The 144,179-nt window shown below is 35.0% G+C and overlaps 10 protein-coding genes and 1 non-coding gene across 14 annotated transcripts; 5 read left to right on the forward strand and 6 right to left on the reverse strand.

The window, feature by feature from the left end:
- Positions 1-7,377: 7,377 nt before the first annotated feature.
- On the reverse strand, positions 7,378-14,732 carry Swt1 (Swt1 RNA endoribonuclease). The gene is made up of 14 exons (XM_077435766.1): positions 14,564-14,732; positions 13,993-14,272; positions 13,820-13,915; positions 13,623-13,742; positions 13,469-13,536; positions 13,221-13,389; positions 12,823-12,987; positions 9,168-9,271; positions 8,815-9,075; positions 8,565-8,751; positions 8,144-8,489; positions 7,919-8,053; positions 7,684-7,854; positions 7,378-7,612 (listed from the first exon to the last, which is right to left on the reverse strand). The coding sequence occupies exons 1-14, from the start codon at positions 14,690-14,692 to the stop codon at positions 7,519-7,521; spliced, it is 2,325 nt and encodes a 774-aa protein (XP_077291892.1). The 5' UTR covers positions 14,693-14,732; the 3' UTR covers positions 7,378-7,518.
- A 513-nt stretch (positions 14,733-15,245) lies between these two features.
- Positions 15,246-18,967, forward strand: LOC143915818 (BBSome complex member BBS2-like). The gene is made up of 12 exons (XM_077436636.1): positions 15,246-15,302; positions 15,911-15,924; positions 15,999-16,203; positions 16,285-16,698; positions 16,802-16,984; positions 17,056-17,278; positions 17,348-17,604; positions 17,675-17,857; positions 17,930-18,337; positions 18,407-18,570; positions 18,640-18,788; positions 18,867-18,967. The coding sequence occupies exons 1-12, from the start codon at positions 15,246-15,248 to the stop codon at positions 18,965-18,967; spliced, it is 2,358 nt and encodes a 785-aa protein (XP_077292762.1).
- Positions 18,968-19,018: 51 nt separating this feature from the next.
- On the reverse strand, positions 19,019-22,189 carry Orc1 (origin recognition complex subunit 1). Its single transcript, XM_077436157.1, has 11 exons — positions 22,152-22,189; positions 21,826-21,926; positions 21,505-21,748; positions 20,795-21,434; positions 20,589-20,718; positions 20,334-20,515; positions 20,165-20,262; positions 19,934-20,094; positions 19,755-19,859; positions 19,451-19,673; positions 19,019-19,373 (listed from the first exon to the last, which is right to left on the reverse strand). The coding sequence occupies exons 2-11, from the start codon at positions 21,915-21,917 to the stop codon at positions 19,134-19,136; spliced, it is 2,115 nt and encodes a 704-aa protein (XP_077292283.1). The 5' UTR covers positions 21,918-21,926; positions 22,152-22,189; the 3' UTR covers positions 19,019-19,133.
- A 1,217-nt stretch (positions 22,190-23,406) lies between these two features.
- Positions 23,407-24,837, forward strand: LOC143915094 (glutathione S-transferase 1-like). Its single transcript, XM_077435523.1, has 4 exons — positions 23,407-23,497; positions 23,921-24,276; positions 24,345-24,515; positions 24,585-24,837. The coding sequence occupies exons 2-4, from the start codon at positions 23,932-23,934 to the stop codon at positions 24,732-24,734; spliced, it is 666 nt and encodes a 221-aa protein (XP_077291649.1). The 5' UTR covers positions 23,407-23,497; positions 23,921-23,931; the 3' UTR covers positions 24,735-24,837.
- Positions 24,838-27,002: 2,165 nt separating this feature from the next.
- On the forward strand, positions 27,003-27,934 carry LOC143915967 (glutathione S-transferase 1-1-like). The gene is made up of 3 exons (XM_077436792.1): positions 27,003-27,360; positions 27,430-27,593; positions 27,762-27,934. The coding sequence occupies exons 1-3, from the start codon at positions 27,009-27,011 to the stop codon at positions 27,909-27,911; spliced, it is 666 nt and encodes a 221-aa protein (XP_077292918.1). The 5' UTR covers positions 27,003-27,008; the 3' UTR covers positions 27,912-27,934.
- A 2,833-nt stretch (positions 27,935-30,767) lies between these two features.
- LOC143915819 (methyltransferase HEMK2-like) lies at positions 30,768-32,305 on the reverse strand. Its single transcript, XM_077436637.1, has 4 exons — positions 31,998-32,305; positions 31,754-31,919; positions 31,579-31,673; positions 30,768-31,534 (listed from the first exon to the last, which is right to left on the reverse strand). The coding sequence occupies exons 1-4, from the start codon at positions 32,156-32,158 to the stop codon at positions 30,874-30,876; spliced, it is 1,083 nt and encodes a 360-aa protein (XP_077292763.1). The 5' UTR covers positions 32,159-32,305; the 3' UTR covers positions 30,768-30,873.
- A 6,171-nt stretch (positions 32,306-38,476) lies between these two features.
- On the forward strand, positions 38,477-61,215 carry Pka-R2 (cAMP-dependent protein kinase type II regulatory subunit). Of its 2 annotated transcripts, XM_077436794.1 has the most exons (8): positions 38,477-38,488; positions 45,531-45,747; positions 50,593-50,601; positions 52,638-52,923; positions 52,995-53,253; positions 54,816-54,987; positions 55,067-55,156; positions 55,236-61,215. In XM_077436794.1, exons 1-8 carry the CDS (start codon positions 38,477-38,479, stop codon positions 55,364-55,366), a joined length of 1,176 nt encoding a protein of 391 aa, XP_077292920.1. In that variant the 3' UTR covers positions 55,367-61,215. The 2 variants fall into 2 exon arrangements, with proteins under 2 accessions (XP_077292920.1, XP_077292919.1); XM_077436793.1 differs by lacking the exons at positions 38,477-38,488; positions 50,593-50,601 and having other exon boundaries at positions 45,244-45,747.
- Positions 61,216-64,775: 3,560 nt separating this feature from the next.
- koko (cyclin Q) lies at positions 64,776-66,760 on the reverse strand. Of its 2 annotated transcripts, none has more exons than XM_077436796.1 (5): positions 66,656-66,760; positions 65,836-66,032; positions 65,550-65,762; positions 65,238-65,477; positions 64,776-65,023 (listed from the first exon to the last, which is right to left on the reverse strand). In XM_077436796.1, the coding sequence occupies exons 2-5, from the start codon at positions 66,025-66,027 to the stop codon at positions 64,934-64,936; spliced, it is 735 nt and encodes a 244-aa protein (XP_077292922.1). In that variant the 5' UTR covers positions 66,028-66,032; positions 66,656-66,760; the 3' UTR covers positions 64,776-64,933. The 2 variants fall into 2 exon arrangements, with proteins under 2 accessions (XP_077292922.1, XP_077292921.1); XM_077436795.1 differs by having other exon boundaries at positions 64,777-65,023; positions 65,836-66,069; positions 66,656-66,751.
- A 4,963-nt stretch (positions 66,761-71,723) lies between these two features.
- On the reverse strand, positions 71,724-74,733 carry LOC143915109 (dnaJ homolog subfamily C member 2). Its single transcript, XM_077435541.1, has 2 exons — positions 73,739-74,733; positions 71,724-73,316 (listed from the first exon to the last, which is right to left on the reverse strand). The coding sequence occupies exons 1-2, from the start codon at positions 74,624-74,626 to the stop codon at positions 72,279-72,281; spliced, it is 1,926 nt and encodes a 641-aa protein (XP_077291667.1). The 5' UTR covers positions 74,627-74,733; the 3' UTR covers positions 71,724-72,278.
- Positions 74,734-76,949: 2,216 nt separating this feature from the next.
- Positions 76,950-86,573, reverse strand: Taz (tafazzin, phospholipid-lysophospholipid transacylase). Of its 2 annotated transcripts, XM_077435542.1 has the most exons (6): positions 86,344-86,540; positions 81,908-81,937; positions 79,829-79,957; positions 79,542-79,690; positions 79,094-79,368; positions 76,950-79,014 (listed from the first exon to the last, which is right to left on the reverse strand). In XM_077435542.1, exons 1-6 carry the CDS (start codon positions 86,456-86,458, stop codon positions 78,873-78,875), a joined length of 840 nt encoding a protein of 279 aa, XP_077291668.1. In that variant the 5' UTR covers positions 86,459-86,540; the 3' UTR covers positions 76,950-78,872. The 2 variants fall into 2 exon arrangements, with proteins under 2 accessions (XP_077291668.1, XP_077291669.1); XM_077435543.1 differs by lacking the exon at positions 81,908-81,937 and having other exon boundaries at positions 86,344-86,573.
- Positions 86,574-108,569: 21,996 nt separating this feature from the next.
- TRNAA-UGC (transfer RNA alanine (anticodon UGC)) lies at positions 108,570-108,641 on the forward strand. Its single transcript has one exon. It is a non-coding gene; the product is annotated as a tRNA-Ala (tRNA).
- Positions 108,642-144,179: the final 35,538 nt, after the last annotated feature.

The following is a 144,179-nucleotide window of genomic DNA, read 5'->3' on the forward strand; positions in this document are numbered from 1 at the left end:
TGTGTGTGTGTGTGTGTGTGTGTGTGTGTGTGTGTGTGTGTGTGTGTGTGTGTGTGTGTGTGTGTGTGTGTGTGTGTGTGTGTGTGTGTGTGTGTGTGTGTGTGTGTGTGTGTGTGTGTGTGTGTGTGTGTGTGTGTGTGTGTGTGTGTGTGTGTGTGTGTGTGTGTGTGTGTGTGTGTGTGTGTGTGTGTGTGTGTGTGTGTGTGTGTGTATATATATATATATATATATATATAATTTATCTTTATTATGTGTATTTATGTATTTATGTGTATGTATGTATATGTGAATATATATATATATATATATATATATATATATATATATATATATATATATATATATATATATATATATATATATATATATATATATATATATGTATATATATGTATGTATATGTATATATGTGTATTTTTATATTTATGAATGTATGTATGTGTATTTGTGTATACGTGTAAGAATTTGTGTATATATGGATGGTGTACATATATGTTTATATAATTGTCTTTGGCCAGGAAGGTACATTGGGTTTACCTGTTAGGCCTTCTTGGTGTAAATTAAATAAAAAATAAAAATAAAAATAAAATAAAATATTAGACTAGCTGTATTACCCGGCTTCGCTCAGTATTTATAATATAAACCGCTTACACATGACTAAGCTAATAGTAAACATTTAATTAAAAAAAAAAAAAATCAAAAAAAAATTTAAAAAAATCAAAAAAATTAAAAAATATATATAAATTTTTTTTTTGCCTTCTAGGGCAAATCTCTCCATAAGGCGGCGCCCCATAAGGCTGCGCCCCTAAGGCTGCGCCCCATAAGGCAGCGCCCCATAAGGCTGCGCCCCATAAGGCTGCGCCCGATAAGGCTGCCCCCCATAAAGCTGCGCCCCTTTTGGGGCCCCATGGGGCTGCGCCCCCCTGCGCCTCCTTCGGGGCCCCATAAGGTTGCGGCCCCTTCGTGGAGGGGCGAAGCCCTTATCGGCAACTGATCATGGGGGCGAAGCCCTAAACGGCAGTTAATCATGGGGGCGCGGAGGGGCGAAGCCCTAAAAGGCAACTGATCATGGGGGCGAAGCCCTAGACGGCATTTAACCATGGGGACGTGGAGGGGCGAAGCCCTTATCGGCAATTGATCATGGGGGCGAAGCCCTAGACGGCAATTAACCATGGGGACGTGGAGGGGCGAAGCCCTAAAAGGCAACTGATCATGGGGGCGAAGCCCTAGACGGCATTTAATCATGAGGGTGCGGTGGGGCGAAGCCCCAAAAGGCATTAGTTAAGGGGGGCGAAGCCCTAAACGGCAGTTAATCATGGGGGCGCGGAGGGGCGAAGCCCTAAAAGGCATTAGCTAAGGGGGGCGAAGCCCTAAACGGCAATTAATCTTGGGGGCGCGGGGGGCGAAGCCCTAAAAGGCATTAACTAGGGGGGGCGAAGCCCTAGACGGCATTTAATCATGGGGGTGCGGAGGGGCAAAGCCCTAAAGGGCATTAACTAAGGGGGGCGAAGCCCTAAACGGCAATTAATCTTGGGGGCGCGAGGGGCGAAGCCCTAAAAGGCATTAACTAAGGGGGGCGAAGCCCTAGACGGCTTTGAATCATGGGGGCGCGGAGGGGCGAAGCCCTAAAAGGCAACTGATCATGGGGGCGAAGCCCTAAACGGCAATTGCTCATGGGGCGTGGAGGGGCGAAGCCCTAGAAGGCAAAGGCTCAGGGGGGTGCCGAGGGCGAAGCCCTAGAAGGCAAAAAAAAAAATTTGATTTTTTTTTTGATTTTTTAAAAAAAAAAATTTTATTTTTTTTTGATTTTTTTTTTTTATTTTTTTTTAATTTTTTTTTAATTTTTTTTTAAATTTTTAAATTTTTTTTTTTTTTTTAATTAAATTAGCTTAGTCATGTTTAAGCGGTTTATAATATAAACACTGAGCGAAGCCGGGTAATACAGCTAGTAAATAATAAATGTAACATCCGAGTCCAATAATAGATTTTTACAAAAATAAAAAAGATAAATATAAGGAAAACAAATTAAAAAGTAAAGAATTAAGGCATGACAAAATATGTAGAACATTGCATAATTAAACTATAGTATTAAAATATTTGGAAAAGGTTATAAAATAGAATATAAGAAGAAATTGAAATTTACAAATATAAAACAAATGAAAAAGGTAAATACAAAATAAACAAATGAAAAGGAAAAGAATGAAAGCTATAATATGATTTAATAGCACATTACATAACTAAACTAATGTATAAAAATATTGGAAATATTGGAAAAATAGAATAGGAGAAGAAATTAATCAATCGGTCAAGATTCTCTTGATGTTAGACCTGAATTGATGTAGGGAAATACCAAATAGATCAACCTCATTCAGCTCTCCGTTAAACATACGATAAACGCGCTGCAGACAAAAATATTTTTGGGAATTAGTATTGAAAGGATCAAGTGAAAAGAGTGCAACGCGTCTAGAGTACCGAACTGGGATTCTGAAATTAACCTTATTCAGTAAGTCAGACCTTACAAAGGAAAAATAAAGTAATTTTAGTACATAAGGATCATTAAAGGGTTTTGTTGAGCGGAGTAGGAATCCAAGAGATTTAAATGCTTTGTTGGTAATAAAAGAAATATGTTCAGAGAAATCTAGTTTATTATTGAGTATTACACCAAGATCCTTAATAGAAGATGACGTGTTAAGGATTGAATGATTTAATTGATATTGATTAGTAATAATTGACTTATTTCTAGTGAAATTTAAAATAGAGCATTTTTCTAGATTAATAAAAAGATCATTATTTAAACAATATATATAGAATCTATCTAGATCTTCTTGTATCTTATGACAATCGTCTATGGTGTATATTGGTTTGTAAATTTTTAAATCATCAGCGTAAAGAAGTATAAAGGAATGTTTGAAGATGTATGAGATATCATTAATATAGAGTAAAAATAATAAGGGACCTAAATGCGACCCTTGTGGGACACCGGAAGGAATATGTCTAAGTGATGATCTAAAACCATTGAGAATTATGATTTGGTGACGATTTAGTATATACGAAGAGATTCAACGAAATAAATTTCCTCGGATTCCGAGGGACCAAAGTTTATTGAGTAATAGGTTGTGATTGATTTTATCAAAAGCTTTAGAGAAATCCGTATAAACGACGTCTATTTGGATTCGTTTGTCCATATAAGATGTGAGAGTACTAGTGAAATTAAGCAGGTTAGTCTCTACCGATCTCCCCTTAAAAAAACCATGTTGTTCAGGTATAATGTAGTTTTTGAAATTGGAGAAAAGGAAATTATAGATAATTTTTTCAAAGATTTTACTAATGACAGATAGTTTAGATATAGGACGGTAATTCTCAATAAGATTCTTATCACCTTTTTTAAAAATAGGGGTGATGTAAGATAATTTCCAATAGTCAGGAAATTTACCGTTAGACATAGAAAGATTGAAAAGGATTGTTATGGGAAGAGATAATGGGACAGCACATTTAACAAGGAAAAAAGAAGGCAAACCATCACAACCCGCACCAAGATTAACATTGAGAGAGTTGATGTGACTGAGTACAGTAGATATGTCAAAATGAAAAGTAGATAAGTTACATGGAGAAGTATCTGTATTAGAGATAGAAAGGTTAATGGTAGAATTACTATTGAAAGTGGAGTCAAAATAGTCAGCAAAAATGGTACAGATTTCAGAACCATGTGAAGCCGACTTATTTCCATAATACATTACGGAAGGATATGAAGAGGAGGTATTTTTTTTTTAATTTATATGTGACCAAAATGATTTGGGATTAGTTTTAATATTATTTTGAATAAGGGAAATATAATTTCTAAAGCAGATTAAAGAGTATTTTTTAATATTAATTATATATTAATATTAATTATATATTAGATGAACGAATGAGACGACTGCCATGTTGATGCACGTGCTTTTATTATGGAAGCCAGAGACGGAGTGGCGTAGCGACTCTGAACACGGGCGAGTTTGGTCCCAACTCGCAGGAAGGTGACCGAACTCGACCATGCCATATAGCGAGCCGCCCCAATATTATATTTCGACCTGTCAATAAACCCCTACTATTTTCACTCAGGTTTTCTTGACTTTTTTGTTCAAATTTATGTTTTTAAACGCATTGTGCCTATTTTAGCCGAATCAATTTATGTGATATGAAACTTTAGAATCTCTACTTTTATTTTAGAATAACAAAGTTTTCCCGAATTTGCCTCTTAAAAAAATAATCATTAGGGCTGTAGTCGTTGAACAATTAGAGTGATTCTGACTTCGATTCCGCGTTTTAGGGAACCATAAAAATCAAAGCTTATCATTAGCACAAATCGAACGTAACTGGAGTCCATTAAAAGAAAACGGCTCTTTACACCAGATTCTGGAAAATCCGATTACTTACATTAATTATCTACAAAGCAAACGTACTCCTCAAATTTTCAAACTCTTAGTTTAGTTCAACTAGACACGCTGAACTCATCACACAATCTCGCACATTAACAAAACTCAAATGGCTTTTTTATAGACTCGGGAACCTCTCCAGTACACATATGTACTTCGTCTTCTAATAACCGGTAACCTGATGCACATGTATATGATATCATAAATACGACACCTGGTATTAGTACTCCAGAAATATTTGAAAATTAATCCAATCAGAAAAAAATATTGAATTTTTAAAATCGGAGTCAGAAATTGTGTTTATTTTAACTCCGCGCCTTGCTTTTTGTAAAAGCTCGATATATGATTTCTTATCCTTTTTTCAATTTATTATGGAAAGAAATTGTGAACATGAAACTATGTCTAAAAAATCGCAATTAAATATTTAATGCCGAAGCCAAACAACTGCTTTCGTTTTTACTTTATATATGTACGTAGTAACAATAGATGAAGTTTTGTGATCATGCGAAAATTCGAACTCGAGATTTTGACTGATTCGAACTCAGAATCGATTACTGATCACGTTTTCATGATCTAGAAAAAATGTTTGTGTGTGTGTGTCTGTGTGTGTGCTTGTGTGTGTGTCTGTGTGTGTGTCTGTATGTGTGTCTGTGTACTTTTTTTTCAACACCGTTAGTCCTATCAAACTGAAACTTTGTATCGGTTACTGAAATTTTTATCGACACTACGTACATTTATTTCAAATTTTTAAGTTGACCGGAAATGGTACCTCCCTTTATAGGTGTCCTCTTTTTTTTAAGTTTTTGAATTCAATTTTCTCCCAAACTACTAACTGAATCGGACTGAATTTTTTTTACATGTACAAGAAATAATAATTTTTATAATTTAATATTTTTTAAATATTTTTATCTGAACCGGAAGTAGTACTTTTACTGTAGAGAATCGAGGTTTTTTATGTTTTTCTCAAAAGCCTTTTGATTTATCGAACTGAAATTTCATATCGATCAGTTTAAGCTTAATACCAAGTTATGTATAAAATTTGGTAAGCGTCCGTCGACCGGAAGTGGCAGTTTACTCTTGTTCGATTTTTCTTCCACTATTTTTTTCGACCCCTTAAACATGTGTGGTCTTCACGAAAAAATTCAAGTATAACTCTTGTATCAATGTGATTAAAATAAAAAAAAATCACTAAATTTAATACACCGGAAGTGGGAAGGTCAAAAATGTTGTCGCCTGGATCCTGTCCACACCCCTGAACGTATTAAGCTGAAAAATTATATTTATATTCTTTATGTACTAACTTAGATTTGGTAACGTTTTGGTCAGAATTCGTAAACCGGAAGTAGTATTTTTTTTTAAAACAATATTTCATTATTTTTTCATTATTTTATTTTGACCTTTTAAATTATTTTAAGCGTCTTGATATTTGTTGTGTATAATAAAGATAGTGATTTTAAATAAAAATAAAAATTAAAATCACCAAATTTAGTGAACGGGAAGTGGGATTTTCTCCTCTTAGAAAGGTCAAAAATGTTGTCGCCTGGATCCTGTCCACACCCCTGAACGTATTAAGCTGAAAAATTATATTTATATTCTTTATGTACTAACTTAGATTTGGTAACGTTTTGGTCAGAATTCGTAAACCGGAAGTATTATTTTTTTTTAAAACAATTTTTCATTATTTTATTTTGACCTTTTAAATTATTTTAAGCGTCGTGATATTTATTGTGTATAATAAAGATAGTGATTTTAAGTAAAAATAAAAAATAAAATCAGCAAATTTAATGAACCGGAAGTGGGATTTTCTCCTATTAGAAAGGTCAAAAATGTTGTCGCCTGGATCCTGACCAAACCCCTGAACGTATTAAGCTGAAAATTTATAATTGTATTCTTTATGTATTCACTTAGATTTCGTAACGTTTTGGTCAGAATTCGTAGACCGGAAGTAGTATTTTTTTTTAAAACAATATTTCATTATTTTTTCATTATTTTATTTTGACCTTTTAAATTATTTTAAGCGTCTTGATATTTATTGTGTATAATAAAGATAGTGATTTTAAATAAAAATTAAAAATAAAATCACCAAATTTAGTGAACCGGAAGTGGGATTTTCTCCTCTTAGAAAGGTCAAAAATGTTGTCGCCTGGATCCTGTCCACATCCCTGAACGTATTAAGCTGAAAAATTATATTTATATTTTTTATGTACTAACTTAGATTTGGTAACGTTTTGGTCAGAATTCGTAAACCGGAAGTAGTATTTTTTTTTAAAACAATTTTTCATTATTTTATTTTGACCTTTTAAATTATTTTAAGCGTCTTGATATTTATTGTGAATAATAAAAATAGTGATTTTAAGTAAAAATAAAAAATAAAATCACCAAATTTAATGAACCGGAAGTAGGATTTTCTCCTATTAAAAAGGTTAAAAATGTTGTCGCCTGGATCCTGTCCACACCCCTGAACGTATTTAGCTGAAAATTTATATTTGTATTCTTTATGTACTAACTTAGATTTGATAACGTTTTGGTCAGAATTTGTAAACCGGAAGTAGTATTTTTTTTTAAAACAACATTTCATTATTGTATTTTGACCATTTATATTATTTTTATCCTCTTGATATTTAATGTGTATAATAATTATACTGATTTTAAATAATAAAAAAAATTTGAACAAAATCCGACAACCGGAAGTAGAACTTTTGTATTGTGCAAGTATTTGCATATATTCGCGCTCAATTTGTATCGCTATCATAGTTATTAGTTCAATATTGAATTTTGTTTTGTAAGCTTCTTATATTCCTCAAATACATAGATAAAGTCATGGGTTGGTCACACCCGAATTTTTTTACAAGTTGGGAAGTAAAAATGTGTAATTTTTCTTTGAATTATAAAATTTATTTTCTAAGAGATCATTATTTTATATCCATGTTTAGACTTGTAAATTGTAATGAAGGAAAACAAACAATAAAAATTCATTACACTCAAACGTCAATTTATTTATAAAAATACATATATGTTTACAATAAAGTAGACATTATGCCCAGAACGCACTGGTAGTTTATGGAGGCGCGATTAAATCGCTGACTATGCGTTATGTTGTTGTATACTATTGCATTTGAACTGATGTATATTTTACACTGCACTCCAATATCAAGTTATGAAGCATTGTAAATTTGTTGAAACCATCTTCTAAAACAGTTCTGAAAAATGAAGAAAACATTCAAAATAAAACGATTGAATTTATTTTACCCTTAATACTGCAGTTACAAACCTGTGTTTGGAACAAAATGTAAATAGTTGAATTTGATCAAAATTCCATTTAGTACAACCCATCCCAACTACTGTATCTGATAGGGCGCTATAAAACGAATCAATTGCTTGATTTGCTTCATATTTCATATATTCAGGAGAAGTTTCACTCACTCGATTACATAATAATATTCTAAAATAAACATTCAAGATGTGAAAAATATATAAATTAAAAAAATATGGTGACCATTATTTACCTGGATATACTTTTCATTAACAGGTTAACTTGGTTTGCAACAGAATCGGCTTGAGGAATTAATTGTTCTAAAGAGTTTATGGTAACTTTGTCATCGAGACAATGTGTAACTCCCAAACTGTTTCCTAGCTGAGAACTGAAATACAGAAACAAATTTAATAATCACATCACAAAAACAAATATAGTAAGAATATATCCATATGTAGCTCAGAATTCGAATAATTACCAAAAATTAGTGAAACCATTCCAAATGAATTGAAACATATCAGAAATTTGATCTTCCGTATCCGAAAATTGATTAATTTCTTTTTTCGAACTGTCAAGAAAACTATGCTGAGGTAACTTCATTTTTGAATTATCACTATTTGAACCATCATTGTTTCTTGACTTTGAATCAGTAATTACTTCTCGTTTTTTAGAATCTATATTGTTGTTGATTATTTCGTTTAAAGATCGACAACAATCACTCGCCAATTTAAAATACGACTTAAGTGTATTTCTCTTTAAACATTGAATCAATTTTGTACTTGAAGACACAATTATTTTTATATCACTAGACGTAAGATTTTCGACTGTAAATAAATTAAACTCAATGAAATCAAATGAAATATGTTATTATATTTATAGATAAATAAAAATGTACACACTTTTACGTCTTCTGGGGAAATAATACTGCAGTTCTTTAAAAAGATCAAGAGATCCAGTGGGAAAAAATTCAGAAAACACAGCAATCCAATGTTTAACTATACATTCCAAAACATCTTGAAGTGACCACGGTTGCTTTTTATAAACTATGGTTTCCCACAGGTTGTTGTAGCATAATTTCATTTCTTCCTGTGAAACATAATACACACATATATTCTTTATTTCAAAACTACATTTCTATCAAAAGTTTACCTCTAAAAATGGAGATAGAATTTTTTCTAGTATATTCCCAATATTTGTATGGTCTGTTAACGGATTTTCTGATGTAGCCGTATTGAGAATTTTGGGAGGAGCACTATCCTTCTGATATTCGGTTGCTTTAACCAAATCATTCATTACTTTCTTTTTTTCACTTTTTTTGTCTAGCAGCAATTTAAGTTGATTATGGGTTAATGCTTTTATTTTATTTACTTCTGCTTTTATACATAGATTTTTGTCATCTGTCAAAAGAATCTAAAAATAAAAATAACACGAAAGTTACAAAGTAATATCGCTACTGCTATATTGACTTTACATCACCATGGTAATTATTACATAAAGCTCACCATATCATCATTAGACTGAGCTTTCTGTAAACAACAATTCAATATTTCATCATCAGCCGTTTCGCAGGGAAATATGTGATTGGAAGCCTCCTTTAAAGACTGACCTGAAATAAGATTTTTTTGTAAACCATTAAATAATAAATTACTATTATTTTTGTAACGTGGGAACATGAGAGAGAGTATCCACTGTCTAAGTGCATTCGCGGTGACCAATAGAAACCCTGGATTAGGCTAAAGAACCTAAAAAATAAGTGTTCCGTTAAAATTTCCGGATTTGCAAAGTTCCATTGCAGAAAAAGTTTGTCAAACCCTGGCCTAGACAATAGACACATGAATGGATCGGGGAAGCTGTGCTGTGCAGCTTGTCCTTTATGAGGAGGTACACACGGTAGATCAGATTATTCTTGAGCGAGCGGTGGACCTCTGGGATCGTTGAATAAATTCTGTGAAGCGACTTTCAGCATCCTTCTGTATGGGACAGAAGCATGGACCCTAACAGATTCCACGTGTAAAAAACTACAGCACTTTCAGATGTAGATGCTGAGAATCTCATGGATGGCGCGTCGAACCAATGCCGAGGTGCTGGCCCTGATGGGAAAACATGTCGAAATACTCAAAAATTTGAAAAGGCGCAAATTGGAGTACCTTGGACATGAGATGCGGAGCCAAAAATATGATCTCTTGCGCTTAATAATCCTGGGAAAAATCGTAAGCCAACGCAGTCGGAAAACATGGTTATAGGATATTAGGCAGCGGTACGCCATCAGCACTAATCCGAGCAGCCATAGACAGAGTACGGATGGGATATCTAGTTGCCGACGTTCTGGGAGCTCATGGCACATGAAGAAGAAGAAGCGACTTTGGCCTTTCATTTGGATCCTGAACCCATCGCTACGCAGCACTGGTCGTCAGAAGTGAGATCCAAGAAGAAAACAAAAGTCAGCAACAATCAAAGAGACGCCACAAATAATCCAAGCCAAGGAGTTGGAGAGACTTCAGGCCATGCGGCGCTTTTGAGTTCAGATGGATCTGTCAATGAGGCTGTGCGTGGCACGACCTTGAACTACGTTTGCCGCCTTCCAGAAAGAATCCAATTGGAATTCGACCAATTGGTTTGCGAGACTTGCGGTGCGATACGGTAGCAAAACTTCTGTTTACCAGCACTTTGAAAAAGCCAGCACGAGAAAGTGGCGTCCCGAAGCAGGAGAATCATTAACAGGGCACATGGACGCTATTACAGACACGTGGAGTCAAGTTTCACAGGGGTTACCGCACCGAAAGCTCTCGAACGAGTTATCACCTGGATGTTTGTAAACAGCATCATGCCAGTTGACGTAACGAGCCTTCCTGAAGTCGTGAAGGTGGCAGAGGCAGTGTTCGAATCAACGAAGTTCTAGTGTGAAGGCGGGAAAACACTCGCGACCGAAAAAAGCAACAAAATCAGCGGCCACAGACTGGCAGCACAAAAACAAACAATACCCAAAAGGCAAGCAGAACCAGATACAGACAGCGAACTGAGATGTGATTTAAATGCAATCAAACGGGGCACATCAGCCGTTTCTGCCACAAAACTTCCTCAGTTCGGATCTTGGATGACACAAGCAGCATGTCATCGGGAAACAAGAACGCGGGTCCTGTCGATCGCAAACAAAAAAAAATCGGATGTGACCACTCCACGACTCTATGGTTCGGTGATTATTCCGCAAAAAGCGATCTCACGCAAGTCACTAAAATCTCGATTACGGAACATCGGGTACCCAAAAACTCCATCTATCGAAAGCTACCCAAGCGAAATATTGTACTAACGAGAACTCGAGTGCCAGATCGCTTTTTGCGGAATAATCCGTTTACCGTTCACACACACCAGCTATGAGAACATTCGATACAAATTGAGCGCAAATGTAGGGAAACTTACACAAGACAAAAGTTTTACTTCTGGCTGTCGGATTTTGTTTATTACTTAATTTCACTATAAATATTATACACATTAAATAACAAGAAAATAAAAATAATTTAAAAAAAATAGTTTTAAAAAAACTTACATCTTCTGGTTTACGAATTCTGACTAAAAATCTTATCAACTCTAAATTAGTAAGTACATAAAGAAATAATAGTACAAATATAAATTTTCGCCTTGATACGTTCTGGGGTGTGGGAAAAAATCGTGTGGTCACAAAATTTTTGGCTTTTCTAAGAGGAAAATATCGCACTTCCGGTATTAAATTTTATGATTTTTTTTCATCACATTTATACAAAAATTATACGTGAATTTTCTCGTGAAAAGCACACATATTTAAGGGGTCGAAAAAATCGAACAAGAGGAAACTGCCACTTCCGGTTGACGGATGCTCACCATATTTTATTAATAACTTGGTATTGAGCTTTAGCTTTTAGATATGAAATTTCAGGTCAATAAACCAAAAGGTTTCTGAGGAAAACAAAAAACCTTGATTATCTAGAGCAGGGGTTCGTAACCGGGGGTGCGCGCACCCCATGGGCTGCGAGAAGGCATATCAGGGGGTGCGGGAGGCATTTCTAACAATATAAATTTAGTTTTGTAATATTTGAAAACTATTTTAATATTCGATGACATCGCTAATTTTTTTCGTGACGAAAGCGCTTGGATAGCTATAACTAAAATAATATAATTTATGGCAGGATATCGTTTCAAGCTTTCTCCTCATCTCATTTCTCGCATATAATAACGAGTTTTCTCAGAATTTGCACACCATCGTCTCCACTGATATACTGTTTACAATTGTTTTTACGACAGAGGCAGATAGCAAAAAACTATTGATAGATGGATCGATAGATATATAGATCGATCGATCGATAGATAGATAGATAGTAAAAAACTTCTTGAGACTAGCATGTGTAAACACACGAAAGTTCGATTGCAAATGTTATCTACCATTTTAAAGCGGAAACAAATACATACTTTATTGCAGTGATTTAAGACCGAATAGGATATAATGATCTAACACCTCACAGAGTACAGCGGTCGGACTACATGCCGTCTCGCTTGCACCAACGCTATCAGTGTCATAAATGTATAAAAAACGAAAGCTCTTCTATCGCAATCACGGCTCGAGTTAGTAGGTTTAGATAAAAAAAAAAAATATTGAGATAGAAAACCAATCCTTATAAACGTGGTGAAATAAAAAACTGGCCAAATAAACGCAAAATAGCATGGAAAAAAAATCCGTAAAAAAAATATATTTTTGCCTTTTAAAATTCGCTAGACAATTAATTATCAGTATTTTAAAGCAATGAAATATCACAATCAATAGGAAAAACATCTGGCTATAGATTGCAATACTCACTTTGAGCACAGCAAAACTAGATATTAAGTTAAAAACCGCAAAAGCCAAAAAACTGTAAAAATTGCGCATTTTTTAAACGCTCATATCTCGTAAACGATCACGAACCAACAAAAATCATTATCACATTCGAATTCAGTGGGTCAAAATTAGTAAAGATTGATTAGTCTCCGATATGGTAACTCAAAAACGTGATTTTTTTGTTGCTCAGTGTTATCGAGCGGTTACGGGCAGGTACCTGTGGCCACGAAGAATCGCGAAAAGACAGCATTCGCCACGGAACTCACTCTTACGCATCATTTTCAATAGAATATTAAATATTTTTCAAACTCTACCAATTAATTTATCATTTTTCGGCAAATTTTCATGAAGATAACTTAAGGCTCTTCTAGCTAGATGATTAACTTCAGGTCCACTGTCTAAATTTCTTCTTTTACAACTTTTTAGGTTGTCCAATTCGCAAAATACTCTCCACGGAATCATCACACAGTATGATTGATCTAAAACATTATTTTTTGGAATAATTACATAAATACATATAACACACTATAGATCTTTGTAATTGTATATATATATATATATATATATATATATATATATATATATATATATATATATATATATATATATATATATATATATATATATATATATATATATATATATATATATATATATATATATATATATATATATATATATATATATATATATATATATATATAGAGTGTACCTGATATATTTAATAGTTTATCAATTACTTCTATGTGAGATAGCATTACATTTGTATCAATAACAACAATGATGGAATCAGCACTGCAATCACTTTCAGTATATGATGGATGATGAGTAACAATGGATTCCAAAGTAGTATTTTGATTTTTATCAGCATGTGTGCTTACCTGCTTAAAAAGAAAAGAACGCCTTAGATAAAATTCTATGTATAAAAGAAACGATTCATAAATTTGAAATTAAACATACCCATGGTAGAACTTCCACGATAGATTCACATTCCATATTTTGAACTTTGGATAATGTTTCATCATCCACTAAAAGTATATTAAATATAATCTTCCAAATTCAAACTTAACAAATACGTACATATATATTTGGACACATTAAAAAAATAGCTCACCTTTATGTCGTTTTATTTTAGATTCATTATTTTCTACTACGGGGACAGGTATTTTTTTAACATCTTGTTGAATTTCGGAGGAAAGCCTTTTTTTCAAAAATTTTAAGCGCTTTTCTGCAACTATTTTACAAATTTTATGTATAATCCTATAAATATACGTCTGTTATAATTTACTATGACTATTGTATTAATCTTACTGTTATGTTTATGTATTTTGGCATTCGATTGTATTTTCTCCAAAACCTGTTTGGAATTTATTCTATTCTTTAATTTTTCTAGCCGTTTTTCTATTACTGTAAATAAACGAATTTCAATTGAAAACATATGACATTTAAATAAATATAAATAAATTGCCTATAAATGGATTAACCTTTTTTCTGGTGAACATTAAGTACTGGAGTGGAGGGTGTTGTTGCGGGAGATGAGTTTGATTTTTGCGCTGTTTTAGCACATTTGTTACTTTCCTGGTTTTTAATCGAAAATTTGTCATTCTTCTTTGGTATTGGTATATTCTTGTCGGGCTTTTTTTTCGCAGTTTCGATTTGAGTTTTAGCCTTATAAGAAGTCGATTGAACTAATGGTATATCTTTGGAATTCGATTCGGAATCTCCAGATTGTCTTTTCCGTTTACGCCCACGTTTTCGAGAAGCCTAAAAATATTTCAACACAGCATATTAGAATTATGTTAATAAATGATATTCTTGGTTTTATTCAAACATTTCAAGGTTATATATCCGACTTCATGTATATTGATGTAAAAATACCCACAATCACCATTACAAAAGGTGAATTACTTGGTTATGCAGCAAAATGAAAAAATAATATTACACCTTACGATTATAATATGGGACAACATGTTGCATTGTGATATGCGCAAGAATCTATTTTATCAATACCCACATTTCAAATAATATAATAATTAACTGTAAATTTGTAAATACCTGTATATCCATGTAAAGCAGCTTATGTCGTACTTTTATGGGAAAAATATGAAGATACTTAACGGCGAATTTTGTGAAAATAACGTACGGCCCATCAGTTACTTGACACTGACATTCCATACACAACATGCGAATGTACCAACCTAAAAATGTAAAATCGCTTTAATTCGAATTACCGGGTAATTCGAAAATAGTGAATAAAATAATAGGTAATAGGAAACCGCTCAAAAATAAGACGATGACCGATGTCAGAATGTTCAAAACAAATTAAACAACATTATATCGATTTTTAATGAGTGAGAGCATGATTTGTAGACACGCGAGTCTCCCACTAATGTTATTTTTTAATTTTAAAATCCAAAAGGTCAATACATAACAATCATAGATATAGAATACATAGATGGGCCCTGACGCCTGATTTTGGTCGGAGATCTTGTCGTCACTAACTGAGGGGTGCGGGAGCTTTAACTAGCGGGGAAGTTGGGAAAAAAAAGGTCGACGCCATAGATATAGAATAACTGTAATATATATCTATTGTCGACGCAGCGGTCGTCGTTTTTTTCACCACTTCCCCGCTAGTTAAACCCCCCGCACCCCTCAGTTAGTGACGACAAGATCTCCGCAATATCTATGCAATCGACCTTTCCTACTTAGAAGCTAACTAGCTACTGAGAGTTGGACCATGCACTACTTTGTTTGTGCATGGTCCACAAGGTCGACCGGTATAGAGCGTGAATGCGTATCTATGTATTATATATCTATGATGACGATCTAAAAAAGTGCTGCAAAGTCAAATGGAAGCCCAGATTTCACATTCCATAAATTATAACATAGCCATTGTAGATATGAATCTATTGTTGCGTGGACGTGAAGTGGGGGCTTCCAGAATCGGAGAGAAAGACGCAGGAATATTGTAGAAGCGGTTGGGCACAACACACATACATACATACACATGTAAACTATTGGTCGATGAGTGGAGCGATCCCATTGGCCGTTACATACGGCTTATTCATTCGGCGAGGACATTTTGGCGCGAACGAGAGATCAGGTGATTAGCGCTCGTAAGCCATCGGTCCACGAGCGCCACCCACCTAATCTCTACGTTACACTATTTTAAAACCCAAAAAACAGGTTTTTATAAATAGACTTGATTTCTAGATTTTTTCTTGTTGAAATTCAATCTGAACATTAGAACTCTATAATTGGGTTATAAATTTTATTTCAACAAAACCCAATCCTTGAACTAATTTAATTCCGCTTACAGATATTGATTTTTTGCAGTTGTGCTTACATTTTATACTTAAGTATAACATTTAATTGGGAATTATATTGAATTATTGTAAAAAGAAACCAATCAGTCGGTAATTAATTAAAGGCAATACTGTTAAAAATCTTATAGTAAAAACATTTTGATAAAAAAAAATCGATTATATAGTTACCATAGCAATCCAACAGACAACACAACATATTGCTTGGAAATAATACTAACATTTTCATATTCGTTTAGACATAGAAGATTCAAAATGATTCAACCTACGTTTATGTTGGAATTGAACCATAAAATAATGCCAGGTGTCGTTACAATTGGAAAATATGATGGAGTTCATGCGTGTTTGACTGCTGCAACAACTGCTGATAAAGTAATACCAATTGCACTTCTAAATGTTAAGGCGCACACTTGAATTATACATTTTAATAATATAAAGTTATTGGATATCTAGGTAATCATTCACAACCCGTATAAGAATAGCAGTCTCAATACAGGTAGAATTCAATGGTCAGAATCTCATAAAGAGGTAGCCATATTAAATTTGAGCCAATCCATCACGGCATTAGAAGCAGGACAGTTACATTCGCAAAAAGAAAGGGATATATTGCTGATAGGTTCACCGACGCAATTGCTAGCGTACGATGTTCAAGAAAATGCTGATTTGTTTTATAAAGATATGGCGAATGGTGTAAGTAAGATTGTAATAGGGAAATTCGGGAAAACAAATCGTCCAATGGCCTTAGTCGGAGGGAATTGTTCAATACACGGGTTAGATCATCAAGGGAATGAAATTTTTTGGAATGTACTTGGCAATGAAGTGCAATCATTAATCTTAATGGATTACGATAAAGATGGAACGAACGAAGTGAGTTTAGAAATACGATTTGTTAAATTTGGGAAAAATTTATATATTTTGGTGAATGTATACTTTTTTATTACAAGGTTTATATTAGCTTTACTTTTTGTAGTTGATAGTCGGTTGTAAAGATTATACCATTAAAATTTTCAAAGAGGAACAAACTCTATTGGAAATATCTGAAACAGAAGCAGTAATTGGTTTGGCTGTGATGCAAGAAACACGATTTGCTTATAGTTTGTTAAACGGAACCGTAGGTATTTATGAAGAAGGTATCAGACTATGGCGCGTAAAAGTGAGCTTGAAAATTGTAATATGTATACATACAAATTAGGTTCAATTTACAACTATTTCAACCATTTTCAGTCCAAGAATGTTCCGATTTCTATACATTGTTATGATCTTTTGGGAAACGGGAATAATCAATTAATAACTGGCTGGACAAATGGAAAAATTGATTGTCGGGACATAAAATCTGGAGAAGTTCTTTTTAAAGACAATATGGGAAATTCCATAGCTGGAATAACTGAAGGAGATTATCGAGGATCTGGAAAGTTGGATTTAATATGTGTTTCTACCGAGGGTGAAGGTATTTTTTTCAAGCAGCTCTTAAGTAGTGAAATTAGGTAATAATAAACGACGAAAAGTTATATTTTAGTCAAAGGATATGTAACGTCACCGGATCATGCAGCTTCAGTTCACATGAAAATGGACCAAGAAACGATGCGCGATTTATTTTCAAGAAAACAAGCGCTTTTATTGGAGTTGAAGCATTATGAAAGCAACACCAAATTTAATGAACAATATGAAAAAAATAGAGACGTGCCAGATTCAGTCTCGAACATGGGCATAATACCTGCAAATACTAGATTACAAATCGGATTGGCTACGAGTGCAGGAGACGCGAATAAAAAGGTTCAAATTTAAAAAGGCTTAAAATAAAACAAGAACAAATTATTGATTAATAAAAAAATATAAACCATAGGCACACGTCGAAGTTTCCATATCAACAAACAATTTTACTGTAATCAGAGCAGTTATGATATTTGCGGAGGGAATTTTCGAAGGTGAAACACTGATCGAGCATCCTGATGTCGATCAACTAAGCAATACAATGGATATCGCATTATATCCTCCGAGAGATGTACCTATTGATATACATATAAAGGTAATATTTTATTTAAATTCACAAACTGTACACGTTGATACCAAAATCATTAAAACAATTTCAATATTTAAGGCATTTGTCGGGTACGCGGACAGTCAACAGTTTCATGTATTTGAACTCACACGACAGTTACCTAGATTCTCCATGTATAACATGCCGAATTCAGAAGATCTTACTGTCATTGATGAAAATAAAGCGATCGTTGAAATACCTCCGAGTTACGTCACATTTACTATTACTGAACGCATGCAAAGAATTTGCATTTGGATCAATCAGAATTTTCTTTTACCCGACGAAATTAATGTAAATCCGAATAATAGTCAAGAATTGCATGTTTTACTTAATTGCTTACGGGACGGAACTAATTTACTCATGGATTTTGAAGCTAACGGTGATGTAAAATTTAGCACGTCTAACATGGAGTTGGCGGGAGATTTAGTTCAAAGTTTGGGAAATTTTTTAAATCTTGAACATTTACAGGTTACTATTAGTTTATGGTTGATTCAATTTTATTTAGAAGCGGTTTCTTTAAAAATAAAATTTTAACAGACAAAAGGACATTTTCCAAACGATGAAGACATACTGCGTAAATTAGTAGAAAGTTTGGACGATATTCAGGAAACACGTATGAGACTAGACACTGATGTTGCAGAACAATTACAAAACATTCGACATTTGATTACAATTGCAGACGAGAAGCGATCTTATGATTTGTAAGAAAAATTAAACAATAATTCTACAGAAGAATCTAAAATACTAAAATTTTAAACGTTTTGTTTTAGATCTGATATGATGACTTGCTATGGTGAAATTATGGGAATGAATAATGATTTAATTCGTGGAAACAACATACGAATGAGCAACCACCAAGAAGGAGCTAACGCGCTTAAATCAATCAATAATATTATTCAACGGGGATCTCGTTTACGCAGTAAACTAAACATATTCTATCTAAATATGAATTTTATGAACGTTCAAATTTAATTTACATGTTTATTAAATGTTTTAGTCGGTAAATTCGCATCAACTATGGTGAACAACTGCAGAGCTTCAATTAAAGATAAAAACGTAGAAGGTTTAATAAAAACTATAAAAACAGGAGAATTGTAATTTAAGATTGCAATTTCATTTGAAATATAGAAAAAATAAAAAAACATATTTCGATAAATAAAATAAGTATATTAATTAGTGTATAAAATAAAACAAATACATACAAGATATAAAATACGTGTCGATTCATAAATATGTCAAAAATCATAAAAATTAATAATAAAAACTATCTAAGAAATTTTTGAATTGCGTAATGTACGTCATCTGAACTAACATTTAATAAGATCTTTTGGTATATATCATTATGAGGATTATCGCTAATAATAAGACGAGAAGAGCTGAGTCGAGAGCATGCAGAAAGTATTTGAGAAATGGAAGGCGTTTTTGAACCGATGAATGCACACAATGTCTCCAGCTGTTTGTATATCATGTTGAAGACACATTCCTCCAGACCCGTACGTTGAACCTGAAATACATGCGTTTTTATAATTATAAATAAAATAATAAATAATTACACAGATTGCATCGAATTAGAATAGATACCTCAGCTGCAATTGCTTGCAGAAATAATTGTTCCATTTTAGAACAACATTTAATGGCTTGAACTTTAGGATTCGCTATCATTTCTGTGAGAGCTTGGTTCACGTGAAACAACGAAACTTGTTCTGTAATACCACTTTGCTTTTCGCTTAATTCGGCCAGCTCAACAGCTCTTCTGCAAATATCTAAAGCTCGACGTGCATCGCCTGAGACGGCCGCTACTTTTCTGAAATATTACAATTTTTTATTAAATTAAATTTAAATGTCTACAAATTAGACTTGCACTGTAACATAGTATTAAAGTAACCTCGATACAAGCTGAACAGCATCCGGATTAAACGCTCCCGTATCAGAAAGTCTTGCAATTACAATGCTCTGCAATTGTGTGTGTGTATAAGGTTGGAAAGTTAATCTAAAAATTAAAACAAATATTATATGAATATGAATATTTACTATATCTAAGAATTCAAAAAAAAAAATTCAAACCTAGTAAGACCTAGACGACTTGCGACTCGACCCATTAGCAATCTTTCCGGCAAGTCCATAGTATTAGCTATAGCTATTACAACTAGATGTGCAGCTGATTTTGAGGGCCAATCCAGAAGGTTATACAGAACGTCTTGCCGTCGGTTACAAAGTACATCCAGCTGAAAATTTGAATATTATTTGAGATTTAAATTCACTATAAAGACTAATGGATCAATTCACTCTACATACTTCATCAACCAAAAGTACTGTTGTACATCTCTTCGGTGCTGGTTTTGTAAAACGTGTTTCTAGAGCCTTGCAAGCTTGTTCCCATGCCATTGTTTTACCTACAATAAAATACAAAAAAATTTAATAACACAACAAATAAAGTAATTTCAATAGTTGAAAAAATCTATACCAGTCAATTGTTTGTATATGTGAACATACGATTGTCTCGGTTCTGTAATTCGCATTCCGTTAATTTCAACAAAATCAAACTTCGGTAAATCGTCACGTGTAACTTGTTTCCTTAAACATCGAATAACTTCCATTACGGTGGCTGTTTTCCCTGTTCCAGGAACACCAGATATATACATACATCTAAAAAAATCGTTCAAATTAACTTTAATAGTAAATTTTATAATATTTTTTATTTATTATATATAACACTAACCCCCCAGAATTTTCAGAAATTTTTCTGTTAATAAATGTGTAAATATTGTTGAACTCTTCTTCCCTACACGGTAAACTTAATGGCACGGCTGAAACATGTAAACTTTCCCTTGCAATTTGAAGAGAGCCTCCTATAAATAAATAAAAAATCAATTGAGTTATTGGTACAATATTTATTATTAAATAAATATACATAAAAAAAAATACCTTTTATTACGACGGGAGTTTTTCTACTACAAATGGATGGAGTTAAATCAGTTTTGAATAGTGACTTCCTTCCTTTCTTCTTGGGGGTTTTTACAACAAAATCATCTTCACTATCACTGCCTCGGTTTGCATTCATACGTCTTTTTGGCGATTTTTTATTAGGCGAATCAAAATTTTCTGTATATACAACATTGCGTTTTTTGCGTTTGGGCGTGTCAATGACATTGTTTTTTGGATCGGAAGAATATTCATTAGTAATATCTCTCATAAGTGTCAACTTTGAAATATCTTCATTTGTACGAACTTTCCATGAATCGCTATCATTTACTAATGACGTAGATGTTTTTTTGTGACTAGTAATTGTGTTGGGAGACGAAATGCCTCGTTTTTGTGGGGTTCTAGTAACATTTTGACTAGATGAAAATTCTTTTCTTTCGTCGTCCAAAACAGGTTGAAGAATACATTTTCTCTTAGATATCAATTCTATTTGATATCTGCAAATAAATACTGGCTCTTTCACGGGAAAGCTTTTTACGACTTCTGAAACGACAGCCGTCGTTGGCATTTTGACAATGTCGCACTTTTTAAAAAAAGTTTCAATGGAGACATCTTTATCATAAGGGCGGTGGTCTTCGACAACCTAAGAATAAAATGTTTTACTATAAGAATTTAATCGATCATCACAAACATCTCGTAAAAAACAACAATACCTCAACATCATCCTGTATTTCAATATCAGTACCGGCTAATGAAGATTTGGGAAGATCGTGCCTCTTACAAAACCATTGTACGTGCGCTCTAAATTTATCCTTTAATACCTTATCGTGACTCTCGTATAGTTTTACAATTTGAGCCACATCGCAACCCTCGATAGTATCGGGATCTGCTGCGTCTGCATTGGATATTAATACGTAATCACCAACTTCAGCAATGATATTTTTGAACTTAAATTTTCTATATAAAAAAATAAATAAATCAGTATGTACACAACGACAAAATTGATATTCAATACATATTTCTGATTTACTTACGTATAAAAATCGGCAATCTTGTAAGTGAATTCTGGATCATTTGTTTGTTGCCAGTCGATTTTGTCGCTCATCCATTGCACTGGACCTTTCATGGTTGAAATCTGTATAATTGCTAAGTTTAATATATCGCAGTAATAAAACTGTTTAATTGAAAATTCTTATACAGAAGATTCCCATACACAAATTAACTAAAGATCAGGTCAAGGTACCTCAATTTATGTTTTGAATCAATTTTGTGTAGGGGTTATATGATAATGAATAAAATAGTTAAATAAACACCAATTAAATATCCAAAAAAAGTAAATTTTCGTAGTTTTAAGACTCACCAGTAAAGACAGCTCAACTGACAGACACAGCAGCTGACAGCGTGAACTTTCGCGCCTTTATCAGGCATTTGGTCGAAAGATATCAAAACATATCGTCCATCTCGTAATTTCTATATGTATATGAAAATTGATCAAGTATAATAGCTACCCTTATTTAAAATATCGGATAAACTTTAGAATCACTAAAGCATTTATAGAAAATTCATCTTGGTGTTGTGGAACCAGAAATATTTTGAAATCGTTTTCGTTCTGTCGTGTGGATTCGACCCTCTTTTTACACACCGATACTCCGAAATACTGCCGATCGCTTCGTATGCGAAGTTGCATTTCTTCGTTACATACTGGAAAAGTTGGAATATCACCGACTATTACTTTTTGGATTAGCCACGATATCATTTCTTCGCGATTGTCTAATATTCTTAAAGTTGAGAACATAATGAACATGAGATTCTTGGGGGAAAAAATAGCGGTTTTTTTTACGTAAATACGCATTTTACTTATACAGTAAACACGCATTTTTTGCCGGTATTCAGCCGGTACGGTATGTATTTAAAGTGGCGCCAAAATATCCTTTATTCCGTAAACACATTAATAAAAACGTTAGGTCTGTTCATACCTATCCAGCACGACCCGTATCCTGCAGGCGTATTCATACTCCATTCGCGCATGCGCATTTACGCATTCATGCGCGTCTATATAGAATGTACTGAAGAATACTATCCGCACTTGCATGACACCTGCAGGATACGGGTCGTGCTGGATAGGTATGAACAGACCTTTATGCGACATTAAATTTACGTTTTAATTTTAAAATAATAATTTCCAAATGATGCGTCATAAACGGATAATTGATTTTTGAATAATTGGATTATTAGTCACATTGCGATCGTCCAAAAGACAATTTTTGCCACGAAAATCGCGAATATGGAATAATGGCACTCGAGTTCTCGTTAGTATGATAGTTATCGCTAGTATGAAGGACTTTTCGGCTGCCAGATGTTCCGTTATAGAGATTTTAGTGACTTTTGGTTCAGTTCCGAATCCGGATTCCTTTTTCAGTTCCAGTTCCGGACTCCTATTTTAGTTGAAAATTACGATTCCTGCTTCAATTCCAATTCCCGACCCCTGTTTCAGTTCCGATTCCCGATTCTAATTCATTATTACTACACGTATTGTAACTTTATTTTAAATCATGTATCAATTTGTTTCCGACACCACCCGTCGAAATTTCAACGGGCACAGCACTAGTCCAATTATAAATACCGGTTCCGAATATGTAGTGGGATGTGATGCGATGACGTTGACTAGTTTCTCGCTCGTGCTTCAACCGGTGTGGCGTATACTTGGTTTGTACTCGAACTTCCCTGTATTTATTTGTATTATATTGTAACTTACATACATTTATTCGGTATAATTAAAATATAGATTTACCAATTACATATATTTAGATAAATCGCTTATCAATACGTTATTTTTGTAGTGATTATTGCATGGCATTTATTTTATTAAAACATCTACATACTTCTATTCATATACAAGAGCAAATATTAATTTATGTTATAATAAATGTACTCTCATATGATTAAAATGACAATATTCCTATCGTTTCGAGTTTTTAATGTTCATGTAACTGTTTGCTACTAATCCGTTATCTATATGATGAAAGTGAACCAATAAACAGCATTTTTCATATGGAAAGCAGTATCTAATATAATATTTATAAAATGCACAATACTTGCCAAACACTATCCTTATGATATGAATTTCAGATTAATAAAAAATGCCTGTAACGCTGTATCACTTTGCACCAAGTGCTCCGTCTCGAAGCTCTCTTCTAACGGCACGCGCCCTAAAATTGGATGTCGACGTGAAAATAGTGAATCTTTTCACCAAAGAACAACTGAAGCCAGAGTTCATTGCGATAAATCCTCAACACTGCATTCCTACATTGAAAGATGATGATTTTGTACTGTGGGAGAGCCGTGCCATAAATTCGTACCTCGTCAATAAGTATGCTGCAAATAGTGATCTGTATCCTCAAAGTGATACGCGCACCACTGCGACCATCAATCGTTTACTTTATTTCGATGCAGGTTCTCTCTATCCTGCTATTAGAGCTATTTGTGTAAGCAGTCTTAGATTATCCTACTATTTCATGTTTATTTTTCATTGGTGATTTAATTTGTGTGTTAGTTTCCAGTACTATTTATGGGCGAGACGAAAATCTCCAAAGATAAAAGAGATAAGCTGAACGAAGTGTTTGCACATTTAAACACATTTCTTGAAGGTTGTGATTGGGTCGCTAAAGGAAGTAATTACACCATAGCGGACATCGCAATCGCTGCATCAGTTTCAAGCATTGTGGTAAGTTGAAATCGAATATGCGGTCTTTTTTGAAATTGTAAAATTTTAAACCCTGTTTGTTATTTTTAGGCGGTGGGTTGGAATTTAACACCGTTTCCAAATGTGAAGAAATGGTTTGATAAATGTTGTGCTACTCTTCCTGGATATGAAGAAAATAAGGAAGGAGCAGAAATATTCGGAAATGCTGTCAGCAGCAAATTAGATAAAGGAGAAATTTAAGTGTCCTTTATTTGAAATTGTAATAAAGCTTGCTTTAATATTATACTAACATGCATATAATAAATGAAATTTACATATTTTTCTAAAATATACACATGAATCTTATTTATTTATAATTTGTGGCCCTCAGATTTTTTCCCAATAAGGATCATTGATGAAAAAAGGTTAAATTATAAATATTAGTTCTGAATAGTGGGATGTAGTGATATCTTCTTAAATACTTTTGACAAACTGATATCCACTGAAGCTGCTTTACATTTAGTATTGTTAAATATGCACAAATTTAGTACAACTTTTCAATATAAGTAATTAAAATATAATATACAAGTGGTTTTACCCGGCTTCTAATAACATGGCTAATCTAATAGTTTAACATGGCTAATCTAATAGTAAACATAAATTATTTTTTTTATTAAATTTATTTGAACTGAGAAGAAGTAATATTTAACGACAGTCAATCAGAAATGAATTTACACACACAACGAATGGTTTTTTTGAACCGGAACTGAAAAAAAACCTGATCCGGAACTGAAACAGTAATCTGGATCCAGAATTGAAAAAGGTATCTGTATTCGGAACTGAAACAGTTATTGAGATATCTTCATTTGTACGAACTTTTCATGAATCACTATTATTTACTAATGACCCAGATGAAATGCTTCGTTTTTGTGGGGTTCTAGGAACATTTTGACTATATGAAAATTATTTTCTTTCGTCATCCAAAACAGTTTGAAGAATTCTTTTTCTCTTATCAATTATATTTGAGATCTGGAAATATATACTGGCTCTTTCTCGGGAAAGCTTTTTAGGACTTCTGAAACGACAGCCGTCGTTGGCATTTTAACAATGTCGCACTTTTTAAAAAAAGTTTCAATGTAGACATCTTTATCATAAAGGCCATATAATATTTGAATAATATATCGAATGGATAATAGAAACATGATTCCCAAAATTTCAAACGATTTTCTGCCATTTTGCTCCACCATGCATGTTTTCAAACATCCGGCACCAATGTAGCCATTCAGAAAAATTGTTTCATCTCCGAGGGGCTGCTTTTATATTACCTAAGCAAAGATATAACGAGTGAAGTGAGTAATTAAATTTCCAACGTTGACCAAACCACGTAAAATGGCAAAGTTTCGAAACGATCGCAAAACTGTAGGAATAGAAACTGAATCGTTTGCGAAGTAAAACATAGAAAAGCCTTGTGAAAAATTCAAATTTCAAACGCGTCTAAAACGATATTTTTTCTCCGTCGTAATGGCGGAGGATACATTTACTTATATTGATGACCAAAATGAGCAATATGGCAAAGTATGAAAACGATCAGATAAGAGGCAAATATTTTCTTGAATTGTAATCGTAAGTGAAGCTGAAAGGAGGTATGTAATATGTAAAAAAGCACAATTTTCAACAACAACTATAGAACGGGAGATGATAATGTGGTTACCTTTAAATTAGCTGTAAAAAGCTAATTTTTTTCAGGAATTGCCTTTGCGAATCATAAACGATATAATAATTTAATTATGGAAAAAGCCGAAAAAAATCATTCGAGCTCCTCAAACGAGTTATTTTATAATTTTGAACGAAATATCTTTGAACGACAGGTCTGTGTACCATCGGTCGTGATGAACTATCGTAAGCGAGTTGTGAACCAACCGTCCGTGATCGAAGCGTCAGTGAGCAAAGTGTTGGTGAGCGAGATGGTGGTAAACAAAATGCCTTGAGCGAAACATCTATGAACGAGATGTCGTGTCACCGTTCCAAATGCATATGTAATGGGATGCAACGCAATGTCGTTGACTAGTTTCTCGCTTGGGCTTCGACCGGTATGGTGTATAGTTGGTATGTACACGAATTTCCCTGTATTTATTTATATTATATTGTAACTTACATATGTGTATCCGGTATAACTAAAATATAGATTTACCATTAAATATATTTAGATAAATCGCGTACCAATACTTTATTTTTGTAGTGATTATCGCATGGCATATATTTTATCAAAACATCTACTTCTATTCATATACAAGAGCAAATATTAATTTATGTTATAATAAATGTACTCTCATATGCTTAAAATGACAATATTCCTATCGTTTCAAGTTTTTAATGTTCATGTAACTGTTTGCTACTAATCCGTTATCTATATTATGAAAGTGAACTAATTAATAGCATTTTTCATATGGACAGCAGTATATAATATAATATTTATAAAATACACAATACTTGTCAAACAATATCCTTATGATATGAATTTCAGATTAATAAAAAATGCCTGTAACGCTGTATCACTTTGCACCAAGTGCTCCGTCTCGAAGCTCTCTTCTGACGGCACGCGCTCTGAAATTGGACGTCGACGTGAAAATAGTGAATCTTTACGCCAAAGAACAACTGAAGCCAGAGTTCATTTCGATAAATCCTCAACACTGCATTCCTACATTGAAAGATGACGATTTTGTACTGTGGGAGAGCCGTGCCATAAATTCGTACCTCGTCAATAAGTATGCTGCAAATAGTGATCTGTATCCTCAAAGTGATACGCGCACCACTGCGACCATCAATCGTTTACTTTATTTCGATGCAGGTTCTCTCTATCCTGCTATTAGAGCCATTTGTGTAAGCAGTCTTGGATTATCCTACTACTTCATATTTATTTTTTTATTGGTGATTTAATTAGTGTGTTATTTTCCAGTACTATTTATGAGCGAGACGAAAATCTCCAAAGATAAAAGAGATAAGTTGAACGAAGTGTTTGCACATTTAAACACATTTCTTGAAGGTTGTGATTGGGTCGCTAAAGGAAGTAATTACACCATAGCGGACATCGCAATCGCTGCATCAGTTTCAAGCATTGTGGTAAGTTCAAATCGAATATGATCAGTAGATCAGTAGCTATTAAATACATATAAGATGTATTGTGAACATAATTTCGTAATAATAAAAAGCATTTAAAAATCAAAATCAAATCGAATATGAGGTCTTTTTAAAAATTGTAATATTTAAAACTCTGTTTGTTATTTTTAGGCGGCAGGTTGGGATTTAACACCGTTTCCAAATATGAAGAGATGGTTTGATAAATGTTGCGCTACTCTTCCTGGATATGAAGATAATAAGGAAGCAGCAGAAATGTATGGAAATGCTGTCAGGAGCAAATTAGATAAAGGAGAAATTTAAGTGTCCTTTATTTGAAAATGTAATCAAGCTTGCATTAATATTATACTAACATGCATATAGTATATGAAATTTACATATTTTTCTAAAATATACACATGAATCTTATTTATTTAGAATTTGTGACCCTCAGATTTTTTCCCAATAAGGATCATTGATGAAAAAAGGTTAAATTATAAATATTAGTTCTGAATAGTGGGATGTAGTGATATCTACTTAAATACTTATGAAAAACCTATATGCACTGAAACTTCCTTACAGTATTGTTAAATATGCACACGTTCAGTACAACTTTTCGATATAAGTAATTAAAATATATACATATATAGTCAGAGAAATGTTTATTATAACATTTTTCTGTATATGTAGTATAATTCAAATATAATAAATAAATCTTAACATTGCTGGTTTCTTTACATTAAATTGTTACTTTGTATAGTGATTTGAATAATAGAGCTGTTTTCTATTTTTTTTTTGTATATTCAAGAAATAATCTTATCTTTCAACGTTTATGTCTGTTTAGTACCTACCTGTAATCTATAATTTATGGTAAGTCAATAAATAATGAATTTTATGATAACAATAGTATTATATTATACAATATTCTGATCCATAATTTGGAATTTTTTATGATAATCTCCACTCTTAAATAATTACAGCAATATATCATCATATCATATATACATATAATACATATATAATATCGCTATTCTGTGTTTCTGTGTAAGATAACGCTCGACGCACTATAATAGTCGGTTCGATTCGACATACATATTATTTATTTATTTATTTGTACAGGTAAAAACCCATTTAAGTAAATCATATAATATAAATCAAAGAAAACGATATCAATAGAAAAAGTAGTGAAAAACAATAATATGCGGTTTTATCACATGACATACTTATACATATGACAAAAAACATAGAACATACGTATAAATGAAAAAAATATATGGTAAAATCATAATATTATGGAAAAACAATATTTTGGATGGATCTTATAAACCGACCAAAAGTAATACTAAATATGTCGATGTCCGTCTGATCAGCTATATGGTTAAATAACCCTACGGCTGTGCATATAGGAGTATTTAAAAGAATTATAATACTTCTAATAATACTAAAATAATTTTCGGGTGTATAGAAAGTGAATTCGCTAAGAATTGGTGGATAATAAATATTTCCACAAAGAACAAGGAACATGTGTCGTAATAATAAAATGCGACGACGAGATTCGAGACTGACTAAGCCCGTCATTCCCCAAATACACTTGCTTGGATATAACCAAAGGTAGTATCCATATATTTTATAATACAGAAATTTTTGTGAACTTTTTCTAATAAATTAATATACAATTTTTTGTTAGGTGACCAAATTATGCACTTATGCACAAATATGATCGTCATAGGTTATAATTTCCTTATATATTTTTATGTCATCTGCAAAAAGAAGTATTTGGGAGTTTTTGACAACAGATGCAATATATCATTAATAAAAATATTAAATAATAAAGGTCCAAAGTTGGAACCTCTGGAACTGAAACAGGATTCTGGATAGGGAACTGAAAAAGGAATCAGTAGCTAGACTTAAAAACTTATCCGGATTCCTTTTTCAGTTCTGGATTCGGATTCCTTTTACGATTCTGGACTCGGATTCCTGTTTCAGTTCCGGAATAAAAAACAAATGAATGTTTACTATTACATTAGCCATGTTTAAGAGGTTTTTATTACAAATACCGTGCAAAGCCGGGTAAAACCACTAGTTAAATATATTTAAAAGGCATTTGATAAAAATTCGACCATGTGCGGATCAAACAGGACTGAGACATTATTTTTATTTAATAACTTAATATGCCAACACTCAAGTGATGATTTTTCAACGGGTAAAACACCAGTTTATATATAATACCTATCATAAAATGTATTTGTTGCTGTTTAGAGGTCTTTTGCAAAATATTGATAAAATGCCCGTAGCGCTAGTGATACTCCACACAAAGTCCTCCGTCACGAAGTTGTCTCCTAATGTCACATGCTTTGATATTGGATATCAACGCCTAAATTCGTTATGATACATCCTTAACGGGTCTACGTGACGAGCCAGAATGATAAATTACAGAAAACACAAATATCGGAACGCAAAGATCGAAAATCGAAAGATCTTAAGTCGAAAGATCAAAAAAAAAAGGGTGCATGGTAAACGGTACATACTCACTTAATTTGCGCGAGCAGGGTACAACAGGAACAAGAGGAACAGGCTTTTCCTCCCGTATTCTGCGCGCGCACATTAATACGGGAGGAAAAGCTTGTTCCTGTTGTATCCTACTCGCGCAAATTAATTGAGTATGTACCGTTTACCATGCAGCCTTTTTTTTGATCTTTCGACTTAAGATCTTTCGATTTTCGATCTTTGCCTTCTGATATTTGCGTTTTCTGTAATTTAACATTCTGGCTCGTCACGGAGACCGATCCTTAACAATGCATACCTTCGGTCAAGGATAGCGATTTCATACACTGGGGGAGTTGTGTGATGAATGCATTCCTCGTCAATAAGTATGCTGCAAATAGCTGACAGCAATCCAATCAGTTTTAAAGATTGTGGTAAATTTAAGTTAAATATTAAGTAATCTTTTGAAAACACTTTATAAAAGGAAAATTATTAAGTGGTGAAAATGCTTGGATATGTTAGAAGCTAATTATCATAGATAAAGGAGACATTTATTTATTTTATTTGATAATGTAATCAAACTTGTATTCACATACATATATGTAATATGTGAAATTGATGTGTTTTGTTAAATTACTCGTGTATCATTTAATAGCAATTCTATCAACTTTAAGATTCAAATAAAAGCAATGAAGTTAGGAATGTTTTATTGAAATTTATAATACAAATATTACAATAGAATTTCAAACTTTCACAATTAAATATATTATATTGTACATATTTTGACGATAAATAATTTTAACTATCCATTTCTAGAAAATTTTAGAACTTTTAACTTTTCGTTCCAAGCTTTCCTTTTTACGACAATAGTAGTGTCGAATAGCATATCTGACATTATATTCGTTATTTCCTCAGGTTTATTCTCATCAATAACTAACATGTAACAAATACCTTTTTCCGACAGCACGTCAGGCACAATTTTCAAAAAATTATCTATCACCTCTCTTCCCTTGATTCCTCCGGCCCACGCTCTACTAATTTTGCTACTTTTAATTTCCAAACTCTCGGTTACTACATACGGTGGGTTAAATATCAGTATATCCACACTGTTGGGTCGAATGTTTTTCATGAGATCTGCATTTATACATTCAATCACAGTGTCGTTTAATTTACTAGTAGCCAAGGTAATTTCGCAAGCCCTTCTATTTATATCTGTGCAAAAGCAAAAGCAGGATGGAAATACTTTAGAAAAAGCTGTTATGTTAATGCCGCTGCCAGAGCCAACTTCTAAGCAAACCACCGGTTGAAGTTCTTGTATCACATCTATTTCCTTTTCCAAAGCGTCCAACATTAAATAGGAATCTTCAGCCGGTTCGTATACAGTCAAGTAGTCGGACTGGGTAATATGCGACAATATTGGAGTATCCATTAATAATTTAGTCATTTTTGGTTTTTTTTTATTACTTAGTATTCAATCAATTATTTTTCTTCAATTTGAGAATCAGACACGCCAGATGTCGAAGCTAATTCTTCCGTTTCCAAAATAATCCTTCTCCTGGCCGACTCTTTTGCAACGGTTTCGTGAATTTTATTCAATCGCTCCTGCAAATAAGATTTACAAAAAAATTAACAAGAAATTCGTTTGAAATAAAATTTGACAGTTTTTTTCAAATAATAATTACCTGAGAATTTTGCAAGAGTGCAGACACAATTGTGATTTTTTGTTTACTGACCATCAACTTCTTCACATACTCATCCAATATTGGTAAAGATTTTTGACTTTCTGCAATTTTTTTCAATTCATCCAAAACACTATCTAATTCCTGTTTCAATTCTAACTGTGAAATCCTGTTTATCAGGCGGAAAATAATATCAGTTCACCACATTCGATACTAACATTACGTATAAATAATTAATGCGCTTTACCTAGTGGCTCTTACGCGTTCATCCAAACGATCAACAGTGGGTTTAAGTAAGCCCATAAGCCCTTCGGCTAGTGTGTCTCTGGTGGGGTTATCGCATAAATTTTCAGTGGTTTCTTCAACGGAAGTGCCAGTACCAGTGCTCTCTGTCTCCACGTCCATCATATTCTTACGATCTGAACGAAGACCTTCACCTACGTCATCACTTTCGTATGGGAATCTCAAAAGTCAGCCCAATTAAGAGCGAAAATTCAAACCAAAATTAAGGCGAATCCCCCAAGTGAACTGTCACTCAAATCATTTGGCTGCTGTGTTGCCACACATCAATATTGCAGTGCTGCCACATGTCAACAATTCTGATTATCTACTATATTTGGTAAACGGACTACTAGTCATACGTGAACCAGTCACAGGACAACCGGTCACTCTAGATCGGTCACGCATGATCACCCGTCACACTAAAACTGGTCACGAGAAAACTGGACACACCCTAAAACTAGTCACGAGAAAACTGGTCACACCATAAAATCGGTCACGAGAAAACTGGTTGACCGATTTTAGGGTGTGACCAGTTTTAGTGTGACGGGTGATCACGTGTGACCGATCTAGAGCGACCGGTTGTCCTGTGACCGGTTCACATTTGACTAGTAATCACTGAACCCTATATTTATGGGTAATTGGACTATTCGTCACATTGCGGTGCTCACAAAGACAATTTTTGCCATGAAAATCGTGAATACACAATATTTGGCACTCAAGTTCTTCAAGTTAGTATGATGGACTTTTCGGCTGCTAAATGTTTCGTTATAGAGATTTTAGTGACTTTGTGACCAGTAATCACCGAACCATATTTATGCTTTTTAGAGTTCGGTGATTAACATCTGGCACCCGAAAATTTCATCCATCGAGAGCTACCCACGCAAACTATCGAGAACTCAAGTGCCAGATATTCCATATTCGCGATTTTCGTGGAAACGATTGTCGTGTGCGCGATAGCTATGTGCGAAATAATCCGTTAACCACTTTTTACTAATGTTTTTCTGTACATATATATTTTTTAAGCCCATTCTTTACTAATCCCCCCTTTTTTTTAACTGATTTTCAAGAATCCGACATATAGAGACAACATTAAACGTTATGTACGTTTCACACAATAGCAAATGGATCGTGAAAAAAAAGGACGACTTCTTATTGATGTGGATAGAGGATAATAATTAGCGTAAGATGTTAAAGGACAGTACATTCATCGAATGAAAATCAATGTATTCGAATTTCCAGATGGATTTGAGGGAAACTTTCGATGAACAGACGATTAAAAGAGCTCAGTGGTTAGCGTATAATTCTATCAATTAAGAGTTCGTGGGTTCAATTCCTGACATATATGTACATATGAATGTATGTGACTCCAGGTCGATTATTTCTTATCAGAGTTTGCCAATTTATCTGATTTCATTGTTGAAACGGTTCCAAAAAATTGCCAATCTGTCTCTATTTGTCACCAACTCATCACTATTTGAATAGTATTTCAAATTTAGAATAATAATATTATAAATTTGGTAAACGGTTACATCTCAAATGTGAATCGCTACCAGGATAACCGTTGCTACTAAAATCTCGCGCGCGGTTCTCCTGTCGCACGAAAATTGCCGTATAGAAATACATATATGTAAGTAATAAGTAAATACATATGTACAAATCTGGCCATAGGTGTCGCTTTGGGGCAAAACTCGTAATGACACTATAAATATAAATATAAATTAAAAAAAAAACAATGGAAATATTAATATTTTTAATTAAATAAATATAATATAACAATTAGTTTAAAAATTACATACATGTAATATGTATGTAGATTATAAATACTCAAGTGCATGTATAATATTTGAAAACATATTATAAACATTAACAAGATGCAAAATGTGTAAAGTAGATAATTATTGCTGGATCTGTAACTATAGACCTATACGTAGATGTATTGTAATAACAATAAAAATCTTTACACAGAAAAAAATATTAAAACTTTCAAATATACATTTCTAAACTTCAACTGTATGAATAAATTATCGCTGTTTCAATATATGTCCCTTAAAAATAGAAAATTTTAGAACGGCGCCTTTGATGGCTTCAACGTATAGTTCGTCATCTTCTTCTAATCCAGTCACAGGCTCTATAAATTAAATAAAAGTTTAATATAAATCTGAATTTAAATATAAAACACTACTGATAAATTAAGAAATCTCCAAAAAGTAGTAATAAATATAAGAATAAAACAAAATACCTATAGTAACATTGAGAGGACTTGGTTTACTCCAAAGAGTGGTTTTTTTACTTTTAACACAAATTAGCCGAGCGCATTCGATTTTTTCAAGTATCTGAAAATCAAACAATTAATTACACTATGTAAATATTCAGTATCCATATACGTACATATGTTAAAAATTAATATACAATAAAAGAAGCAAACCTCAATTAAAGTACGAATTTGATGCAAAGGCAAAAAATTGAAACGTTTTTGCAATGCAACTAACTTTATATAAGGATGATATAATACGTAGCTTAAGATAGCTCCAGCCCATCGGAAAAACACATAATAGTTTAGTGAACCATTAGGTTTAATCCACGGTCGTGGCGATACGAGAACATTCTGTCCCTCACTAACCATCTTTAAAATATCGTTTGCAGAGAAAGATGAAATTTGATGCGATTTATGATCATCTACGTTAAAATCTTTAGCATCGGAGTTTTCCGGTTTATTTAAATCATCACAATCCATAGAATTTTTCAAGCCAAAATTTAATATCACAGATGATTTTGATTGATCTGCGGTGGTTCTAATGTCACTTTGACAGGGTCTTTTATTGGAAGATTCATCTTGTTCATCTTCGGAAGATTTTCTTTTTTTCCCAATATCATATTGCGACGATTCAAAATTATGTTCAAAATTACTATTGTTTTCGTCAAAAGTATTAACATTTTCCAACATATTAGTTTCTTCACTGTCATTCGTTTGCACGGTTTTATTTCTTTTTATTTCTTCACTACTTGGTACAGCTTTAACAAACCACAAGGTTAAGTGTTTTTTAGCAACCCATCTAATAGTGTTGTGTCCCATTCGTCTGATCATACTCTTCACAGTCAATTCTTTTAAAATATATTGCAGTTCAAAAACGGTACATTGCTTTGTTGATACAAACTTTACCTAAAATGAATACCAAGAATTTTGCACATAAAATAAGATTAAATATCACTCAATTAATAAAGTGCACGTGTGCATTATTTACTGAAACATACAACGAGTTCCTTCGGCTCTGCACCGATTTCACATTTGTCACAAATAAAATTAAAAACATTAATTGTGACAGCTGAATTATATTTGCTGTAGTTTGGTTTTGTTGTCAATTCATTGGGAATTAATATAGCATCCCTGAAAATATACGTTTGATAAAAATTATACAAAATAAAAAATAGTTAAAAAAAAAAAAAATGCAATACATACATGATTATATCTTTCGCGATTTTTTCCATTTTTTGAAAAGTCATTGAAAATATTGATTCATAATCCATCAATAGGGAAATATTTAGGTCACATACAGTCATAGTTGGTGTGTTAAAATATAAAGGATTTTCTTCTGTGATTTCTGATTGAGCTCCAAATTCATCTTCGCAATTTTCTTTGACATCCATTATGTTAATATTTAATTTAACACAATCAATCATTGATAAATCCAATAAAGCAGCTGACATTCCTCCAGAAATAATGCCCAAATTTTCACTGGGCGCATCTGTTTCCTTCAACGTATTCAGAAATTCATAAATTTGAGTATGTATTTTATAAGGCAGTAAAACTATCGATTGACAGATGTAGTTTTTGGAAAGCTTATAATGGGAAGTGTTCGTGGAAAACTTTTTCGTAATCAATTTTTTTTCTGCAACACGTCTCATTGCAATCAATCCTGATGATCGTAGAGAATAAATAGTGGAGCGTAGAATTAGTTCTGGAAAGCTTCGATAGATACTGAACAACGAAAAAGAAGAGCTTTCTTTTCCCAAGGAACAACACATAGCACTATGGATAAAAGAACTTAAAACGTTACTCCTAATCTCAGTTCTAAAATGTGTGTCTATTATTTTACGATTGAACGTATTGAGTGATGGTGTTTCAACAGTAAATTGGTTGTGAAGTTCTGTTACTGTTGTGGGTATTTGAACTGACAGTTGACTTCCCATATTCTTTTCAACCAACAATAGATATAGCACATGAACGAGCTCTATAAAATGTATTTTACAATCTTCTATTGGATTTCCAGATTTTTTATTCTTAAAACGAGAAAATAGACAGTTGTATCTTTTGTTAATCATACTGCAGCGACGGACTTCAGTCAGACAAATTTCAACGTATCTCATGTTTTGTGGATTTCGCATTAGAAAAATTTCGCGTCTTTTCAATGCGAATGAAGTTTTCGGCGAAAAACTAAACATAGCGGAGAAAATGTCTCTGATGATTTGAAAATATGGCAAACTACCAGATGGGTGCAAAATAAGCATAGCAATTTTACACAAAAACAGTAGCTGATCTTCAGCTACATTCCACGTCGAACGTTTGGAGCCTAGTTTTTGCAACATATTCTTATCAACTTCATCCACTTTTGGCACAGGTACTTTTAAGACTTTGCGAGGTACCATTGTCCGTACTGTTTTATTTTTAGTAGACAATACAGGGTGGTTTTGGCCCCTTGTCATTAATGGTTTTTTACGTTGATACGAAAAATTTGCAATGCGTGATTTGTCTAAGAATTTTTTTTTGGTGCTTTTTATAGCTGATAAAAATACAGTGTTAGTCCAAGATCTCTTCATATGACTGTACATCATGGTATCAAATCCTGCCGCACCGAAACCATCACCAGGAATGTATCCAATGTCAAGTTTTTCTGCTTCTTCAAATGATCGTTTTGTAAGAGCATAAGCCATTTTAATTTCAGGTAGTTGATATTCTATTTCATCTCCAAGACATGCATATCGATCGCCCAAATGTGTATTGATGCAGATTGAAAACAAACGCTCCCAATAACTATCAACATCAGCTTTAGTTTGAAAACAGAACGACTCTCTAGAATATTCCTTATCCTCTACTCGATGGTAGCCAGGTTTACTCGATGTTGTATCCCATAAAATAGCATTTTTATTGATAAATACAAAAAATTTGTCCTTATTTTTCATTACTTGCTCGCCAAATTGTACTAAGCCAAGTAAACACAGATGTTCCGCAATCCTATATACTGAATGTTTATGTTTACCTTTGTCCATCAAATAAAATTGAAGTGAATCTGGCAAGTCATTGATTAAAATTTGACTTTTAATCGGATCATTCAGATAATCTAAAATACCTGGTATGCGAAGATCGATTTTGATCAATTGTGAAAATATGCAAAGTGGCAAACGGTTGATTGCATCTCCAAGTAATAACCACCCCAATGGACGGTGAGATACATCAGTAAGAGGTGGTACAAAAATGCACTTATAAAAGCATTTATCATAAATACGCGGAAGTTCGTGTTGAAAAGCCTTTTCCCCTTCCAATGCTTCTTTTAAATTTGTTGTCATTTCACATTCCTTATTTTGATGATCGTAGACGAGATAGTACATAAATTGATGCAAGAGACGTAATTTGCTATATTTCGGAAGATGAGGATATGGATTCTTGAGTTCTTTGTCTGTTTTATCTAATTTACTATATTTAATTTCACAGAGAGGTTTAAGGTTACAAGACAATTTTGATTTTTGCATAATTAATCGCTGTTTTGCATCTGAAATTGAAGATTTTATATAATCGTGTTGAGAATTAATATTTAACTCCGAGATGAAAAATAGTGAGCGGTGACTGGGATCATCCGATATTTTTATTCGGTGTAATTTTATCTGTCCCTTGCTCTCCATGTAATTCAATATGTTAATAAGAGACTTTCTATCAATGGTGCCTCCCGATTGATTATTTTGAGCCTCAACCTTCGAAATGTACTTAGATAGATCAAACAATCTAGAAGTTATTTTCTCTTTGCGTATAAATTCAAGAATAATATTTGCCCTCTTCATTTTTTTCAAAGATGTGAAATTGATTAAAGGAGTCTGATTGGAATATATAGATGTGTCCAAATTTTCATCTTTCACAGCTACATGTTTTGTTGTCGACGGTCCTACATCGTTAACAGCTACATTGTCGTCTAAATTTTCATTTACGCTTTCGTTGGTTATATTGTCACAGTCAACAGTTTCTTTACATTCACTTAAAATATTTTGAAGCTTTGTTTGCTCAATTTGCAATTTTTCCGATGTTTCTTTAAACTCATTTGCAATGTATCTAGAAATAAAATAAAGAAAAAGGCATATAAACACGTACAAATAGTTTATACAGTAAAAATACTGGATTTTTTAAAACCTTGTTATCCTTTGTTTAGTGCAATCTACAGACGATGAATACAAAAATCCATGAGCAATGATGTACTTTACAGCATATCTAGCTGTTGAAGATTCAATACCTAATGCAATTTCTACTTCTTTAAGACACATTCCTTTATTCTTTGAAGCGTAAATTCGCGCGTAAACTTGCTGAAGTAGTCCTTCGCCAACAAATGTCGAACCTCTACATGTTTCTTCGATGCCTGAAGAAAAGAGGAAAATAAAATGAATATGATACTTTGAATTGTAAATACACATTCAGTCAGATATAATTTTATATTTTATAATCCAAAATCTTTAAAATAAGTTTGATTTTGAGGTATTTAATAAAATTGTATATTCTGTTATACCTTCTGCATCATTCGACTCGCGAATACCTTCTACAGATTTCTCACCAGATTTGTCTAGCAATTTTAGAACTGTAATTCTGCGTTCTTTTCCACTAGCAAATTCGGCTTCTGCTTCAGTCGCATTTGGATATACTTCGCGATAGGGAACATTCTATACAAAGCAAAAATATACGAAAACCACTTAGTATGAATAAATATTTCTAATCATTTACTAACACTAATATTAAGTATACAAACTTGAATGAGTTGAATTTTATCGCGGAATTCACGACGCTTCAAATAGTATTTTAACCGTGTTGCTGATAAAATTGTTTTAATCTCATTAACAGAAGCCATATGAGATGGTTGCTGTTTCAAGTGCAATTCCATTATTTCAATATTTTTGTTGACTATACAAGACAACTTTTGATAAAATCTAAAATTACATACATAATATTATAGTTAAAGAGTAACAACTTATGCACATATATATTTACAAAAATATACACCCAGCGCAAAACGAAGCTTATCAGTCACAAATTTTACCGGAATGGCCCATTTTTCGCCCTATTTGGGTCTCACTTTCTGGCAATTTTGTTTTTATACTTTTACAGTTGTTTTCAGCATACCTCAACGTATTGTTGCCAAAAACTTTTAAAGTAAGTTTCCCCCAGACTTTCAAGTAGTGCGTGTCTTTTTTTAGTGTTGTGAGCGTTGAGCGTAAAATATAAATTTTTGTCGATCGCCGAGAAATCAAAAATTGTCACTTTCTGGGAGGAAAATTATTCTTTTGTGGAAATTTATCGACGAACGGGGACGCATTCTACCTACAATAACTATATTTTTTAAGTATAAAAAAACAATGGACATAACACCTGTCGAAAGAGGAAAAATGGCAAAAAAACTGATTTCTCGAGACGAACGGATTTTAAAGAGAATTTCACTTCAAAATAGTTTCAAAACTGCGTCAAAAATTAGGTCTGAGTTCATTGAAGTTGGAAAAAACAGTAAGCTTAGAACAGTTCAATATAAAATAAATGAACTTGGTCTATTTTAACGGGCCGTGCAAAAAAAACCCTCCTCACGAAGAAAATGAAGGATACTCGTCTTTGGTGGGCCAAAGAGAAGAAAAATTGGACAGTTCAAGATTGGGAGACGATTACTTTTTCAGATGAATACAAATTCAACCTGATTGGATCAGATGGGATGGCGCTACTACGACGAAAATCAGGCGAACGCTATAAAGAATCGTGCTAAGCGCTGGCTGTTTAACATTCGCCATTGTATGGTATTGGGGGCCATCACACGGTATAGTGTTCGGTCAATCATTAAACTAGATGGGATAGTCAACTCACAGGAGTATAAAAAATTCATCGACAAAAGCGTTATTCCTACATTAGAAGGCTTACCGGAAATGGTTAAGGATCTTGTCTTTCACGATGATTCAGCACCGGCGCATCGTTCAAAATTTTAGAGTATTCAAATTGTTTTCACAATTATTTTAATTATTTTTAATGCATTGGTATATCACCATTTAGTTTTTTTTTAAATATCGATCAAGATAAAGATAGTTTAGGTATAAACTCCATTGAATGGCCAGGAAACAGCTCGGATCTAAATATAATCGAAAATATTTGAAGCAAAATAGGCAAAAAAATTAGAGATAAGAAACCAAAAACGATAAAATAATTAAAATACATTATTTATGATGTATGCTACAATGAAATTAGTGATGAATTATTAAAAAAATAATATGAATCACTACTTAAACGAATAAAACTATTTATTAAAAACAAAGGAGGTCCCATTAAATATTAAAATAAAAAAACATTTTTATTTGTATTCCCTACTATTATTTGAAGTCCCCTTGATATGTTGATAAGCTTGAAAAAGAAAAAAAAATCCGTTTTTATCGATTTTTTGATTTATGAAATCTACTCCAGGTATAAAAAAAATGATCATTTTTACTCCAAATTTACAATGATTCCCCTCATAATGTTATCTATTGACGAAATCGCTTTTTTTTGCTGCATATTAATGAAGAGGAGTTGTAGAAAATAAAAAGCAAACTGTTATTTTAAATTCCTTTCCTAGTCTTTAAAAATATATCGTTATTTGCATGTGATGCAACTGATACGCTTCGTTTTGCGCTGGGTGTATATAAATTCGTTTTTTTACCTCGTCAATTGTAATAAAACTGAAGGTGTGCCACTAAAATTGAATTTAATGTTAACATGCTGTTTTATTACAAGATTGTAAGTAGTTAAATGTTTATGAAAATAAGACAAAGTCTTTGGGTCCTTTTCCAATAAATTTAAGCTCTCACTCCCAGCTGTAATTTCTCCCTAAAAATATACATATACGTAAATACAACAGAAGAGAAAAATTAAATATTAAACTAAAATCAACAAACATTTGATCGAGATCGGCCAATTCTTTCTAATATACAATAAAGTCCATCAGATAATTGTTCACAGATTGAAAATGGAAGTCCAGGAGCTAATGCATCCCATCGACATTTCAAGTCACCGACAGCAACCAAGGTATTAAACCATCTAAAAATTTTATGAAATAATGAATCAATACAATAGTGTGTATTGAAAATGATGTAAATATGTACATACTTCGTAACAGCGTCGTCATATGTCGTGTTTTTTACTTCAGCTGATATATTTTTTCTAGTTTCATAAAACTGACAGGATCCACGCACACTTTTAATAGGATGATGTGGGTAAATATTTATATTTGGATCAGGCTGAAAATATATCAAAATCAGTATATATTTCATAATTATTATACAAAAAATACAAATGCTCTAGATATATATATATACCTGAATAACTAGTCCTACTTCGTCACGACTAGCAAACCTATCATACAATTGAATAACTGGTCGGGGTTCCGGTAGTTCGAAAAACTCTACTTGGTTCAGTTGCAGTATAATATTCCAGAATTTTCGTTTAATTTTATCGTTCAAATCGGTGCCAAATCTGGTGGAAATCCTTACCCAGAGTGATTCAAGAGTTATGCCTTCTAGGCCCTCTAAGCATATTTCATCCTTTAGGACTTCCCCATAACAAACGTTCGATAAGGGCATCATATCTTGTTTGATTTATTTATTGAGTTTCACTACAAAACAGCACTTTACGGCATAATGATGAAAGTAAACATTATCACAAGAAATATTTTCAGGTTAGTTTAATTTGACAGATCTTAAACACCAGAGCCACCTTAATCAAATGTAAAGTTTCGATAATACGAAAAATGGTCAGATCGTTGGACTGGTAAAAATGTATAATGGTTTTTTCTATTTTATTTTAAAATTTAAAAACTAAAAAGAATGAAGAAATTGCATATAAATTTATGGTTGGAAATTTGTAACGAACAATCGTTACAACTTGTGAGTGTAGATATATAATTGATATAAAATTGATTAGATATTTAATGGAACCTTCGGTCAAAATTGAAGAACGCCTTCATATGTAAATAAAAATTGTTATATTTTTTAAATGTAGGGAAGTATAATTATCAAATCATACACGTGAACAAATTAAACCCGAACTAACTTCGTACGCGATACGGTCCATTAAGCCAACCCTTTTTTTGCTTAAAAATTTACGAGCAAGGATAACATAAAATCAAAAAAATAAAGGAAGACCCCTGCATATCATTTCTACACTAGAGCATGGATGACCCTGTATGCAGGGTTTATGTTTTGACTTTGTTTCGGCTTGAGTTTTTAAGAGGATCTTTCTTTATGTTCAGTATACAAGTATTGTTGTATGTATGTACATTGTATTTACGGCAATGAAGGTAGTTGCTCGACTTCGGAGGAATGGGCTGACTGAACTCCAAAGGCTCACTAGCGTCTGGGGCTGGTGCGCTGGTGTGACGAGATCATGCTTTCGGAGATTCCTGTGGGCTCGCGATCGTTCTTATTGAGCGGATCGAATAATGTCTTTGCTCTCGATGAGCGAAGATATTTCAAGCGAGGATGTTGAACGCGATGATGCAATCGTGCGACTCGTGTTTTATGTGGAAGTTGATGAGATCATCGATGTCGATTCAGGATCGACATCGATCCTGGATTCACTTTACGCGTTTAGAAAACTTGTATCCCTATGATTTTGTGGCGGCTCGCTTATACGACATGGTCGAGTTTGGTTGCCTTCCTGCGAGTGGGGACCAACCCGGCTGGGTTCGGAGAGCCACTACTCACTCTGTCTTCAGCTGTCATATAATAAACACGTGCATTAACATGCCAGTCGTCTCATTCGTTCATCCTCCATAATTTCAAACCACGAGCCGTCACCGTTGGGGTTTCTAGGGGCATTTTCTTCGCCCTTTGTGTTCAAAATCGTCACCGGCAAAAAGCGTGTGGGTTTATAGAGCATTTATAGCACATTTTGCCCGGGGCGCAGCCCGGGCGAAACTCGGAGTCTCAAGATTATAAGAATACATTGTATCTGCATTAGCTGCATTCTCAGACGACTGATCTCCAAACAACTCGACCCTGCAGCTAGAGGAAAACAATAACAAGAATCGCGCAGCAGCTCAACAAACGACGTCTAGATGCCTTTGAAATACCGACGCCCAATTCAAGCAGAATGTCCGATTTTAAATACCAAGCAGGTGTACAAACAACGTCCAGACGCTGACTTCATCTCATAAATGCGAGTAGACGCGAAACCCTGAGGCACGCGTGAAACGATCTGAAACCCGAAACATGAACAACCTTTAGACAACCGATGGTACAGCTGCAAGACGCGACCTATAGACGACGACATTTTGCATACGACTGCGTATCGTGCATTATATATAACCCAACGCACCAGCTCCAGACGCTAGAGTGAACCTCTGGAGTTCAGCCAGCTCACTTCTCCGAATTTGAGTAATTAGCTTATTTGTACATACAGGTCTGTTACTGAGAGTTGGCGCGTTCTTGCACTCACACAGAAGCGCGCGAAAGGGACAGAGCGTCTTTTAATTATTGAATGCATGGCGACAGCGGTAATTGGACTATTCGTCACATTGGGGTGGTCACAAAGACAATTTTTGCCATGAAAATCGCGAATACACAATATTTGGCACTCAAGTTCTCGTTACTATGATAGTTATCGTTAGTATGATGGCCTTTTCGGCTGCCAGATGTTCCGTTATAGAGATTTTAGTGACTTTGTGACGAGTAATTTGTGACCAGTAATCACCGAACCGGTGACAGAATGCTATACACCAGGCCCGGGAAAACTGCGGCCGGCCAAATTGTCGGTTATTAGAGGATCAGTTATTTTTTTATGTTGCAATTCTTTTTTATGACAATAAATAATGTATATCTATGAATAGTATTTTATTTGCGGCTCGCCGCTCATTTTTAATTCCTAATGCAGGCCTTCATTCGAAAAGTTTGCTCTGACCTGTTCGGGTTTGGAGCAAACGATCGACAAGTGCCAGACAGACTGAACCACAGATTAACTGGATGGCTGCTTCAAAAGCAATTCTCGACTTCACAAATGATAGATTGCACATCAGATGACGAGTAACCTTTCGATGTGCACAGATGCAATTATTAAAATGGTAATTATTAAAATTGAGTAGGATCTTTCTGGCGAGTTTAATAAGGCAAAATTCGGAACTAAAGTATCAGAAGCACAGAACGTATACAGGGTCACGGTCTCCGTGACGAGACAGAATGTTAAACGACAGAAAACGCAAATATCGGAAGCGTATTAATGTGCGCGCGCAGAATACGGGAGGAAAAGCATGTTCCTCTTGTTCCCGATGTATCTTGCTCGCGCAAATTAAGTGAGTATGTACCGTTTACCATGCACCATTTTTTTTTTATCTTTCGACTTAAAATATTTCGATTTTCGATCTTTGCCTTCCGATATTTGCGTTTCGGGCGTTTAACATTCTGTCTCGTCACGTAGACCCACAGGGTAGGTATGTCGGGACTTCGGGTAGATTTCGCTTAGTGTAAGTGCGAGCAGTGCGCACGCATAAGGTACAAGTGTTGTTAATCTGTGGTTCAGTCTGTCTGGCGCTTGTCGATCGTTTGCACCGCATCGCGCCTATTCACCGACACAACCCGAGCGCATTCGTTCGCGCCAACTCTCGGTAACAGACCTGTATACAATAATTCTCGTATCAACTGAACATAAAATAAACGATCCTCTGACAAACTTCTTCTTCTTCTTTTTTATTCCTCTTCTCGTAGGAGGTTGGATATCATGACATATATCTTCTCTCTATCATATATCTCTGATAAACGCAAGCGTGTTTTTATAGGCCGGTATACGATCAACACACCTTCACTGCCCACAAGGGGGAAGCGTCGCATAATTGAGAGAGAACGAGTTCGTGCGTAGGGGCTAGTCCGCTGAGAGCGTAGACGAACGAGAGCTGGCCGCGACGCGTTCTGGGTCAGCGTTCGCACTCGAGAGAGAGACGGCGCTAGGCGGCGAGGGGCGTGAGTGCGAGCGAGACGGCCGAGCAGCGTAGGCAGACGCGTTGCGTAGAGTGTGGACTGGTGTGTAGCTGCGAGTGTAGAGGATTGGCGGGGGTTGGCGGCAGTGGCGCTAGCGGCAGTCGGCGTTCGCGAACCGCAGACGAGGAGAGACGGCCAGTGGGTTGTGGGCGGTCGGCCATCTTGGTCGGGTCGGGTCAGATCGGGTTGGGTCGGGTCGGGTGCGGTCGACTAGATTCGCGGACGTAGACGTAGACGTAGAGGTAGAGGTAGCGTGAGGACGTAGAGGAAGATGTCCCGCTCGCGACTGTGCGTGCCGGCCGAGCTGCGGGAGCTGCTGCTGGAGTTCACGGTGTCGTGTCTGCTGGAGCAGCCGGCCGACGTGACGGCTTACGCGGCCGACTTCTTCTGCCGCCTCCGCGACGCCCGCCGCGCGCCCCCCGCCCCCGCCCCCGCCGCCTCCCGCGTCGCCCACACCCCCGACGACTCCATCATCTCGGACGAAGACGGTCAGTCGCCACACACATCCACTTACATGCATGCTCTGCGCTCTGCGCTCTGCGCTCTGTCCGATGACAGCTGGTGTGACCGATAATGGCCATGACCGCTTTTGCTCTTTTCACTCGCATTCGTACTCGGTGCGAATCGAATTCGCAAAGTCCTATGGTTCACAATGTGATAGTTCGTCGATTGCACATTGTGAAATTGGTCCGAGTCGCGTGCGCAACTTTTCATCCCCGTCCGTCGAGTGACAGTTGGGAGGGTCGTAACGTGACCGATAACTACCATGATCTTGTTTTTTTTTATTGTTATTTTCGTCCCCCTTTCTTCGATCGATAATTCGCATTTTAAAAGTACGCGATTTTGGATAATCGATATTTTGCGCAATATGTATAGAAATAATTGTAGAATAAAATATGTTTACAGTATCTAGAGCAGTGGTTCTTAACCTTTTTTGGAGGTACTGACCCCCCACCAGTTTCATATGCGCATTCACCGAACCCTTCTTAAGAGGGCTGGACACCGGCGCCTTGTCCATACAAATGTATTAGACTTCTCCCTTCCTCAATTATGGCACTAGAGAAATTATTTTTTAATATGCTATGGATATCCACCATTGGGTTGCATCTATTGTTTTATTTTTTTTGATTAGTTATTTTTTATATGAGCTAGGAGCCGCCAAACATCAATAAAATCGCCTCTTTTTTACACCCACGAAAAGATTCCAGCGTGCCTATTTAACGGTCGATTTAAAAAAAAATACGCGCATAGTTGCACAGAAAATATCTTTCTCATACCGATGATGAAATTTTTTTAAAAATTGGTCCAGTTTTGGAGGAGAAAATATTAGAATACGAAACCTCGATTTTGTCAATTTAAAATACGTTTTATCTGGTCGAAGCGCAACTGTCGCATTCACTCAATATATATATATATATTGATATATATTGTCGCATTCACCCAATATATATATTGAAGAAAGGAACGGCAACAAAATTAAGGTTTCGGGTGTACAGCCCTCTTAATTGGAAAAATAAAATATGATTTTTTCAAATTCAAAACAGGTATATATTTTACTGGTGCACAAAATGAACCGTGCATCAACATCACTGTGTTCAAAGAACAAAACCATTAAAACGTGATTTTCACACAAACACATAATAATGAATATTTACTGCAAATCAGTGTGGCTTCTGCTGTTGCCTTTCAGAGACCAGTTCAGAAATGCGTGGCTTCACCTTGGCAAGTGCTACTCTCATGTTATTTTCGCAACAAAGTCTGTTCCTTTTCTTCGTTTTTATGTCCAGCATCCTCGAAAAGGATTGCTCGCAAAGATATGTTGTAACAAACGGTATGAAAATCTTCAGAGCTTTCTTAACAATAACAGGGTACTTTACCATTTGTTGACACCAAAACGTTGAGAGCGTTGTTGTTCTGAAGAGTTGTTGTTGAACCTGGCTCTGCTGAATTTCCGCCGAACCCCTGGGATTCAATCAAACCCAGGTTAAGAACCACTGATCTAGAGTAATGCGAATGTTTTTCAAATTTAAAACCAGGACATTTTTTTTCAATAACATATTTGATTAACCCTTTGAATGCTGATCAACGTCTATTGGCGTTTTGGTAACAAGGCCATGAGCCTGAAATACGCCGATAGGCGTTGTTTTTTGAGTATGTAAAAAATAATCAAGAATACTACCCCGCTAAGCCTTTCCAGGTAGCATTGAAAAAAAATGCATTGAACATGGATCGTGTAATCCGTGTCAATGTTTATGAAGACTGGTTTACAACGGAATTTCTGAATTTATAACCATAGCAGAATTTCCCAATGGAAATCTCTAACTGCCGAGTATTTTAGTTTGTGGCTTGGCATTTAGATTGTGAGCATTTTAGGAAAAATGCATTCATTTATAGACTTTTTTTGTTTGTTTTATATTGTTCCAATATATATTAGAGAGTCTAAACACACTTTTACAAAACTCGAAATCCTCGGCAATAGTAGTAGATTTCAGTGCGATAATATAAAGGTTTCAGTGCGATAATATTGACGGTGTCTGAATCATTTTTAAAATACACAAACACATTTTTTAATAAAAACCATGGAAACTAGTCAGTGATCGATTCTGAGCTAAAAAATCAGTTGAAATTTCGATGTCGAATTTTCTCATATTCACAAAACTTCAAACATATTGATACTACATATATACATAAATAGAGAAAAAAAATCATTCATTTATTAGTATATTTAGAGATAAAATATTAATTATTAATCTTATAAGCGCGACGACTATCCAAGTAAATTATAGAGGCTATTTAGATACTCTTCAAAATCTGCGTCCACTTTGACCAAAAAACACTATCAATTCTAGACGTAGTTCTCAGTGTGATCAATCATCGCTACAATTTCATTGATACACACACTACTGTCCATTCCCGATCACTTGAGGATCAGCTAAATGTGGTAATAAACGACACCGAGGAAGTCATCCACAGCAGAGTTCATTCGAAGATAACACATCAGAATATATTTGATATAAACGACGGATTCAAATAATATATGTTAAGCTTTGTGAATCTTTTTGTACAATATAAAAACAAAATAAAAAAAAATTGATATAAGTAATTATAAATATTTCGTAGTACATTATTATGATGATAATGAAAATGTGAAGTATTCAAATAATAATAAAAAAAATACAAAATCAGTTTCTGCTACTTGAAATCAGGTGTTAAATCGATTGGAGCTTATCAACTTGTCTATTTTTATCTAACGTATAAATCTTTAAGTGTGTGTGTTTTTTTTAACCTATTATCGGTATTGGTATTAAAATGATTCATATAAATAACAGTTGATTATCGCAATAATCATGATCCGCAAGATTAACTCATTTGTGTGATGTTGGTTACTTTTTTTTTTTGCATAATCCATCAAATAATGGACAACAATGGACATTCAACTAATTGGGGCTAAACGTTTTAACGCTTCTCTCTTTGTATCGTAAAATATAATTTCGCAACCAAAAGCCATTTCTAAATAGGAATGTTTATTAAAAATTGTTTAAAAGTCATTCGGAATCAATGTAGACATGTTTTTTGTAAGATTATGAGCGATTTACTTCCAGCAGTCTCACTTGTTATAGATTCTTGAAGATAACATATAAAAAAAAAATCATAATATTTTATCATAAACAGCCGACTATTTATAGCCCTTTGCTTATATTAGCGCCGTAAATAGTTTTTCGCGCTATTCAACGCCGTTTCTTCTTCATAGTCGGTTATGAAAGAAACTACATACAAAAATAATCATTTCAGTTGAATCAATCGGACTTACCGAATGCAAAACAGAACGTGCCGTGGGTGTGTGTGTGAAAAACTGTTTCACTCTAAATTAAGTATCAAGTAGCTTGAAATACGATTCGACACATGCATATGAACCGTAAATTTGTGAAGATTGCCTCGTTACAACTTACATTTCCCGTTAAATTGCGCAATGCGAGTACAAATTGCGTGTGTGGGTATCTCGGACATAGCGAACGCACAGCCGTATATTGTGGACATGAATGGACTCATTAAGTACGCCAACAAAGGGATAAGACCGGTCAATATGTCGGCTGAAATATAAATAACAGTTTTGGCGTTTGCTTTGACTCGCCTCGGATTGTTTGACTATTCCGGCACAAGTTATCCTTCGCCGGGTAGACTCGTTTGGGAAAATTTTTCAAAACTCGTGTGTGTGGGTACGTTCAAAAGCACGTGACACACATGTAGAGGTAAAATTATGTATGAATAGGTAAAATTTTCAAAACTGGTTCTTTCGTCGAATTAAAAACACTACGATTAACATTCAAAATAACCAGTTTCCTGTATATTACATATGTACGCTTTACTGGAGACTATCGAACGTCGGGCTAACACGTTGTGAAATTGCATAATGTGTACTTTCAATTGAATGTATCACCGTGTGTGTGTGTGTGTGTGTGTGTTCTTATGCTAATGATCGAAATTAGCACACTTTTAAATGCACATATTACACGTGTCCCATGTTCGGAATGCTTAATTCGAAGAATTTGTTATGTTTCTTCTTTCTTTTGTTGGGTTTTTATTTTGATCTTTTAGTGCGTCGTTACATATCTTTGAAATGTGTCTCGTGTGATAATGTTTTGAAATTAGTATGTATTTTGTTAACAATTTGCCAAGGTTTTGTATTTTTTTAATTTTATTTTTTGACTTGTCAACTTTTAAGTTATGTGCGACAAATGCTGAATGTAATCGTCTAAATATACACCTCAATTCAAACACACTGTAAAGATCTTATCGTCTATTTATTTTTTGATGAAATTTAGTGTTTTTTTTTTCAATTTAGTACTACTATTTCAAAGCGTGACAAAACTATTGTTGAAATTTATTATGTTGTTTTGTTTTTGAAATAATACTTAAAATATATTAAAGTTGGTTGGGATTATCTTTCAATTTAGCAAGTGGTTATGTGGCAACCTTTTTTTTATTTTTTTTTTGCAACCTAGCCAGAAAACTGCACTCAATCACTATGATCTGGCATTTTCATATATGTAGTATTAAAATGCAATTTGATGTGTTTCTACTGGGTTTATTTCATTGTTACGACTATAAAAAGTAATAGCTTTCGTATCAAAAGCAAAACGATTAAACAGTAAATTGGTTTTTAACTTTATTAGCTGTATATTATAAAAAAATCAGTATGTTTATATGATTACATATTTACAATAAGCTATTTATGTATATATATTGTTGCGTAGGGGTGGGTGGAGGATCCAAATGAAAGGCCAAAGTCGCTTCACAGCATTTATTGATTGATTCAGGAGGTCCATGCGCAGCCAGCGCTCGTTCCAGAATGGTCTGATTTGGCCTAAGTACCTCTTTAACTAGTAAAAAGGGAAGGTCGCTCACTACAGCTTCCTCGATCCGTTTGTTTCTTCGTTTAGGCATGTACAGTTTTAAGTGAGTCTCGCGCTTTCGCGGTCCCACACTCTCAGGGTTCTAGGAATTCTACCGACCACTTTGGGTCCCGCTAGGCCAATTCGGGGGTCTCCATTGTTAGGCCCCGAATGCACTTTAGGCGGCTGATAATCCCCACGTTACAATATATATGTATATAGCTATTAGGATTTTTTCGACTACCGGTACACCGGTATTTACCGGTAAATGAAAAAAGTTTTTTTTGTGTATTAGATAACCGTACGTGGTGACTTTCACTAAAAACGTTAACCTAGATTGAATCATAAATGATTAAAAATAAAACTCTGGTGAATAATGTCGTATAAATGCATTAAATTTAATTTGTTATTTGAAAGTTTCGATCATTGAAACAACCGTCTGATCACATTTATTACGATTTGGTTGGATTATGTATGTAGCTAGTGAATTTATCGATTCGAAATAGCTGCATTTAATACTCAAAATTAACAAATTCCAGACAATATAATCTACAATATGCCATTTGCATCGATTTTTATTGTAATATTATGCAAGTATATATGCCTTGTATATGTACTTAATTCGCCATAAAATTTTGACTGGTAAACCGGTATACCGGTTCCCTAATTGCTATACTGCAGCCAAGCTGTATAGAATGCTGGTTGCGTTAATTCTAACCACAGAGAGACTACTGGGTTCAAGCCCTGGTTTGACTTCGATTAAAGATAATGTATTCGGAGTATTTCTGCAGTGCTGCCGGTCAGACTTGGATAGTTGAGACATCAATTCGATCATTTCTTATCGGAGTTTAGCCAATTTATCTGATTTAATTGTTGAAACGGTTCCTCATCAAACTGGCAAAACCATTCAGTACTTACTATTTGAAATTTATAATCTATAAATTTATATATATATACAAGTTTAATAACACACGTGTCTCATAATGGGGTCTACTTCACGGAACCGAAAGTGAAAAGGTCGAAAAAGCAAATATCGGAAGGCTTTTTCAAAATCGAAAGATCTTAAGTTGAAAGATCAAAAAAAAGGATGCATGGTAAACGGTACTGTGTATATATAATATATATCAGTGGCATGCCGTGAAATTATCTCTCTTTTGGTCATACAGCCTTGTTGAATGTGCGCGCGCAGGATACGGGAGGAAATGCCTGTTCCTCTTGTTCCTGTTGTATCCTGCTCGCGCAAATTAAGTGAGGATGTACGACGGGGGTAGAGAGACTTTTACCGCACGCCACTGATATATATACCGACCGTTTTTCATATGTATGCATGATAAACGAATATTTTCGACTTGTTCACGGTCAAACCTCATAATAGCATCGTGGTAAAATATAAATTTAAATTTAAAAAAAATTATATATTTAAAAATAATAAATGAATTTTATATATAACAAATGAATGTATCTAAATTTTTTTTCATTATGGTTCCTGGAAATAGTTTTGCAAAGATAAATTGCTTCAAAATGGAGGATAATGAAAATGCTTCACTTTCATCAGTAAACGGTACTCCGGTTGCATCTTGTTTTATAGATTTGTCGCTAAAACTGTATTCTGAACGTCTTCACACACTTGGAGCTAGCCGCATATACATATAAAGCATTTGATCATTAAATAAGTATTGTTTGTATAGCAAAAGTTGTGTGTTCGGGGGGTTCGACCTTTAGTAACTATTCCCATAAGAATGAACATTCATATATGCGTGTTGTATCTATTTGCTAAATGACTAACTCGGTGGTTAAATGTAAACTGCTAAATATTCCATAATACCGGGTCTCTCATTAGGATCAATAATGGGCAAGTGTTTTGCTGTATAGTAACATGTGAAGATTGTAGTATCTTATGTGTACATAAATGAAACTGTGTGTACGATTCGCACATGATTATGTCAATATTTTTTATCTAATTTGGTCTGTGTTTGCCTTTTCAGAACCTCCTGTGGCTAGATTCAACTCTCGCCGCAAGTCTGTCTTCGCCGAGACGTACGATCCTGAAGAGGACGAGGAGGATGGTGATGCAGCGTCCGCGGTGCATCCCAAATCGGACGAGCAACGGGCAAGATTGGCTGACGCCGTTCGCTCCATTTTACTATTCCGCGCTTTGGACACGCAGCAGATGAGAGACGTCTTGGACGCCATGTTTGAGAAGCGAGTCGAACCCGACGATTACATCATAAAACAGGGTGACGACGGTGATAACTTCTACGTTATCGAAAGGTGGATTGATTGAATTTTAATTTGTATGTAGTCCGTGAACGGTTTTGTAATTGTGTTTTTTTTTTTTTCAGCGGTAAATACAACGTGTTCGTGAAGGGAGATAGCGGGGAGGAGCGTAAGGTTCACGCTTACGACGGTGCCGGAAGTTTCGGTGAGCTGGCGTTGATGTATAACATGCCTCGTGCGGCCACCGTTCAAGCCATCACACCCGGGGCTCTTTGGGCTATGGATAGACAGACTTTCCGGCGTATTCTGCTCAAGAGTGCTTTCAAAAAGCGTAAGATGTACGAGCAGCTATTGGATCAAGTGCCCATGCTCAAGGCATTGCAGGTGTGTAATATCGTATTTATTTATTATTTAAATTGGCACACATCTATGTATCTATGTATATATATATAAATCAATGTTTGTCTGTCACGTATATATCATTCCTATACCGTTCAACCGATTGCGATGAAACTTAAATGAGTTATTGTGTGCATGTCTGCAATGGTTTTTGTTAAAAAAAATCGCCCAATAACGGGAACGGGAAAACAGGAATGAGTGGTATTGCAACGCAATAATTTCAAATGTGTTCGCGTCGCCACCTGCGTTGTTAGGGTAAAATAGACGAACAATTGAATAATTTCAAATGTGTTCTCCGGCTGTGCGTGCGTTATGTGGCATTGCAATGCATGCCGGGTTCAGCTAGTACAGAATAAAATATAACAGAAAGCAGTACAGTGAGACAAAAAAAAGATACAAATATAAATTTGACTTTGTTTTTTAAATGCTTTTTATTATTACGAAATTATGTTTACAATACATCTTATTTCTATTTTAATAGCTACTGATCTACCGATCATTTTCTATTTTACAATTTAATTTAATTTGGTTAGTAATTATAGTATTATATTATTCTAATGTTAATCTACAGCATAATAGGAAAAAGAGCTCAAAAACCTATTTCCAATCCTTAATACAAATATAAATGAAAATATTATACTCTATGTACAGTGAGCACCACATGGTAATATAAAGAAAAATTACAAAAACATATTAAAATTAATAAATAATGAATGATAATAAAGGTGAAGAAGCAAATCAACCACAGATTTGATTCTTCATCTTAGGCCTAAAAGTACCGAAAGAGTCAGCAAAAAGATCGAGGCAATCATCCATTCTGTGCTGTTGCACTATTAATTGATGTGTTGTTATGACAAATAGGTGGATAGAAAAGATTTGTACATGTGGTGAATCGGGCATTAGCGTTAAAATTAATTTTGTTCAAAACAGTTGTGTCAGGGACACCATTAACTATCTTATATGAAAGTAACGAAACGGTGAGACAAACTTACGATCTTGAAAAAAGAAAGTCATTATAAGTTGGTAACAATCTTACAAAACCAGTCGTATGGGATAAATGGCGCAGAAAGCGCTTCTGAATTGTCTCTAAATGATCTATATGAGTTTGGTAATAAGTAGACCATATGACTGAAGAATACTCCATATTACTGCGAACCAAACTGTTATAGAGCAGTATTAGAGTATGCGGATTCTTAAAGGGCTTCGCAATTCGGCAGATAAATCGCAATAGCTTATATGAATTAGTGACTGTATGTATGGTTATTGAATATCAATGTTGTTGATTGAAAGTTAACATTGAGCGTTTGTGAAATATCAGTGGATATTTTACAGCCAAGGTTGAATTGTTTAATAAAAATTATAGAATTAATCGATAGCTAATATTCTTATGAATGTATGTATGTATATGAAGAATTGTCATTACGGAAACTTGTTTTTTTAGTTAATAAATATTTATGACGTTTATACAAATTCATATGTTAATTTTAACGAACTACGAGAAATCTCAATGAATTTGTATGTAAAAATATAATGTTTTATTATTTTAGCCGTACGAACGGGCGAATTTGGCCGATGCTTTAGTTCCACGACAATTTTCCGACGGAGAATTAATTATCAAACAGGGAGATTCTGCCGATGGAATGTATTTCGTTGAAGACGGCACCGTTCGAATAAGTCTCAATAGAGACGATGGCAAAGAAATGGAAATAAATCGTATAGGTATGCGTTGTTATTTTTTAATAGATGATTTTTTTTATTGAGAATTTACATTTTGATCAGTATATGTTTGTGTTTTTAGGAAAGGGTGGGTATTTTGGAGAGTTAGCGTTAGTAACTCACCGCCCACGAGCTGCTTCTGCTTATTCTGATGGCACCAGTAAAATAGCCTGTAAGTTGTTAGTCTTGCAGACGTGTGATTGTTGGATGGGTTGAATCGATCGTAACGTTTGTATGTTGTTCTGTTTCAGTTTTAGACGTGGAAACATTCGAACGTCTTCTGGGGCCGTGCATGGAAATAATGAAACGTAATATTGACGATTACGAAGACCAGTTGATAAAAATATTCGGCTCGAAGAGCAACGTCGAGGACGTCCGATGAAGTGTTTCACTTTTATGTCAGCATACATCTCTAACCCTCCCAGCCCCGCCGACAATATTTATTATTTTCACGTCTTATGCTTTCGCCATGACCCATCATCGTCCGCATGTGTATGGAGTTTCAAATTTGCGCGCGACGTTATCTCCCGCTTGTGTTCTGGTAACCTGAAGATTACCCGGAATCGCTTATTCTGGATGAATTAGGAATATCAAGTTGCTCTTGAAAATTTTAATTGGCTCTTGTATAGGATTCCTTCTTTTTTGTGAATTTAGAAATTGAAAGTGTATTTTTATGATGTTAATAAAAAAATAATTTCATACTTTTCCATTCATTCACGTTCACTGATACTTCTTTTTATTATTATTATTTATTTATTGGTTCATCTAGTTAGTGGGTGTATTGTTTTTTTTTTTCCATATTCATCTTTTTTTATTATTTGTTTGATTATAAATATTTTAAATTTTATCATGTGAACAAGCGATTTGTTTATTAAAACGTGTTACATTATTATTTTTCAAGTTAATGTTTTATTATTATTCTATTTTAATGTTATGTTTATGATTGTATATGCAGATAATTTCATTGAACGACTTATAAAATTTGCAATTTTACATATCAAATGGTTTAATACATAAGGGGGCGTATATTGCACTTTGGGGACTATATTTTTGTAGAATGTCTGCTGGTGAATTATAATGCTTAACCCTCCAAGTGCGCTAGGTGGATTTACGATGTTATACTGATATAGGTTTTTGGCATGATCAAATTTAATTAAAATAATAATATAATTAAAAAATAAGGTTTATAAAAAAAAGCTCACTGGATATCTTGCGAATCACGACTAGAGCTGTTCAGTGAAATCATTAACAGATATTAAATTAAGATTCGTTTAAGTTTTGGAGACTAAATTTCTCAAATGCATTTTTTATATCATAGTTTATACTGTTATAGCTGGAATAACTGATAATCAGTAAAACTGAAATAAATGATACAGAGATGATTGACCATACATTTTGCACTTTATTATAAAAAAAATATAGGTAATACATAATGGAAAAATTTAAAAGTCGTCTACATTTATATCATTTTAATAACACTATAATAATTTCGGGTAGTCTTGGAAAAATCTTAATTTGCAGTGGATATAATAGTCTTTATCATTCGGCTTAGTACTTACATTGCAAAGAAAAAAAAACATAATATTTGTATACTAGTACACAGGTAAATATGTGTCTTAAATCAAATAACTTAAGAAATTTAACATTGTATTTTTGCTTTCTTTTGTTTTGCTTTTATTTTATTATTTAAATTTTACTAGGCTTTCGATTCACATGTTTTTCTTACTTGATTTGAAGCTAAGAATTGTTTTTGAAAAAATGCTAAATCGAATATATGGCTTTCTTATCACACAATTTGATATTGGTTATGGATATTAATAATTTAATTTTAAATGCAATAATCTAAATAAATAATTTTAAATGCATCTATGCACAAATGTTGGTTAATTTATTTTGCACAATTGTTTTGTTTGTTTTTAATCAAAGAGGGCATTTAATTTTTCTATTACAGAATTATCAAAATGAATTATTATAAATGTGTCTACTTTATGACTGACAAAAAAAATGTATGTCTTATGACCAATTTTCCGCTATCTTGTGATAAAACAATCTATTTTATAATAATCTATGATCTTCTTGGAAGAAACTAAATCAAATTTTTGTTTTTTCGTTTTATCTTATTCTTAATCGACGTGTTAAATGTAAATACTTTTAGTTTTATCGAATATTTTGTGCCATTTCTGCACGTCAACGTCGTGAATGAGGTTGTTGTGTGTGTCAACTTTACATATTGATTATGATTCTCGACATTTTTTATTTATCAATTCGCCCATAGTGAATTAGGTAGTGAAATTTTTATGCACTTTTTACACAGGTTTTATCTTTGTTGTTGTTGTTTTGTTTTATAATGGACCGTTGTTTTATTTGATTGAATATGAGAAAATTTTCAAGGTTTCGTTTAGTGCGTACTGTGACCAAATAATTGTGTTCAAGCATACTTTAGGATTTTATTCATTATTGTTCAGTTTATAGCGCTGTTGAATCTCAAAGTCTAGTCGTTCGTATTCATTTGATAATTTCTGTATTAGTACAATTAAATATATATGTACCGTTTCTAAGGTATATATGTATATTTATTACTTTGTTTCTGTTGGTTTCAGTGAAAAGTAATCTGTTAATAAATCGACGTTATGTATGTTTTTTTTTTTTTTAAATTCATTTTCTTCTAACGTATCCTAACGTTTTAGGTGGGGCTTTATTCGTTTATTTAATTTCGACGGCTTCCATTTTAATGAATTGATGTTTCACCTATTTATAACATTTAAAAATTGCGAGCAATTTAGTACAAAATCATCATTGTAAATGTTGATTTTTTATTTTTAATAATTTTTAACATTAATTTCTCGGTGCAATAAAGTATCTATAAATTAATTTTAAATCTGAATTAATGGATGTATTTCGTTAGCAAATAATTATTTAATCTTATGTAGAAGAGATTTGTTGTCCTCGCGTGTGGACTAAGCAACTTGTAATTTCAGTAGATTTGCTCTTGTCGAGTCCGGTTAACAATTTTATGTAGTTAATGTGTCCCCCATACTCCCTCGTTTATGATTGTATCAATGTATTTAAAAGGTTGATTATTAAGGATGTCCAAAAGTCTGTCGTTTGTTTGAAAGGAGTCTGATCTATGTTATAATCATTAATATATGTGTCTCCTATTTAATCTCTGTTGTACATGTTGTCTGTGTAATTTTTTCAGATGGCCCTAATTTCAGTTCTAACATTTTATCTAATCTTTTTTTTATTTACTTATATCCCAGTGGTTAGAGTTGTGTCTTTCGGTAGCAGACGTTGCCGGATCTAATGCCACTGGCACCAAATCAATCCGTCATAATTGAAACTTATTTTTAAGGCTTGTTTTTGGATCCTAAATTATCAGTTTACTATTGATTAAATTGGCCAATTACTTTAATTAATTGTTGACAATTTATTAGAGCAGTGTATTTTATTTTAATTTAAAGTCAAACAGTATTTACATAATTTAGTATATTCGTTTGCCATTTATTTATTTGTGTAAAATATTAATATACTAAATCCAGTGCTGGCACTGGTTTATTTTAAAGTTCTATCAATCAGTTTTTTTTTTTGTTATCTACATATGTATGTGTGTATATGTTGACATTATGTTTATGATTTTTTTTTCCTTTTTTTCTATGTATGACAAAATCAATTATAAAATTGTATGACTGTTTCTCCCTTTGTGATGTTTAATTATTCCTTTTGGATATAGTTTTGATGTAAAATGTCTTATAATGATGTTTAATCGGTGTGTAATATACATTCCTTCTTTTCTATGATGTATTCTCCAATCAATGATCTAAGATTGATGTCATGTAATAATAGTAATGAATTAATGTAACTCATTTAGGCTACATTTACATATATTGAAAATGGATTATAAACAAATATGTTTTTGTTTTTTTTTTCTTCTCACAATTGAATTGATTTTTGTAATGAAAAAAATATATGTTAATAAACATAAAATGAAAATTGTCTATTAAAATGTCTGTGAATTTTTAAATTATGAAAATGAACTATTGCCCATATACATATACTATAATATATAAAGAGTTTTATATACCAATGTTTCCATGTGCCTTCCTATTTCTCGTATTCAATACGATTCGCTCATTTTTCCCCTCCGATAACCTGAAGCTGATTGCGAAAATATTCTTATAATGTAGGAATGTGGTTGTGATGATGTTAATCTTGAAACATATGATAGATAATGCGATATACCTGTGTTTGGTATTTTAGGTAGATCTATTAATATCAAGGTGAGCTTGGTTTTGGATTCCATTACATCCGCTTGATTATTTGTTGCATAAAAACACGGTTTTTTTTTTTTATAGTTCATAAAATCATAAAAACATTATAAAATTACATGCTGATTTTTTAAAATTCAAGTATGGGCAATAGGACATCTTCGAATTGTTTATTTATCTAGATAATTTATAGTACAATTGCATGAGACAATGTGATGTGGGAACGTTTGAGTGACTTTGATGTTTTCATCGCAAGCCGAGTGTCGATAAATCCTATCTGGTTATGAGATCTAATTGATGTGTTGTATTATAATTCCAGTGCCATAAACCTGTGATTGATGGCTTTCGTGTTTATTGTAGTTTTAAACTTGTTGCACACTCGGTGTACCGTTTGATCTATCGAGTCACTTTGGTGTCCCTGCGATTCGGGATGTGATATGCGCGGACTATCGCGGTGTGTCACTCAATGCAATGCCATTTTCGTCGGACTGTAAGGGTCGTATCGTCGGGTCGAAGGTTGCTATCGGGTATTTTTGCTCGTTTGGTATTGTCGGCTTACGATACGCTCCCGTGGCAGGGTCGACGATCTGTCCAGTGTTAACGTTCATGATATATATATGTATATTTGTTCATTGACGATGTGAACTCAATTGACGATCGTTTCCTTCTTAATTGTATTCGTGTTAGGCAAATTTCATTCCTCGACAACACCGTTAAATGTGATACTATATTATAGTGAATAATATTGTAACAAGAATACTCGTCCTGTGTGCGACAGTTTTTTACCTCGGCCATTTTGTCCTAACGCATAGCACATTTTTTGAAATCTTTTTATATAAACACGTTTCAAAAAAATGTTTTTTTACTAATGCCTTACGGTGAGATGATGCCACTTTTTGGGACAAATCATTTTCCTTCGTTAGAAATATCTATATCAAAAAAAAAAAATGGTATTTTTTTTAACCTATTGAATTGTATGTATATAAATTTATATATAATTACGGTGACTCCTTCCTGTCGTTTTCTGTCATTACATAAATGTATTTGTTACCTTTATAACTTAGTTGGGCCATCTCTTTTGTGTACTCATGTATAAAATCTCTTGAAGAAACTCGTTAAAAAAAATCTATATATATATATATGACTATTTTTTTGTAAATGTGTGTGTGTGTGTGTGTGTGTTGACCTGTGAAGCTTGTCAAGCGATGAATATATCAGGTTATTTGTAAAGTAATAATCATCATCTGAGCGATGTTTAAATATTGTGGACAATAAGCGAGCATCAGTATCGAATCTTAGGATCACAGTTGAAATGAAGCAATTTTATGTTAATAAAAGAAAGATATACATATGTAGGGCAACGTCACTCAGTTTGAGCAATGTGCGTGTAGATGAGCGTCGATTCTGAGAGAGAAATGTTACATTATTCAATGTTGTGTTTACCAATGTTATGTATGTATGTATATGCCTAATAATGTTTGCATTTAAATTGATATATGAATATAATATAAAAATTAACATCCATTCGTGGGCTATTGTACGTCTTCAATATTTGTTGCCATATCAGAGTAAATAATAAATATGTAAAAAAAAAAAAATCATAAATGTGATAGCTTTTAAGGTTTATTAAATATTAGTTCGTTGTGTATGTATTTATTTCGATGTAACCAGAGAAGATGTCGTGTTTGTGTGTCACGTTAGTGTGCGGTCTCGTCTCGTAGTCGATCAGTCTACCGTTGAGTTTGGGCAGTGGCGCGCCACAAAATAGTATCCATATTTAATTAAATGAAGAAAGTCAACATTGTAACCGAGTGTTTTTTACGACGCACGTACTGTTTTTGAACTTTTCGTTTTTGATACACCAGATATGGTCCATTGATGCTGCTTCCCCACGTAATGAGCTTACACATCCAAAGTATTTATTATGTATTGTGAAATTATAAATATAATTATATTGTTTGTTTGTAGATTTAATACAGTTCTTTCATTTTTCACCCTGTCCGAATTGCTCACGATTGTCTTCCCGATTTGTCTAATAATTCCTTTTAGATTTATACTGTAACGTGGGAACACGAGTATCCACTGTCTAAGTGCATTCATGGGTGAACAATAGCGACCCCGGATTTGGCTAATGGGACTCAGTAAGTGCCCGAACAAAGGATACGCTGGAGTTCTCACAGACCTGTTCATAAACGGTAGAATCGCCAGGTTACACATTTAAGTGCCTAGACAATAGACACATTAATGCTCATGATTGTCATACTGATTTGTCTAATAATTACTTTTAGATTTATACTGTAACGTGGGAACATGAGAGAGAATATCCACTGTCTAAGTGCATTCGTGGGTGAACAATAGCGACCCCGGATTTGGCTAATGGGACTCAGTAAGTGCCCGAACAAAGGATACGCTGGAGTTCTCACTGACCTGTTCGTAAACGGTAGAATCGCCAGGTTACACCTTTAAGTGCCTAGACAATAGACACATTAATGCTCATGGTTGTCATACTGATTTGTCTAATAATTACTTTTAGATTTATACTGTAACGTGGGAACATGAGAGAGAATATCCACTGTCTAAGTGCATTCGTGGGTGAACAATAGCGACCCCGGATTTGGCTAATGGGACTCAGTAAGTGCCCGAACAAAGGATACGCTGGAGTTCTCACAGACCTGTTCGTAAACGGTAGAATCGCCAGGTTACACCTTTAAGTGCCTAGACAATAGACACATTAATGCTCATGGTTGTCATACTGATTTGTCTAATAATTACTTTTAGATTTATACTGTAACGTGGGAACATGAGAGAGAATATCCACTGTCCAAGTGCATTCGTGGGTGAACAATAGCGACCCCGGATTTGGCTAATGGGACTCAGTAAATGCCTGAACAAAGGATACGCTGGAGTTCTCACAGACCTGTGCGTAAACAGTAGAATCGCCAGGTTACATCATTAATTGCCTAGACGATAGACACATTAATGCTCCCGATTGTCATCCTGATTTGTCTTAATTATTCCTTTTAGATTTATACTGTAACGTGGGAACATTAGAGAGAGAGTATCCACTGTCTAAGTGGATTCGTGGGTGAACAATAGACCCCGGATTTGGTTAGTGGGACTCGGTTAACCCTTTGAGTGCTGACGTCTTATGTGTTGAAAGTCCGCCATGCTGAAAATTTCGCCAACATTTCCAACTAGAATTATTTAGACATCCAATAGAAAGCAAGTATAAAAATTGTAGCCAATCCAAACAAACCCTAGATAACTACAACCGAGGATTTCGAATTTTGTAAAGGTGTTTTTAGACTCTCTAATATATAAACAAAAGACGTCTATTAAAGAATGTATTTTGCCAAAACTAGTTCCATCTTCTTCATTGTTGTAAAAATGTAATGCTTACAATCTAAATGCCAAGCCACAGTCTAAAATACTCAGCAGTTAGAGATTTCCATAGGGAAATTCTGCTGTTTATAAATTCAGATTTTCCGGTGTAAACCAGTCTTTATAAACGTTGATAAATGAATTGACACGGATTTCACGACCCATGTTCAATGCATTTTTATTTTATTATAATAGTACCTGGAAAGGCTAAGCGGGTAGTATTCTTGTTTACTTTGTAAATGCTCAAAATATAAACGCCTAGGATGCGGTGTCGGTGTAAAATCGCCAGACAAATTGAACGACAGATTAACGGACGGCTGCTTTAAATGCAATTCTCATCTTCTCGAATGATAGATTACACATCAGATGACGGGTAACCTTTCGATGTGCACAGATGCAATTATTAAATGGTAATTATTAAAATTGAGTTGGATCTTTCAGGCGAGTTTAATAAGGCAAGATTCGATAATTTCCGAATCTTGCCTTATTAAACTCGCCAGAAAGATCCAACTCAATTTTAATAATTGCATCTGTGCACATCGAAAGGTTACTCTTCATCTGATATGCAATCTATCATTCGAGAAAACGAGAATTACGTTTAAAGCTGCCGTTCTGTCAATCTGGCGATTTTAGAGCGGATGGACCAAACCCAAACGCCTATTGGCGTTTTTCAGGCCAATGGACTTGTTGGCAGAACGTCGATCGGCGTTGTTCAGCATTCAAAGGGCTAATGCCCGAACAAAGGATACGCTGGAGTTCTCATAGACCTGGGCGAGTGCGTGCGTTAACAGTAGACTCGCCAGGGTAGATCTTTAAGTGCCTAGAAAATAGACACATTAATGGAACGGGGAAGCTGTGCTGTGCAACTTGTCCTTAAGGGCGAAAACACACAGCAAGGAACGTGGCACATGGTTTTGTTTAAATTCTTTTAAAAATGCGAAAAAAATGTGGCACTGTCCCAAAATCATCCCCTGGAGTGTTTTCGGTAAAATTGTATCCTTGCTCGACAGTGATCGATAATGGTGTATCTCATATTTAAAGAAATGTAGGAGAACCCCCACAGCGGGGAGCCAAGCACCAACGTGCTGTTCTTCCGTGTGATTTCGCCCTTATAAAGAGGTGCACTGTAGATCAGATTATTCTGGAGTGAGCGGTGGTTCCGTGTGGACCTCTGGGATCGTTGAATAAATGCTGTGAAGCGACTTCGGCTTTTCATTTGGATCCTGAATCCACCCCTACGCAACAATACTATACAATTACTCTTACACAGACCGGCAACTGCATGTATACAGCAGTCCGAAAATTAATCTTTAATACATTCTATATGGACACATTTATATCTTCCGTAATGTGTACGTGGCGTGTCAGAAACCGCAGTAACCGACACGATCTATTAATATTATACAGCAGTGCATGTCACCGAAACGTTTCAAGCAGAACAGCTTTTCTTTGGCCACTGTGAAAATATTCACGCATGACGTGACATCATAGTGGCGAGTGCACCTGTACTAACGAAAGTGCTGTCATGCGCTTATGAATATTTTTGGAAACGTCATATTGTGTCAATATTGATACGACGAAAGCAATATTGCGCTGTAATTTACATATATTATATGTACATATATCAATGTTTAACATGTAATGCTTTCAATTGTGTGGACACGGGTTCTATGTATGTTGCTGACCAGACCTTGGATATGGGACTCCAAGGTCGATCGTTTTGTATGAGAGTTTGCCAATTTATCTGATTTCATTGAAATGTCCTATCCCTTTTGCAAAAATTTGAGTTATTCAGCATCTCGATTTTCGCTGATTAGAAAATGCTGCAAAAATTTGTCCATAGATGTCTCTGTGGTGTTAACCGTATGACCATAGATGTAGTGTTTAGCGGTGTATACTTGTTTAAATAATTATCTATACAGTACATATACTCGTCATGTTAGAGCTAACTATTAGACAAGTGTGCATGATTGATTGAATAAATATAAGTAAATAAAATGTGTAAGCTGATTTTGCCTTGCACTCGTTAAAGACAATAATGGGTGTTGCTGTACATTTATAGTATGAATAGTCCACGCAGTACTCAATAATGTATATAAATAGACCTTTAATTGTGTTTATATTAACGAATTATACACGACAAGCAATTTCAATCAAATGTATTGATTTTTTTGACATAGTTTGAGTTCTATTAGATTCTGTATGAACTTTTCGATTAGAAAAAAAAACATGTTTTCAGTCGACTTTTAGAATTAGTTTTATTTTTATAAATCATTCATTCAAACTCACAAATAGAAAAAAAATTACATCGAATCCTGTTCCTTATTATATACGCTCATGATTTTCTCCATTATTTCCCAGTTCTTTTCTTTGGATAAATCTTTTGTAAAAACCTGAAACAAAGCGAAGGTAAATAATAGAAATTTAAATACGCACAATGATATCGTACAGATCTATATATGTATGCAATAGCAAAAACATAAATTCAACTTCAATAAAAAGCAGAAAAGTGAATACATTATTAATTTGGCAACTTTCAAACCAATGATTCATAAATATAATTACAAATTTGAATAACATTGACTACTTATTGATTTCTACACTCACTGAAAACCACATGGAATCATCTTCTTGAGCATTAGCGAGGGGTACGCTCACTCCTAAGCAGTGCAAGGCGAGACAAAGACAGGCCACGGCGACGTGCGACGGTCTGAAATCAAGTATGAGAGGCGAGTGGTGGAAATCTTGCAAGAAAGCCATCGTCGTGCGAGCTATAGGCACAGATTTCCACTCGGCTGCTGGAAACCACGCTTGAAGGGAACGCAAATAGTGCAATAGATATCTATGCTGTAACGAAAAAAATCAACATTTAATACATGTGCGTACATATTTATCACATTGACAGTGAATTATGGTTACGTGATTTGGTGGATCTGGATGGAAGGAGAGTGTGCGTAAGATGAGGAGTTCCGCAGCGGCGAGCGAACCGCGTAGACTCCAGTACTCTTCGCCCAGCTCCAGAGGACCGGCGGTGCGATGAAGTGCCCCGCGTGAAACATTCAAAATGTCTCTCAAACTGAGCGGATCGTCTCGCAGCTTACCCGCCAATGAAAGGCATGCCGATCCTATTACCTGGAAAATTATAGTGTTATAAATTACATAGCAACAATCTCGCATAGTATAAGTAATGTGAAAGTTTACTAACGTAGCAATCGTAGTTTGATTTGTCGACTTCTTTGAAGAATTTGTGAAACAATACGGTGGCTGTGGCGATAGTTGATGGTTGAGCGTTCAATTTGATCCCGCATTCGAATATATAGTGAGTGGCCATGGTGTTGCCTGGTGCGGCGATATAGTCCAAGTGACGATTCCTCGATTTGTCTCGTTGGAGTGCCATCACGTCTATTACATCTTTCATGGTTAAGATTTCAACGGATGCCTTAAAATTAATACATGTTTTGTGTTTTGGCTCTAGTGTATTAATTAATAAGTCAGCACGCAAACGAATAAACAAAAACTTGAAATGAAATAAGTTTAGATATGCAAATGTAAGTATGTATTCCGCATAGTGTGTGTGTTCTTATTATATTATATTTATACAAGCAATAAACCGCATCCTGTGATAACATAAATGTGAACAAAAAGTACTAAACAAATGTGAATAAATTCAATTATAATATTTACATGAGTTCCAAATAATCTATGCATAATTCATAATCACATTGTTGATATAGTGATTAGCTCTCATATAAGAAATTATTTTGAGGTTATGTATACACTGAATAAAACAAGTCGGATGTATAAACGGGGGTTAATGATATATTGCCAAATCCATTAACTTCTTCACATTTGTTCATTTCTATGCACAGTTAAGATATACTGAATGGGATTTACGAATCCATGAAGAATGTTCATGTACTTTTTAGTTCTTGGTATAAAATTGAGATAATTCGATTATTAATCGATTTGTATGAATAAAGAACGCTAAAGCAAAAATAAAATGACAATAAATAAAATAAACTAACCAAACTGTAGAAAATAACCAGGTTCGTAGCGAAACGTCAAACGATGCCGGTTGTTGGGTTTGATTGTCTAAATAGGTCAATAGTTGATCATGACTTAAACAGTATAAATTACGACCATACTCCGTGTTTTTAATGTTATTTTCTAAGTTTTCACGATTTAATTTAGATTCAATGTTTCATCTTAAAGTGTTCTGACTAAGGCGCTAAATAGTAATTATAATCAGGTATGAGATCTCTTAGAAACAATATTAAATTTAATTCTATATATTATATTTATTTATTTATTTTATTCTAAACAGACCATTGTGGCATAACAGGAATTCCTAAAGCGCCACAATGGTCAAAAAATATAACACAAAAAAAAAACAAAATAACAATTAAACATAAATTAATACATAACGAAAATAATATACTCATCAATTATACATAAAAAAAATACATTTGAACATAAACATAAATACATCCATACATAAACATAAAAAATAGCATTTAATAATAACAGATAAAGTAAAAATATCAAATAAAATATAGCATAAGGAATGCCTTGCACCCACAGCCAGTTTCAATAAATATGTATGTAAGAAACAACTACAAATACAAAACATCCCTGTAAGGCCCAAATGGAAGAGAGTTAATCAAAATTTCACTCATAAATCACAATCAATCATGAAAACAATGATGAGCGCAGACAATCAGATAAATGGGTTAGAGTAATTTCCGACAATTTACGCTCACTAAGGTGGAAAATATCACATTCAGTCTCGGCAGCAATGATTTCATTAAGAAGTCGAATAATTGTTATATGAGCCGTTATATTTGAAAGTGGTGGAAATCCAATTTTCAGTTCCAAAAACACTATTTCTGTTTAAATTAATACACACATTGCTATCGCTTATTTTAATTCGATATGTCCAGATTCTCGGAAAAGCAGAATAAACGTTATAGAGGATGAACGAATGAGACGACTGGCATGTTAATGCACGTGTTTATTATATGACAGCTGAAGACAGAGTGAGTAGTAGCTCTCCGAACCCAGCCGAGTTGGTTCCCACTCGCAGGAAGGCAACCAAACTCGACCATGTCGTATAAGCGAGCCGCCACATCACTCCCCCCCCAGCATCAGCGATACCAAAATTACAAAGAAACAAATTTTACCAAAAGAAAAAAATTATTGTTACACAAAGAGAAAAAATTATTACGTGGGGAGAAAAAAATTGTTGACGTGGGTCATCCGCTGTGTACATAGGTGTACCGCCCTGAATGGTCGGTAGATTCGAGGGCGGTGACGTCGCGAGCAGGACGGTGGCTGGTCCGATGGTCGCGCGATGCGATGCTGCGGCGGCGCCGCTCTTCCGAGGCTGATGTCGGTTGGTGGGGCGGCGGGGGCGGCAGGGGCATCGATGTGGTTGATGATACTCCGAGCTGGACTGTGAGTCGTTGTGGCTCGTGGAGGTGTTGTAGCGCTACCGCCCGTCTCGGCGTGACGACGCTCGTGGGGACGGACGGGGCCTTGATGATGATGATGATGATGGTGCTGAGGTGGTGTATGTCTTGTGGTGCTGGATGACCGTTCTATGTGTAGTGGATCGCGCATGACTCCACATCCAGCTGTCAAGATCGTCGTCTCATTCGCTCCCCCATTATTGTAAGCACCTGTCATCGACGTTGTGGCTGGACGTCGGTAGGTAGGTAGCCGTGTCTGCTCGTTTATTGTCACCCGCGGGCCGCGACGCGTGTTGATGGCGATGGGGGCGCGGCGGGTAGCTTCCTGCCTGGCTCGGCGAGGCAGGGATGAGCGGCATGTTGAAATTGATCGAGGCTGCGTGGCTCGATGTCGGGGGTCACCAGTATGGAGGATGAACGAATGAGACGACTGGCATGTTAATGCACGTGTTTATTATATGACAGCTGAAGACAGAGTGAGTAGTAGCTCTCCGAACCCAGCCGAGTTGGTTCCCACTCGCAGGAAGGCAACCAAACTCGACCATGTCGTATAAGCGAGCCGCCACAACGTATTACAGGCCACTAGTATTTATAAATATCGTTAAACGCAAAACATTATATGTAATTGTGGCGGCTCGCTTATACGACATGGTCGAGTTTGGTTGCCTTCCTGCGAGTGGGAACCAACTCGGCTGGGTTCGGAGAGCTACTACTCACTCTGTCTTCAGCTGTCATATAATAAACACGTGCATTAACATGCCAGTCGTCTCATTCGTTCATCCTCCATATAATGTTTTGCAAGATAATTCTCGCAATGAAAATAAGTGGACTTAAGCCAAATTTCAATTATAACCAGTGGTGTCATCCCAATTTTGAAACATCGGGTTTCTCAATTTTTTTTTTCGTCTAAGGCAGAGCATCGTAACCCCTGAATATTCGCGGCACACATTGTTTACGACTCGTAAGAGTTTGTCAGCTACGTTCATACATATTTACTTCATCGGCAGTCGCTAGTTATTCCGTATATGCATAGGTGATAAAACGCTAACTAACAACGGTTTTCTCACTCACACGCGATCTCACTCGCACGCATTAGGCCGAAGTGCTGTTCGGGGGACAAATATTGCCGCGGCACACAGGTTAAGATGCTCTGGTCTAAGGCACTATTACTGAAAGTTCATTAAATTTTCAAGACTTGTATAATTTTTGACAAAAATTATATGAATTTTTAGATTAAATAAACACCACTGATTATAACGGCTCATATGTGTAACGTGGGAATATTTTAAACGAAGTCCGTAATCATTCGTTTAATTACAAATAATATTATGAATCTTTTTCATTCAGTTATTTTAGACATTACTTGAAATGTACGAAGAAAAAATAACTTGCTGAAGGAAGCGATACTTGGACAAAAATATGTGGTACTCGATCATTAGTTAGGTTCACTTTCGCGCTAAAAAACCAATGATTACAATGATACAGATATGAATCCATAAAGTCCCGGTTCTTTCTTCGTTTCCGCTTATTTCCCCATTCGGAAACCCCCATTCGTTTTATCTGTTGGATTTTTTCGACATTCATGGATGCCATTATTATCAAATAAATAAAAAAGTGTACGAGCGTTTTGAGACATGTTTATAAACGTTAAAATCGTGCGCGAATACTGATTTTAATACTTAAGCCATCAGTTGACATATAGCCGAAACGGGTCTACGTGACGAGACAGAATGTCAAACGACAGAAAACGCAAAGATCGAAAATCGAAAGATCAAAAAAAAAAAATGATGCATTGTAAACGGTACATACTCACTTAATTTGCGCGAGCAGGATACAACAGGAACATGATTTTCCTCCCGTATTCTGCGCGCGCACATTAATACGGGAGGAAAAGCCTGTTCCTGTTGTATCCTGCTCGCGCAAATTAAGTGAGTATGTACCGTTTACCATGCACCCTTTTTTTGATCTTTCGATTTTCGATCTTTGCCTTCCGATATTTGCGTTTTCTGTCGTTTCTTCTCTTCACGGACACCGAGCCGAAACGTGAAGTCTGCATCCTAATAGCTTTCGAACGCGAAACGTGAGGCTAACTACTAAACAAGTACCAACATATATAAATAATGTATTATTACAGATAAATAAATTAAAATTTTAGTTAAATGTAAATGAAATTTGTAGCGAACGGTTTAACGCGCGCTTATCTGATCTCGCGATGGGGGATGCAGAGGGCGTTTACGTCGTTCTTCTTTCAAGGGTCGGGTTATATGGAAACGTGGACTAACCTTGGGATACAGTTATATACAGTCGGGGAGGTTCCTGACTGCAAATCGTCTCGTTGATAACAGCTTCCTCGTGGTCGGGAAGCTGGCTCTGCGGTCCTCTGGTCCGTCGGTCCTCTCACGGCTGATGTTTCTCCGGAAACGGCGTGAGGAATACAGGGGACGTTGTGCTGGAACTCAGGGCAGGGAGTGATGCTACACTCGACCTCACAGCGGTTCTTCAGCAAGATGGTGGATCTCTGGGCCCCGTCTCCCCGTGGAGACGTGCACAGGAGAGATCTTTCTTCCTCGGTGGATGGCGGGTGAGAGGGTCGCTCTCCATGCGCGCGCGCCTATAAGCCTTTTTTCTGTGTGGCCACTCGAAATAAAGGGCGAGTGTTGCCCTATGGGACGATGGGGAGAACGTCGCGTTACAAATTTATGGTAAACGGACTACTAGTCATGGTAATTGGACTATTCGTCACATTGGGGTGGTCACAAAGACAATTTTTGCCGTGAAAATCGCGAATAAACAATATTTGGCACTCAAGTTCTCGTTACTATGATAGTTATCGTTAGTATGATGGCCTTTTCGGCTGCCAGATGTTCCGTTATAGAGATTTTAGTGACTTTGTGACGAGTAATTTGTGACCAGTAATCACCGAACCACTAGTCATATGCAAACCAGTCACAGTACAACCGGTCGCTCTAGATCGGTCACACGTGATCACCCGTCACACCCTAAAATCGGTCAATCAGTTTTCTCGTGACCGATTTTAGGGTGTGACCAGTTTTAGTGTGACGGGTGATCACGTGTGACCGATCTAGAGCGACCGGTTGTCCTGTGACCGGTTCACATTGACTAGTTATCACCGAACCGAAATTTATGTGTAGGTTGCGAATATCCGTCTGGCATCTATTTTAATTTTAAAATCATTGCATGTGTGCAATGGCGTCGCTAAAGGTGGTGTCACATAAAAAATATTTTTAATTAATTGTTATGACTTACGAGAGAGAAGTGCCAAAAGAGAAGCTTAGTTCACACGTTGTTTCTGGATTGTGTCTCCGTCTGACTGTATCACTTAACCTTCTTACCTTTAGGAATTCGAACAAAAGCGAATTGTGGCTCATATTTGATGCTATATATAGTTGAACCAGACGGATTTCACAGTAGCTGTATAAATACAGAAATTGCAATTGCAGTGTAGCCGTTGGAGGACCGTCATACAACGAATATGTCGAATTGGCGTTTTTCAATTTGAACAATTTGGTGTCACCCGGTGTATACCGCACTTCCAGCACGGACCTAGCGACTCTACTGTGTGTGTACATAGTATATATACATATATCAAAATAAAACAACAAAGTAATACAAAAATGGTATTTATTTTTGATAAGTTCATAATTTACATGATTAAAAATATATACACATGTGTATTCATTTTTACTGAAAATTTTTATCTCGTTTATATTATGAGTATTTACAATTTACCAAGAAAATTACAAGAAACATGATGGCTGATGCACCATAAAGGCTTTATAATCAACTCGGTAAAAGGAAAAAAAATATAAATGCCTGCTTTTAATATTATAAAGACATTTTACTTGAAATTATGCGGGTACAATTTATCGTTCAAGCGTTTTGCCATTTAAATCAACTCTCTATTGTATGTCGAGAATAAAATTAGTAATAAAAATAAAATATGCAAACATTAGTTATCACTAATATGGCTTTAGCAATACGTCTGTCACAAATTAAGCTTGGTGTAAAAAATATAATAAGCATGTTGTGACTTGTTCATTTTTATTAGATTGGATTTATGAAAATAAAGCTTAATTTTTCACTTAATTATAAAATGGACAATGAAGTTCATTCATCTAAATAAATACAGAAAAATTTGTTTCTAAACAAGCACAATTTATCATTTGCTCTTCTGGCTCGCAGCTTTCTTAGCCTTTACAAGATCTACTAATTCTTTGAAACGTTTCATACATTCCTTTTTACTACGAGTCGGTATACATTCGGCTATACGATCCCAACGTTCGGGTGTATTTACAGGGTAAGTTTTTATTGCTTGCTCTAACAATTCTTGTTCCACTTTACTCCAAGGAACGTCGTCTTTCTTTTCATCCTTTTCAACCGACTTTGCTTTTGGAATTTCTACCTCGCCGTTGGGAACTTTATTTGGTTTCATCGGTTGCGCTGTAGACGTACCATTTACTAATACTTTCGATGGGTCGAACGACATGGATATGTCGGTATTTTCGACAGAATTACCTGGTTTTCGTTTTTCCTTCTCAAATTTGTCAAACGCCTCCTGATTAGCGGCAACTTTTAGCACGCTCTTTGAAAAATCTGAACTTTGAAGATCTTTAGCTTTGCTGAGTACATCTTTTGGAGAAAATCTTCGCTGATCTTCAAAACTACCATGTTGATTAACGAAGTTAGCGACAACCTCCCACCTTTGATTGGTACCAGCAGGGAAAAAATTCACGCTTTTAATCAACAGTTGGATTAATTCCTGAGACCAATTAGGAGATCCTGCAATTGCAGATTTCGAATTTTGTTTTTGAGAATCTTTTTGTGAGTCCACCTGTGCCTTTCTTTCGTCTTCTAATTTGGCTTCAGTCTCGTTCATCACTTCGATAAATCGCTGCTTACCACCAGAGGGAAGATTCTTATTGAGGTCTTGGAGTTCCAACAATTTTAAAACTTCACAAATTTTTTCTACCGCTGACATGTGATCAACAATTTCATTATCGTTTGAAATGTAATAATTGTTCGATTTACACAAGTCTCTAAATATTTTACGCTCTTTTTTCATATTCTTTTTCATAACTTCTCTCTCAGCACGGAGAATGTCAGCACGAGCCTTTTCTTCCTTGTCTGCAATCTCTTTTGCTAGTTGCGCTTCCTTTAGATGCTTCTCTTCTTCAGCTTTGCGAGCCAGCGCTGCATCCTAAAAATAAATATATAAAACATAAATTTGTAAACTAAAAACTAATGTAGCCTATCTTTATACATAATGCGTGATATGTTCTATTAAAAATAAATATGAATTTCGATAAGAGTGCGGTTTAAATGATGATGTAGATTTTTCGAATCATTCTTTATTTGTCTATAAAACTATACTTCTGGTTGAGATGTATAAGTAAGCTGAATTTTTATGTATTATATTTTATGTCTATAGAATCAGCTAATAAGCTATAATTTAGAAACAAAATAAGGCAAATAAATATTTAAAAAAATAATTACAAATAATCAGTTCTCGTTTTAAGTCACGAAATTTTTTTGAACATGTGCTTTTTTTACATAGAAATGTAATTTTTTTTTTAAATGGTTAAATAAGATATAACTAACTGTAAGTATATTTGTATTTACCTGTCGCGCTTTTTTAAAAGCTTGCTTTTTATCTTTGTCTTCTTGTTTAAATCTTACGATTCGAGGGTCATTATTGTAAGCGAGATCGACGAGCGTCCTTATTCGGGACATTTCCTCCTTCTTTTTCTTAGCCCGCACGGCCCTGTTCTGTTTTTCTATCCACCGTCTCTCCTCCCTATCTTGACCCTTCTCCTTTTCCTCTTCGTCGAGATAGGAATACTCGCGCCACGATTCGAAGTCATACCAGAATGTGTAGAACTTTTCGACTTGCTCCCTCGGAGTATCGTTGTCTCCGAGCTTAGGCACGTTCTTCTTCTCGGACCAGCGGGAGTTCAACTCGAATTGGGGACTGAACGTGGCGAAGAAGTCCTTCTTGAGGTCAGAAGACGTGGGAAGGGTGTCGTCGAAGTCGGGGTCTACGGAGTCGTAGGAGCGTCTCTTGAGCGGAGTCCCGAGCACTTCGTAGGCCCGAGTGATGCACGTGAAGTAGTCCGTGTCGGGGGTGATGTGCTCGCCCAGGGCTCGTCGCTTGTCGGGGTGATGTTTAAGTACTTTGGCGCGGTAAGCGCGTTTCACCTGTTCGTCGGTAGCGTGGTTGCGGAGGGTGGCGAGGCCGAGCACCAGGTAGTGGTCCTGCTCCTTCCAGTTGCGCGGATCCAGCGACCTCAGGTACCGAATGTCGTTCTCCAGCTCGGGTTCGGGTCGAAAGTCATTGCCCCGGCCCTTGGCGCGCGCCTCCGCCCCCGGGCCCCAGCCGCGTTCGAGGAGGGCGCGCCCCCGCAGAAAGGCGCTTCCTGCGCATTCCACTCGCCTCGGAGTCCGCGACAAAACCACTTGCATCTGCAGAGCCCTCGCAGCGCCCCCATCGCCTTTGCCTTCACCACTCATCTCATAACCTCGCGGCCGTCAGCCGACACCTGTCAAAGAACACGCGCGCTCGCACAGACACTCGCCAGTCGACACGTGCACTGCTGCCAACACAACTAATGTGTTTCGTTAATTCGAAATATGAACATTTTTCATTATTTCAGTATGATTTTGTCCGTACACATTATGTCACGTTGAAGTTTTGTTCGTAGACATTTTGTCGGGGATGTTGTATCGTTCGGCGTTATTTCCGAGGACGTTCCAATTTTTATTTTAACTCAACGTCTTTTCTAAATTCAGAACGAAAAAACGTTTATTTATTTTAATGCTTGGAGGGGGGAGGGAGAGTGCGCATGTGTTTTAGCCTTCCCCCTTCCTAAAATTCTGGCTATTGTCGTGATCTTTCTATATATTACGTGGTTCGCTGATTACCGGTCTGCCTCACGGGATTGAAAGTGAAACGCCCGAAAACGCAAAGATTGAAAATCGAAAGATCGTAAGTCGAAAGATAAAAAAAAGGGTGCATGGTAAACGGTACTATGTATATATAATATATATGAGTGGCATGCGGTGAAATTATCTCTATTTTTGTCATACAGGTTTGTTTAATGTGCGCGCGCAGAATACGGGAGGAAAAGCCTGTTCCTCTTGTTCCTGTTGTATCCTGCTCGGGCAAATTAAGTGAGTATGTATGTAGGATGGGGGGGAGACCCTTTTTTTATCTTTCGATTTTTGCGTTTTAGGGCGTTACATTAGAAGCGTTGGAGCAAGGGGGACGGCAAGCGAGAGTCAAGACTTATCTCGCTTGCTCCAAGGCTTCTAGTGTACGCTCCCGGAAACTGAACGAAAGTCTTTCTTAGCAATTACCGCTCGAGTTAGTACGTTTAGATAAAAATAAAAAATATGGAGATAGAAAATCAATCATTATAAACGTGGTGAAATATAAAACTGACCAAACAAATGCAAAATAGCACAGAGAAAAAATCCGTAAAAAAATATATATATTTTTGACTTTTAAAATTCGCTAGAAAATTAATTATAAGTATTTTAAAACAATAAAAAATCACAATCAATAGAAAAAACATTTGACTATTGATTCCAATACTCACTTTGAGCACAGCAATACTAGTGTAGGCATATAGTACAACTGAAATGATCTCATCAGGTCACTGCGACACATATCCAGGAAAGTCATTAACGCATGGCACACGCTCGCCTCGTCAAAAGGTCGACACGTGTCTGGGAAACAAAGGAAGAACTCACTGAACCCATAAAAACCACGAACTACGTCCAGGCGTATGAACCCATAAAACATAACTAGGGCAGCGCGAGTACCAAGAACGAAAGATGTGCACACGACACACTTCAACCCAAAACGTTTATAAAGCAACGCAGCAACCTCCACCGGCAGAGTGAGCCTCTAGAGTTCAACTAGATCACATCTCTGAAGAAACCTCTTCGTACATACAATAACCATTGTACCAAATTGAACAAAAATAAACGATCCTCTTTCAAACTACACAACACGTGTTTCGTTAGACCGGGATACGGTCAACATACCTTCCCTGTCTTACACTAGATTTTGAATTAAAGACCGCAAAAGCCAAAAATCTGTAAAAAGTGCGCATTTTTTTATACGATCATATCGCGTAAAGGAGACCCAAACAACAAAAATCAATAACAATTCAGTGGGTCAAACTTAGTTAAGATTGGTTAGTCTCTGCTCTGGTAACTCAAAAACCTGATTTTTTGTTGCTGTGTAATTAATTGACTTGGTGACTTAGTCAATCCACATTATTGGTAAAATTAGGCCACTTCATATGTAAAGTCAAAACTCGTAAAAGATTATTGTATGTGGAACTATTGTTAATGATAATTTTCACAATTGAATATTTTTGATCCTAAAACGTTTAAACTGAGCGGGAGAATCCACTCGAGCCGCAGCAGTGATGACGTGTGAAAAATACTTTCACAGTTGATGTACGTAACAATATACTAGTCTAGTTTATTCACACAAAATCCAGTTTTTGTGGGTAACAATAGTTCCTAGGAAAAAGCCGCCTCTGGACTTTATTTTTTTTATTATTATTTTTTAACAAAACTTTATTACAAGGTTAGAATTTGTTCAATAAGCGATTTATTTCTCCTTGTGTATGAAACTTTGGCCATCTTACACCTTGGTCTCAGTTAATCAAATAGTTTGGACTTCATAATTTGTAATCCAAAATGTCTAAGGTATTAGAATATACAAAAATTCTTCAAAATAAAATATGAGGAAAGCATTCCTCAAAGGGAACGAGTTACGAAAAGGAAAAACAAATATGGAGAATAAAAGACTTCATTTCTGAATATAAAAAAAAACTATGAACTGTTATATTTTCAAGAAGGGAAGTTCTTGCAAATAATTTTGTATAAAAATATCATATTTATACATATGTACTTGACTAGGTGATATGAATAACAAAACTTCAAATGAGTACAAATAAAAACGAACACATTACCTTTTACCTACAAAAACAAGCATATTTGAAGCTGCATAAATTTTGTATTTTACATGGAATATAGATTGAATATTTAAGTTGTATTTATAAATAAACATATGTACATATATCAAATATGGCACGAATGCTTTTCATTATACTTAAAATAACATTTTTTATTGTCAATTCTCCAATATACCATTATTATCTAAATCAGATATTGTGAAAAGGTTACAGGTAATGTGTTTACATAAATAAAATAAGAGTAAAAGTGAAATGAGATGTTTATATACATATTTTTTCATATAAAAGCTTCAAAGAAATATTTAACTTTAAAAATAATACTCTCAGAATTCAAACAAAATATCAGGAATTGAATAATAATATAAATAATAAATATATTGTGTGCGCTGCAATAATTTGAGACTTATTTTAAGTATTAAATTTAGAAGTCTTCACCAAACTCTTAATATTTAAACCATAATTTATTCAAGGCAATAAATTAGATACATATTGCAGATTGTTTTATAAAAAACGAACTTCAATACTTACGTTATGGGCAGTGCCGTTGAAATAATGCCATTTTATATAAAACATAGTAATGAAAGTAAAAATAATTCACCATTTAATAAAATTTATATATACAACATATTAAAACTGAACGAAGAAAAAAAAAGTATTATTACATTGAAAGTTTCATACTTTTTTAAGTCTTACGAGTATTATTTACAAAAAAATAACTGCCCATTTTGATATATGTAATCATTTAAGAGTTTGTAAAATAATTTTTTATTTTAACATTAAATTGGTCTAGTCGATAATTATTCTTTTGGCTTTAAGAATAATGTCGCAATTATATGTACATACGGATATAAAAGTATAAATTTTTTACATAATGTTAATATTGTGTATTATGAATGATATTACAATAGTAATGTTTGTATAGGCGAAACCTATATATGAGAATAAAATTGTGAACAGCAAATTATTCATGATATATGTATGTAATTTGCAATACATATTGATATGTGTTTTCAAAGAAATAACAAATGTATATACATATGTACTTGCACATTGGTCCCCAAACAATATTGTTTAACCCGACCGTATAATCAAGATGCAACTGTTACAAAGCGATTTTAGATTAAAATATAGTTTTTTTCCTCATCTTTAATAGATATATGTAGATAAGAGATTTAACTTAATACAGTGTTTATATGACTAGAATTATAAACATTTCAACACTTCACAAACATACTGCTGAATGATGAATAATAAAAATATACTTAAAATTTAAGCAGTGTATTCAGATATATATTGAATAATTTTAAAAGCAGTTAGTGTACGACATTCTAATAATAAAAAAAAAATATTTACAAAACATACTCATATGTTAATTTGTGCTATCATACTAAATATGTAGCTGCATTCAGGTACGAAGTTTTTAAAATTAAAAATATCTGAATATTGCCAATAATTTAAAAAATCAAAATGTTAACTAATATGTACATTTTGACAATACACACTACGATTAGGTGGATTGGAAGACATTTTTACACTTTCATATAATTTATCAAGTCTACATTCAGCAGCAAATACCAATGAAACAATAATAACAATGTATAATATAACTAAAATATTCACAATGTTGATATATTGTTCGATTTTTTTAATGACTTACATTAGGAATCAACTGTCAATTTCAATTCCTAAATTTTCCGATTGCGTTTTGTATGTACAGCTAAAATAAATCAGTCTAATAATTTTTGAAACAAAATTTGGTAACACTACGATTCCTTTTTAATGTTATTATTCGAGTTTTCTTCTATGATTTGACGCGTTTTATGTCGAAGTTCTTGTAATTGAACTTGTATATAGTCGGTTATCGTTTTTCTGGCCTCTTCTGGACTAGCGTTCGCCTCTTTTAGTCTATGGAAATGATAACATTATTGATATAATATAAATGAATATAAAAAAATTGTTCAAATACAAACATGATGATACTTACTTATTAACTATGTCTTCTAAATGAAGCGGCTCTCCATAGTTAATTGTCAGTTTCTTTTTGAATCGTAGAACATATGGTTCAGCATTTGGTAAAATATCATCCATGCCTTCGTGCCATATAGGAATCACGACAGGTGTGATGGGAGACTCGTAAATGAGCCGTCCGATACCCCATTTCAGTCGCATGGGTTCTTTTGTAGCGTTAACTTTTCCTTCAGGGAAAATGTGAACCCAACCACCTTCTTTTAACTTTTCCACACAGAAATCCATTGCAGGCTGTTAACAAAAATCAAATTATTATTATAAAATAATAAAAAATTGACTGAAATAGAAAGTGAAACATTGAGTTAGGTTGAATTTAAACAATAGAAAAACCGTTTTATTATTTTTATAGATAAAATTATTGTTGAAAAATGAAAGCATTAAATTTTAACTGAATATATATCAACCTGGTATACACCTTTCCCTCTAATAACAGGTATACATTTCCCTAACATAAAAAAAATTGAATGAGCCACATTAGTAAAGCATATATCGTGTGCTGCTAGTGACCAACGTAGAGATCGCCGAGAACATAAATGACGGAACGGGATTGTACCTAAAATAAAACAAGATTTATTTTAAACTCCAAAGATCGGCACAAAAACTCTCAAATTGGCACAATAGTATGTATACGACGTACACACAATAGAACGAAGTTAGGATTCGACTAAGATTCAACGCTGATATTGCTTACCCCACATACCGGGATCATCGAAACAGGAATGATGATTGGAAACAGTGATGAGTGGAACGTCTTGTGGGCGATGGTCCAAAGCCTTTGTTAATATTTGCTTATTAATCACAGTTGTCTTGTTTAGCCATACTAAGAAAATAACGTTTATATATACATTACGGATGCTATAAAATAAACAAAAACTTAAATTAAGATATAATATAGTAAACCTATTGAGATATATATAGATCTAAAGACTAAAAAAGTTGGATGAAGACACAAAATAAATAGTAAATATCTATATTAAGCAACTTTTAGATGTCTTAACATTTAATTATTATAAATAGAATCTAATCAAAGGAGTATCTAATGCAATACTGAAATTAAAATAAGGATTGCCAACATATAATTGAGAATTAAAATTTAGCATGACAAAAAAACCTACATGATTACAAAACATGATATGTAGTATGTAATTAAAATCAGTAGTGAATATAAAACACATTTCTATTATATCGCTTACTAGGGTAGTCTAAATATATATACATAAAACATAAGTACATCAGTGGCGTGCGGTGACTTTTCAATCAGAGGATGCTGTCCAAAACATTGTCATATTTATATTTATTAAAATGTCTTTGATACGTTTTTGAATGAATATTCAATATTGGTGTGGGTTTTGGGTTCATAACAATAATCTCTTTTTCATTATAATATAATGAGATTATTGTTCTCTACCATATAATGGTAGAGAAGCAAATGTCCTTTTTAGTGCATTTTTAATTAAACAATTGCATTTATTATTAACAACGGTTATAAATCCACTTGGATCGTTACTTTGGCTATTTATATTTGGTCCCATAATAATTAATAATTTAGGACGTAATAAATTACAATAAAATAATAAAAGTAAATAACTTAGGACGTAACGTACGAAATATAAATCAACGAATCAAGCGAAAGTCCATACTTAAAAAAAAAGCGAATCAAATCCATATATACGCAAAAAGAGATTTTGCTTCCAGAGCAAATGTTGCGCGAGCGAGATAACTGTAGAGTCGTCTCACTCATGCGCATACGCAAGAGTGACAGCTCACTTGTGCGCATGCGCAAAAGATTTGTAGAGAACTTCAGCATCCAAGCTTGATGGGAAACGAGCACCAGTCGCTCAGACGGCTACGGCCATTTAAAGGAGATACTCGTTTATGTCAATTTTGGATCAGACAAAAGAGCGTATATATCATAATCACGTAATTAAAAATAAATGAAAGAGAAATAAAACTAAGAAATCCAAAAAACAAACGGTATGAAAATATTTTTGACGTAAATTTTAAGGGATGCGCAGCATCCGTGGACGGCACGCCACTGATGTACATATATAGTGAATGAAAATCATAAATAATTATTGCTTTACAATTTTTTTTATATATAATATAATAAAAATATTCATAGTAAAAAAATGTGCGAGGAACAAATTAAAAAAAAAAAAGGTGACAACCATTTCATGAAACTTATATGGAAGATATGCTCATTTAATCAAAATGAATCGAAGAAAATTTGAAATCATTACTATAAGTGCTGGATAAATAACATTTTTTTGATGTATTTTATAAGAGCATGCAACATGATTCTAAAATGTAACATAATCATCACTACATAACTTAAAGGTGTAATAATAGACAACTCATATTTGCCGCTTGTTAGCCAATATCCCAAAAGCCTATGTAAATTAGTAAAAGCAGAGGCAATCGATTAAAATAAACATCGAAAAAAAAAAGTAAATATTAAACGTGATCAAATATATCTAACACCTGTCGAAATATAATATTCACTTTAAATTACAGAATAATAAACAATTCAAAATTATATATAAAAAAAATAACATAAAATACCTATCTATTCACAAATGACAATTTCATCAGACGTAGATAGTAATCACACATCGGCGAAATGACATATATTTATACAGCATTTTGAAAACAAAAAGAATTGCCTCTACTTACAAAAACGACACCGTCATTTCAAAAACAACAACCGTAAAACTGATGCAATTTAACTAAGTAGTGCAGGCGATGCGATTTTGTGTTCAAATTGGCATACCGGTTGTGCCTGTCTCAGTAGCTGTACGTCCTGGGTTTGAATATTAACAAACATAAAATAATAATCATTAATTATGCAATATTTATATGTACATATATGTTTATTTCACACAATTGTATATGCATGGACGATGTGGAGGATTTCAAAATTACACAGGAGAAGGTGAAAAACACAAAAATGAGGAACAGACGTGGGAATACACCGTTTGTATGACTCGATTCACGGAAGACTAAATATTAATAAACTAGCACATTAATTAGTTCGATGCGAATTGAATATGTGACATTCAGAGTATTCAAGGTTGGATTAAGGTACGTATGTTTCTGTTTGCCAATTGAATAAAAACAAAATCAGTATCACGTTGAAAAGAAAAAGATTGTTATAAATGCATATTATCGATGGTTTTATGCATGACTCGGTTAGTTGATGAAAAGTATCGATTGCATATATTATATTATACGAATAAAACCTTAATACCAATGCTTTGTCTGGATATTACATGCATTGATTATGTGATGTGGAGTTTTTTTTGTTTTAAATTGAAAGTTTCAGCTCGATAGCTTACATACATACAAATACCATTAATTCCTCGCTATCAAACGGAAACGAAAAATTATGAAAATTAGTGCTTAGAACAAGATATGACTTGGCATATGACGTGACAAAGTTGCAGCAGACTAGGGGCGCTGCGAGGCGCCCCCATTTTCATTTTTTTGATTATTAAATTGAAAAAATAAAAATAAAACAATTTAGCTTTCTTTGAACTTATAAAACATTCTATATTCAATTTAATTTTTCTTCTCGAAGTAATAATACTGATTGTAAAATATTATAATTTACGAGGAACGCAGGAAGTTGACGGTCAAATATCAACGACTCACGAATAAAACTTGTAAAACAGCAAACTGTCATCGGTACAAATGGTAATTTGGAATTGTATTTTATATAAAATGCCGCTGAAACATATGTAAGGGAGAGTGGTGTACCTATGGACGAATGTACCTGTGGACAATGACTTTATTTCGATCGGGGAAAATATTTTTGCTACACAATGTTCTAGGGAATTATGAACATCGAATATTGGCAACATTCAATCCACCTTTTGGTGCCGCGCGCTGCCAGATTCGAGTGTTTTTCTAGAATTTCGTTATTTGGGACCCAAAAGTAAATATTTATCAACGAACTGTTTGTTTTTTCATATTTATTAAAATAACTTTTCATACAAGATATGCATTTAGTTTTGTATAGTGGTTATTTAACTATTTGGTAACGACGATATATGTGTTAAAACGTAACCACAAAGAAGTGTATTTTAATATTAGTTGAATATTTCGTTTTGTTGTACCTTTGGACATTTATTTGGTTGTACCTCTGGACACGTCCAGAGGTTAAGGTTAGAGGTTCTTGTGATATTAACAACCAAAAAGACTTTCAAGTATTATGTTGCTGAAGTTATGAATAATCCAATCGAAAATGATATTGAAATTAAGTATTACAAGAAAATATCGACAAACAAATTTCTTGTGATCGATGACAAAATTTATAATATTTGTCAAGAGGAAATTTCTGGGAAATTGCCTCCTCCTCGAGTGGTAGGCCAGTCTGGGAGATTCAAATCACAGTTGGAATTTAATGTAGACCTTGAAAATGTCAACATTGGATGAAATAGTTTACTCTGTATAAATTATCATATCTGACCAAAGGTACAACATACACTGTCCATAGGTTCAACATAGTGTTGAACCTTTGGACATGAATTTTTGTCTCTATTATTTTTGCAAAAAATAAAAAAACTGTTATGCTATCATTAATTTTTCTTTTTTAATTTTAATCTTGAATATTCAACCTATCTAATGACATTAAAAAGTTTGCATAAAACAATAAAGTTTCTGAGCTATGGAGTGAAAAAGCGAAAATTGTCCACAGGTACACCACTCTCCCCTACGTATATATACATACATATATGTATATCAGGGATTCATGAAATTAAATATCTTAACCAATCATATTCGAAAAAAAAAGAAATGTCACTCTATAAAATTCTTCAATTTATTGTTGAATATAAATTAATGTCTTCATTACCGAATTAATTCATAGTTATCCGTATTTTATTTTATTCATTTTTATATAGGTACATAAAACGTGCCTATTTTGAATAGGAATTAAAAACTTTTTGTTTTCGGCTTAATATATTGTTTCTTCAACATAAAATTACAAGAACTTTCATAAAATTTATTGTTTAAAAATTTAGGGGGGGCGCTGAAATTAGGGGCACCATATACCCTCGGGCCGGCCCTAACTGTAGCTTATTAAGTCTATAATAGGCGACTAAGTCTTACAAGATAAATGCTCGATTTAAATAGGGTGCTAAATTAAATCAGACGTAAGGCAAATATGAAACGCCAACCCTTGCCAACTTAGTTTTAAAAAAAATTATTTCATCTTTTTTAAAAAATATCTCTCAAGCATTCAATTTCCAACTGAAAACTATTCAATTAAAAGTTCACGATATTCCATCAAAATGTTTTAAATTTCAGTGCATGATATTTGACATATCAGTATTGGAAATAATGTTAAGGTGTACCAAGTGAATAGTATTTAATTTTAAGTGTAAATAACATAGCTGAATTAAAGTTTCGTGTATTTAGTGAAGACTATTTATTAAATATAAAGTTCAATTATATATTCTGTATTTAAATATGGCTAGAAGTTATTACCGATGACAGAAGTCTAAATATTGTAACTACATTTATATAACAAACAAAGTATGTGGAGAAGGTTTCCAATCAGTAGACGAATCAAACATGGAAGAAATGATTTTGTTTCATGATTTTCAAGATTTAACTCTGTAAGAGATGAAAGATAACAATTCCGAATATAGTAAAATGAAGTAACAACTACATTTTGACTATTAAACTATATTATACAAGTATCGTTATTATTTCTAAACTCGGTTTTTTCACCTCGTTGATGTTAAAATAGTTGATGATAAATAACATGTTAGTTTAAAGTTAGTTTTTCCTCTTCGTAACTATTATAGTTACACAGAAAAAAGCTATACCAAAGTACAGCACTGGTAAAAAATTATAATTTTATAAAATATGTATTTTGTTCATGTTAAAAATATATGACGTTTTAAAATTGATGCAATAAGGAAGAATACATTATTTTGTGCAAGCTGACCGTAATTGAATATTGATTTCGACAACAGCAAACAAAGTCGTATCATTAGCAATTTTGCAAGCCAAACATTCAAAATGATTGTTTTCTTTATTCTGAAATAGTGAATAAGTTGAAAGCATATTGACCAACTAAACTTTCATTTCATTGAATATTTGCAAAATTATTATGGAATATATTTTAACAACTTTTTTTTGTATTTTATTTAAGTTTATATAAAAACAAATCATAATTTATTGTAATGATAGCACAAATTGAGTATGCAATAAAAACTTTTTCCAAAGAAAAACATATTTTTATGTATATGTACAACATAATTTAAAACATGAGTAAAAAATACGTATAATTCATTAATTTATTTGATTAGGAATACAAATTAGTTGATTTTAGAATTCAAATGTAAATTGATATTGAAAAAAGTGTAATGAAACACAGCACTTTATTCACTATTTAATTAAAGTTGGTAATTAAATAAATTAAAAATACGAAAAAAATCTGTAATAGATAACAAATGGATCTAAGACATCGACAATAATGTATGATACGAATTATTGGAGATAATTCATATTTTAAATATGCATACAAATATTGACTTATCGGCAATAGCAATCAAGTAACACCACAAAGATACACCAGGAAATCGTTCTTCCCAATCAGCCACAGCATTTTCAACACACAAACTAGAAATGGAAAACATACAGAAGAAATAATTCTTGAAGATAAGTAGAAATGTCGTTTCAACAGCTCCGATTCCAGTTTGTATACAATTTGTATAGTATCTGTGAAGATTTCGTAAATGAATTTCGATCAATTGGGAAAGCTCCAATGGATTTTTTCCAGTACACTAGACACTGGTGTTGTGCGATGAACTTTGTTCTATATTTAATACATTCGGTTATGCAATCACAGTTGTAGGGAGCGAGCTTCTACCACACTGGCGTGTTTGTGCAACGATACAGTTGCGCAAAGGTTATGTAGACTATAATAATACATATACAAAAGTAGAAAGGCTGGTCGCAGTGACAGCCGTGGCGTCACACACCGTTAAGACAACAAACTCGAAACCGGAAATGGGTCAACACGGAAACGAGACTAGACAAGAGTGCAACGGGGGGAGCGGGAGAGAGGGACGGGTCAGAGTGCACGTGAGCTTTTGAGGTTATGTAAGCTGGAGCCGGGAAGGTGGTTGGGGGTGCGCTTGTGAGGTGAGTTGAGGGGTAGTGTGGTGTGGTGTGGGGTGGGGTGGGGTGAGTCACCTATGAAGGCCTTGGTGATGAGGCCGATGATGACGATGGTGAAGGAGCTGGCGACGTTCCAGAGCAGGGCGGGACGCCGCAGTTTCGGGACAACCCACCCCACGTCGGGACACATGGCGATGGCGAAGTCAACAACACGCCGCGCCACGCCACGCCAGCGACACGACCACACGACCGAGCGCTTCAGCAGCCGCGGCCGCACTGACACTTGTCAATTGATTTCCGCGCATGCGCGTCGCGAACTTCGAGCAGTTTGCGCGCCCACCACCACCATCACCAACAAGTGCATCAGTGTTGCCACGTCGCGATCGGTCAATGTCAATTCGTTCAATTTTGCAACTAATATTTTATTTTGATTTTGACATATAATCATCTGCTCTCGTGCTCTCTAATCTGAAAACGCATGTTCAAATCTGTGCGTGGTAGACATTATCATTTGCTGGCTGTACCTCCTGCCCGCACAGTCCTTTTTCGAATGGCTCCTATTCCAAGAGCTATTCGACTTCTTAATGAAATCGTTGCTGCCGAGACTGAATGTGATATTTTCCACCTTAGTGAGCGTAAATTGGTGGAAATTACTCTAACCCATTTATCTGGTAGTCTGCGCTCATCATTGTTTTCATGATTGATTGTGATTTATGAGTGAAATTTTGATTAACTCTCTTCCATTTGGACCTTACAGGGATGTTTTGTATTTGTAGTTGTTTCTTACATATTTATTGAAACTGCCTGTAGGTGCAAGGCATTCCTTATGCTATATATTTTTTTATTTGATATTTTTACTTTATCTGTTATTATTAAATGCTGTTTTTTATGTTTATGTATGGATGTATTTATGTTATGTATAATTGATGGGTGTATTATTTTCGTTGTGTATTGATTTGTGTTTAATTGTTATTTTGTTTTTTTTTGTGTTATGTTTTTGACCATTGTGGCGCTTTAGGAATTCCTGTTATGCCACAATGGTCTGTTTAGAATAAAATAAATAAATCGGACCAAAAACATCAACCACCCGATTATGAAAGCACATATGAAGCGATTTTGCAATTTTAATGTGAGCACAGACATATACGAAGAGTTTTGCTACTCTGGCGATTTTCCCTGTTGCGCATCAGATCAGAGTGGAGAAATTTAAGTTGTCTGGCTTCACGTGTCTCCGTAGAGATACAGCCGCTTTTCCTCAATTTTCAAATGGAAATAAGTAGTCGAGAGGAAAACCGCAAAGTATGTACCTACGTATGTAGATGGTAAGGTTTTGTCTCAAAAAACGTACTCTTACCGCCCCACATGTCTTTTGCAACTTAAGCTAAAAACACATTAAATAAATATATGTACACACAGTGGCGTGCGGTGAAAGTTTTCCTGTTTTTGTTGCACAGTCTTATTTACGCGAGCGCGAACAAGATACAAAGGGACTAGGTGACGACATATCGAGTCTTCTTGTATCCTACTAACGTAAGAGGACGAAATCACACAGGAAGGAACGCGGCATGTGGTTCTTTTTAGATACTTTTAGCACATATTCAAGGCACGCCCAGCACAAACCGTCCCAAAACCACCCCTATAGTGTTTTCGGTAAAATTGTATCCTTTTATTTATCCTTGTTTTGACAGTGTATCCCATATTTGAAGAAATGTAGGCGAACCGCCACAGCGCGGAGCCAAGCACACGACGTTCCGTTCTTCCCTGTATGATACGCTCTAAAGCTGTGCGACGAAAGCATGAAGAATTTCACCGCACGCCACTGATACGTACAAGTATTTATTTAATGTGTTTTTAATTTAAGTTCCAAAAAACATGTGGGTCGGTAAAAGTACTTTTTTTGAGACAAAACCTTACCATCTACATACGTACTGGTAGGTATAATTTGTACGTGGTATATGATAGCCAATTAGCTGGTGCTTTCGAATCCGAATAGTATATGTTATTATTAGTTTTATGAGAAGGTTCTTTAATTGAGTCAGTCTTTAAAATCAGCAACGATAGATTTATTTAGAGGTAAACTAAAACAAAAATATTACATTAAACTGAGGCTCAGAAATCAATGAGTGGCTACATTTGAGATGTGCAATAATGTCATTATTCAACGCTGAGTAGTTCGATATCGAAAAGAGGTCGCTTGACGAAATTTTATCTGATCAAGTCAAATAAATAACCACTATTTGAGGAAAATCAACTCGGCTTTTGTATTCGAACTTGAGATACTACGTCTTATGATAATTCATGCCAGTTGCCGATTGATTGATTTGATGTGACGTCCGATCAGATTCAATTTTGTCAGATCAGACAACCTTCAGCTGACCGAATCGCTAATGGAACCGTTTAAATATGGATCGGGTCGGTCGATTATTGTTATAATAAATTCAAACGTGAGAAATACGACCACATTTGATAAACAGTTTGACTTGATTTCAACGAATTTGGCACGGCATGTTTGTTTATAATGTATATTGTATGTACGTACACATATCGTCATATCAATATTTGATTACGCTAGATTAGTGAACGTTTTAATGAACTGATATTGTTTAAGATACCCCTTTGATCCAAGGGTCTAATAACCCTTTTTGAACCATGCGCTTTGATTTCGTAGAAACTTGCATATATGTAACATAAATTGGGATATGTGGGATATTATGGTATAGCTGGCAATACTAACGTGTCCTCGACCTGACTAATTTATTATTTTAAATCTAGCCGCAATTGTTGAACGCTGCCCGGATGACATTAGCACTCCATTTTCCATTCAATACAACACACACTCGAGTGCTATTTAGCGAATAAACGCCACTTACTCGTTCGCTTCTCAAATATTCGCACGATTTAAAAATAAATGCTCAATGTAAAACAGTGAACTAAGAACGTCAGATAATTAATTAAGAATTGTTAAAAAAAAAAACGCGAAGAAGGTCGAATGGACATTGGGTAAATGAACTATTAAAAATTAGTCGAATGTACATATGTAATTAAAGAAAGCCTTGTAAGATTGACTGCATTGAAAAGACTTCTATCGAGTTGATGATTGAAGGCTTTTTCATGCGATGGAAATAAAATGGAAAGCGCAATTTCTCAAGTTGCACTACAGACAATGAAGATGTTTTCGACTAATATAGGTTTTTCATTCCAATTTAATTGTTACAGACATTACTAACAAACTAACCAGTAGATTATATGACAGAATCACTAATAACCATACTAGCACACTTGTGAAGAGTCTCGGTGATTACAACAAAATGTCTATACCCTTCAGGTATAAACACAGATTACCTAAACACAATCTGCTTTAGGTCATCGACTTTAAGAGTCTTTAATTAATATTATGTATTAGATGTATTATGAACATTTATAAGGATTGTAAATAGGTTTTTGAGCTCTTTTTCCTATTATGCTTTAGATTAACATTAGAATAATATAATACTGTGATTAATAACCAAATTAAATTAAATTGTAAAATAGAAAATGATCAGTAGATCAGTAGCTATTAAAATAGATATAAGATGTATTGTGAACATAATTTCGTAATAATAAAAAGCATTTAAAAATCAAAAATTCCAATTTAAGTCTTTTTCATTTAAAATTGACCCTTTTTCATTTCAAAATGAGCAAGGGTCAATTTGAAATGAAAAAGAGTCAATTTTAAATGAAAAAGGATAAATTTGGAATTAAAAAGGGTCAATTTGAAATGAAAAACCTATATCCCGAGAAGCACTGTTTTTTCCAATATAAGACAAAACATGTTTGAATGTATTTGAGGGTCTGGTTCATTGCATCGAAAGTCGAATGATCGAAAAGCAAATATCAGAAAGCAAAGATCGAAAATCGAAAGATCTACAAGAATGTTTGCATGGTAAACGGTACTATGTACATATATATAATATATATCAGTGGCGTGCGGTGAAATTCTCTCTCTTTTTGTCGTACAGCCTTACTTAATGTGCACGGGCAGGATACAAGAGGAACAGCCTGTTTCTGTATCCTGCTCGCGCAAATTGTGAAAGGTTGTACCACAAAGAGAAAATTTTACCCCACCCCACTGATATATATGTACATATATACTACCCGCTCTTCATATGTATGCATGGTAAACGAACATCGTAATAAAGATTTCGATTTTTCGACTTTCGATGCGGTGACGGCCACCGATGTATTTGAATATCCGAAGAAGAATTGTGGGGAAAGCTCTCAAGCAGAATCGTTGGATGGGTAAATTCCTTCAACGTTAAGTCACTAGTACACATGCACCTATACATATATACATATGTAGGTACTATTTCTTGTCGAATTGCTTTCTCTCGAAAATTGACATAAAATTATAGGTTCAACAAAAGTATATCTGAAGAATATTTATCGGGTACGTACATATGTAGAACGCACACTATACTGGTTTTTCGTATTTATTTTTTTTTATCTAACAACGCATCGTAAAATACATCGATTGAATTGTAAATACGAGTTTTACATATTGTTTTTATTTACTCAATCGTATTACAATAGACAAAAACAACCTTGGTTCTGACGAGTTGAGAAAAACCAACACTTCCAGATCAAATGTCACTGTTGAAGTGTTGATAAAATGACGCATAAATAGAGTACGTAAGCATGCATAATGCATATAACTTCCGTTAACGTACATAATACAAATGTATATGTTACAATTGAAGTGTATCTTCCAGTTGTAATATACTTTGACTATTTGGAATACATATATCCCATCTAGCCTGATACCAACTACCGTTATAGTTGAAGTTCATTTCCAGTTGTAATATATTTTGACTAGTTGGAATATATTCCGCCTAACCCACGTAAGTTGATTCATATGGCGAATAAAATTCCAACTGGTCAAAATATATTTCAACTGAAAATACAGTTCAACTATAAGTTAGTACCAGCTAAGATGCAGAGGCTAGGTTTTCGTAAAAAAGTCACTCGACTAGTAAATTGATTTGGAAAGTCACATTTTTGTTTTGAACACATTCTTAGAGTCATCGTGATACGGTACGCATTGCCTTTCATAATATATTAGCAAATATTAACGCATTATTGAATTCTAAAGCATTCGTAAAACTGTTGTATGACCACTGGGCACATTGTTGAAAGTGTAATTGCGCTTGTAGAGATATAATTTTCTGGTTGAATTGTATTCGAATATGAATGGCCTAAAACGCTAGTTGGAATATATAACAACTGAAAATACACTTCGACTGTAACATATACCTACATAAGTTGAAAACATAATAAGTCACATTGACCACAAATGATATGTACAAAGTATTGACATCAACCACACTTGTTTTTCATCGATAAGCTATCGGAATCCGTAAAATTTACAAATTTTCATTGTTTAAAAACACAAACAGCTCTAATTGATAACACCACACCACAGATTATCATCTGCGAATGTGGATGGATATGCAATTCCTCGCAGTGTGAATTGCATATCAACGACGATATAATTTGACTTAATATCCAGGATTATCCAGTAATTCATCGGTGTTGCAAGCGGCTCTCGCTGCATGGTAAACTGCAGTGCGATGCGTATAATCTGCAACGATCCTCCTTATTATATCACGTTTTATGATATAAAATAATACACGTTACTTATCCACTGGAGGACTTTCGACGTTGCGGAAGTTGACCATGGTTTATTCATAGACTTTTAACTGCATTGTACCGTTTCATTGGCGGCCTCGAGCTATGACGTTTCTTGTTCCTTTTAGTACATATTTCGAAAAATCAACAATAAATTTGTACAACGTAGTAGATTTCATCATTGTAATATGTAGGTACGTATTTCGACATGTGGAAATTCTGATTTAATTAAAAAAAAACGTTAAAACGAATTATGGATATTATGCCTGATATAGAATCAGGCAAAATCTTCAATTAAAATTCATATAATTACACATATGCATATTTTTATGCTATTGATTTAACAATTATGTGTAATATATATGTATTTATTCCATCTACTGTACCTAGTCCATTAGACTCGGAGTTGAATCGCTTCTACACGAATCTGTTCGAAAACGTCTTCCAAATGTATGTATGTAGCTGAATTCTACACCAGTGGAACATCAAGCAAAATACTTACTTTTTAAGTTAAGTCGTTTTAAATGTTTCATTATTCATCTCTCGACTATTGATAAACTTGGAAAACACGCATATGCAGTATTGACAACAACCACTATTGTTTTTCATCGATAAGCTATCGGAGTCCGTAAAATGTATTAATTTAAAATGCTATTGTGTGGAATCCGCATGAAGCAAATTACTTCCTAGTGATTGAGAAAGTGCGAAAATCATTTATTCGTTTCATATATAGGAAAGGGTATGGGTATTACCCATATATATATCCCACTCCTTTCCTTTTAGGCATGCTTGGGCACAATGCTTTTGAACTTCGGAGAAACTTTTCATTAATTATTATTTTTGCTATCCAGCTTCTACGTGGTAATAAGGTGTATGGGCCACTTTTTCGAATGTGTCTAAATCGAATGTCGAAAAATCGAAAAGATGCACAATACGTTATGACGATAGAGATAGATAATCTCGACCTACGACATCATAATGTAATTTTGGCACATGGTTAACATTTTTCAAATCTCTAAAATGACATTTCGAACTGGGGGGGTATGAGGGGGGATTCGTTGAGTCCGCCCATCTTTTCGATTTTTCGACATTCGATTTAGACACATTTGAAGAAGTGATTCAAGTCATGCCCGTCGTTGCTGGAACAGTTAAGATATCATCATTTGATGGTTGTACCTCTTGCTCGCACAGTTCTTTATCGGATGACTTCTATTACAAGAGCTATTCGACTTATTTATGAAATCGTTGCTGCCGTGTTATTTTAATCTATTTGTCTGGTAGCCTGCGCTCATCATTATTTTCATAATTGGATGTGATGTATGAGTGAATTTTTATCTTCTCTCTTTTATTTGGGCTTCACGGGGATGTTTTGTATTCGCGGTTGGTTCTTGTAAATACAAATATTAGTGCTGACTGTTGATGCAAAACATTCTCAATTTTTCTCTTTATATTTAACTATTATTATATGTTTTGTGACTACTTCTATTATTATTTGAATTTTTGCTGCTATTGTTTTATTTATTTATGGTGTATATAAATATGTATTTTATTTCTGTATAATTTATATATTTTTGGTTCCTTTTTGTTATATTTTCGACTATTGTAGCACATTAGGAATTCCTGTATGGAATAGGAATTGGAATTCCATTGGGTCAAATAAATAAATAAATAATTATAATGCAAGTACGAAGGGTATTTAATTGATATGGTATTTAATTGATATGGTAACCAAGTAAACCGATACCATTTTTTAACCAGATTCAGTTTTCCGTGAGTCATACGGAAAACTGCGTTCTCGTTGCTATTATACGTATACTACCTATGTATTTTATACTTTTACGTAAAATAACTACATACATTCATCGTATTGAATATGGTTTTCTATAAACCCGTTTGAAGGCGTAAGTATTATGTATGTATGTATGTATAATATGTACATATTTAAGAAATAGTCATGAAACGTTTTCGTTATATTTGAGTGTTTGGACTTTGTACTACCACATATTGCGTTCTTTCTCAGAACATCAATACTGATAAACAACAATAAATTTGTTGAGATCATACCAAATCGACTCAGGTGTTTCTAAAAGCATCGCAATAGTATCGGTTGCGTTTGAACGATCAAAAATTGTGTATCGGGGTCAAGGCGAATTTTACGGCCGCTTTGGAAACTTGATTTCAACGCTGTGTTACTAGTAAAAGTGATTGCACAATGTTTCTCAAATAATCATTTAGAACGAACTGCTGTCAGTTATATCGAGTACAATATTATTAAAAAAAAATGTACAGGTTATTCAAGCAGACGTACATATACATATGTATGTAAATTTAGATGTTAAGTTCCGTTTAATATGTATCATACATATGTTCATTTTAGATTCGATTGTAGGTAATATGAGCTGTTTAGAACCGGACGAGGCTGGGCATGTGTACATATAATATGATATTTTCCCCGGGAAAACTTTCTAAGATCATAATTTTCCAATGCAATCATTTCGTGTCTAATGGTGAACAGTTTTGCGGAAGTGTTGGTGCGGACTTGATTTTGCAGGAAGTAAAGCGGGTGAAAACAGAATGTTAACGACCTCAGGTGAGTCTGTCTGTTTCTCAGGTGGACCTCACCTTTCTTTGGGAGTAACGGTAACCGGAATCATTGTCCTGATGTACCGAAATCGGAGCGATTTTGTGCCGAAACTTGCAATGCATCGAAACAAAATATTATCGACATTCAACTTGAAAAAAACATGATGGGGCGTAGTTTGAAGCATGGAGGAAAAAAAATTACTTGGAATTGATCTGGAGTGAATGTCCTACAGCTTGAGATAAAATGGATTTTTTTAGCAATTTTTTTGATGTAGGTACATATGTACATATGAGAAGTGTTAAATAATTTGAGTTAAATATTATGCTACTATTTTTATTTGGGTTCATTTGTTGCATAATGGAGAATGGACTATGTAGCTTAGGGGGAAACCATTGATGTATAATACACTAGATGGGCCCAGACGTGTTATTTTGGTCGGAGATCTTGTCTTCACTAACTGAGGGGTGCGGGGGGTTTAACTACCGGGGAAGTTGGGTTTTTTTCCCTACGACGCAGCGGTACCTACCTACCTACTAAGAGAAACTGTGCATGCGCCATGTATTTTGCATGCGCCAAAAGGGAGACAAGTAACGTGAGGGCGGATCTAGTATATTCTAGATCTATGGGGGAAACTGAGAATTTAAAGGCGAACTATTGTTAAAATAGAGCTTTAATATACATACATACATATGAAGAAAAAATAGTACACTACTACACTGTTATATACATATAGTATTTATAACTAGTCACCGGACCCAGAAGGTGCCGCGTATTGTTCAAAGGTTGTAAATGCATTGTTAAAGGTTTGCCGAACCTTTTTTACAAAGGATTTACAACAATGGAACAATGGATAGCACTGTGACTATCCTACCTCTATTTATAACTAGCAAAAATGTCAAGCTTCAAGGTCCGTTTATATTATTATTGCACGTTCGGCATAACACTGCATGGAAAAGACTACTTCAATTAATTAACCAGTAGCATGGCTCGTTGTTTGCGTTTATGTTTAGCACCGAGAGGTTACCCCGTTCGATCCCGCGCTAATCTTTAATACTGCTGGTCAGACTTGGATATTTGGGACTCCAAGTCGATCGTTTCTTATCAGAGTTTGCCAATTTATCTGATTTCATCGATGAAACAGTTCCTCCATCAATTTGGCAAATATCATCCTACCCGCTGTCACAAATATCTGAATTTGATTTATGTACAATATGTAAAAATGTATGTACAAGTCTAAATCCATAGATGTCTCTACGGATTAATTAATTGTTAATTTAGTGTTCCTCAGCCTCTCGAAATACAGCGATTTATGTAATAAAAATGCTGCAATGTTTATGTAATGAATTGTCTAGGATGGCACATTGGGGTCTACCTGAAAGGCTTTTCTGGTATATATCTACATATGTAAAATATAGTAAAATAAAATAAAAATACTATACAGTACCGCTCGTTTTCGGCACGTTCATATTTGTTTTAGACGAGTGTAAAGCAAAATGTGCTTACACATACATTACAAAGCGCTGTTAATTTCGTGTTCTTCAGCCTCTCGAAATACAGCGATTTATGTAATAAAAATGCTGCAATGTTTATGTAATGAATTGTCTAGGATGGCACATTGGGGTCTATCTGAAAGGCCTTTCTGGTATATATCTATGTAAAATATAATAAAATAAAATACAAATACTATACAGTACCGCTCGTTTTCGGCACTTTCGTTAGTACGGGTGCACTCGCCACTATGACGTCACGGAATGCGGGATTATTTCCACAGTGGTCTCCAGTTCTTCTTGATACGTTTCGGTGACATGTATGTACAGATGTATAATATGAATAGATCGTGTCGGTTACTGCTGTTTCGGTACGTCACAAATACATTACGGAAGATATGAAAGTACTAAATAATATTTTTCGTACTGCTGTATACGTAGAGTGACCGGCTTGAGCTGTATTGGAATAAACGAACCTTTAATCAACCGGAAAGTGTTAGCTAGCGGGTAACGATAAGCCCGGAGCGGAGTTCGACGTGTTCCGTATTTTAAAATTTGAATATTTAGTTTAATCGTTCGTCAAGAAAACTAAGAATACAGTTGAAACTAATATTCCAATATGTATAACACATCGTTTCTCAAAGATAAACTTTCAAAGACGGCAAAGGGTCAAGATAGGCGATCAGTAATACATACATATATACGTGTGCGATTTATTGTAGGTACTTTGTGCTCTATTAAAAAACGCTATTTGCGTTATAATGACATAATATACGGATAATTATTGACTTTCAATTGAATGTGAATGTAATTATTTTATCGTACGTATGTATTTACTATTTACACGATTAGCACGAAGTTGCATTATTGCACAATGTCGTAATGACACATCAGTAAGACAATGCAATCTATTATTATAATTTATAACTATTTCGTCTTTAAATACGTATGTATGTGCATTGAATTTTTTCGTTATATTTCTGATAAAACTTATCAATTTCTAATAGCTATCTATAATTAACGAACGATGACTATACCAAATGTAATGTTTGAATGAAATTGATGAATGTACATATGTGCATAGGGCTTAACCTTCGTATAATTAGTTATTTGTATTAAAAATCAATAAGATGGAACACGATTCATTAAAACTTCAATGAAAAATAAGTATACAAATGAGATGTCATCAAAAACTAATAGGAATAATAGATATGAGTTCCCTATCTTTTTATGTATGTGTACATATAAAGGCGTTATTATAATCTGTTCACTTTTGATACAGCTAGTTTTATTTATAAACAGAAAATCAATTATCTTACAATAAAATGTTTAATAGAAGTTACAATCACTTTAAAGTGGGGGTTGAAGTTAAAATTTAACTACATACATACGTATGTATCAGTGGCGTGCCGTGACTTTTAAAATAGGGGACTAGTCAATATATTATATATAAAAATGAATGCCTGTTTGTCTCGTATAGGCTCCTAAACCACTCAACCTATTACGATGGAATTTCAGGATTTGTTGTATGCATGTCCGGGAAGCTTACTGTAAAAAAATCACCCAAAAACGGGAACGGAAACGGGAAAAACAGGAATGAGTGGCATTGCAACGCAATAATTTCAAATGTTTTCGCATCGCGACCTGCGTTGTTAGATTAAAATAAACAAACAATTGAATAATTTCAAATGTGTTCGTTGCCTGCATTTTTTTGACAAATGGGAATGGGAACGAGAACGGGAACGGGAACGCAACGGGAACGGGAATTGGATGCGTTTTTGTGGCATTGCAACGCATGCCGGGTTCAGTTAGTTATATATAATATGTATGTATGTTACAGTCGAAGTATATTTTCAGATGTACTATATTTTAACTGGCATTTTGGTCATTCATATTCGAAAACAATTCAACTAATAAATTATAATATATCTCTACAAGCGCAAATACACTTTCAACAATGTGTGCCAGTTGTAATTTAACAGTTGAGTTTTGACAGCTCTGATGTATTTTTAGGAATGCTTGAGAATTCAATAATTCGTTTCTTTTAATATTTTTTGAATAAATGAAGCGTTTTATATAAAATTGTAATTATTGACATATTTATTTTAAGCAAATTTTTTCGAGTAAATATTTATATCAAATACACATATTATAATATATATAAAAACGGACTGTCGCTAAATATATTTGTATATTTGTATATTTGTATGTATATTTGTATATTTGTATGTATATTTGTATGTATATTTGTATGTATATTTGTATGTATATTTGTATGTATATTTGTATATTTGTATGTATATTTGTATGTATATTTGTATATATGTGACGGACGATCAACCGTCAACCAGTATGGGGAACAAAAATTTTTTTTTTTCATTTTTTTCATATTTTTCATATTTTTCATATTTTTCAGTTTTTTCATATTTTTCAGTTTTTTTCAGGTTTTTTCAGTTTTTTTAATTTTTTTCATAAATTTCATTTTTTTCATAATTTTCATTTTTTCAGTTTTTTAATTTTTTTAATTTATCAGTTTTTTCATTTTTTTCATTTTTTCAGTTTTTTCATTTTTTTCATTTTTTCAGTTTTTTCATTTTTTTAATTTTTTTCATTTTTTCAGTTTTTTAATTTTTTTCATTTTTTCAGTTTTTTAATTTTTTTCATTTTTTCAGTTTTTTAATTTTTTTCATTTTTTCAGTTTTTTCATTTTTTCAGTTTTTTCATTTTTTCAGTTTTTTCATTTTTTTCATTGCCGGGGGCGCTGGCGGCGCCGAAGGCGTCAGCGGCGCTGGGGGCGAAGCCCCCGGGGTGCCGAAGGCATCGGGGCGCTGGGGGCGCTGGAGGCGTCGGCGGCGCTGGGGGCGAAGCCCCCGGGATGCCAAAGGCATCGGGGACGCTGGGGGCGAAGCCCCCGGGGTGCCGAAGGCATCGGGGGGGCTGGGGGCGAAGCCCCCGGGGTGCCGAAGGCATCGGGGGTGCTGGGGGCGCCGGAGGCGTCGGCGGCAGGGGCCCCGGAGCGACGGAGGCATCGGGGGCAAAGGCGGCAGGAGGTCGGCGATGCACAAAACGTAGTTCGTAATTCGTAATCACTTCGTAATTCGTGCATCAATTTCTTTCCGAAACCAGTCGATTCAATATCTTTAACTTTATTTTTATTCGAGTTTCAATTCCTTTTCGAAACCACCCGTTGAAATCAACGGGCCCAACACTAGTTATATATATAAAAACGGACTGTCGGTAAATATATTTGTATATTTGTATGTATATTTGTATATTTGTATATTTGTATGTATATTTGTATGTATATTTGTATGTATATTTGTATATATGTGACGGACGATCAACCGTCAACCAGTATGGGGAACAAAAATTTTTTTTTTTTCATTTTTTTCATTTTTTTCATATTTTTCATATTTTTCATATTTTTCAGTTTTTTCATATTTTTCAGTTTTTTTCAGGTTTTTTCAGTTTTTTAATTTTTTTCATTTTTTTTCAGGTTTTTTCAGTTTTTTTAATTTTTTTCATAATTTTCATTTTTTTCATAATTTTCATTTTTTTCATTTTTTCAGTTTTTTAATTTTTTTAATTTTTTCAGTTTTTTCATTTTTTTCATTTTTTCAGTTTTTTCATTTTTTTTTCATTTTTTCAGTTTTTTCATTTTTTTCATTTTTTTCATTTTTTCAGTTTTTTCATTTTTTTCATTTTTTCAGTTTTTTCATTTTTTTCATTTTTTCAGTTTTTTAATTTTTTTCATTTTTTCATTTTTTTCATTTTTTTCATTTTTTCAGTTTTTTCATTTTTTTCATTTTTTTCATTTTTTCAGTTTTTTCATTTTTTTCATTGCCGGGGGCGAAGCCCCCGGAGTGCCGAAGGCATCGGGGCGCTGGGGGCGCCGGAGGCGTCGGCGGCGCTGGGGGCGAAGCCCCCGGGATGCCGAAGGCATCGGGGACGCTGGGGGAGAAGCCCCCGGGGTGCCGAAGGCATCGGGGGGGCTGGGGGCGAAGCCCCCGGGGTGCCGAAGGCATCGGGGGTGCTGGGGGCGTCGGCGGCGCTGGGGGCGAAGCCCCCGGGATGCCGAAGGCATCAAGGACGCTGGGGGCGAAGCCCCCGGGGTGCCGAAGGCATCGGGGGGGCTGGGGGCGACGGGAAGCCGAAGGCATCGGGGACGCTGGGGGCGAAGCCCCCGGGGTGCCGAAGGCATTGGGGGGGCTGGGGGCGCCGGAGGCGTCGGCGGCGCTGGGGGCGAAGCCCCCGGGGTGCCGAAGGCATCGGGGGTGCTGGGGGCGCCGGAGGCGTCGGCGGCGCTGGGGGCGAAGCCCCCGGGGTGCCGAAGGCGTCGGGGGCGCCGGAGGCGTCGGCGGCGCTGGGGCCGAAGGCCCCGGAGCGACGGAGGCATCGGGGGCAAAGGCGGCAGGAGGTCGGCGATGCACAAAACGTAGTTCGTAATTCGTAATCACTTCGTAATTCGTGCATCAATTTCTTTCCGAAACCAGTCGATTCAATATCTTTAACTTTATTTTTATTCGAGTTTCAATTCCTTTTCGAAACCACCCGTTGAAATCAACGGGCCCAACACAAGTTTATAGATAGAAAACGGAATTCAAGGGTTAGAAATATGACAAAGGTGGTTGATGTAATGGTGAGAGTAAACAGATTGAAATGACAATGGGCGGGTCACGTAGCTAGAAGAACGGACGATAGATAGACGAAAGAAGTGCTCGAATGGTATCCGAGAGAATGTAAAAGAGTGCAAGGAAGGCCTCAGCGGAGATGTGTGGATAAATTCAGAAAAATGTGTGAGATGGATGAGATTTGTCCAAAATAGAGACGAATAGAAGCTTGTTGGAGAGGGCTTCATCTAGCAGTGGATGGCGAATGGCTGTGAATGATGATGACATAAATTTAAGACTTATATACATCCATATAATTTTGTTACGTACAAACTAGCGCGACACGTTCAACTTTAATCTGATAAAGCTATGTACAACCAATGTGATTATACAATACATAAATAACAGAAAGCGAGGAATTAATATCAGTTACTGATGATAACTTGATGACTGTTCTTCTTTGAGATTATTGGAGGACTCGGTATATATAGTTTGGCTTAGTGATAGCGTATATATTTAGCATCACTGAGGTCATAGGTTCGTGTCCTCGCCACTGCTGGTTAGATTTGGGGGTTTTGTGACTCCAAATCGATCGTTTCTCTATCAGAGTTTGCCAATTTTATCTGATCATTGCTGAAACGGTTCCTGAAAATTGGTATTAAAAAATCTAATCCTGTTGTCACAAAAATCTGCCTGTGTATAATTTGTATTAATTATACACAGTAATTAATACAAATTAATTGTTATATCTAATCTATAATTTGGAAAGAGACTTTGTATGTAAATATCCTTGGTCGTCGTCGTCGTCGTCGTCGTCATCGTCCGTAGATCGGTGACGTCATCGAACACGTGATTCGATTTTTTTTTTTTCGATCCATGGGCGCCGATTTTTTTTTTCATTTCAATGGATTCACCCCCGCGGGGGCGCAAGGCGAGTAGTTTCATGGGGCCCCGCCAGGGGCGCCACAAGGGGCGCCACAAGGGGCGCAGCCCCGTGGGGCCCCAAAGGGGTCCCGGGGGGCGCAGCCTCATGGGGCGCAGCCCCATGGGGCTCAAAAGGGGGCGCAGCTTTATGGGGCACAGCCTTATCGGCCGCAGCCTTATGGGGCGCAACCTTATGGGGCGCAGTCTTATGGGGCGCAGCCTTATGGGGCGCTGTCTTATGGGGCGCAGCCTTAAGGGCGCAGTCTTATGGGGCGCCGCCTTATGGGGCGCCGCCTTATGGAGCTAAGCCACATGGGGCCCCGAAGGGGGCGCAAGGGGGCGCAGCCTAATGGGGCGTAGCCTTATGGTGTCTTATGGGGCACAGTCTTATGGAGCTTAGCCGCATGCGGCCCCGAAGGGGGCGCAGCCTCATGGGGCGCAGCCCCATGGGGCCCCGAAGGGGGCGCAGGGGGGCGCAGCCTCATGGGGCGCCGCCTTATGGGGCGCTGCCTTATAGGGCGCTGTCTTATGGGGCGCAGCCTTATGGGGCGCCGCCATATGGGGCGCTGCCTTATGGGGCGCCGCCTTATGGGGCGCCGCCTAATGGGGCGCCGCCTTATGGAGCTAAGCCACATGGGGCCCCGAAGGGGGCGCAGCCTCATGGGGCGCAGCCCCATGGGGCCCCAAAGGGGGCGCAGCCTCATGGGGCCCCGAAGGGGGTGCAGCCTCATTGGGCCCCAAAGGGGGCGCAGCCCCATGGGGCCCCGAAGGGGGCGCAGGGGGGCACAGCCTCATGGGGCGCCGCCTTATGGGGCGCTGCCTTATAGGGCGCTGTCTTATGGGGCGCAGCCTTATGGAGCGCCGCCATATGGGGCGCTGCCTTATGGGGCGCCGCCTTATGGGGCGCCGCCTTATGGGGCGCCGCCTTATGGAGCTTAGCCGCATGGGGCCCCGAAGGGGGCGCAGCCTCCTGGGGCGCAGCCCCATGGGGCCCCGAAGGGGGCGCAGCCTCATGGGGCGAAGCCCCATGGGGCGCAGCCTTATGAGGCGAAGCCCTAAACGGCAACTGATCATGGGGGCGAAGCCCTTGACGGCATTTAATCATGGGGGCGCGGAGGGGCGAAGCCCTAATAGGCATTAACTAAGGGGGGCGAAGCCCTAGGCGGCATTTAATCATGAGAGTGCGGAGGGGCGAAGCCCCAAAAGGCATTAGTTAAGGGGGGCGAAGCCCTAAACGGCATTTAATAATGGGGGCGCGGAGGGGCGAAGCCCTAAAAGGCATTAACTAAGGGGGGCGAAGCCCTAAACGGCATTTAATAATGGGGGCGCGGAGGGGCGAAGCCCTAAAAGGCAACTGATAATGGGGGCGAAGCCCTAGACGGCAATTAACCATGGGGACGTGGAGGGGCGAAGCCCTTATCGGCAACTGATCATGGGGGCGAAGCCCTAGACGGCAATTAACCATGGGGACGTGGAGGGGCGAAGCCCTAAAAGGCAACTGATCATGGGGGCGAAGCCCTAGACGGCATTTAACCATGGGGACGTGGAGGGGCGAAGCCCTTATCGGCAACTGATCAAGGGGGCGAAGCCCTAGACGGCATTTAATCATGAGGGTGCGGAGGGGCGAAGCCCCAAAAGGCATTAGTTAAGGGGGGCGAAGCCCTAAACGGCAGTTAATCGTGGGGGCGCGGAGGGGCGAAGCCCTAAAAGGTATTAGCTAGGGGGGGCGAAGCCCTAAACGGCAATTAATCTTGGGGGCGCGGGGGGCGAAGCCCTAAAAGGCATTAACTAGGGGGGGGCGAAGCCCTAGACGGCATTTAATCATGGGGGTGCGGAGGGGCGAAGCCCTAAAAGGCATTAACTAAGGGGGGCGAAGCCCTAAACGGCAATTAATCTTGGGGGCGCGGGGGGCGAAGCCCTAAAAGGCATTAACTAATGGGGGCGAAGCCCTAGACGGCTTTGAATCATGGGGGCGCGGAGGGGCGAAGCCCTAAAAGGCAACTGATCATGGGGGCGAAGCCCCAAACGGCAATTGCTCATGGGGCGTGGAGGGGCGAAGCCCTAGAAGGCAAAGGCTCAGGGGGGTGCCGAGGGCGAAGCCCTAGAAGGCAAAAAAAAAAATGATTTTTTTTTTTTTGATTTTTTTTTTTGATTTTTTTAAATTTTTTTTTTGATTTTTTTTTTGGTTTTTTTTTATTTTATTTTTATTTTTTTTTTATTTTTTTAAAAAATTTTTTTTTAAATTTTTTTTTTAAATTTTTAAATTTTTTTTTTTTTTTTAATTAAATTAGCTTTGTCATGTTTAAGCGGTTTATATTATAAACACTGAGCGAAGCCGGGTAATACAGCTAGTCTAATCTATAATTTGGAAAGAGACTTTGTATGTATGTAAGTATCCTTGGTCGTCGTCGTCGTCGTCGTCCGTAGATCGGTGACGTCATCGAACACGTGATTCGATTTTTTTTTTTTTTCGATCCATGGGCGCCGATTTGTTTTTTTCGATTCAATGGATTCACCCCCGCGGGGGCGCAAGGCGAGTAGTTTCATGGGGCCCCGCCAGGGGCGCCACAAGGGGCGCAGCCCCGTGGGGCCCCGAAGGGGGCGCAGGGGGGCGCAGCCTCATGGGGCGCAGCCCCATGGGGCTCAAAAGGGGGCGCAGCTTTATGGGGCACAGCCTTATCGGCCGCAGCCTTATGGGGCGCAACCTTATGGGGTGCAGTCTTATGGGGCGGAGCCTTATGGGGCGCTGTCTTATGGGGCGCTGTCTTCTGGGGCGCAGCTTTAGGGGCGCAGTCTTATGGGGCGCCGCCTTATGGAGCTTAGCCGCATGGGGCCCCGAAGGGGGCGCAGCCTCATGGGGCCTCAAAGGGGGCGCAGCCTCATGGGGCCCCGAAGGGGGCGCAGCCTCATTGGGCCCCAAAGGGGGCGCAGCTTCATGGGGCGCCGCCTTATGGGGCGCTGCTCAATGGGGCGCCGCCTTATGGGGCGCAGCCTTATGGGGCGCTGTCTTATGGGGCGCAGCCTTAGGGGCGCAGCCTTATGGGGTTTAGCCGCATGGGGCCCCGAAGGGGGCACAAGGGGGCGCAGCCTCCTGGGGCGCAGCCCCATGGGGCCCCGAAGGGGGCGCAGGGGGGCGCAGCCTTATGAGGCGAAGCCCTAAACGGCAACTGATCATGGGGGCGAAGCCGTTGACGGCATTTAATCATGGGGGCGCGGAGGGGCGAAGCCCTAATAGGCATTAACTAAGGGGGGCGAAGCCATAGACGGCAATTTATCATGGGGACGCGGAGGGACGAAGCCCTAAAAGGCAACTGATCACGGGGGCGAAGCCCTAGACGGCATTCAATCATGGGGGCGTGGAGGGGCGAAGCCCTTATAGGCATTAACTAAGGGGGGCGAAGGCCTAGACGGCAATTAATCATGGGGGCGCGGAGGGGCGAAGCCCTAAAAGGCAACTGATCATGGGGGCGAAGCCTTAGACGGCATTTAATCATGGGGTTGCGGAGGGGCGAAGCCCTAAAAGGCATTAACTAGGGGGGGCGAAGCCCTAAACGGCAATTAATCTTGGGGGCGTGGAGGGGCGAAGCCCTAAAAGGCATTAACTAAAGGGGGCGATGCCCTAGACGGCATTTAATCATGGGGGCGCGGAGGGGCGAAGCCCTAAAAGGCATCAGCTAAGGGGGGCGAAGCCCTAAACGGCAATTGCTCATGGGAGCGTGGAGGGGCGAAGCCCTAGAAGGCAAAGGCTCAGGGGGGCACCGAGGGCGAATCCCTAGAAGGCAAAAAAAAAATTCGATTTTTTTTTTATTTTATTTTTTTGATTTTTTTTTATATATTTTTTGATTTTTTTAAATTTTTTTAATTTTTTTTTAATTTAAGTTTTTTAATTTTTTTTTTGATTTTTTTTTTCAAATTTTTAATTTTTTTTTTTTTAATTAATTGTTTACTATTAGCTTAGTCATGTTTAAGCAGTTTTTATTATAAATACTGAGCGAAGCCGGGTAATACAGCTAGTTCCATATATTCTGATTCTATATGTATGTATTACTGTATTTCTGATTTCTGATTGTTTATGTATTTCATTAACGTACACCCGTCGCATTGGAGCAAATCTGTAATGGCGAGTGTGTATTGATTGTGACAATAAAATAAAATAAAACATGTAGATTTATCAGGGCCGCAACTCACATATTACATAAATGTGTGCAACGCACACAGGCGGCCGAAAGAAATGAGAGTCGAAAAAATTATATTCCTTAAAAAATACGAAACAAGACATCGGACTTTTTAAAATGCATTCAGGCTGTTTTGTTGTATACTTGCAGATTGCTGTTGCAAGTTACAACTTGTACTATAATTTGGGGAAATAACGGGATAGCATTTATAGCTTCGGTTCGCATAGAGCTAGTTATTTTATGTTATATTATCTTTGCGGCTGACAGATGTATTTCTTAAAGGATGTTAAGTATTGGTTGGTCATCGGAAGAACAATGTCCTAGATGTGGGATTGGTGGTAAAAATACTATATTTTCATTTGAACTTGAAAACGTTTTTCTGGATTATTTTTATTCTGACTAAAATTAATTTTCACAAGGTAAGATTTATGCACTACTCGCATGCACTTAATTTTTTTTTATGAATATGATTTACACAAGTACTGATAAAATTAAAGAGCGGCTGATTTAAGTTTGCACACAGGCAGCCGAACTCCTAGGCGCGGCCCTGGCTTTATCCTGATATTAAAATTGAAGCAGACTTGATAGATTTGACTTTTATAAGGTTCAAATTGAAACAGCATGCGACTACAACTTAATTTGTTATACTGAGGCAAATTCCACAAATGATAACGTTATACATTATCATAATCTCCATAAAATTAAATGTCAATGTCAAGTTCGAGGCTCGTCGATCGACAGCGTTTTGCGTCACTTATGTGCAGTCAAACGGGAAAAAAACACACTACGACCTTGTCAACTGACCGGTGTCAGTGCGCAAAGGGTTAATGTGCATGCATGAATCCTTAATAAGAGTAATCATCCTCGCCCAGATGAATCATTGCCATGTCGGCTTGCATTCAACGCCGAACCAGTTTTTCCCCCCATGGCAGATTTTATTGCTTCATTTGATCGTGAAGTTCGAGAGCACGACCGGTGGAATACCACCTTTTCGATATTCAATACCATGCATTCATTGTCCGTTTCGAGATTTCACTATCCTGTTTTAAGTATGTATGTATGTATGTGTATATTTTTTTGTAATTTGGATCGTGTGTGCACAATGAGTGCAAAAGGGAAAATCGCGCGAGAGCACCGCTTCGGAGGCCGATGGCACTGTATTAATTAAATGCACCGATTTTACCATACAATAACCAATAATTATATACGAATGAATTTCATTAATATTTTATATTGTACATATATGGTGTGCGATTCAGTTGAAAAAATATGTATAATTTTAAAGCGCACTCTATGTTTAATCGTGTGAGTTTTCCATGACGAAAATTGTGATTTCTGTTTTCAACGATAGACAGCGCCACTTGTAAATAATGTTAATATAGTGTAAAATTATTTATGACTCAATATATTATATATCAGCTTTGAATTGTTTTATTTGAAAAGCAATATGCATAGGTATTTGTTGTGTTAACTTTTTTAATGGTGAGATGATGGAAAATATTAAAATTTCTGTATATGTATTTTATTGTTCAATTTATTTGTAATTTTATTATGCTACATCTTATACTTTATAACTTATCAAAGATTGAGTTGTATTCTTCCAGGATCTTTTGACTACTATTGGAACATGCTCCCAATGAAGTACCAAATATATTGAGGTTAATTCCAATTTATTATACGTACATATAGTATTTAATAACCAAATTAAATTAAAGGAAAATTCGCTAACAATCATCAATATGTTTGCTGTTTTGGTTTATTTAATTTATTTATTTATTAAAAACATACAGGATTTCAAAATTTTTACAATCTATCAATTATATAATATATGAACTCTATGTGCCAATACAGATTGCCCAAGGTGACACCTATTATCAAACTTTTGTATATTAGTACCAAATTCATTATACATAATGATTCTACACAAAATATGTGTTGAAAACACTGTGCGACAACCCTTGCAATTCAAATCTTCCAATGCGGAAGCCGCGTATAGCAGCTTCGTCGTATGTAGATGTTCCCCTTCCCAATTCATCAAACAAAACTAAAGAGTTAATTGCACTGCGCCTCAATATTGCAACTGCTTCACTCAATTCAACTAGGAAGGTTGACTGTGCAAATATTCCGTCATTGACAGTCAAACTGCAAACTCAAACTCAAATAAACTCAAAATTTAAATATAAAATATGTACAATGGGGAGAGAGAATGTTGTGATTGATTTATAGCATAATGACTAATTATCATAATTTAAATATTTGCAATGTATGTACATACATGCATACATATATCATGTTTTCAAATTAAAATATAATATATAGTTGGATAAACGATGTGTCGGCGACATGAAAAGCTCAATCCAAGATGCAAGATCGCATTTCCCGGAATAAAACAATTTATTTGCTCTCGCTCGTTGATGGATGCAATTACCTCGACCATTTACTTCGGCAGCAAAAAAACGAGAATATTTATAATCCGTCATCATCAGCGAGATCGTATCGAATTTTAGTTAATTAACTGAGTTTTTGCAACCGATATTTGTCACGGTTTAATGACTGGCGAGAAGGTCGATTATAGGCGCGTTACGGCCAAAGCAAAGACGCGCTCAAAAGACAAATTGACACAAGTGTCACGCGTTCGCCATTTTCTTTGCGCGACGAAACAAAAAATGATGATTGTACAGGTTTTTAATTGTGAACGCATTTAAGTCCGATAATTTAACAGGAACACCGACCGATAATGAAGCGCATGCACGACCTGCATATAATATTATTGCCGTTTAATACGATCGAAAATTGATTTGAAATTTTAAACTAGATCATTTGCAACGAATTTGTTAGCAATTCGCCTGTACTCATCGGGGATGTAGCTCAGTGGTAGAGCGTTCGCTTTGCATGTGAAAGGCCCCGGGTTCGATCCCCGGCATCTCCAAATTTTTGCTTTTATAATATCATGATTATATTGTTGTGAGTTATTATTTTAATTTTACATATATATAAAGCTTGAAGATTATATTTTCGCGTTGGTAATAAAAGTGAAATAAACGCGCGGTAGCATTTAAAAAGCGGCAATAATATTTTACGTCTTTTTGATGGTGTTATCATTCGTCGAATTTTTACAGATTTGACATTTTTGCAATGCGCTTCCTGCAATAAAACGTCGCTCGACCTTATGTTTTAACGTTGTTTGAGGAAATTCAATTTTATTTTAGAATTCATAATAAATTCGAAATGAGAAAAATTTCAATACAATTTATGACAAATACTAGCATTTGTTTTGAAAACGTAAATAAATGAATTGATTTTTAAATAAAAAAAAAAGAAAAACAGTTGAACATCGAAGTTTTTTATTCATTTGACGAATTTAATCGTCTTAAAGAAAATTAGGCATTAACGTACATATTTTCTTTATTTTTGTTGCATTTCTAAATTTTCCGGAAAATTCAATGTTTTGGCGTCAGATTGAGGTATAAATTTTCGTAAATAATGCAATCGTATCAATCGATTATTCCATCTGTTTTAGTTCGCTGCAACAGTACTCTACCATTAATTAGTGCTAAATTGTTTTCAGGCTAATTACTAACATAAATTATTCAACAACAGTACACGACACTTATCCAGCCACTATATTACCAGCAAAACATCGAACCTGTAAGTTTATTACACTCGAAACGAGATTTATTTTGAATTTATATGTGAAAGGTTAATTTTAAGTACTTTAAGGTCTATTTGTATGAATATTTTTAGTCTTTTAACCCTTTAGTGCAGACGTCTTTTCTGTTGAAAGCCCACCACGCTGAAATTTTCGCCAACATTTTTAACTAGAATTATTTAGAAATCCGATAGAAAGCAAAAAAATTGTAGCTAATCTAAACAAACCCTAGATAACTACCACCGAGGATTAGAATTTTTTATCTAGTAGATGGATAAATATATACATTATTCGGTGAAAATGATGTCTCATACAAAAATATTCGCAAATTAGTCAAATGTTGTTTCTATTTATCAAAAACAAATGCATCAGCCAAAGGATTTTTTACTTTGATGAACAATATATAGTCCAGTGATAAAACGAAACTGAATGTTGAAAATCTTAAAATATTTGCTAATCACTTAGTATAATTTTAACCAGTCTTGTGTATAAAAAGCATTAATTTTTTCATAAATGTGCGTCCATGATTCTTTAACCCTTTGAGTGCTGGCGTATTTTCTTTTGAATTTCCCGCCACGCTGAAAATTTCGCCAACATTTCCAACTAGAATTATTTAGAAATCCGATTGAAAGCTGGTATAATAAGAAGAGGCTAGTAAAAATTGTAGCTAATCCAAACAAACCCTAGATCACTACCGCCGAGGATTTCGAGTATGGAAAGGCGTGCTTAGACTCTCTAATATATCTTGCAAGAATATAAAATAAACAACAGAAGTCTATTAATGAATATATTTTTCCAAAACTAGTACCATCTTCTTCATTGTTGTTAAAATGTAATGCTCACAATCTAAATTCCAAGCCACAATCTAAAATACTCAGCAGCTAGGTATTTCCATCGGGTAATTCTGCTATGCTTATAAATTCAGAAATTCCGGTGTAAGCGGGTCTTTATAAACGTTGACTTTATTTATTTATTATTATTTATTTATTTATTTACATATATACCAGGAAGGCCTTACAGGTAAATCCCAATGCGCCTTCCTGGCCAATTACAAATACAAATGCAGCATTTTTATTACAAGTAGTTGAATTGCGAGACACTGAAAAACTCGCAAATTAACGAGACATCTATGAATTGTACATACATTTTATTGTACATCAATCAGACTTCAAATAGTGGTGACATAGTAGGTAGGAAGGATTTTTAGCCATTTTTTTTTTCCGGGAACCGTTTCAACAATGAAATCAGAGAAAATTGGCAAACTCTGATAGGAAACGATCAACCTGGAGTCACAAATCCAGGTCTGACCAACAGCATACTCTGAAAAATTAATTTTCATTCAGGGATTGAACCCGGCACCTTCTTGACGCTAAGCAGAAGCTTGACGACCGAGCTATGCTGCTGGCTTTATAAATTTATAAACTTAATGAATGCATTTTTTTCAATGCTGCCTTTAAGGGCTTAAGGTAGTATTCTTGTTTACTTGGAACATGCAAAATTTACGACTATCGGCGTTTTGTAGGCCCATCGACTTATTGATGATTGTCACTAAAACGCCGATCGGCGTTGTTCAGCATTCAAAGGGTTAAGTAAGTAAGTTATGAGTTGCATCACTTGTTCTCTCCTACATACAATATTTTGGGTACATTTCCTAATTTTGTTTATTTTAATGCATAACCTAGAAGTTTTTGCTACAGTGCGGCGATGCATTTAACAGTGATGTTTCATTGATAGTGTATGCACTATTGTTATATGTATTTGCAATGTATAATATAGTTATTGTAGGAAGCAAACGAGAAACGGTGTACACACTCGCAGATCGAACGGTAGGATAAACGAAACGAGAAATTAACACATTTATCACGAACGTCGACTCATAATCGATAATTCCACACGATTGAATCTGGTTGCAATTTAATATTTTTCTTTTTGCCCTTTCGGAAGTCACGACGTGGTCTTCGATACAAATAATAATAGTTCCGTTGTATCGACAATGATAAACTTAACGGGTCGCGCGAAGACCCATTGTGATCGTCTTACAATGACTCACCGGATGAAAATATTGTTATACACATGTTTAGTTACGAGAAAATTTTGAATCTCAAGTCAAAGGTTATAAATACTAGGCCAAACCAGATTGAAAATTCTAGGAAAGTTTCTCTCAAAGTTTGATCCATTCATTTAATTTAAATATCGATCCAGGGTACTGTGCCTATACGTATATGTATGTACATCAGTGGCGTATATTGGGTGTGTGCTAGGTGTGCGGCGCACACCCGTGAAAACCAAAGACCACATAAAGTAGTATTTTAATACAAAATAATGTGTTGTTGTATAAACAGGCATTGATGTGTATGGTGTATTTACCGCGTGCGCTAAATGTATGGTGTATGGTGTGGTGTGCAGTCTGCAGCGTGTTGTGTGATGTTAGATGTAGTTTGTGCGCCGCGACGAGAGAATACCTATGCCGTGCAGCAAATTGGTGGGTTTGGTTGGAGTGTGCAGGCGGATATTCGCTTGTATAGGTTTGTTCGCGATATTAAGACGTACGGTGTGCTACGACTTCAGAGCACCGCGCAACAGTCGGCAATTGACCAATGCGATGCGACACGTGGTCTCGTACTTTTTCGCACATTCGTATTTTTATGGTCATATTATTACCTCTAATAACTAATAATGGCTAACAGTGTTCAAGACATTTTAACTATTCCGTTTTCAAATAGAAGTTTTGAGATAAAATTAAAAATAATTAAAGATGGGAAACCGTGTCCGTCTCTTCCAAATTTATCCAGTTTGCATAAAGAAAAAACAAAAGTTTACACTAGACATTTTTGCGTTTCAAATTATAAAAAATTCGAATGGATTACAGGCTGTGAAATTCGATCCAAACTTTTCTGCTGGCCATGTTTATTGTTCTCCAAAGATATTAATGTGTGGAACAAAGAAGGATTTGCTGATCTCAACCATTTGACAGCAGCACTGAAGAAACACGAAGGATCGCAGGCACACGTTCAATCATTTCTTTCCATACAAATGTTTGGCAAACAACGAATCGACGTATTAATTGACAGTCAACGTAAAGCCGAAATAAGTCGACATAATGAACAAGTAAATAAAAATAGAGATGTTTTAAAACGAATTATTAACGCAATAATCTATCTAGGAAAACAAGAACTGTCCCTGCGAGGTCACGACGAGTCATGTAATTCCGTAAACAAAGGCAATTACATTGAATATCTAAATGCTCTTCGAGAATATGATTCTGTTTTAGATACTCATTTAAATACTGCTACTACCTTTCGTGGTACTTCTCCAAGTATACAAAATGACATAATCGAAGCAATCGCTCATGTTATTAAAGTTCATATAAAAAATGAAGTAGAGTCAGCAAGTTTTGTTGCTATTATTCTCGATGAAACTTCAGATATAATGACAAAATCACAGCTCTCAACAGTTTTACGTTTTGTATGTAAAGGCAATGTACATGAACGGTTTATTAGTTTTACAGACGTTAGTGCTGATAAAACATCTAATGGTCTATTCCGTCACGTGGTGAACATAGTTGAAGAATTTAAAATTCAAGACAAATTGGTTGGACAGACTTATGATGGAGCAAGTGTAATGAGTGGACACGTAAATGGTTTGCAATCCAAAGTCCTCAATGCTTATCCTTTTGCTCTTTTTACACACTGTTATGCTCATGTATTGAATTTAGTATTGCAGCAAGGTCTTTCTGATATTAAAGAAAGTAAATCATTTTTTCAAACTTTAAATGGATTGTCTACATACTTTTCAAAATCTTCCAAAAGAGTATTCACCCACAAGGTGGAATTTTACATCTCGTTTAAGTAGCACAGTACAACAATACAGAAGTCAATTTACAGATTTTTTTCGACATGTTATAGAAAATTGTGAATTATGGGACACAGATACTGTTATAAAAGCACGAGGGTTTTTAGGCTTTTTAGAGGATTTTCAAACAATTAAACTTCTTCAATTTTTTTCAAAACTGTTTGGAATAACTGATGTTTTGTATAACATTCTTCAATCTAAATCTTCGGACGTTTTATATTGTTGTAAAAAAATTAATGATGTTTTGCAGCAACTGAAATACGAAAGGGATAATAATTTTGAAATGTTATGGAATAATTATTTAAATGAAAAAAATGATGATCATGATCGTAGGCCACAAAGATTAAAAAATTATTCAGAAGTAGAAGATAAAACTTCATTTCGTCAATTACATATATTTCAAAATAGTTGATAGCATAATCGCACAAGTCGAATGTAGATATTCTTCACTTTCCAAATTAGAATATTTTCACCTTCTTTGTAATGATAAATATGACGAATATAAAGAAAATTTTCCAAATGTTTTAATTAATAAATTAAAAGATTTTTATGGATCACTGTTTGATTATATTCGATTGAAAAACGAACTCATTGTGCTATATTCCAGCTCTGAATTTTCAGAGAAACCTGTTCATGAATTAATACAATTCATGACAAAAAATAACCTCGAATCTGGTTTTAAAGAGGTGTTTAAGCTGGGAGAATTAATATTAACGATACCAAGCAGTACAGCTTCAGCAGAACGGTCTTTTTCGGCGCTGAAAAGAATAAAAACTTGCTATAGAGGTACGCAAGGTCAAGATAGATTATGTGGCCTTAGCTTAATTTCAATAGAAAAAAAGTTATTGGTGGAATTAAAACAGAAAGACACATTCTATGCAGACGTGATTGAAAAGTTTATGTCTCAGAAACGTCGCATTGAACTTATGTATAAATAACTAATAAATTAAACATTTTTGTAATGCAAAACGAGTATTTTTTTTTAATTGCTAATTTTATACCCTATGCCCTACGGCATACACAGCACACCCGGTATTAACACCCACCGTCCGCCACTGATGTACATATACATATATACGTACATATACATATATGTATACATACATATGTATATATACGTACATATATATAAGCACATATATATACATACGTACATATATATACGTACATATATATTTATATTGAATTATTTCCTAACCGTATATGAGATGCATTCTATATAAAATGTTGCAGTTCAAATATTCATACACGTCAAAATCTTCAAATAGAATAATCTGATGTCGCAGGAAACTGTTAGCTGTCAAAACTTTTGACTTGTTAAAACCTTTGAGATGCCGAAACACTTAGTATTTAAAAGGGAAATCCTATGGAAACTACATCACAACGTTGCTTTTATACCAGTTTCCGTTAATTTTTTAAATATTGCATACATATGTATGTATATAGAGGATGAGGCAAACGATTGAGAATACTTATGCCTAATAGTTTGTGTATGAAAAAACTAGTTTGTCAATTTGTCCTTTTGTATACACTATAAATGGCCAGAATGGTTTGTGTATGAACAAACTGGTATGTTCATGGACGAACGAAATTTACACTTGAACTGTAGCACATATTGCAAAAAAAATCTTCCTCATTCGAAGTTTCTCAAATATATAAATGTTTCTTTGACAATTTATTCTAAAGTGACTTGCATTACCACAGTATCAAATTCATACATTTGTAATTGCGATCAGATAAGATCATAATTTAGGATTATTTTGCTAAGAAGCAAACAGGCTTTACGTAAGCCTAATGCTTTACACAGACTTGATTTTTCGAGCTAATTACGTACATAGTTGATGATATTTTCATAATGTATTTATTTACTCAATGTTGAAAATTGAATTGGTATCTCCATGCTATCAGGTTTCTCCAGAAGCATATATTTTTTGCTTTTAGTGGAATCTGTTAACATTGAAGTTCACAGTTTGAGCGCGTCTATTTCTCTCAACCCCTCCCTGATTGTTTCACCGGTCACTTACTTATTTCAAGTTTATTCTCGGCGGATAAAAATCTATAATATAATAGTTAGATAATATACTAGGTGGAGTGCTTATGTGTGTAACTCATGAGACATCTTGGTCAGTTGTTGTTTTTCCGAGAGGCCAAACGTAACACTATCGCACCGCTTAAGAAAATAAATAACGTCGTGAGCAAATTACAGGTGCGACAATGATATAGTATAGTTTACGCAAGATAATTATAGTATTCGACGTTGGAGAGGAGAAAAAAGTAAATGAGATGAATATGAAATATGACACGAAATTCGATACACAAGCTCGCGTAATCGTTCGCTATGAGCGTATGCACGTGCATAAAAAATGCTCTTATAATGATTTTGATGAGTAATAAATAGCGATCGGGTCGTTAATGTCTCACTTGAACCGTGCGCAATTATGGGTTCGAGCTCGAACATAATCCTGGGCTTTCGTTAATGGATATGGTCTGTGCGGTGGAGCCAGCAAACCTCCCCCTCGACCCCTGCGATTATTGAGTGATTAAGTTCGCAATTTACATTTTCTGAAATGTTATACCCCTTATCAAAGCACACATGTACATATGTACACATATGTACATATATAAATCGTCGGTGATTGATTGTGAAAATTAGGAAAATATTACAGCTGGCGAAAAATCGAAATTTCGAACATTTCCTTACCATATATGTATTTATGTATGAATTATATTTACTACACATTATTGTGAAGAGTATGCAAGTTTAATTTTCCATTTTGACGATGTTAGTGGTTTCGTTGGATCTCGGATTCTTCATTTGAGCTTTTTCCTTGGCGTTTGTTTTATGGTTAAACTTTGTATGCGTTCTATCTATGTACAATGTAGGTGTACAGAAAGGAGGGGGAGGAGGTGAAAACTTTTCGCATTACGTCTCACTAATTCGAGTGGAAATTGTTAATGAACTTTCTTCTAATTAGTATGAGGGGGAAACTTTGTTTTTTTCTTCTGTACCTAACGTTTAACAAAAGGTGGCGTATTTGAACGAATTTTTACGCACTGCTTGCTTTTGCTTATTTATTGATCGAATATTCAATGCCTGTTTATCGTTCGTTATTTATTTATTTTAGAATACTCGGGAAAATCGGCATAGCCGATGGAACCAAAGTATTTGTTAATGCAAAAAAATTGAATAAGATAAAAAACGACAATAAACGAAAAACAAAAAAAACCGAAAAGAAATATTTGGCAAAAATGTCAAAAAAATAATAATATACAAAAGAATAAACTGAAAAAGGAGGTATGTAAAAAGGAAGAACTACAAAAACCCATTTATTTTAAGGAAATCATCAAATTAATTTTCAAAAAGGTTACCAGAAGTAACTAATTCATTTGATAGGCTATTCCAAATTTTAACCACTTTATTTGAAAAAAAAAGGATTCTCTAATTATTTTGATGTAAATATATTTTTTAAGTCCGAGAGTATGGGTGTTATTGTTAAAAGTAAAGAGGTGAATCATAGGACAATATTGTAATGATTATTTATAATTTTATAGACTTCAATCAGATCGCCTCTTATTCTTCTCGTCTCCAAAGTGGAAAGATTCATTATTTAAAATCGTACGAAAATGATTCAAGTTCGGAAGGCATTTTTGTAATTTTTCGTTAGGCCTTTTCGAAACATACATACATATATATGTACATCATCCGGTTTAAAATGAGGGTTCGAAATGGTATATATGTACATATAAGAATATTTCAGTTTTGTAGGTTTTTAATAGGTTTTGTAATTTTTGTCCAAATACTTGGCATTGACACAATTAAAAACACGTCTTATAACATGATAACAATTTTAAATGATAGAATTTACATGAGTTGACCATTTTAAACCGCAAGTGACAATAAATAACTCCAAGATCGGACTGAGCTTCAACTGGAGTAACCAAATTTGTATCTAAATTTTAAATTATTGAAGCCTAGATGAAGAATGGTACAAATTTTTTTTAAAATTTAAAGTCAGTAACCAAATTTTTGAAACAAGGTCGTCTTGTTAAATGTTGGAATCGTCAACTGTGGCAGGACCAAAAAGTCGTCAATATTGTTCTACTGAATAATATGAAAGAATTCAATTCTGAAGCTCATGTCTCATGAAAATCGAGATTGGAATTCCAACTTTATAACCTTAATTGACTTATCGGGCGGGTATCTCACCTGCCCCAATTCCTTCAGAATTGCTTTTGATTTATTTTGTACATACATATGTACACATTGTACATATGTTTGTTGAATCTTCACTGGTTATTGTTGGAATCCGAGCATCGATTGCAGTTGAAGAATGCATTGTAGAATAGTTTTTGTTCAAAGTATCGGTCACGGCCGTCAGTCACGTGAAGTGTGACGCGAAAGCGTGAAGATACAATTCGACTCCGGGTTTTCGGGTCTCTCGAATGTCTCGAAGGTCGCCATTAAAACACCATCACAGCCCCGTGTCGGCGTTTGTACATATTTTTTTCCTCCCCATCTTTCTCTCCGCTCGGCGTGTCAGTTTCTTTTCGTCTACGACAAATTAGTTTCGGTTCGCCTACTCGCGGGGGCGGGTGAAGTTTTTCGATCAGGTCTGGTGACTTTGCACTTTTGACGAACTCACCCTCGCCATTTTTGCATAGACGTGTACACACGACGGTAGCTACATAGCTCCTCGTCGACGACAAGTCGACGACGTTCTCGAAATTTAAAAATTGTTTCGCAGGAACGTGCCAGTTGACAATAATAATTTGTCGTACCACACGTTCGATGTTCGATCTCTCGACTCGAGGGGGTGGGCGGGTGGACGGATGATTGTACCGGCATGTTCAGATTGACCGACAAAACGTGCGTAATGTATCGCGCCGACACGTTTAGTGATTATGTCTAATTAACATAGGAGTGCATGTCACAACTCAGTGCAGATCCACTGATAGATGATCGTCATTACGGATAATGGATGTGTGTTCGATTAACGTTCGCCGCGGATCGCACACGACGTCGCCTGGCCTGTATCATAGTCGATATGCATAATGTTCTGAATGTGCTTTCGATTTATGATAATTTTCGCAATTGGAAACGTGCAAGTGCATATTTGATATATGTATGTATTTATATGTATATGTAATGTGAAGTGTCGTAGCTTAACCTTGGTTGTGTTGTCTAATTGAGTGTGTGATTTATTCGGTGAACTTGGCGGCAAGGTCAGGGGACAAAAGTCTCGAGGGTTGTCGTTGTATATCGGATTATAATTTTCCAAACAAGACGCCGACGCAGCCTTTAATTTTCCCCCTGTTTGATTTTTATTTCGTTGCTTTATTTTCTCTCTTGAAAGCATTCTTGTGCGGTTCGATCGGCTTCGAAGCGAACCAAGTCCTCTTGAGAGTTTTTTTATTTGTAAATATAAATTTACAAATAAAAAAATCGGCATCGTATAAACGATGCCGATTTTTAATCAAGAGAAGCGTTTCCAATTGGTGTTTCGGTACGTGGAAGGGATGCGATTGAATTGGACGGAAAATAATCTATGTGGATTTTAAATTATCTAAAAATTTTCCTGGAGATATTAAAATGCCAAAAAATTTCATGACATATATTTTATTTTACATATATATGTATATGTATATATTCAGGAAGGCCTAACAGGTAGACCCCAATGCGCTTTCCTAGACAATTATTTACAAACATTGCAGCATTTTTATCACATAAATCACTGTATTTCAAGAGGCTGAAGAATTCAAAATGGTTTCCATGGGTTTTCGGAAACCCGTTGTTAAAAATCAATAGTTTCCGGAAACCCGTTATTTAATCTAAAAATTCATATAATTTTTGACAAAAATTATGCAAATCTTGAAAGTTTAATGAACTTTCATGTAATAATAGTGCCTTGGACGAAAAAAAATGTATACATATACATACATATGTATATATTTTCAAAATAATTTTATTGAAACCCGTTGTTTCAAAATTGGGGTGACATCACTGGTAGTGATCGTACACTCATGTACATATTTATGTATGTATGTTATTATTATTATTTATTTGGAAAATTTACAGTTTATTATGTTACATAGATTGATAGTAAAATAAACATAATTATTTTAAGTAAACCATTAATAATTTTCGCATATAGGTAAAAAAAGAAAAGCTTAAACATTTAAAATAAGAAACGAAAATGATAATAGAGTAAGATAATTAGAGAAAACAAAAAGAAAAAATAGAAATAACGAGCTTACTCGAGCTACAACATTGTCAATATGTTTACTAAAGGATAGATCATAGTTTAATAAGACTCCCAAATCCCTAATTTCCAATACCCTTGTGAGTCTATGTCCGTTGATTGAATGAGGAAAGTCAATTGGACATAGTTTTCTGGTGAAGGATACGCAGGAGCATTTTGCTACATTCATTTCCAACTTTTTTATGCTGCAATAAGCCTCTAGCCTGAACAAATCATCTTGTAGGGCCAAAGCATCATTTCGGTTGTCTATTCTCTTGAAAATCTTCATATCATCAGCAAATAATAGTACACTTGAATTCTGAAAACATTTTTCATGTTTTATGTATATCTTAGAAATCTCTTCTACAGTCTCTCAATTCTCGAGTAATGGACTCACTAGGGTTTCATATACCGATTTTTCGTTGAAGTATAAATTTTTCCACGTACATTTGTTAAATAAATGCAGCATTTATTAAATTGGTTCGCTTTTACGTAAAATTGCCTATATTTCACCGGATATTTTTATTTGGAGTCAACTGAAAAATGTCGTAATTTTCTCAGCTTATACTCGATTTATTGATATTTCCAGACGCAATATTTTATCCGCAATTCTGTATACGAGCCGCTTTTCCGTATTTATTTAATTTTTTCCTCTTTGAAAATGTCGTTAATCAAGACTATTGCGAAAACCTTTCCCAGAGGCAGGCGTTTCCAACAATTTTCGAAGTATTGTTTATAATATTTTGAAATGTATGTATTATTATTTTATAGAATAATCTATATTGTATAGCGGGCACATTTTCCCAGTCATGCGAGCTGTTGGAATTCGTGCAAGTTGGCACATACAATTTAACGTCGAAGTTCGACGTAATGGAATAGTGAGCAAATTTGGCCGCTTTGTCTCGTTTCTTTTTTATGACTGAATCTGAACGTTGTTAGCGTCGATAAAAGTCCGGCATATGTGGAGTATGACGTGCGGAACGCGGGCCATTAGTGCGCCATCGCCGCTGGGAAAATCGGAGTTGGCCGGAAAAACTGTTTTCCGTGCGGCGCCGACCGGGCGGGCGTCTCTCGGCCGCATCAACCCTTCAAATTGAAAAAACAAACACTTTTCTCGCTTCCACCAGAATGCCCCACTCGTTAAGAGAACAAACAGCACTGCCGCTTCATCTCTTTGATTACAGGCTTCGGATTACCGTCGCGGCGGCAAAATCACAAAGGTGCTAGACCGAACCACCAAATTGTTATATTATGTACGATACGTAAATAGAATACTGAATATATGAGACTTCCTTCTGGATGAATTAGGGGATAGATGATCTGTTTACAGACTGAAAAGAGTGTCTGAAGTATATATGTATATATGTATGTGTATGTTGATATTTTTTCTTAAATCGTAATGGAAGTTGAAAAAAAAGAATATAGCTGCTTATGAAGTATTCAATGTATTACATATCTAGTATGGTAGAGTAAAATATATCTTTTCTTCAGATGTATTTTCTTTGTTGCGTAATTGTGTTATTAATTGCTTTTAAGAAGTTTTAGATAAGTTCAGCAGAAGTTTTGGATTTCAAAAGTTTTGGGTTTATTTTCTTTTTATTTTGTATCCATTGTATTGCTGCGTTGTATTACACAATCTCCTTTCCGTATGTTTAAATATTCATTTTCGTTTTGGAATTAGATAGTTTGGAACGATTTATTTAAAATTTACCAAAGAAAGTCAATTGGATTTTAGCGCTATCATGGATAACATTATGATGTATGATCTTGAAGAACTCGAGTAATATGTATGTAAAAAAAGTTGGGACAAAGTTTATAAGCACCCATGTGAAATAAGAAAATTGGGAATTGAATTAAGCAAATTGAGGTTTTGATTTATTTGAAGCCTATAATAGATGAAGCCTTCCGAGAAAAATAGTATATTTTTTTTATTTTATTTTATTTACAATTTTACCACAGTGACATCACAGAATTGCTTCAAGTCTTCACTGTGGATAAGCAGTAAAAAGGGTACAAGAATAATATGGATGCAAAAAAACATTAGAGCACTTTAGCTCACATTTAGAACTCAATTAGATCACCAAATAAATCCAAGTTTGAAAAGCTTGATTCCCCTTACAACAGGCGACGAAACCATCAAATTGGTACGCGCCACAGGAGAAGAGAACAAGCTGCATCTAATGTTCCCGTGTCGGCTGGAAACACTGAAACTCAATTCTGCCAGAATTCGAGGATTGCTCACCAAACAAACCAATAATTTACAAATATATGTACATATTGTATGTTTCTCCAAATATGTATACTCTTGTGTAGTGACTCGACGTAATTATAACCCAATGCTGCCAGTAAGTAGACACTAGGATACAACCAAGGATAGCAACTGCAAACTGTACCTGAGAAACCTCATTTGTACTCTATCAATATTGTCAAGCAATAATATATTTAGCTTTTTATATAAATCCAATTTTTCAATTCATAGCTTAACTTTCTTGCCAATTCTATTTCTTTTGATTTGGGAAGCACTTCATCATATGACTACGAAAGCTACATATATACATATGTACTTGTGTACGTTGCGTTAGCGTCCGACTGTAAAGTAATTCAGTTACATAGTCTACAGTAGGTCCGATTGCAACTTGCATGTTCAGGTATTCAACGGTCACGTTCACCTTTCCTACAAACATATACATACATATATACATATGTACTATGAATATAATATATTGCGTAATGATATTAACCCGCTTAGCTACTCTCTGTGTGGGTCCATTTTAATTGTCGGTCGTCTCTGCTGTCATTTGGGACTTTACGAGTTTAATATGCGATGCGCGCGCACAAAAGAGACCCCGACTCGTAAATTTGCTTACGAGTCGGTCTCGCACTCGCCCTGTGTGTGTGTTTACAACGTCGAGAGATGTTCACCATCTCGAAAGTGTGCGATATCATCGTTCGAGGCAACTTTGCTCTGTTCGTTTGAATTATTTTGATTAAATTTCATTGGGATTGTAGGTGTTAAAAGTCGTGTCGATAGGTGTTCGATAACCGATTTGAGGCTGAATGTATGTATGTACACATGTATGTCAGGGTTCATGGGGCTAGGGTTACTATTCATTCACTTTAATCGGTATTTGATTATTGGTGTTTTTCAAGTGCATATGTAGATTTCGATTTTGGGTACGATTCTCATGGGATTAATATTAAAGACAGGTTTAGAAACGTATTGATGTTATTTGTTATTTATTAAAATTGGTTGGGGAATGAAAAGTCAACGAAGTTGAAGATACCATCTGTTGATATTCCGGAAATAGCGCAGGACAGGGTTTCCTGTCCTATATTAAAAATAATTACTGGTTGAATTGAGTGAAGCAGTAGCAATATTGAGGCGCACTACAATCAACTCTTTAGTTTTGTTTGATGATTTGGGAAGAGGAACACCTATGTACATATGACGAAGTTGCTATAGCGACTTCCGCAGTGGAATAGTTGAGTGTCAGGGGGTGTCGCACAGTATTTTTAACTCATGTTTTGTGTATAATAATTATGTGTAATGATGGTATTTGGTATTTATGTACAAAAGTTTGATCATAGGTGTCGTCTTTGGCAACCTGTATTGGTATCTATGCTCGGGGTTAATATACATATAGTGGATAAATAATTAAATAAATATATAGAACCCTTTTTGGTGTCAATGCTATGAAAAAATATTGAAATATTGTATGTTTCCGTTTTTAAAAAATAAATAAACTATGGAAATGTATGTATGTTTATATTAAACAATACTTATATACATACATACATATGTATGTAGCAACAAAAAATATAAAATTTTGACTTTTTTAAACCAATTGAATCTATCTATCTATCGTTATATTGCTGTTGAAAAATTTTGGTGGAGGATTTTTTTTATATTTTTATCAGAAAATTGGATTTTTTTATATTTTTTCAGAAAATTGGAGGGCAATTTTACCTTCGAAGAAAAATGAATGCCGCCAGAGTTCCTAAATTTATTTGCCGTCGCTTAAATTTTTTTATCGTTCGATGTATTGCAAATACGTAATCTGTCAAATAAGGCAACGAGGGAAATAACATCGAGTAATATACCCTCAACGATAACACGAGCTTTATCGTTGAGGGTATATTACTTACATATTTATTGTATCTTAATTAGTAATGAAGACATATTATGTACATACATATATGTGCGTGTTTATTGGTTATCGATTTATTGTAGCTATGTATTACATACAAATGTATTTATGTTATGAGGTAGAGACGGCTCATGTTATAAATGACCAATTTATTTAGACAGTTATATAAACAACATATTATGTACACACATATAATGTTGCCGAGAATTTTCGTGAATTTTCTTTTTTCTTGGTTATAAAACATCTCTAGATGTTTATTAGCTTTTTAGATGATTCTAGGATATTTTCAGAACCTAATAGGAGTAATAGGACTTTCTAAAACGTCTGAGAGCATTTTGAATGACATTTTTTCATTCTGACGACACTGAATTTTCGTTCTGACGACACTGAGACACTACCACCATGAACGTTTTCCGCGAAATTCTCACAGGAATGCAATGCTTATTAACTCTGGAAGCAATAAATTATACATATTTTTATTGCTTTGGTGAATATATTCCGATGAAATTGTTCCAACTTACTGATTTAATCATTCTTTTAAACTTAACAAGTTAACAAATTATTTTATTCATTTCCTCCCTCATCTTTAACGTTCACAAGAATTTATCAATTTACTTTCAAAGTTTTCGATGAAATTTTTTAGCACTTATTTTGTATGAGTTTGGGTATTTTAATTGTTATTTCATATCAGTGCGTAATTTTAAAACACATAACATAATATGAAATCGTAACTTTATTAAGTTTAGAAACGATGAAAATTGGTAAATAAACAATGCGAGTTACCATTAACACTTAAGTGTCAGTTGGTTTTATTTTGTTTCCAGATCACATTTGCTCACCTTCTCTTTGTACATATGAAATGCAAAATGTAAAAAATGATTATTAATTAGGTTTTCGCATTAGTTAATTAATTTTATTCGTGTCTTCCCTCATCTTACCGTTGACATGAATTTATCAATTTTTTTTAAATTGCAACGGAATAGCATAAAATCCTTCCAGATGCTCTAAAAAAGAATATTCTCGAAAATTCTAGGTTTGGAGCATATTCTCCAAAAGATTATTACCGAGGATTTTACAACACTACACACATACATGTTACGTAATGTATGTAGGTAATTCAATAACAATTTTAAACGTGTAACATGTTTTTTTTAATAGTTGGGAAAATAATTCGGATTAATTAACGCTGTCGAATGAATTGAATTCTTCGCCTTGTGTGGCCACCGAAAAGTTCCAAGAAGGGGATTTTCTTTACAGTTGCATTTTTGACATTTATTAAGGTCTGTTTAATTACGTTGTAACTAATTGTGGAAACACACAGATATGTATGTATTTGATTTCGGTTTTGAGCTGGGAGGTATATATGTATGTATATATGTGTATATATATATATATATATATATATATATATATATATACATACACACACACATATATATATATATATATATATATATATATATATATATATATATATATTGGAGTTCGGTCTTTCGTGTCATGCGGGGAAGACGTGCTTCTGCGTTCTTCCCGCTATTACTCGCTTAAACCCGGCTATTGCACGAAATTTAATCTAAAAACTTAACCATCTAATCACTTATTCTACTAATTGCATCCTAGTATAATTTAAGTGTAAAAATAAACAGCAAATCGGTCGTAAAAAGCGGTTTTATATCAGTTATTTCGAAAAATTTTGTGCTAATTTTTGTGTCAAATCTGAGCAAAAAAAATATACGAACGAGATACATCTCCTTACCTGAATACAAAAAAAAGGGTCCTTCAGTCGGTCCCACAGAAGCAATAAATCTTCCACATAATTGCTTCCAGCCAAAAATCTTTAACGAACTTTACTTAATAGAATAATAGCAAACAGAAACGGTGTTTCCCAACTGTCTATCAGTTCTTTTTTATATTTAAATTATATTAAAGTAATTCGTGTAATTTTATATTCTTTACTAAAGTTATTATTAAAATATTAAATTGCAAACCGCACTCACATATATAAATCCGTTGTCTCCAAAGAGGCGTCTCACGATAAAGATCTATAAAAAAGTAGTATAACAATTGCTAATCTATTATTATCATAACTAACTACTTTCACTTACAAAGTAACCCTGTTAAATGGCATGTAATAATTCATAAGTGATCCAAGTGATACCTAGGATGACTATCTGTCAAAGCTGACCACAGAGAAGAGTCTATGGCGGTAAGAACTCACTCCTTGAATGGAAATCTCTCTCAGGTACCGCCTTTTTCTCAACACATCTTGGATAAATGCGAGAAAAATAATATCCAAACCTCCAACAAGGTAAGAGTGACGATGGATGATAGCTTAGCTAATAGAAACCTGTATTTAGCCACGTACAATGTAAGAACGTTATCGAGTGAAGGAAGTGTGCTTGCATTAGAGAATGAATTAGAAAATATCAAATGGGATATAGTAGGACTTAGTGAAGTAAGACGAAAACAGCAAAACCAAATAATCCTAAAAAGTGGTAACTGTCTCTACTGGAGAGGGCTACCAAATGGTAGAATAGGAGGAGTAGGGTTTCTTATCAATAAGAGAATAGAAAGAAATATTATAGAAATAAGCGACATATCGGAACGTATATGCTATATAGTATTAAGAATCTCGAGCAGGTACACTTGTCAAATCTTCCAAGTGTACGCCCCCACATCTAGCCACCCAGACGAGGAAATAGAAGACTTCTACGAAAAAATACAGGACGCATACGATAATAGCCGTCACCACTTTAAAATAATCATGGGCGACTTTAACGCAAAAATAGGACAAAAGGCAAATACAGAAAGAGCAGTAGGCAATTTTGGTACCGGCCAAAGAAACGACAGAGGCGATCGCCTCATAGAATTCGCAGAACACAACAGGCTCTTTATCACTAATTCATTTTTCAGGAAAAACACCAACAATAAGTGGACTTGGGAGAGTCCTAAAGGAGACAGAAACGAGATCGATTTCATCCTAACAAATGCCCTGCACTCCGTTAAAGACGTTAGTGTTTTAAGTAAAGTAGATATAGGTAGCGATCACAGATTAGTCCGTGCCAAGATGGCCATTAATATAAATTGCGAACGAAGGAAATTAATAAAAGGATGCAGTAACTCTCCAGATTTCGCTCAACTAAGGTCTAGGAAAAAGGAATTCGAACTCGAACTTGGAAATCGATACGGGAAATTAAACCCAGAAGCAGACATCGAGGAATTGAACACTGTAATTAGTTCGGTTCTAACCTCAACAGGTAAGAAATTAGGTGGATTCAGGAAACAGATTAAATTACGCAAAATTTCAGCGGAAACAAAAAACCTAATTAAGCATAAAAGGAATTTAGATAGGGATAATAATAAGCAAGAATACAATCTAGTAAATAAGGAAATTAAAAAGAGAATAGTCAGGGATGTCAGGGATTTTAACAGCAAGCTAATAGAAAATACCATTAAGAATAACCGTAGCCTGAAAAAGTGCAAACAGGATCTTTTCTTAGGCAAAAACCAAATGATCGCAATCAGATCAGAGAGCGGAGTAATAATTAGGAATAGAGAAGAAATCATAGACAGAGTTTACACGTTCTATGCAAAACTATACGAGAACGACAACGGCCAATTCCCCGCTCTGGAATCGACACACGGCCAAAGGGTTCCTGCAGTATTGCCTAGCGAAGTAGAGGCCGCGCTAAAAACTGCAAAGAACGGAAAAACCCCAGGGGAAGATAATATTCCCATTGACTTACTAAAATGTGGCGGCCCCCCCCTAATTAATATCTTAGCTAGGCTTTTCAGCAAATGCATCCAGAACCAAGCTATACCAGAAGGATGGAATAACGCAACTATCATTTTAATACACAAAAAAGGCGACAAAAGCGATATCAAGAACTACCGACCCATTAGTCTACTTTCAGCGGTCTACAAGCTCTTCACGAAGGTTATTACAGAAAGGCTGAAGAATATCCTCGACGAGAGCCAACCTATAGAGCAGGCAGGGTTTAGGGCAAATTTCAGCAAAATGGACCAACCCCAAGTAGTTGGCGAACTAATCGAGCGCGCCAACGAATATCAACGGCCATTGTGCCTAGGTTTCGTCGATTATGAGAAAGCCTTCGATACAGTTAGTCATAATGCAGTACTTAACGCTCTAAAAACACAGGGAGTGCCGGAACCCTATGTGGGACTGTTAGCTGCAATATATAAGAATGCCACAGCTTCGGTTAAAATTTTTTCAGGTACAGATAGATTTAGCATAGGAAAAGGAGTAAGACAAGGAGATACAATCTCGCCCAAGTTATTCAATGCGGTGCTTGAGGGAGTTTTCAGGAAATTGGATTGGGATACAGCCGGAGTAAGCATCAATGGTCGCTTTTTGAGTCACCTTCGGTTCGCAGACGATATAGTTTTAGTAGCTCGTGATTCAGCTGACCTACTTATCAGACTAACACAGCTGGACAGGGAAAGTAGAAAAGTAGGATTAAAAATTAACGTAGATAAGACTAAACTAATGTTCAATAGTTATTGCATGCCTGATAGCATCCCCTTAGATGATAAACCAGTAGAAGTAGTAAATAATTATTTATATTTAGGTCAAATAATTGACATGTCTGGTAGTAAAAATGAAGAGATAAAGAGACGTATGAAATTAGGGTGGAGTGCATTTGGACGGATGAATGCTGTTTTTAAATCAAAAATGCCACTCTGCCTGAAGAAAAGGATCTTTGATCAATGCGTTTTGCCAGTGATGACGTATGGATGTGAAACTTGGACACTGAACGCCAAGATGCAAAATAAAATCCAATGCACTCAAAGAAGTATGGAACGCTGTATGCTTGGCATAACGAGGAAAGACAGGAAGCGGAACACGTGGGTGAGAAATATGACAAGGGTAGTGGACATAGTGGATAGAGTGAAGAGATTGAAATGGCAATGGGCGGGTCACGTAGCTAGGAGGATGGACGAAAGGTGGACAAAAGAAGTGCTTGAATGGTACCCGAGAGAAGGCAAAAGAGTAAAAGGAAGACCGCAAGGAAGATGGGTGAACGAAATTAGGAAAATGTGCGGAATGAGATGGATGAGTGTTGCGCAAAACAGAGACGAGTGGAAGCGTGTTGGAGAGGCCTTCATCCAGCAGTGGATGGCGAATGGCTGTAAATGATGATGATGATGATATATATATATACATATAGATACTCTATGTATTTGTGTGTCCGTCTCTCGATTTGGTCGATCGATCAACTGAAAAATTGAACTCGTAACGAACAATGGACCGTTTCTTGCGCAAAATCGTTTAATCGCTTCGTTTGTTTTCTAAATTAAATTCGATCTAAGTCGCATTATAATTATTATTATTTTTAAATTGTATAAAAATAGGTTTACTTAAGCTCGTGTTGTATTTTTTGTGCATTTTAACGGCATCGGAGTGTCAGCAATATTTCGATACGAATTAAATTTGAATGGGCCATAAAATAAGACCGCTTCCGCCACATGTGTAGTAAGCAAGTGCATGGAATTCACAATTACTCTGTAATCATTCACCAAATTGAATTAGTCCATAGTAATTATTTTGATCGAGAGCACGAGTTGTCTGAAGACGTGTGAATTTTACACATCGTTATTAACGCAGGAGAGATTTTTGTTTTGTTTTTGATTTTCTCGAGTCGTGCAATTTTAATGTAATTTGTTTTCTTGTGTGAGAATAAGGTACAAAGTACAATGTCTATAAAATCCGTTTTATTTTACAGGAATGTGTATATAAATGTGTATTCCGTAATTTATTTTATGTAATAAGCGTGCAAAAACAGGAACTCTTCGATTTAATTGAAGTCTCAAGCACGATTGATTTACGATGGATTTAAGATGTAGGAATAATACTTTCAACAATGCATAAAATTATTTTTTTGCATTCAGAATACAATGTACATATGTATGTACATACATTGTATTCGGAATATTATAATGCAATGTTTCCAGATATGTATTGTTAATATGTATTAACAATACATATCTGGAAACAGATATTAAATTATTATTAAAGAATATAATTTCTTATTAAATGATTTAATTTAATTTAATTTTTAATATTTATATTTAGAAACATCATCATTACTTGCTTTTAAAGGTTTTTTGCTTATCTATGAATGTTAATCCAATCGTATTATGGCCTTTATGGTACGTACCTTAGGGGTCTACGTGACGAGCCAGAATGTTAAATTACATAAAACACAAATATCGGAAGGCAAAGATCGAAAATCGAAAGATCTTGAGTCGAAAGATCAAAAAAAGGGTGCATGGTAAACAGTACATACTCACTTAATTTGCGCGAGCAGGGTACAACAGGAACAAGAGGAACAGGCTTTTCCTCCCGTATTCTTTTTTTTCGAGAATCCACAAAAGGCCGAATATATTCGAATATTCGATTGAAATCCCAATACACAACTAAGGATGGTTGAAATTGAATGTCTCTTCGTCATATTTACTACATATATTTTCGTTACATTTTCACTCAAGCATTCGTAACTCAACGTCTGCTCACAGTCGACTGTTCGTCTTTCATTAGTTTCAATTATATATCGTATGTATAGTTATTTGAGTATAAATACGATATATAATTCAATCCAATATTTGTATGCATCAATTTATTTATCCTCACTACTCACATGTTCTTCTTTTGATCTTATCTCGCTTTTTAGCTTGCATTTTCATACTTTGAGTTTCACATCATTAGCGATCAGAGGGCATCGATCAAAAGATTCTTCAAATAAAATTCAATGTTCGAAATTTCTATGTACAAGCGTTCTTTCTCAATTTAGCTTTTCGTCTCGTTTCCTCTTCGTATTGTAAACGCTATCGGATGATTCAAATTGAGCCAAATTGACATTTGAACCGTGCTCGTCGAAATTAGTGGTTTTTATTATCCCTCTTCGTGAATATTCATGTCATGTAAATCGAAGACGCATCTATTATGCGACGTTAACGCTGAATTTTATTAGCGTGGTGTGAGGTATGTTATCCCAATATCGTAGGTACGTAAACGTCCGACTAATTTACAGCTTCCGAAATCGGTGTAACCCGACCCGATTCGGTCACAAATTACCACAAAATTGTTGGCCCATTTGTCAAATTATCGGATCGTCGTCTACACTCTACAGCCTGTGATCACGCAATATATGTATGTACATACCTATCTAATATACTACTGTATATGTATGTACAGTGTTCCTATCGAATGACAAACCGACAAAGGGGGGTTTTTTACGATCGACTTCCCATCAATTTGATGCCATAGCTGCGGTGATAAATCAGATCGAGTCTAAGGACGATGAAAATGTTATGATTTGAGTAATGATATACTTTTAATGTGCTGTCATCGTCATGAGCAGCCTTCATCGACCTCATTCCACACATTTTTCTAAATGTCATCCACTTATCTCCCTCGTGTCCTCTTTGCATCCTTATACATACATATGCAATCTCTTGGGTACCATTCGAGTGCTTTCGTCCATACCTCTTGCTATGTGACCAGTGGCGCAACAAGGAATTTCGGGCCCTCATGCAAAATATATCCAAGGTCCCCTTAACCTGATTTAAAAAAATATGAGATGATATAATTCAAATTTTTTGTTGATATATATTTGCATAGGACTATTAGTATAATAATTATACAAAAAAATAAATTTAACATACATAGCTCGCCGATTTTAAAAATTCGTCTTTCTCGATCGAAATTGGCAAAATTTTGTGAGGAATCTTATGGATATATTTTCAATTAAATATTTTTTTTAATAATGGCGTTACGTGATTAATTATCCGAATTGAACCTAAATGACTTTTTATGTCCAAATAGTTGTTTGGACCTTTACACATTTCTGCGCCGTAAAATAAAGGTAAAGCAATATAATATTATCTACATATGTACATATATACGTACAGGTGTATGACTTGTTTCATTTTTATTACTTTCAATATTTCGATTTTTTTGGCAATGATAAATTATATCTAATTATATATAAAGTGTCTGAATTTTATCATTTTTTTTCATTTTTCTGATCATTTTTCCACAGAAGACTATATCCTAACATTGAACTTGGAATAATTTGGCCCCCCAAAAATATTTTAATATTTAACCCTTTCCAAATCCCACTTCTAAATACACTAATCTTACTAATTTCTGAGTGTATCAATGTACATAATGTATGTATGTTTATATAAATTTGGACCACCTGTCAAGCTGGGCTCTCATGCTTTGCATGACTTTCTTATGAGTAGAGGTAGGATAGCCAAGGTGCCGCTCATTGTTCCATTGTTGTAAATCCTTTGTAAAAACCTTTAACCTTTAACAATGCATTTACAACATTTGAACAATACGCGGCACCTTCTGGGTCCGGGCTTTACTTATGAGGTAGCTATGCCATCGTATGTGACCCGTCCATAGCTATTCAATCCCTTCACTTACACCACTATGTCGAATACTTCTCACCAATGTATTCTACTTTCTGTCTCTCCTCGTTATGACGAGCGTACAGTATTTCATATTTCTTTGAACGCATTGGACTTGGACTTAGTTTAAAGTTTCGTATTCATTGTAAAACACATTCATAGAAAATCTTCTTCAGGCAAAGTGGTGTATTTGTATGTGTGTATATTCTGTTGTTATTCAATCGTATGTGTACCGTCGTGGAAGAACAATAATGGGAATGTGTCGCTAATTACAAGCATAGATAGCGTAGCTTTCGCAACGCAAATTTATGTAAGCATTTTGTGTAGGGTAATATTTCAAATTATTTGTTATTCGGTAGTTTCCACAGGTTAATCCGATGGTCGTATAAGATTATTCAATATTATAATGGTAGATCATAAATGTGAGCTTTAAATTGCTGTGTGGTCTACGCGCTCGTAATCTCCGTGGAAAATTGTATTAAAATGTGAGCGCGTTGTAAAGTTCGGTTTCCACATCTATTTTGTGTAGTCGATTTGAATCATTGTTAATAAAATCTTCAATGTGTAAGGGTTTTATGATAAAATTATCACTTTTGATCTTTGTCGGCGGCCCAGTTAATCGTTGTGAGTTTTTTTTTCATCCCCCCCTCCCCTGACTCAGATGGCCTTCGTTCACGGTTTAAAAGGATTAACTTTGTATCAAACTTGATTTGTGATAAATTGATTTTTTTACGACCTCGTTCGTATATGGTGATGTGAATTTAAAGATTTCATTATTGAAATTTCGTTATTTGCGTCAGCGTCGAATGAAACATTCTTTATATTGTACATAATTGATACAAATGTCAACACTGTAAGAATGTGCACCGTTAGATGTGAATGCAATAATCATCTCGATTGGTACAATTAAATGATTGAGCGACTTGTATTGGTCTATAGTTTGTATATTTTTACTTATTTATTTTTTCGTATTTGTATCTGCTATCTACATATGTATGTAAATTTTTGGGTGCTATTTGGAGGTTTATGAATGTCAAACTTTATTGAGGTTGAGTCGTAGCCAAACAATTCAATAAATTTTTTGGTTGATTTCATTTGATTGATTTTGTTGGTTCAATAAGTTTTTTGATTGAAAATAAAACTTTTTTTGTTTTTATTACATTACCTTAATCTTTCAATACATATACATATGTACATAGCCAATAGCATGTCTCGGTGGTTGCGTTGATATTAAGCACCGAGAGGTCACCGGCTATGATCTCATGAGCTGACCTCGATTGAAAATAATTTATTGAGTATAATCTTTAATGCTGCTGGTCAGACTTGGATATTTGTGACTCAAATTCGATCGTATCCTATCAGAGTTATCAGGTTTATCTGATTTCATTGTTGAATCGGTTCCTCCATCAAATTGGCAAAAACCATCCTATCCACTATGTCACCACTATTTGAATATGATTTCAATAGTTTATCAAATACATTTAATAAAAAAAACAAATGAATATTTAACATTAGAATCGCCATGTTTACGCTGTTTATATTACAAATACTGAGCGAAGCCGGGTAAAACAACTAGTTATCTATAATATAGATGTTTCTCTAATGTTCTTATAAACGTATATGTATAGTATTTGTATTATGCTTATATGTCTGTCTGGTCACAGTAACGCGTTAGAGTATTCTGTAATGTCACTGTAGCTAATATTTAAATAAATAAATAAATTTTATTTTATTTTTAATCTATGTCAGAAAGGTCTCATAGGTAACCCCAATGCGCCTTCCTGACCAGAAGTATTGTACATTTGATACAAGTATTATACAAACTAAATAAATATTGACTAACACCCACAGAGAAATATGGTCAATTTTGTACATTTGCACCATTTTATACAATTCAGTGAAATTCAAGATTGCAGAAAACTCGAGATTTGCGGGAAAATGCGTAAGATTGCCAATTTGTTGGTACCGTTTCAATCAAAATCAGATACATACATAAATTGGCAAACTCTGGTAGGAAACGATCGACCCGGAGTCACATATCCGAGGTCTGGCCATCAGAAACCAGTGGGATTTGAACCCGTGACCACTCTGTTCAAAAGCATTATATGCTAACCACCAGTATATTCTGCTGTTTAAATATATTTTGATGTCTTGTACTTTTAATACATTGGTTCGGTGTAATGATCGGGTTAACTTCAGACTGAAGGCAATCGTAATTTCTAAAAGGTTTGTGTTAGAACTGTTAAATGGTCGAGTTGCTATATTATATTTTAGTACGTTTCAAACATTTAATTTAAATGACGATTGATAGCAATCGTATTCGATTTGATTGGTCGAATGAAACTGAAACCAATTTACCAATCCTAGAATCCGACATTCGGCCTGTGAGCCGTATCGAATTTCCAATCATCGACAGATAAATTGATCTTTCCGAATCGACGCCGTTTTCTCGCGTATTATCAAATCCGTTTCGTTTTGTTTGTCTCATTATTTCGTAATTACACACGTTTGCCTTTGAATAGTGGGGTAAAAAGCGAGCTGACGATGATGCTGGGACCGGTTCCGGGTGCTTTATTGTAGGATCGCCTCGGGACGCGTACGCTTTTTTTCCGTATCACGAAAGCTCGAAATGAGCTTTGGATGTCAGTATATTCCGCAATTAGCGCGCGACCGAGTGGGTGCATCTCGTGCAGCGGCGGTTTATTGAACTTCGATTAAATGCATCTCAAAAGCAAAGGTGCCGAAGAATGCGAGCTCCTACTTCGATTGTGGCGAATTCGCTCCTATTTCTCTCTCTCTGAAACGTACCCAATTTGGTCTAATTAATTAGACGGAAACGGTCGCCATTCGACGCCCCGTTGGAAATCTCGACGCTTGGCACCACAATTACTCAGCGGTGGTTAAGTGTAAATTATAATTGCCACGCTTACCGTACCGGGATGCTTCGATTTGATTTTTTTTTACATATGTATATACCAGGAAGGACTTACAGGTAAACCCCAATGCGCCTTCCTGGCCAATTATCATACAAACAATGCAGCATTTTTATTACACAAGTCAATGAAACTCGTAATTAAGGAGACATCTATTGTACATAAATTGTATTGTACATTAATCATACTCAAATAGTGGTGACATAGTAGGTAGGGAGGTTTTTAGCCAATTTAATCCGGAACCGTTTCAACAATGTAATCAGAAAAATTGGCAAACTCTGATAGGAAACGATCGATCTGGAGTGAAGTCTGACCAGCAGCACTACACATATACTAGGCAGAAGTTTAACGACCGAGCTATGCTGCTGGCTATTGTGCATTTGCTTGTGCAAAACCCATTAAACTTTTATAATTTTTTATTTATTTTATTTTAATTTCATACATATGGACATTATATGTGTTTGCCATGACAGGAATTTCCGCAATGCGACACATATGGTTAGACTAGTTTTGTACATACATAAGTACTAACAATTTTTCAAACATACATATGTAACAGTACCTACATACATAGAATACAATAGAAACATACGTTTTATGTACGGGTAACATTGTATGTACATTTGATAAAATATTATTAATATTGTACAAAGTACATAAATACATATTAATTAATATCCACAAAGACATCAATGGTTAAATTTGTAAATTTGCAGCATTTTAAACAATTCAGTAAATATGTACATATCAAGTAATATCCACAGAGACATTTATGGTTAATTTTGTAAATTTACAGCACTTTATACAATTCAGCGAAAATCGAGATTGCCGAAAACTCGAGATTTTGCGAGAAAATGGGTAAGGTTGCCAATTTGTTGGAACAGTTTTAATGAAAATCAGATAAATTGGCAAACTCTGATAGGAGACGATAGACCTGGAGTCACAGATCTAAGGTCTGGTCAGCAGAAATCAGTAGAAGTTGAACCTGTGACCACTCTGTTCAAAGCATTATATGCTAACCACCAGTCTATTCTGCTGGTACATATGGACAATCAGCAATTTTTTTTATGCATATAAAATTTACGGGAAATAAATGATGTAGGTAGCATATTTTGGTTACTAGTAGGAGATAATAAAAATTATAAACATAATTCTCAAATGTTTATATTTCATTATTGAAGTTAAATATAACTAACATGAGTATTTATACAATAAGAATGATAATTTTAACCAATCACATACATAGTTATAGTTGAACAACAAAGTAATAAATATTACAAAGCAACATCCATATGTAAGAAAGTTTTAATACTTGATTTATGTATAGCCCTCGAGAGTATCGAGACACCATTGAATAGATACACATAATTTACTATACGGATCTTAATAAAAAGTGATAATAATATTTGAGCGTTATATGGGTCATGGGACAAATGCAAAAATCTTGAAAAAAAAAAACAGCTGTGATATTTTCATTAATGAAAGATTTTTTTGAAATTCAACGTTTAATTACACCACTTCGGTTTGGGTATTTTTACAAGCCTCATATCAGTTTGCTTTCGCTTTTTCGTCTGACAAAATTTGTTTAAGGAATGGAATGTACATTCAAAATATTGATACATAATTTCTTTATATAAAAGTGTAATTGAATTTCAATCTGACGAATTTTTCACCAAATAATTGGTTTTCAAATATATTTGCGTTTAAATTGTGCCATTTGGGTATTCTTTTGAATTTTTTGCTTTCGACTTGTGTGGTGGATGCAGTGATGTAACTTGCGGATTAAAATCGTTAAAGCGGTTGCTGCGTGGATAACGTTTCTTATTTTCATATACATACATAGGATGTACTTCGATGACGTTTATGGTAAAGTGAATTAACTGCAAATGTTCCATATAAAAAGCGTTCGCAGCCAAGTAAAGATGCGTTCGTTGAACATTTAATTGAAAATTAAAAATAAAATTCCTGGTTACGATGTTGTCTAGCAGTTCCTATTGAAATCAGTTTTGTTCAATACGAATTCTTGATTACAACTTATCAATGTACCTTAAATATATATGTACCTCTATTTGTTTGGTTAAATGGATTTGTGGTTTTTCAAGTATTGTATTTTTACGATTTTCCATTCGTTTGATTTTATATTTCGGCTAGAATCATCTGTTTATTAATAAAATACTTGGAATTTTTTGGTATTGACATTGCAATTTTTTCTTACGTTTGGTATTTCAGCATAAATCTTTCTATAAGATATTATTGAAAATATGTATGTAGCAGGGCTGTGGAGTCGGAGTCGGACTAGGAGTCGTAAAAAATCAACCAGCTCCGATTCCTTTCTATTATTTTCTTTGTTCTATTATTTTATCCACAAATAAATTGAAATTTAATTATTTCTTTATAAAAATCATAAATTTAAATTACATTATGTGTAAATAAAATCGTTGAATGGCTTGTATTTTGATATATTGTGGTCAAAGCCGATTGTTTCTTCCGTCTCGCACTTTTTTTTATTTTCATTTTTACTGTCATTTTTGTTTTATTAAATTGATTTTTTGTGTATGAAATTCATACACATACTCTATGAATGTAATTACTTTTTTATACCTATTTCATTACATGTCAATTTTTATACATGTTATAATACATGTCAATTTTTATTATTTTATTTAATTAATTCAATTTTTTTATGTTTTTAATATCGCTACTATTTTCATAACTAATTAATAATAATTTTATACATACGTTGCAAGAAAAGTCGAATCGGAGTCGGTAAATTTAGAACCGACGACACAGCCCTGGAAAATAATAATACATATTTATGTACATTGGTTTAATGTTTTAAAATCTTAGTCTTTTCCCTTTTTTATGAAAACAGTTTACGTAGCAAAACTAATGAATACGATCAAAAAGATTGTGTTTTTTTCTGATACCTTTATTATTTCATGTTAAAATGTTTTCGCGTGGAAAAAGGTCAGGTGCGTCTTTTTTTTTGAGTGTTTAACTCTGTGAAGGGTACTAAAATACTTGGTCGATTGCAGCTTCAGCGTTTAGGGTCGTTTATTTGATCGTTTTATTTTGTAAATTAACGACGGATCCGTATCGGCGATTTTTTTTACGAGAGTCGTATATTTGCGAAGAGAAGTCACCTCCTCCTCCTCCTCCTCGTAAGACCTCCTCTTTCGTCTCCTCCCTTTCACAAAACCTGTCCCACACTAAGGAATGTCAACGGGCCTTGCTTGACGAGGAAGGAACTGCAGGGAATTGTATGGTCACGAAGCGACCTATCGTCTCGCATTTATCCAAATATAATAAATTAATTGAAAACGGCAATGATTGGAAGCGAAACGAGCCGATGATGCGCCGAGAAGGACGCTTAATGATCTGCAAAAGACACGATTTATATTGCGTTTTATGCGTGCGTCGGAAAAGTCACCGGGTATGAAAAAAAAAAACGCAAAGTACATCGAATGCACTAAATTAACTTGTATGCGCTTTTTGTTTGGTGGTCGTCGCAGTCGCCATTTACGGCCCTTTTTCGATTGTTGATTGCGCTTGAAAAAATGTATCGACCATTGATGTATCGTAAAGCCTCGTCTACACGGAGTCAAGCCAAATTCAAATGACAACGACATCTACCTGCAGTTTTGGCGACTCAACCAATGTAGTGTAATTTTCCAGTTGATCCACATGACGTCGTTTTCTCTCTCGGTATTACATTATAGTCAAGATGATCTATGCGACGAGTGTCTTTACGAGACTCTCCGCTGCGCGAGCCTTACTTCTGTAAACACGCAAATATTTGCATATGTACTTATATGGATTTTAATTTGATTTAATATGTTGTCTGTGTCATCGTCTCACTAATTATTGCCTGCGTATATTATTCGATTAGAAGTGTCAGCACCATGCATGTTGGAAGTCTCTTGATATTACTTCTTGATATCTACATACATACATACATATATGCCTTCATGTTGTCTATTTATCTAGAAATTGATAAGCCGAAGTATTGGTCGTCGGTTATTCGTAATTTATTTTTTTATTACATGAAATAAAATCTCCAAAATTTTTAATAAAAATAATGTTCAATAAATGATTTGTGTTCCATTTCAGCCTGCGCTTGATAGATTTCCAAAATTATTTAATGTTTCCAACTGTTTTGTATTATTTATTATTTTATTTTACATAGATATATAACAGGAAGGCCTCACAGGTAAACCCCAATGCGTCTTCCTAGACAATTGATTACAAACATTGCAGCATTTTTTATTCGTTGTATTTCAAGAGGCTGAAGAACACGAAATTAACAATAAATTTATTTATTTATTTATCTATAGAGACATCTACGGATTTAGACTTGTACATACATTTTTAAATATTGTACATAAATTAAATTCGGAAATCCATGACATAGCGGGTAGGATGACTTTTTCCAATTTGATGGAAGAACCGTTTCAACAATGGAATCAGATTAATTGGCAAACGTTGATAGGAAACGATCGACTTGGAGTCAAAAATATCTAAGTCTGACCTGCAGCATTAAATATTAGCACGGGATTGAACCCGGTAACCTCTCGGTGCTAAACATAAACGCAACCACCGAGTCATACTGCTGGATATATACTTTTCATTTGGTTGGTAAATTTAATTTAAACGCATCAAATACAAAGTAAAATTGATAGAGGCAATAAGAAAATTATGCCTGATGATCTTGTGATAGTGTCTATATGGGGCTTTACACATAAACTGTCATTAATTATTTATGATATTTACTCTTGTATACATTGTATATACGTATGTATGTACATGGAGCACAAAGGCGCTATAAAATTAAATTGTTCTCGCGACCGAAAGATCGATTTTAATATTGCCTTTATGTATTCCCAGATTTATAAATAATATTTTGAAAAGTTTGAAAAGCGCCGTTTAAATGGTCGATATTTAAAAACCGAACAAAATTTAGCACTCGACTACGCCACGTGGTCGCGGAAATTGCACAAATACTCGCTCCGGTGAACAAGGGTTGACAGGTATCGGATATCCGAGATGGTTTCGAGTTTCGGGTTAATTGATTTATAATAGAGTGAACCCGTTCTTTTTTTTGCGTTATTAAATGTTATTTTGTGTCGCCTATCGAATGTCGCTGACCGTTTAACAACGGAGAGTCGAGATTGATCGCCGCAATTTTTCATCGTATTATATTTCATCCCGTGGCAATATCAAAAATTGATTCGTCCAATATCGTCGAAGTATTATGTATGTACTATGTAGGCGTAATAAATCGTTATAAACCTTTATGTTCGAATGCCGCTTGCCACCACATACACTTTGTAATAGGTATCTCTCGAGTTATCGTTTTGATCTCCGGGTGGTTTGATTCCTTTGCTCCAATATCTCCAGCATCTGTTCACAATCAAAGAATGGTATCGAGTCACAGATCTGACGGTCGAGTCCTAGTGTCGGCATTCTTGACGTATGCCTCAATACTATGTCCGGCATGTTATTCGTAAAGGTATTTTGTAAAAAAAAATGAAATCACATTCACTTTTATATTTGCCGCGCCATTACTCCCTTTGATACGTTATAGTGATTAGATTGTTTAATTTAATTCAATATTTTAATAATTGCAGTGGAACGTAGTACACCTGTCAATGTACCCTTTCGTCTGGGTACGATTCAATAATATTTTGATCTGTCCTAAAAAGAACTGACAGTTTAGAAATTTTCGAGTTCAATTCATCTATTGAAACTGATATGTATCACGGACTTCTGGGTTTCTTATGTGGGTCTATTTCATTATTCTATTCAACGATGTTTTTATTGTAGTGAATAATACACCACTCTATGTGTGTATATATATGTACATATGTATATGATCATTACGATCAATATCCACTTAGTTTGATTTTTTATTTATTTGAAAGAGTCCTACAGCAGGATAAATGGTAGTTCACTCTGTATGTCATTAAATGATTTGAATATCAAGAGCAGTTTATTTGTATAATGTTATTGAATCCATTTAACTCTCCGACGGCCATTAAATCGTCGATATAGACGTACCTACATTAAATCGATGACTTTTTAAAGTACAAAATGTCGTCCAGATAACGCTCATTAGTCCATCAAGTCCAATAGTGCACTTAAGGAAATCAAACTTTTTTTTTTCGGCAATTAGTCCAGGACTATGTTGGTTTGTTCATTTCATATATTGTATATGGATGTAATTAGTGATCGTTGCAATTTATGTGTCGGGTTTTCGTCGGAAGTGTGCGGTTATTAAATGTACATTTTGGCAGATCTTCGGATGATTGATAAATCGATCATTACATTTTAATGCGAATCAAAGGCGTCTCAACGTCGATAAAATTCAGCAAGAGGGTATTAAATTAACTGTTCGAAATCACAGGGTGATTTTATCAGATTTTAAGTGTAATCTCGTCTCGGAAACGCCTTATTTTTTCCATTATTATTATTTAAAATCGGTGTTTTTGTCCGAGGTTCTTTCTTTGCGATGTCAGATCAATGTCTTCGGCAACAAATGTTCTCGGCTTATTGCTTTTCTATTGGCTACTTGACGACGGTAAAGACATTTCAACATTTTCCTGTCGTCTCGGTCCACTGTTGTATTGCTGGTATGCTAAATAATGTACGTACTCAACTGTTCGATATGTTTCACTTGAAACGCGTCAAAGTCTGTCTGTACCAATAAGGGAGTGGACGTAGAATTAAACAAAGCAGGGTTTATCAAAGAATCTCCATTCTTTCGGTGGAAAGCTGTTATTGTACTTAATTTTAGAGAACTAGAAAACATATACATACATAGTAACATGTAAACTTAATACGTCTGTCCATCTCGCATACAAAAAACGTTTGTTATTCATTATACAAATTCACAGTTTTCAACTTAATGCGATCAAAATTGGTATTCTATGTATACATATATGTATGTACTAGGTACCCCAACTAAGACCTCAAACGAGTTTTGGGAGCAGTTGGAGCCAGAGATTGAAGGGCTATACATATGTTTGTATATATGTAGGTACAAAAATGTCAGGGTGACGACTGTACACGTACATACATATGTTTGTAGAACTTCCAATCATGTGAAAGGGGTCAGATCTATTTGAAGGTTTTTCCTAATTTTCAATCATCTCATACGTTGTAAATTAAACGTGTATTTTTTTTAACACAACCATATTTTATATTTAAAAATATTCGACTTGTCTATTATACTTTATTTTGAAAATAGTATCATCTGTGAAGTTAACACATTTTGAAAATTTCACAGTTCATCCATATATAATATGTATATATACATACATATGTATGTATGTAAATCAGTGGCTTGCCGTGGAAATCTCCCTGCTTTTATCGCACAGGCTTACTTGTGCGGGCAGGATACAAGGGGACTTGGTGACGTTATACCGAGTCCCCTTGTATCCTGCTCACACACACGTAAATAACGATGTGCGATAAAAATGGGGAAATTTCTAAGTCTTTTGGGAAGGGTATATGTATATGTATGTAGGTTTCAGTCTGAGTGTATTTTCAGTTGTAATATATTCCAATTGGCGTTTTAGGTCATTCATATTCGAATACAATTCAACAAGTAAATTATATTTCTACAAGTGCAAATACACTTTTAGCAATGTGCGCCAGTTGTAAAATAACAGTTGAGTTTTGACATGCTTATAATTCAATAATGCGTTATTACTTTATCTATATTTTTGCTAGGTACAAGGAATAAACGTAATGAGTACCGTATTACGATAACTCTAAGAATGTGTTCGAAACAAAAATGTGACTTTCCAACTCAATTTACTAATCGAGTGACGTTTTCACAAAAACTTGACCTCTCCATTTACCTGGTACCAACTTATAGTTGAAATTTTTTTTCAGTTGTAATATATTTTGACCAGTAGGAATGTAATTCTCCATATGAATAAACTTATGTGGGTTAGACGGAATGTATTCCAACTAGTCAAAATATATTACAACTGAAAATACACTTCAATTGTAACATATGCATATATGTATATTTTGCTAATAGAGATAAATAGAGGGGTTGAGCAAAACTACTAAGCTCGTTAATTTAATAATATTAATAAATGTACGATGCAACGGTAAAACCAATGTGGGAGTATTATAGTGTCGCACGTTGTTGCGCTGGCGTTGTACAAATTTTATAGTAGTCTTCCGATAAATATTTATTGCCGTTTAAGAAGCGCTAAACATTGCAAATTATAAGTTGCATAATCGCAACAGACGTAAATATTTTCCCATGGTTCCGGTGCGCGCGGAATCTTCTGTTCGAGTTCAACATGCAGTGGTTTCGAACAGGATAGGCGTGAGGTTCATCCCCCTGTGCACACTTTATTCGTTTGCTTTTAACTCTTTCGTTCTCGGTCCCCTTTAATCACGCTTATTTAACGCTATGGAAAATCGCATTTACGCCGGTGAGAAATTACGTTTCGTATATAACGAGTTAATATAACAACGTGACTGGAGATGAAATTTCGCGTAATGATCATTCGACCACCAGACGCTCTCAAACAATGCTCGAGCATATGTATGTAGTTATAAACCTATGTAAGATTTCGATATGATGTGTGTGTTTTTTTAATCAAATTGAAATAGAGAGTAAGGGAATTAATTTTTTTATGATTATTCAGTTATTTTCAATCTGCAGATCAAATAGGTACAGATTTCATTTCATTCATGATATCATATTTATTTATTTTCAACCATTAAATTATTAATTAATTAGTTTTTACAGGTATATATATATATATATATTTTACCAACACGATATGTGTTGTCAACATTGTATTCAGTCAATCATAGTACACTCGTCATTACAGACCGCTTCAATGCGAGTGTACTATACACATCTAGAAATTATATATATTTTTAATACATAATCAATACATAATTCGAAACCATACATGAAATATACGGCCAGACATTTTTATTTTACATACATATGTATGTATATACGGCCGCAAAGAATTGGAATTGAATTAATTTAACAATTTATTAAGTAAATAATTAATCCCTTGAGACATATATGGATTTTAGATTTTGTGCACAATTATTACAATTTATACACAGAATGATACATAAGATTTTTTGTGACAACATGAAAGGATTTATTTGCCAATTTTAGGAACCGTTTCAATAATGATCAGATAAAATTGGCAAACTCTGATA

Source organism: Arctopsyche grandis, chromosome 8 (assembly GCF_051622035.1).
Source record: "Arctopsyche grandis isolate Sample6627 chromosome 8, ASM5162203v2, whole genome shotgun sequence".
Lineage (NCBI taxonomy): Eukaryota > Metazoa > Arthropoda > Insecta > Trichoptera > Hydropsychidae > Arctopsyche > Arctopsyche grandis.

What these genes read in the sequence shown, in the direction of transcription:
- LOC143915818 (XM_077436636.1), top strand. Translation starts at nt 15,246, where the DNA reads ATGCACTACTTTGTTTGTGCATGGTCCACAAGGTCGACCGGTATAGAG. An exon ending in CAGGAGACGCGAATAAAAAG is followed by an intron (nt 17,605 to 17,674) that starts GTTCAAATTTAA and finishes TATAAACCATAG; the next exon opens with GCACACGTCGAAGTTTCCAT. An exon ending in CTATTGATATACATATAAAG is followed by an intron (nt 17,858 to 17,929) that starts GTAATATTTTAT and finishes TCAATATTTAAG; the next exon opens with GCATTTGTCGGGTACGCGGA.
- LOC143915109 (XM_077435541.1), bottom strand. Translation starts at nt 74,626, where the DNA reads ATGAGTGGTGAAGGCAAAGGCGATGGGGGCGCTGCGAGGGCTCTGCAG. An exon ending in CTTTTAAAAAAGCGCGACAG is followed by an intron (nt 73,317 to 73,738) that starts GTAAATACAAAT and finishes ATTTATTTTTAG; the next exon opens with GATGCAGCGCTGGCTCGCAA.
- Pka-R2 (XM_077436794.1), top strand. An exon ending in CCATGCTCAAGGCATTGCAG is followed by an intron (nt 53,254 to 54,815) that starts GTGTGTAATATC and finishes TTATTATTTTAG; the next exon opens with CCGTACGAACGGGCGAATTT. An exon ending in TGGCACCAGTAAAATAGCCT is followed by an intron (nt 55,157 to 55,235) that starts GTAAGTTGTTAG and finishes GTTCTGTTTCAG; the next exon opens with TTTTAGACGTGGAAACATTC.
- Taz (XM_077435542.1), bottom strand. Translation starts at nt 86,458, where the DNA reads ATGTGTCCCGACGTGGGGTGGGTTGTCCCGAAACTGCGGCGTCCCGCC. An exon ending in CATCACCAAGGCCTTCATAG is followed by an intron (nt 81,938 to 86,343) that starts GTGACTCACCCC and finishes ATTCAAACCCAG; the next exon opens with GACGTACAGCTACTGAGACA. An exon ending in TACTGAGACAGGCACAACCG is followed by an intron (nt 79,958 to 81,907) that starts GTATGCCAATTT and finishes TTATTTTCTTAG; the next exon opens with TATGGCTAAACAAGACAACT.
- LOC143915819 (XM_077436637.1), bottom strand. Translation starts at nt 32,158, where the DNA reads ATGATGGACGTGGAGACAGAGAGCACTGGTACTGGCACTTCCGTTGAA. An exon ending in GAACGCGTAAGAGCCACTAG is followed by an intron (nt 31,920 to 31,997) that starts GTAAAGCGCATT and finishes CCTGATAAACAG; the next exon opens with GATTTCACAGTTAGAATTGA. An exon ending in CACTCTTGCAAAATTCTCAG is followed by an intron (nt 31,674 to 31,753) that starts GTAATTATTATT and finishes TCTTATTTGCAG; the next exon opens with GAGCGATTGAATAAAATTCA.
- Swt1 (XM_077435766.1), bottom strand. Translation starts at nt 14,692, where the DNA reads ATGTTGTGTATGGAATGTCAGTGTCAAGTAACTGATGGGCCGTACGTT. An exon ending in TAAACTATTAAATATATCAG is followed by an intron (nt 12,988 to 13,220) that starts GTACACTCTATA and finishes ATAATGTTTTAG; the next exon opens with ATCAATCATACTGTGTGATG. An exon ending in ACATTTTGTTCCAAACACAG is followed by an intron (nt 7,613 to 7,683) that starts GTTTGTAACTGC and finishes TTCATTTTTCAG; the next exon opens with AACTGTTTTAGAAGATGGTT.
- LOC143915094 (XM_077435523.1), top strand. Translation starts at nt 23,932, where the DNA reads ATGCCTGTAACGCTGTATCACTTTGCACCAAGTGCTCCGTCTCGAAGC. An exon ending in CTGCTATTAGAGCTATTTGT is followed by an intron (nt 24,277 to 24,344) that starts GTAAGCAGTCTT and finishes TTTGTGTGTTAG; the next exon opens with TTTCCAGTACTATTTATGGG. An exon ending in CATCAGTTTCAAGCATTGTG is followed by an intron (nt 24,516 to 24,584) that starts GTAAGTTGAAAT and finishes TGTTATTTTTAG; the next exon opens with GCGGTGGGTTGGAATTTAAC.
- koko (XM_077436795.1), bottom strand. Translation starts at nt 66,048, where the DNA reads ATGAAAGATGTAATAGACGTGATGGCACTCCAACGAGACAAATCGAGG. An exon ending in AATCAAACTACGATTGCTAC is followed by an intron (nt 65,763 to 65,835) that starts GTTAGTAAACTT and finishes ATAATTTTCCAG; the next exon opens with GTAATAGGATCGGCATGCCT. An exon ending in ATGATTCCATGTGGTTTTCA is followed by an intron (nt 65,024 to 65,237) that starts GTGAGTGTAGAA and finishes GCTTTGTTTCAG; the next exon opens with GTTTTTACAAAAGATTTATC.
- Orc1 (XM_077436157.1), bottom strand. Translation starts at nt 21,917, where the DNA reads ATGAAAGGTCCAGTGCAATGGATGAGCGACAAAATCGACTGGCAACAA. An exon ending in ATTTCTGAAAATTCTGGGGG is followed by an intron (nt 20,516 to 20,588) that starts GTTAGTGTTATA and finishes CGATTTTTTTAG; the next exon opens with ATGTATGTATATATCTGGTG. An exon ending in CATATACAAACAATTGACTG is followed by an intron (nt 20,263 to 20,333) that starts GTATAGATTTTT and finishes ATTTTATTGTAG; the next exon opens with GTAAAACAATGGCATGGGAA.
- LOC143915967 (XM_077436792.1), top strand. Translation starts at nt 27,009, where the DNA reads ATGCCTGTAACGCTGTATCACTTTGCACCAAGTGCTCCGTCTCGAAGC. An exon ending in TAGAGCCATTTGTGTAAGCA is followed by an intron (nt 27,361 to 27,429) that starts GTCTTGGATTAT and finishes GTTATTTTCCAG; the next exon opens with TACTATTTATGAGCGAGACG. An exon ending in CATCAGTTTCAAGCATTGTG is followed by an intron (nt 27,594 to 27,761) that starts GTAAGTTCAAAT and finishes TGTTATTTTTAG; the next exon opens with GCGGCAGGTTGGGATTTAAC.